The 120,849-nt window shown below is 37.5% G+C and overlaps 1 protein-coding gene and 4 long non-coding RNA genes across 6 annotated transcripts; 2 read left to right on the top strand and 3 right to left on the bottom strand.

Moving 5' to 3' along the window:
- The first annotated feature begins 5,211 nt into the window (after window positions 1–5,211).
- On the top strand, window positions 5,212–9,835 carry LOC140002608 (death-inducer obliterator 1-like). The gene is made up of 6 exons (XM_072038504.1): window positions 5,212–5,221; window positions 7,249–7,316; window positions 7,976–8,092; window positions 8,307–8,414; window positions 9,003–9,138; window positions 9,267–9,835. The coding sequence occupies exons 1-6, from the start codon at window positions 5,212–5,214 to the stop codon at window positions 9,833–9,835; spliced, it is 1,008 nt and encodes a 335-aa protein (XP_071894605.1).
- A 992-nt stretch (window positions 9,836–10,827) lies between these two features.
- On the top strand, window positions 10,828–14,090 carry LOC140002687 (uncharacterized). The gene is made up of 2 exons (XR_011809912.1): window positions 10,828–11,598; window positions 12,245–14,090. It is a non-coding gene; the product is annotated as an uncharacterized lncRNA (long non-coding RNA).
- A 34,127-nt stretch (window positions 14,091–48,217) lies between these two features.
- LOC140002682 (uncharacterized) lies at window positions 48,218–51,354 on the bottom strand. Its single transcript, XR_011809905.1, has 3 exons — window positions 50,146–51,354; window positions 49,404–49,533; window positions 48,218–48,881 (listed from the first exon to the last, which is right to left on the bottom strand). It is a non-coding gene; the product is annotated as an uncharacterized lncRNA (long non-coding RNA).
- A 7,652-nt stretch (window positions 51,355–59,006) lies between these two features.
- Window positions 59,007–65,217, bottom strand: LOC140002681 (uncharacterized). Of its 2 annotated transcripts, none has more exons than XR_011809904.1 (6): window positions 64,856–65,217; window positions 62,469–63,174; window positions 61,574–61,710; window positions 60,311–60,396; window positions 59,746–59,954; window positions 59,007–59,142 (listed from the first exon to the last, which is right to left on the bottom strand). It is a non-coding gene; the product is annotated as an uncharacterized lncRNA (long non-coding RNA). The 2 variants fall into 2 exon arrangements; XR_011809903.1 differs by having other exon boundaries at window positions 59,746–59,957; window positions 64,856–65,214.
- Window positions 65,218–68,869: 3,652 nt separating this feature from the next.
- LOC113840928 (uncharacterized) lies at window positions 68,870–111,782 on the bottom strand. The gene is made up of 6 exons (XR_011809902.1): window positions 111,621–111,782; window positions 110,739–110,869; window positions 105,241–105,321; window positions 97,779–97,912; window positions 70,105–70,261; window positions 68,870–69,384 (listed from the first exon to the last, which is right to left on the bottom strand). It is a non-coding gene; the product is annotated as an uncharacterized lncRNA (long non-coding RNA).
- Between the last annotated feature and the right edge of the window lie 9,067 nt (window positions 111,783–120,849).

The following is a 120,849-nucleotide window of genomic DNA, read 5'->3' as shown; positions in this document are numbered from 1 at the left end:
AATCTATTTTGGCGTTGAGCTGTGGAAATACTAGATTCCCGAACCTTTCATTGTTGTGAAATAGATAGGTGAAAGTTTTATTTTTCCTTATAGGAAATGCTCTTTTATCACAGATTAGTTTGGAGAATCTGTTCACCGTTAAGGAACCGTAAATGCACCTCGCTCATTTTCATGGCATGATGCGCTAATACCACTTGACAACTCCAGAAGACTGGAAAGGGGCTTTTGAGTCGGTTTACACACCGACCGTGTAAGTTTTTACACACAGGTGCATTCCCAAGGCGTTTACCTCCACCGTACCTGCGTGTAGCAGGCTCCTGCCTCCAGTGCAGCGGAGACGTGCTCCTTGGGGGGGGGGGAAGGCAGAAAGGGAGGAGAGAGCACCCTGCGACAAAGAAACAAAACACACGTGTTAATTTCCAAACATCGTGGCTTTTTTTCCTCCCACGATTTCCCCTCCTGATGGCTGGTGCGCGCGTGGGCAGCTGACGCAGCCCCGGGACCGTGTGCGTAGCCCCGGCCGGGGCCGCTGAGCTCCCATACGGCTTTTTTTATTTTTTTATTTTTATTATTTTTATTTTGGCTTTATTTTTAGGCACCGGGAGCGGCTGAGGCCACACAGCCGCCGAAATGAGCGAGCCTCGTTGTGCTCAGCAGCTGAGCTCTGCTGCCTGCTCTGCGGCTGCGGTTCCCTCAGCGAAGGCTTTGAGGTTCTCCGACTCGTGTTAGGCGATGCATTCCTGCACCATTCGCATCGAATGGGGAGGCTTGACGCGGAAAAAAAGCAAAAAAAAAAAAACACCAAACAATAAACTTCAAACCTTTGCAGCCCTTCCTCCCCTCAGCGCTCCCCTTCCTTCCCCTCGCCGGTCCCTCACGGACCGCGCTCTCCGCGCCCACCCCGCCGCTTTCTCCACAGCCTAAACTGAAACAAAACGCAAAGCCCTCGAAGCCGGGACCAGCAAGGAGGGCTCAGCACCCGTCCCTGCGGGGCTCGGAGCCCGATGGTGCCCGGCAGGACGGCGAGGGGCCGAGCCGCCGCCTCATGGCGGTTGGCGAAGCCGCCCTCAGGGCGCAGGCACCGGGAGGGGGGCGTTTGAGCGGCTGTTGGCGGCGGCTCCTCGGTAGGCCTTGCGGGGTTGGAGCTGCCCAAAAACACAAGCTAGCCCTAGGTTGTTAGGTTTACTTGATAGAAATTTCTGTAAATTGTATTTTATATGACAAAATATATCACTGTACATTAAAATATGGGACTTCACAGGTTTTTGTTACTATAAGTAGAATAAACATCTACAGTGAGACGTTGTCCATTTCTTAAATCTGTACATGTGTATTATTTTCTAACTAGCTTTGCTACTTCTCAACATGCCACCACAAGAGGCTGATGGCACACAAATTTCATTTCCATCTGTTTAACAAAAGGTATTTTAGAGGATGCCACCACACCCAACTGATACTTCCTTGTAGGAAAGGAAATGCTCTTTTATCACAGATTAGTTTGGAGAATCTGTTCACCGTTAAGGAACCGTAAATGCACCTCGCTCATTTTCATGGCATGATGCGCTAATACCACTTGACAACTCCTCGGTAGGCCTTGCGGGGTTGGAGCAGCCCGGGGGGAGCCTTCGGTCCCCTCAGCGCTAGGGTGGGCTGAAGGGGCGGCGGGGACCCTCCTGTGTTGGCATACTGCTCTCTGAAAAGAGTACTCACTTCTGGTAACTTTTCCAAACGCGCACCAGAAACAGCGCCCATCAGAAGATGGTGCTGGCTGGGGGGCATGCTCGCCTTGCAGCTGAGGCAATGGACTCATATGAGGCAGTGAGCTGCTGCCAGAAAAGGCAGTCCTGCTCCTTCCCCGCGCTCGGCTGTGTGCTCCTGCCCTCCTGTGCATTGGATACAAGAGCTGTGCAAGGACAGCGTGAGTTGGTGCAGCTGGATTGTCTGGCAGAACACTAATCCTGTCAGTAAACCAAAAAAATCTGTCAGGGCCTATCCATTTTGTCATAGTCAAAATGGGATATGAGGGTGTTTTATTTTTTTTTTTAAGATGAGGTTGTTAACATATGTAGGTGTCATGGTTCCGCTCGAGTGGGCAGCCGAGCTCCACCACAGCCGCTCTCTCACTCCCCCTCCTCAAAGAGGAATGGGGAGAAAATATGTGAAAAGGGCTCTAGGGTTGAGATAAGGTCAAGAAAATCACGCAATAATTATTGTAACGGGCAGAACAGATTCAGCATAAGAAGATAGATAGTAAGATTTATTGCTCATTACTAGTAAGTGAGAGAAGTGAGAAACAAAGGAAAGAAACCAAAAGCACCTTCCCCCCCCTCCACCCTCTTCCACCTCCTCGCCCCGAGCGGCGCAGGGGAAACGGGGGAATGGGGGTTATGGTCAGTCTACAGCACTTCTTCTCTGCCGCTCCTTCTCGGTCACTCTCGTCCCCTGTGCTGTGGGGTCCCACCCACGGGATACAGTCCTTGATGAACTGATCCGGCGTGGGCTTCCCACAGGCAGCAGCTCTTCCAGAACTGCTCCAGATATGGGTCCATACCATGGGGTCCATCCCTCAGGAGAAAACTGCTCCAACCTGGCTCCCCCACGGGCAGCAGCTCCTGCCAGGTCACCTGCTCCTGCGTGGGCTCCTCTCCACGGGCTACAGGTCCGGCCCGGAATCTGCTCCAGCAGGGGTCTTCCACAGGCGGCAGCCTCCGTCGGTGCAGGGCCACCTGCTCCACCGTGGTCTCCTCCACGGGCTGCAGCGTGGAACCCTGCTCCACCGTGGTACTCCATGGGCTGCAGGGGGACATCCTGCTTCACCATGGTCCTCACCACAGGCCGCAGGGGACTTCTGCTCCGGCGCCTGGAGCACCTCTCCCCCTCCTTCTACACTGACCTTGGCACCTGCAAGGCTGTTTCTCACTCCCTTGACTCTCCCGGCTGCTGTGTGGCGCAGCGTTTTTTCCCTGTCTTAAATATGCTCTCACAGAGGCGCAAAGCAACATCGCTTATTGGCTCAGATCTGGAAAACAATGGGGCCCTTCCCAAAAATGGGGCGGCTTCTAGATCTTTCTCACAGAAACCACCCCTATGGCCCCCTGCTACCAAAACCTTGCCATGTAATCCCACTACAGTAGGATGTAAGTACCTTCAATACTTTGTCAAAACACACACACCACTTCACTATCCTTCAAATGTAGTGAGGTGTCCTGCAGATTTGAGAAAGTACTTCACAGGTGTTCTGAAACACCGAATAGCCTATGTAGTGTAGGTATCTTTTACTACATGCAGAATCCCTGCCAGCAAGTAGTTAGGTAGACAGTTGTAATTATAAAGTAGTGTTTTAGTTTGTGAGACTGTTAGACTTCCATGAGGCTGAAATATCTGCTCATTTTCTGTTGGCTAAAGAAGCATTGAGTTCTGTGCTCTACTGTAGAAACATTTCAAAATAGCCATGACGTGAACTGGCAGAATAAAGGATGCTTGTGCATCTTTCTTCTTGAACCCATACTGATGCTGCTGCCTATCAACCCTGGGAACTTCAATCTACCTTTGTGCTAGTGCCATTTATTTATTTATTTTACATGTATATAGTTTTACCATGATATAGCCGTTGGAACACAGGAAGGTTTGGGGCACGGATATATTTTTTATACACACAATATCTTAACTGCTGTTCTTAGTTCTATCAGCGTGCTTGTTAACTAATTTGAACAGATGATAAAACTGTAAGTACGGAATGTAAGCTTAGTATTTCATGTTTTGTACTTCTGCTGCAACCCAAAAGAACTAAACTCATAGCACCGAGGACCGAATTGTACTGTGGTCATTTTGAACCCTGAGCTGTGCTGTCCTGCCGCTCCGTAGTGAGACAGAGGTGCGCTGTCCCACCAGCCTGAAGAGACAAGTCTGGGCAGAAGATAAACCAGGAACCAGAAGTAGAGAAATTCTCACAACCTTATTGTACACATATTTTGGATATTCATCTTCTAGCTTTTCAAGACTGTTCATTCAAAGTAGTTCAGCTTTTTACCTCAGTGTCTTAAGTTCCAGGTGCCTCATTAGACCAAACTGAAAATGTCACTGATAGTTTCTGATCCCTGTTCTCCTTCCTGGGATAGCTCAATGCCTCCTGACGGATAGTGTAAGGTTAGTGGGGTAGGCTTTGGGAGATAATAGAAACAGAAGAGAAGTCCGTGTGAGTCCAGCTCAACATCCCCCGGGTTTGTGTTCAGTTTGTCAGTACTTGAGACCAGTCCCTAGGGAAAAGTACGGGAACAGTGGGTGAACAAGAAGTTCAATCTCTAGTAAGATCTTCACACTCTTTGGAATGATTTAATGTAGTGTGTTTCATCTTACACTTCAGATAATTTTCACTCAGAAAGCTTTAGCAAGGCATCCACTCACAGTGGATCCACATAGCTAGTGCTTCTGCATCCTCCTCTTCACTTTGTATTCCAGGCAATGTTTAGCACCTGCTTCTCTGCCTAGCCTTATGAAAATTCAGGTACAGCATCGGTTTTATGGTTCATCTTAACCACCAGCTTGTGTATTGGTGGTGAAACATGCTGGCAGTAAGAGGCAGTGTAGTGCAGCTCGTTACAAGCTTGCGTTCTGCTGGAGGTGCCTACTACAAATGCTCAGCGTCTAACAGAATTTAACGACCGGCCAAGGTGGGAAGGCTGTTTCACTCAGAAATGAGTAGTGACATTGTTTCTTAGGTAATCCAAATCTTCCCCTTTCTGAGGTGTATTTCTATTCAAACAGTATGCTGTTAGAGGATTTCTTGAACTGGGCGAACTGGGCTTCAGAAGGGCGCTCCCTACCTTTGTCCCCCTCAAGTCTGAGAAAAATCGGTTGTTAGGCCCTTCCTGATAATGTCTGCTCTCACTGTAGCAGGTATGGAAGACCAAAAGGGTCCATTTGGTTTGTGGTGAAATTAACCAAAGTTGAATTTCTGCATCCTTCTCGGGAAGCACATAGCTCTCTGCAGATGGGGCTGTGGGACTAATTCTGATTACAAGACCTTGCTAGCTAAAAACATCAGATAATAATTAAAAAATTAAGAAATCACAAACTGGTCAGTAGTCAAATGCAGATTTATGAGGAGACAAAAGACTTTTGGGGAATTAACTTTAGCTTTTCTAATCAGAACAACTTCATCTCAGGAGTTGTTTCTTGGTTTCCCTCGGAACCTTCGTGCTGTCACAACGAATGTGTCACGGTAACTCTGCCCACGGTAACTCTGATGTCCTGTAAACGATACTTCTGGCAAACTGAAGTGGAGCACATCACGTTTGCTGGATGGAGAGTGTGTTTTGGCTTATTACGTTTTGCTGAACTGTTCCCGTCAGTGCCAAAATGTGGACAGGTGAAATGCAACCTACAGAAATGCTTGTTTTTAAAGTCCTGTGCAATTATAACTTCAGTATATGGAGTCTTCGCTTGTAATTTGTAAATTTTCTTGTGCATTATGTGTATTGTCAATATATTGATGTTAGAAAAAACATTAAATGGCAGTTTGGGATATTGTGAATGGAATAGTTGGTGGGAATTAAATAGCCGCAGTTTGAGCAATGGTTTTAATATTTAATTATTAAATATTATAGTATTAAATCTAGAGTTTAACTGGAAAGTAAATGAGAAGATCTGATAGTTTATAGCGACAGTGTGATACTCATACTAGCAACCAAATGGCTTGAACGTATATATACTTTGTGAAAATGTTTGTTTGTTTATTTTGAAGTTTAATCATGAAGTCCAACTCAGGAATCTTTGAAGGTGGTGTCTTTTTTTTTTTTTTTAATTTTCTTGCATAGCTTGTGACTGAGATTTTCAACCTTTACAACCAAAATGCAACTCTTTTAAACTCTTCAGACAGTCTCTGAGAAGTGCTCTCTGCAGGATCAAAGGCAAACTTCTTCTTAAAAAAGTCAACTTTTACACATTTTTTAAAAAGGCTTTAAAAATGGATGGCTTAAATTATATACTTGGTAGTTCTCCAGAGGTATTTCACAGACTTCCTTATAGGTTGACAGCTGGTCTTCATAAACAGGAAGTTATAATGTTAAGCATTTAATACTGCATTTTCTTCTTTGTTTTAACAGCTACTGCATCTGGAAGTAGTCAAGCAAAAACACAAGCTAGCCCTATCCAGTCGCAGCCCAACTCACAGATTCGACAATATATTCGTCAGTCCCTAAAAGAAATGTTATGGAAGAGGTGGGTGGGAATTCAAAGCACTTATTTTATATAGGAAACTACAACTAGAAGTAAAGGGTTAGCCTGCAGAGTTTTGTTTCTTTCTTGCTAAGTGATACTAAGGGATTTAATTTGTGCTAGAAATTACTACAAGTATTTTTAGCATTAGAGCTTTATTAAAAATAAAAAATCTGATGCCAAAGAATTGGGCATGTGAAAAAGCCTTTAAAAAAACGTCACTATCCCATTTGTAGTGAGAGACAATTACAGTTGAAGAATTAAATCACAGCATAGAGATGTTTATAATGCAGGTGACCTGAAGCTGATATCTGGCAATGGTGGTGTTTGGAGATGTAGGGGTTGTACGAAGCATAGTGTAGGGAATATCACAGTGAAAGGTTGCAAGGGCTTGCTGAGGCAGAGGTTCCTTCTTCTCCCAAAGTTAGCAACTGTATTACTTTTTTTTTTTTTTTTTTTTTTTTTTTAAAAAAAAAAAAAAAAAGCTGAAACATTGTCCCACAAATATTAAAGCTCTTGTCAGCTGTCAAGACTTAGGCCACTGTGCTCTGGTAGTGTCTCTGAAATAGAAATGCTGTTCACAGTGGAGGGTCTAAGATTAAAACTGAAGTGTTTTAGCTCCCTCAGTAGCTCATGACAAAAAACAACAACAGAAAACTAATTGCAGTGTCACGAGTAGGAGGATTTGTAAGGACTGACCTGGCTTCAGTTCGTTAAGGCTGTCTTCCGTGGTCTTCTGTAGACAGTAGCAAAAGGTTGCCATTGTTGACATTTTGAGGTCCTGAGATAGACTTTGGCTTTGAAATGTGTTTTAAGGAAGTCCTCACTGAGTGAATAAAAGCGTGGTTAACTCCTTCCTCTGAAAATTTAGTTTTTATGAATGCTGCCTGAAGAATTTGTGCCTAACATAAATGCGCATACCCTTTCTTGTTTTTAACAGAGTCAATGATAGTGATGATCTGGTCATGACAGAGAGTGAAGTAGGGGAAGTAGCACTCAATATTGAAAAGGAGGTGTTTAATTTGTTTCAAGTTACGGACAACCGATACAAGAGTAGATACCGTAGAATCCTGTTCGATCTCGACGACCCAAAAAATCAGGTTTGGAATTTACTTAAACAGTAAACGTACTGAAATATATTCTGTTTTTTAAATAATACATCAATATGTAGTTTCAAGAGAGAGACTTATGAATTATGCTCTAAAAAATTGTTTGAAAGCCATTCAAATATTAAATAATCCAGTTGGAATGGAAGTCCAGTTGGATCGCGTGTATTTATTAAGATTGGCCTTTGTAGCGAAATATTTGTTTATTGAATGGCATTCTTAGAAAAAAAATAAATGTTTTTCTTCTGTGACGTTCTGTGGTTTGTATGGGAGACCACTTGTGTACATGATAATTTATCTTTGAAAGGAAAAAGAAGCTGGTGCAGATGGGAATAGTGACTAGACAACATAATTTCTTTAAAAAAAATTCTACTATAGATATGAAACAGGAGTGGCAGTTCATCTCTCGAAATTCCTGTTCAGTAGAATTGATAGTATATTTTATGGTAATGTGGAAAATTCATACTTCATGATGATTTCATCATTAGTTTCTGGTTGCTGCACCGTGCTAAGTTTTCTTAAGATTAACTGGCATTTTTAATAGGGAATTAAGAAACCTGAAAGGGTTTTGACAGTCCAGCACTGCAAATCATGTTAGTTGCTTAAGTTATTCAGCATGGCAACAAAGTGTGTTTTTTTTTGGTTTTTTTTAGGGACTTCTTCATCGTGTTCTTCGTGGAGAAATCTCACTGTCAAAACTAGTGAGAATGAAACCCGAAGAACTTGTATCTAAAGAACTGTTTGTATGGAAGGAGAAACCAGCCAAAGCGGTAAGCAATACGATTCTCCAGTGTGTCCTTAGATATGAACTAACAGTAACTTCACCAGCCCTTACCACCCATAATTAATATATTGTTTTCTTCCTAATGAAATATGAATAACGTAAGCTTTTTCTCTTCCACTAGCCAACTGATAAGAAAATATAAAATAAAATTATAAAATCAGTATGCAGACTTGTTACTAAAGTGTTTTTGTTTCTCTCAGATGTTAGAGTCAAGAAACAAATCACACGAGATGAAGAAAGCAGCTGTAAAACGGGAACAAGTGCCAGATGTAAATATGGAAGACTCTCCCCCGGTGTCTGATTCTGATGTAAGTATTAGCTATTGCTTTAGCATGGAGGTGCCAAGGGAGATAAATGCTAACTAGGGCCTCAAATTTTGTGTCAGAAATGCAGGTTGTTTCAATGAACTGTAAGAATATCACCTAGTAGGTGCGCTATGAGCATTTTCCTTTTGGTTTGAAGGAATGCAACAACCTAATATCGGGCATATATCGCATGTGCTTCTAAAATATCAGATGATGCGTGTTTTTCAGACCTTTGCCTCAGTTTACAGCAAAATCTTAGCCAATTGTTTTCCCCCCCAAAAATGTGATCAGTATTACAATTCTGTATTCTCAGGAAGCAGTTAATGTGATAGTATCTACTTCAGAATTACATGAAATGAAATGAGGACAAATACTATTTGAGAACTCTGTTTGACATGATATTCTTAAACAAATGATAAAAGGGGAGGAATAGTTCAAAATTCCATCTTTTTGTCAGTGCTGCTCAGAGCAGTAGTTCTGCACAGCCCTTAATATCTTTTTAAAGAACTGGAATTAACGGTTTCAAAAGTATTTTTTTACGATTGAATTTAGCAATCAACCAGAATGTTTTCTGTGTTTGTTCATTTCCAGGAGCAGCAGAAGTCAACCCAAACTGTACAAAATGTAAATAGTGCTCCTTCTCTAGACGTTTTTAGCAGTATGTTGAAGGATACAACAAATGAACATCGAGCCCATCTTTTTGACCTGAACTGCAAAATCCGTACAGGTATCTACAGTGTTGACTTTGTCTGAAGTAAAAGGATTATTAAGAGCATTGCTTGCTTACTTGTTTTTCTCTTCAGACCTTTTCATTGTTAAACAGTAATCAAAAACACTTTAAAATTAATTTTGTAGGTCAGATTTCAGCATCTGAAGATGAATTACCACCGAAGAAGATAAAATTAATGGCTTCTGCTAAAAAAGCAGTGTCAAAATCTAAACCAGAAGTTCAGCGAAAATATGAAAGTTCTGCACCAGCAGCAGCAGCGGAGCCTGCTAAAGAGGCAGCCTCTGAAAACACAGAGGAAACCAAAGTTGCACCTGCAGCAGAAGCAGTTTCCCAGTCAAGCTTAGAAAGGACTTACATTCCTACAACCCAAGGCCATGACAACACAGATACTTCATCTGAAGAACCTTCGACTTTTCCTGCCTCTTGCACTGGTGCAGTTGTCACAACTGTAACAGTTTCTGGCCGAGAGCCTAGAACACCAATGAGCGGCTCCTCTGGTACTACGACCACAGCCCTGCGTTCTGGTACTGCATCTGGTGAAGTTTTAACAGGGGAGACAAAGCAGGAAATGTCAAAACCAGTTATGACTGTCCCCAAATCAGTATTAACAAAGCCATCGTCCTCAGCAGATCCAAGATACTTAGCTGTTCATCAGTCACCCAATATCAGGTGTGTATATTTAATAGTAAGCTAAGCCACTGAATCTCTGGTGTCGCTATGTTCAGTTTGTTTGTCCCCCTTTGCTTCTTACCCTCCCCTGCCAATAATCAAAAGGCATGTTCAACTTTAAATGCGATTACCTGAACTTTAAATTTTTAATTTGTCATCTCCTTGTTTAACTTCTCTAGTTGGTAACATTTTCTGAGCATCGTTATATATTGACAGTAAAAATTCTTCAATGTGTTTTAACAGAGAAATAAAACTTATAAGATATTTGACTTTAAATCTGCATGTGCATTCAAATATATTAAGTGTTTGTGAGGGTTGGTTTAAAGCTGCTCCAGACTTTCATCCTATATTGGATGAAAGTGGAAAACATTAACAAAGCATTTACTAAGGCTTCTGTTACTTGCTTTTTTAAAATAAAGTAATTGATCAATAAGAGGAGGGAAGAAAAGAAGAAGAAGGAAGCATTCTTACTGTGCTCTATAACGTTTCTCTTTTGGATTTGTTTTGCAGTGTTGCTGAGCCACGCTCACCTCAAGGCAGCGATACTTCTCTCTTCCTCTCTCGCCTCAACACCATTTGGAAAGGATTTATTAATCTGCAGAGTGTGGCCAAATTTATCACTAAAGCATATCCTGTCTCCGGGTGCTTTGATTATCTTAGTGAGGTTAGCACTGACATGTTTATGCGTTTAGAATGTATTGCAGTTCCTGTTGTTAGAAAGGCTGGGGTCACTGTGTATGGTGTTATATTGGACGTGTAACAAAAAAAAAAATTGCATCCCTTTAGTAATCTCCTTTAGTAATAGGAACAGTAGCCTGAGGCAGGGGGGAGGAGAGAAAGCCTTTTAAAAAAAATTCCTCACGTATTTGTGAAGAATTCTCATGTCTGTTAATATGTTTCTATATATGTTAGTATCTAACATAGAATAATAGCTTGATTTCAAGATCAGGTTTTGACGAGAAGCATCATCAGCATGTGTTTTGAAAGAGATGCCTTGTTCTGCTCACAAACAGATGGATGGATCACTGATGTGATCTATTAGAAAAGTTTGGCCATTTATTAAAAATATCATCCTTTGATTAACTTTGATGCAACTGCTTTTATATTTTGGGAGGGTGTACATTCAACTAATTAGGTAGTATGACAGCTTGTGATGAAACAACTGAGCAGTTACTTAACTTCTCTGAAGAAGTGTATTTGTTGTGATTGAGGGTTTCAGGCGTGTAGTTTAGGTCTTTTCTTAGGAGGGTTGGTGGCTCTCTTGTTGTTTTTGCTAAAACAGGTTTCACTGTCATCATGACAGGAAGCTAACTAGAATTCATATGGGTGCAAAAATTTCAGATCAATTGAAAGCGTAGATAAAAGCTATACTACATATAACAGGTTCCCTGTAAAAGCAAAGCTACCAAATAGAATCGGCTGATAGGCATCCAAAAGTATTTGACCTTCCACTGCTATCTTCGTCAGGCAGTGCTTTTTCCGTTTTGTGTGTACTGCCAGCCTTCCAGTAATATGCCATAATGAACTCCTTGCGTTTTGGAAACAGCCTGTCTGAAATTAGGAATGTATATGTGCAAGTTCAGTAAAACATAGTACTGTATTATCGCCTAAGCTACTGGGATGGGGCAATCTGTGCTGGTTCAAAACTGTAGCCTCTCTTTCCTTTTCTTATACGACCATGTAATGCTTCTTGTTTAGGATTTACCAGACACGATTCATATTGGTGGGAAGATCTCACCGAAGGCAGTCTGGGATTATGTTGGCAAACTCCAATCTTCACTTTGTAAGGTATTTACTTAAAATCCTTTGGAAAACCAGGAAGAAATATACAGCAGCTTTTGATAGAATTTCCTTGTTACTAATTTATATTGATGTCGATCATACCTAGAAAACTCCTGCTACCACTTATTCCATTGAAATTTTTGATTTATTGAAGAAACAGGTTTGCCTGTTGAGCTGCCAATCATCTTTCCCCTGTGTAGTAGTTAAACATTCATACAACCTATTGTTTTTTAATGATTGAATATAAACAATCTATTTATTCAGTTACTGAAGATAGAAATTCAATTTTAAAAGACTAGGAAATTATTAGTAAGCGTATGTAATAAATTTTACTACTAAAACCCTTATGGATTTAGTAAAAATGAAGCACAGTATGCAAATATAATCTAAGAATTTTCCATTTCTTTCATAATTATTTGAATATTCTGAACCTAAAGAGGTGTAGCTTGATGTGAGATACGTAAATAGTTGGTCTTTCTGAAAATGACAAAATTGATTCTGGTTTAATATTACCAATTGAATGACAGTATTTTCTTAAATCTTGGTTTAAAGCTGCTCCAGACTTTCATCCTATCTTGGATGAAAGTGGAAAACGATTTTATTTGCTGATGTGTTACAGGTTGAATTTTTCCACTTTGATTTTGTATTTCAGGAATTGTTTTTGATTCGTTTGATTCGTTTCCATCCTGCCACAGAAGAAGAAGAAGTTGCCTATATCTCTCTCTACTCCTATTTTAGCAGTCGTCGTTGTTTTGGTGTTGTAACTAATAACAACAGACATGTCAAGAATCTCTACCTGATCCCACTGAGTTCTAAGGACCCAATTCCTTCCAACCTCTTGCCCTTTAAGGGACCAGGTAAGCACAAAATTTAGGGGAGGTTAACTGCTAGGTAAAATTACAAAACGAGTAAATCAGAGACCAATTGGTTTTGAATGTTTAATGTAAGCATAATTAAAAAATACATAATTTTATAAAAACATTTTAAAAGTGTGCATATAGGAAAAAATTGCAAAGTCAATCATCTCAAGGTGACATGGTCTGAAACTCACATAGCCTTTCCAACAAGATAAATCTCTGCTGTTAGGAGGATTTGTTTACCCATAAAATGGAGTACATAGAACAGCCACTATATTGAGACAAACAAGCAAACATTATCAGAACATTCAACCGACCCTACTTTCAACAACCCATAAATCCACCAAGTTTTAGGTCCCTACAAGCCATGTGCTGTCCCCTAAATCACATAGGAGACTCTTATCCCACGGAGCAGTCAAGAAATCTCTGAAGACAAAGGTAACGTTTATGGTTTCACTACATTGTTGTTATCTCTTGGTATGTATTACGCTGTGCATGCAATCTGCATGTACACGGGGTCTGAAATATTCTGTGCTACCTGGATCAAGTTCCAGACAAATCACTGACTTCAGAACATTGGTTTGCCTGGGAGCAGGCAAATTCCTTTTGCGTAGGTGGCAGACAGTAGGTGGTATAGGTTGGTATATATTACGCTCTTCTATTTTTAGTTAGAGTTATCAGCAGTAATGTATGGCTCGAATTTGCTCCATCTTTGTGCATTGAACATGGAAACAGAAGAAATGAGAATGAATTCAGATGTGAAACACCTTTATATTACAAAATTTGAAGTCACCTTCATCTGAGGATGGAGGCGGTGCATATGCTTAGTTTCCAAATAAGTACCTTTTTTCATATAGAGTAACAGGTTGAGGAGCTTAAGAGCTACAGGTTACAATGAAGGCAATACTTCATTGTTGTAAGGATGGTTTGCAAAATACTAAACAGCGCAAAATAATTACACACTAAAACATGTAAGGAGCTGACCTTTCTGACAAGCTGACTGTCCTCTGCTACCCAAATACAAGTTTAGGACTAAACTCAATAAAGCATTCTCAGGGCTTATATTCATAAACAGAGGTGTGTTCTGCCTGGCCAGGTTTTCACATGTTAATGGCATACGACTCAAAAAACAATAACAAAAAAACACCACCAACAAGTAATGTAATGCTAGGAAAATACTCTTCTTTCCTGCATGAAATTGCAAAGGGCGCTTGCTTTGTGTTCTTGGACAAGATTTTTCTCATACACTCTGAGCCTGTCTTAACCTGCTCTAGGGAAGCATTTAAATGATCTTCCCCTCCTTGCATTCTTGAGCAAACATAGGCTGTCCTTGTACATTATCTTTTATATTTCTGTTGTAGATTTCATTTCAAATGAAGCTTTTAAAGTGGAGGCCTGGCAAAAGTAGACAGACTTGTTAGTATTAGTATAGAAATGAGGAATGTCAGGCTGGTTTTTACAAAATGTAAATAGGAAAAGTTCTTTCAAAACTGGAGGTAATTGCCCAGAAGAAACATAGGTATAAACACTTGCAGGCATGTATTAATACCGCAGCGTAAAAGACTTGTAATACATACTTGTTACTGACATCTGACGGAATTTACTGTTTTTTATACCCAATAAAGATATTTTTTGGAAAGTGGTCATTGTCTCCTTAAATTTGTGTACCTTCAAATAGAGTTTAGCAAGTACTCAAAAAACATGACAGTGTAAGATACTTTGATAAATATGACTGGGGGCGGGAGGAGGGGGAGGACAATAATCCCATCACTCCAGAAGTCCTAGCTGGAAGATATTCCAGCTGTATCAACCAGCTCCATCAGGTGCATACGGATTATGAATCTGTTATGAATCCTGCTTTCTGATGGACTGGATTTGGAACACAACTGAGGACCTCTGACCTGCTGTAGTGCCTAGAAGATCTACAAAACTTTGTCATGGGTGATATAAATATAGAGGAACGTGGAAGGATATTCACATTTATTCACTTCAACCACCTCAGATATTTATTACCAGATATTATCTGTTGGTGGGATGTTCAGCATTGTGTTTTTGTTTTTTTTTTTTTTCTGGTAGTTTACTGTATGTGAATTTGTTTGTCTCGTTTCACATACACACAACACTATTTAGCACTTTCATCTGTAGATCTGAAAACACTTTGAAAAAAAATTAAAAGGTATAATCAGTCATTATTAGCACTAGGAAGACGCACTTATGGAGGGATTTATTGGCAATGTTGGAAATGTATCGGGTACCATACATATTTAAAATAGAAGAATTTTAATTTAAAAAGTGTATCAGCAGAGGGCATGCCGCAGTATCTCTTCCGTTAGTTTAAGCTTGGAAGTGTTTTTAAGTATGAAGGCATGAAATCTCTTCAAGATATTTAGAGTACTCATACCAGTATGGAAAGCAGCAGTAGTAGAACATATTTTTGATGTCAGCCACTCCCATTCAGCAAATGTACCGTAATGTGCAGCAGTGTTACAGCGGTGGAAGTGATCTCTATCACTGAATCCAGATACACCAACTTGATAGTTTTCAATCATGCTTTCACAATTAACTGGGACAAGTATTTAAACGGTGTGTTGATAATGATTACAGCTTTGCTTGTATTGGTCTCTGCAGTTAAAAGTGTGGCATAGGTCTGTTCCCTAAGTTTTGCCATCAGTGTACAGAAATTAGGGATGTATCCTTAGTGGTACAGTTAACTTCCTAGCAGCTGCGGATGGTAGGGACAATATGTGGCCATTACGTAGATAAATACTGCAAAACTGATTTCATGAAAATAAAAAACGTATTTAACGAAAAAAAAAATATATTAATCCCATAGTAATATTTAATACATCTTGTTTAAATAGATTTAATTACAGGATGTAACTTGATAACACCATCGTGGTCTTCAAATGCAGAATGCATTTAACAATATTTTATAAATAATTTAGCATCAAAAGCTACTAACATAGCTTGCAGCACTTAAAATGCTTGCTTGTGAAAGATAGTTATTGAGCAATAGTTGGAGACTGCAGCCAACATTTTCATTTAGTTATTACCTAAAATTAGGCACTTAACCTATTTATGGATATTGAAACCTATTTACGGATATGGAAATGGAATGGGACTGAGCTTTGAAGTGCTGGTCTGGCTGTATATTTCCATCCAAAAGAAGCACTTACTGTGTGATCGCTTTGGATTGAATGAATTTAGAAACTGGGTTAGGCATCTGTTGAAAACTACAGTATCAAAATGTAAAATTGTAATGGATTTCTTCTCTGACCAAACTAAACAGATTCAGTTATAACCGTTGTTAATTTAGCTTTGGAATTTATCTTGAACGTGTGTTTAAGTTTGACTCTGATTTTATTAGCGATGATCTCTGTCTCTTACAGGGATTCAGAACTGTTTTTCTATCGTTTTGCTGTTAATTTTAGATACACAGTCCAATAGATTTTTGAAACCTGCTCGTTTCAATTAGTCAGTGTTTGAGATGCATGTTGTGACTAGTTGGATAAATCACAGGTCTCTGCAGAAGGGCAGATAACCAATACGTTAACGACAGAAGAACAGTGAATGCTTACGAGGAGTTTTAGGGTGAACACAGGTTTGAGAGATCCTCTGCACGGGTCGATGCTGACCAAATGTGGAGTCCTTACTCACCTGCTGATAAAGAAAAAATGTAAAGCAGTCACTCAGAGTGAATCATACCTAACTATTGAGTCTCTTCAGAGTGTACACAGTCTTCCCAAGTAAGCTGTCTTTTGAGCTATGCCCTGATGTTATGTATTAATGTAACTTCATCTGGGGTAGTAAACTATAGTGATCAGAATTGCTAGGATTGCTTTTAGGCAGTGGGTTGAAAGGAGTTTTTAACTGGGTGAATCAAGGATTTGTGATCCTTTCCAAATAATCTTAGATTCACCAAAGATAATTACTTGTTTAGTTCCTGTCCTGCCTCCTTTCGTTGTACATCTTGCCGTCCCTGCCCTCTCACAAGGGCAATCTGTATAGAATTATAAGCAAACTAAATTATAAGCAAGTCTTAGTTTTGGTTAGTATAGCTAGGTCATTTTCTTGATGCATTGATAATTCGTGTGTATATATATATATATTTCTAACCATGGAAGAAAGTGAAAATTGGCAACACAAAATACTGAAATACTCTATCTGGAGGAAAAAACTTGGCACTGAATTTTAAATGTACAAGTAGGAAATAATATGTGCTACTAAATGAAAAATAGAAGTTTATTTAAACCAGCATAGCCAACATCCTCTCAACCACAGAACTATGTAAAACTCAAACACTGAACTTTGAAGTAATCTGAAATCAGCTGTGGAACTAGAATGCATTCAATCAAATTTCAGTGTTATTTTTTTTCAAAATACTTAAAATGAGAGCTGCTTCTGATAGGAAACTTCAAGTAGATTTTGCATTGGCCCCAATTTTTTCTGTCTTTTTGCAAAGACCTTCTAGTGAGTAACCAGATTTTGCTGGTCTCTCCATTCTGTGGCTAAAACAGGCGTGCTGCACTATTACCAGTCACAGTCAGAAGAACACAGAATTTCAGAATTTAGGCAGGTTACTGCTTAATGAAATATTTATGCTTAATGAAGCTGTGTTGAAGAAGTCATCGTCTTGATTTACCTGGTTATAATCCTCTTGCTGAGGAAACCTCACATTGAACTTAAGAAATAGGCTTACCTCATTTCATTCTTTCTTAGCGTACGTGAATATAATTTCAGCTATACAAATAAAAACAGCTGATGTAATTTTCTCATAAGATAGTAAATTTAGGAGCCCCCTTAAAACTTTGAATTCCGTTGTTTCAGCAAAGGTTCATACTTATGACTGGTAATGGCAAATAGAATTTATCTGCAACTATGGGAAGTTTGGGTTTTTGCTGGTATCAAGAAGTTTTCAGTGGCAATAATTAGTTATTTATAAGTTGTTCCTTAGTGAGCAGTTGGTTTTGTTTAGTAAGAGACTAAAGATATACATAAATTCATATATTACACCTCTTTGAAACTCTTACTTAAGGGTCATGAATATAAGGGACAGTGTAGGTTTTAGAGTCCTCATCGTATAACCACAGTAAATCTCTTTGCTGTTAGTTTCATTTCTGTATTATTGGTTCCTTGCTGGATGCAAATATTAATATGGCTCCCAAATGAGGATCTCAAGTCACTAAATCCAGAAGTTAAAATCCTCTCTTTATATGTTTTTTCTACATTTGCCACTGACTGTATGTTAAAGGATTTATTCCCTGCTCTTTATTCTGGTTGTATTTGTCTTCCACGAGTGCCTGTGGGAAATGTGAATGTACAAGGAAGGAATACAATAATGTGAAACGGACCTTCAGCTGTTTGCATTTTTCCTCTTTATGGGAAACTTTCTGGTCATTTCTGGAAATGCTTCTCCAGGGATTCAAGCCTGAAGCTTTCACAATGGAGTAATTCTGCTCACATTTCTTACTTAGGGAAGGGTCTGTGGCATCAAACTCAATTCTACAACAGTGTTAAAAGTCACCTTGATGGAATGGTGTAAATGTCAGTCCGGTATTTTAGCACAGATTAGAACAGAAATGTAATTATTAAGTTTAACAATGCCTCGTGCTTTCTTTGTAACAGAAAGTGAAGTGGTTGTTGTTGTTGTTTGTCTGTTTGTTTGTTTTAATAGCATTAGTTTTTTTCTCTTTATTTCTAGTTCTTCAATTCCAACGTAGCCCTACAGAAAGTTAGATTGCTTGTCCAGGTTTTCTCACTTATCAGTATCTCTGTGTATATAAGGTATTTGCAAAGCATTTAGAAAGGAAATATTTGATTGGGGGAGGAAGTGGACAATAATAAGTAGAAAGTAATAATACAAAAATAGGAAAACTTTAATTTTTGAACAGCAGAGACATTTACAAGGACATCTTTCAGTAAGATTCACCTGTTACTGCAGGTGAATCTTTTTCATTTTCATATATTTAATTACTATTAAATATATTTAATAGTAATTAAATATAGACACATAGGCTTATGGGATAATGTCACTGCATGAAATTTAGAAGAACTGTTACTGTTATGACTCATAGCTGCCATTATATAAAATGATAAGTCCCTATTGAGAACACAGATAAAAAATAGTAGTTTTTTTACACATGCAATCTTTGTGTTTCCTTTCAGGTCTCGAGTCTTCACGTCCAAATTTAATTCTTGGATTGGTTATCTGTCAGAAAGGGAAGCGTCTTGCTACTACCATGGATACAGACAAAATAGAGAAAAAGCGCAGCCGAATTCAGGTGCAAGAGGAAACAGAAACATCGCTGTACTCTAAGGGGCCAGTAGCTTCTTCACAAGAAAAGAAAACTCCGAAATACACACTGTATTCGGGAGACTCAGCTGTAAGTACAACACTACCTGGATCTCCTCCACCTCCACCCCCACTTCCCGTTCCAGAAACCTCATCAGTTACACCTTCAGTATTAAAAATACCGTCCTCGACTAAGAGTGGAACCACAAGTACTGTACCACCACCAATTTCAGCTACCGCTTCTACAAGTGCTACTGCTACGCATTCTTCATCCTCAGAAACTACCACACCTCTTGAGTACATGCCCCAGACACTTTTTGGTAAAAAGAAGACTTTTGAACCTCTTGCTAAGGAGACTGAAACTGTCCAGTCTTCAAATCAGGAAGCTAAAGCAGCTGTGGATGGAGGTGTGTCAGCTGTTCCTTTGCTAGATCCCATTGTACAACAGTTTGGACAGATGTCAAAAGACAAAGCTATAGAAGATGAGGAGGATGACAGGCCATACGATACCGAAGAAGAAGATGATCCAGAGAAAGCTTTTGAAATGCAGACCGGTGAAAGCAAAAAACTGTATAGTGTGGAGAAGCCCAGTAACACAGCAGAACTAAAGGACGAGGCCTATGATCTGGAAGACAAAACTATCTTGGAGGAAGCAAAAGTTACGGTTGATGATTTACCTAACAAAATGTATACAGACACTAAAAACACTTCCGTGGAAACACCTGCCTCGTATGTGCCAGATTTATCTGCGTCTTCATCCTTGGTGGAACTGCAAAAAATGTTAGAAGAATTAAACAAACAATTAGAAGAGCAGAAACGACAAACTGAGGAGCAAGAAGAAGCCCTCAGACAACAACGAGCAGCTGTTGGTGTTTCAGTGGCTCACTTCTCGGTGTCTGATGCTTTAATGTCACCTCCACCAAAATCTTCCCTAATAGAGACTGAATTGTTCCATCAGGACCAACAGGCTGCGCAAAAAGTAGATTTACCTTCATCTTCCAATCAGCAAGCACAAGTTTTAAACCAGAGCTGTGACCCTCAAGCGAGTTTTCCAAACACTTTGCAGACTTCACTTGGTAAGGAAGATAAAACTTTAATTCCTGCTACTCAGCTTAGTTACGGTGGTGATAACTGGGTTTCCAGTGAAAAGCCTCCTGCAGTGCTCCAAAAAGAGGCACCTAATAGCAAATTTGAAAATACTGTTCAAGTTACTTTGGAAAATGTGAGTCAAGCAGTTTCTGCAGAACCTTCTACATCCAGGCCTTTACGTAAAGTGCTGCTTCCGACACCTCCAAGTACGTCTTTTCAGCCTAATTTCTCCACATCTAATGACAGTCAGTCTTTGCAAGATATGCACAAAGTATCCTGGTCAAACGAGGCAAATCCAATGTTTACTTCTCAGGAAAAGGGACCTGGTCACTTTGAACCAGACAGGGGTCTTTCTGCGGTGCAATACGAAGAACAAAGAAACCCTCAGCCTCATCAATTTGTAGAACAAACTGAATCTCCACCAGTTCAGGGTGAGGGTGGACCTCTCCCACAGCACTTTGAGGAGAACCGAGCTGGAGGTCCGTTTTCTTTGTCTGGGCAGAAAGGAGGACCTCCAGCACCACTGATGCTCAATGCACACGGAGGACCTCATGGAGCTAATTTTAGAGGCCCAGCGCCACAGTTCTCAGAAGAGCATGTTTCTCCAAATAACGATGGACAAAGAGGATCTGCCCCTGGAAGATTTGGAAGTCAAAAGGGTCCCATTCCTTCCTTATTTTCTACACAGCATGGACCACAGTCGCCACAAAATATGAAGCCAACCCCAAGACCACTCCTGGACCTTCCCAGTCATCCACCAGGCCACAGAAAGGAGACGTGGGAGGAAGCTGGGCCGTCTGCACCTCTTTCTGGTATTCCTGGGCAAGGGCCCGAGTCAGAAGGACAGTGGTCAGCATCTGACTTCCGAGAAGGCAAAAATCTTGAATTTAGAGGCCAGACATTTGAAGGGAGACAGAGAGAGAGATACGAAGGAGGAAGTAAAGACAAGGTTTTAGATCAGCCAGAGCCTCAGCAAGCAGATAATCGACAAAGCAGACCCTTTGAGGAAAGACAAAGGGATCGAGAACATGGCAGACCTTGGGAAACAGACCGTGGCAGAAACTGGAACAGAGACAGGGACTGGGAGAGACACAGAGACAAAGAATGGGATAAAAACAGAGACAGAAACCAACGTGACAGAGAACGATCAAGAAGCAGAGACAGAGATCGTGACAGAGACCGAGACCGGGATCGAAGCAGGGAAAAAGAGCGAGATCGAGACAGAGATCGAGATCGTGAAAGAGGAAAAGATCGGAAAGATCGGAGTAAAAGTAGGGAGATCGGTAAAGAGATGAAGCCAGAAACACCTAAGGAAGGTCAGAAACCAACAGAAGCAGAAGCTTCATCTTCCACTAATCAGTCATAGAACTACAACTGCTGTTATATTTCCCATAGATAATATACACCACTGCAAGGACTGAGTCAATGTCTTCTGTATATACTGTATATTCTCACCTTTGCAAAAATGCTGTTGTAAATCTAGCCTTACAAAATGTACTGACAAATTAGCAATTTTTGAACAACTGAGAACGACAATATTCAAATAGGTAAAAGGCAAGAACATACTGGACTTTCACTTGCTGCATTTTGTGCATAATGTTTTTCTTATAAAAATTCACAGCGTTACCTGTTCTGAGATTTTGTTTTTTCTACTTGCATCTTTATCTTAAAATTTCCATTTACAGTACAGAAATGGAAAAAGTCTAAGAAGAGCCCATATTGCTTTTTAAAATTATAAAGTTATGTTTTCCAGTAACTTGAATTGTAATTTTGTAAAAGAATTTAATCAAGACCTTAGGAGCCATACCTTTACATCTCATGTATGTGATATTTTGGTGTCAAAGTTGTTCCCACAGCACACGCTTTAAACAAGGAGTCAAATATTGCTGTCTTGTTTATTTTACAATGCAAGGGTCATGCGTATTTAGGAGAAGGCTGCAGAAGAACAGTGTTACTGATTATTGGACGGAGGATTTGAAAATGGAATGTTAGAAGCTTAAAGTGCACTATCTTCCTTTTTATATACAGGTATTTTGTGTTTTGAAATCCATCTGTTAAGTGTACAACAACGAAAAAAAACGTACCTAGTTTTTCATGTGGATGAGGGGTTTTTAATTTCACATTTTTACAAACCTGCAATTAAAGAGTATATAAAAGTAGCACCTTTATAACCAGCAAAAAAATTAAAAAAATCAGACATCTATTGGCAAAGAGCTAAGACTACAAATGAATTGGTATACCAAAGGAAAGAAAAAGAAGTTTGTTAAATAAAAGAAGTTTATTAAATGGGCCATGGAATTTATTTCTTCGATTTAAATTAATTATGTGGGACATTTCTTGGGTTTTCTTTTGGCAGAACCTTGCTGGAAATTTAAGAAATGTCTCCATTTTCCTGTACTTTCCACTCTAAAAGTGTTTTGCTCCTGAAAAAAAAAAAAGAAAAAAAAAAAAGTGTCACTGTTGTCAGACCCTGCTTATGCTGGTAGCGTATATAAGACTGTCCACTGAAAAAGGTATAAAACTGCATTAAGTTTGAACAGAAGATTGGTAATATTAATTATTAATTATTAGTAATATTAATTATTAATTATTTAGTAATTTTAATAATTATCAAATATTAATTATTTAGTAATATTAATTATTAGTAATATTGGTCTGTATTCTGAACCCGTAGACAAAATGTTAAAATGCAAAGAGGCGGTATTAAATGCAAACATCTACTATGGTGTAAGATTTTTCTTAATGAGATGTTTTTAATTTAAAGATATACGTAAAAGTATGCAAAAAGCAAGTGTGTTTGTTTAGGTTTACTTGATAGAAATTTCTGTAAATTGTATTTTATATGACGACTTCACAGGTTTTTGTTACTTTAAGTAGAATAAACATCTACAGTGAAACGTTGTCCATTTCTTAAATCTGTACATGTGTATTATTTTCTAACTAGCTTTGCTACTTCTCAACATGCCACCACAAGAGGCTGATGGCACACAAGTTTCATTTCCATCTGTTTAACAAAAGGTATTTTACAGGATGCCACCACACCCAACTGATACTTACTTGTAGGTGTTCTGAAAAACATGTGAAAGTCTGTTCTTGTGATTTTTTCTCTCAGTTCTAACACATGCCCATATTTATTCTGAAGATTTTGTTGTTTGAGTTACTTTCAGATTTTACACCAAAAAGATCTGGAGAAATGAATAATTAAGTAATCTATTTTGGCGTTGAGCTGTGGAAATACTAGATTCCCGAACCTTTCATTGTTGTGAAATAGATAGGTGAAAGTTTTATTTTTCCTTATAGGAAATGCTCTTTTATCACAGATTAGTTTGGAGAATCTGTTCACCGTTAAGGAACCGTAAATGCACCTCGCTCATTTTCATGGCATGATGCGCTAATACCACTTGACAACTCCAGAAGACTGGAAAGGGGCTTTTGAGTCGGTTTACACACCGACCGTGTAAGTTTTTACACACAGGTGCATTCCCAAGGCGTTTACCTCCACCGTACCTGCGTGTAGCAGGCTCCTGCCTCCAGTGCAGCGGAGACGTGCTCCTTGGGGGGGGGGGAAGGCAGAAAGGGAGGAGAGAGCACCCTGCGACAAAGAAACAAAACACACGTGTTAATTTCCAAACATCGTGGCTTTTTTTCCTCCCACGATTTCCCCTCCTGATGGCTGGTGCGCGCGTGGGCAGCTGACGCAGCCCCGGGACCGTGTGCGTAGCCCCGGCCGGGGCCGCTGAGCTCCCATACGGCTTTTTTTATTTTTTTATTTTTATTATTTTTATTTTGGCTTTATTTTTAGGCACCGGGAGCGGCTGAGGCCACACAGCCGCCGAAATGAGCGAGCCTCGTTGTGCTCAGCAGCTGAGCTCTGCTGCCTGCTCTGCGGCTGCGGTTCCCTCAGCGAAGGCTTTGAGGTTCTCCGACTCGTGTTAGGCGATGCATTCCTGCACCATTCGCATCGAATGGGGAGGCTTGACGCGGAAAAAAAGCAAAAAAAAAAAAACACCAAACAATAAACTTCAAACCTTTGCAGCCCTTCCTCCCCTCAGCGCTCCCCTTCCTTCCCCTCGCCGGTCCCTCACGGACCGCGCTCTCCGCGCCCACCCCGCCGCTTTCTCCACAGCCTAAACTGAAACAAAACGCAAAGCCCTCGAAGCCGGGACCAGCAAGGAGGGCTCAGCACCCGTCCCTGCGGGGCTCGGAGCCCGATGGTGCCCGGCAGGACGGCGAGGGGCCGAGCCGCCGCCTCATGGCGGTTGGCGAAGCCGCCCTCAGGGCGCAGGCACCGGGAGGGGGGCGTTTGAGCGGCTGTTGGCGGCGGCTCCTCGGTAGGCCTTGCGGGGTTGGAGCTGCCCAAAAACACAAGCTAGCCCTAGGTTGTTAGGTTTACTTGATAGAAATTTCTGTAAATTGTATTTTATATGACAAAATATATCACTGTACATTAAAATATGGGACTTCACAGGTTTTTGTTACTATAAGTAGAATAAACATCTACAGTGAAACGTTGTCCATTTCTTAAATCTGTACATGTGTATTATTTTCTAACTAGCTTTGCTACTTCTCAACATGCCACCACAAGAGGCTGATGGCACACAAGTTTCATTTCCATCTGTTTAACAAAAGGTATTTTAGAGGATGACACCACACCCAACTGATACTTCCTTGTAGGAAAGGAAATGCTCTTTTATCACAGATTAGTTTGGAGAATCTGTTCACCGTTAAGGAACCGTAAATGCACCTCGCTCATTTTCATGGCATGATGCGCTAATACCACTTGACAACTCCTCGGTAGGCCTTGCGGGGTTGGAGCTGCCCGGGGGGAGCCTTCGGTCCCCTCAGCGCTAGGGTGGGCTGAAGGGGCGGCGGGGACCCTCCTGTGTTGGCATACTGCTCTCTGAAAAGAGTACTCACTTCTGGTAACTTTTCCAAACGCGCACCAGAAACAGCGCCCATCAGAAGATGGTGCTGGCTGGGGGGCATGCTCGCCTTGCAGCTGAGGCAATGGACTCATATGAGGCAGTGAGCTGCTGCCAGAAAAGGCAGTCCTGCTCCTTCCCCGCGCTCGGCTGTGTGCTCCTGCCCTCCTGTGCATTGGATACAAGAGCTGTGCAAGGACAGCGTGAGTTGGTGCAGCTGGATTGTCTGGCAGAACACTAATCCTGTCAGTAAACCAAAAAAATCTGTCAGGGCCTATCCATTTTGTCATAGTCAAAATGGGATATGAGGGTGTTTTATTTTTTTTTTTAAGATGAGGTTGTTAACATATGTAGGTGTCATGGTTCCGCTCGAGTGGGCAGCCGAGCTCCACCACAGCCGCTCTCTCACTCCCCCTCCTCAAAGAGGAATGGGGAGAAAATATGTGAAAAGGGCTCTAGGGTTGAGATAAGGTCAAGAAAATCACGCAATAATTATTGTAACGGGCAGAACAGATTCAGCATAAGAAGATAGATAGTAAGATTTATTGCTCGTTACTAATAAGTGAGAGAAGTGAGAAACAAAGGAAAGAAACCAAAAGCACCTTCCCCCCCCTCCACCCTCTTCCACTTCCTCCCCCCGAGCGGCGCAGGGGAAACGGGGGAATGGGGGTTATGGTCAGTCTACAGCACTTCTTCTCTGCCGCTCCTTCTCGGTCACTCTCGTCCCCTGTGCTGTGGGGTCCCACCCACGGGATACAGTCCTTGATGAACTGATCCGGCGTGGGCTTCCCACAGGCAGCAGCTCTTCCAGAACTGCTCCAGATATGGGTCCGTACCATGGGGTCCATCCCTCAGGAGAAAACTGCTCCAACCTGGCTCCCCCACGGGCAGCAGCTCCTGCCAGGTCACCTGCTCCTGCGTGGGCTCCTCTCCACGGGCTACAGGTCCGGCCCGGAATCTGCTCCAGCAGGGGTCTTCCACAGGCGGCAGCCTCCGTCGGTGCAGGGCCACCTGCTCCACCGTGGTCTCCTCCACGGGCTGCAGCGTGGAACCCTGCTCCACCGTGGTACTCCATGGGCTGCAGGGGGACATCCTGCTTCACCATGGGCCTCACCACAGGCCGCAGGGGACTTCTGCTCCGGCGCCTGGAGCACCTCTCCCCCTCCTTCTACACTGACCTTGGCACCTGCAAGGCTGTTTCTCACTCCCTTGACTCTCCCGGCTGCTGTGTGGCGCAGCGTTTTTTCCCTGTCTTAAATATGCTCTCACAGAGGCGCAAAACAACATCGCTTATTGGCTCAGATCTGGAAAACAATGGGGCCCTTCCCAAAAATGGGGCAGCTTCTAGATCTTTCTCACAGAAACCACCCCTATGGCTCCCTGCTACCAAAACCTTGCCATGTAAACCCACTACACCTAGTCTCTCCCCTCCATGAGTAGGCCAGAGGCAGGCAAGAAGCAGGAAAGGAATGCAACCAGGACAGCTAACCCAAACTGATCGACAGGATACTCTGTGACACACAAGGTCATGCTCAGCAATACAAACTGAGGAAAGGGGGTTTGGGGGAGGCACACATTGCTTGGAGACTGGCCAGGCCTGCTAGTCTACTTTGTAGGAGATGGTGAGTGATAGCCTTTGCATCACTGGTTTTGAATTTATGTATTTCTTCCTATTTTCTTTCTTTATTAAACTGTTTTTATGTCAAACCACAAGTTTTCTGTTTTGGGGGGAGGGTGGAGGAGGGGGACAGTGAGTGAGCAGCTGTGGGGTTCTTAGCTGCTGCCTGGGATTAACCCACCTAATGAGATAAAAAAAGATTCACATCTCCCAGATGGAGCCTCCCATACCATATCAGTCTCATGTAGAGCTCCTGCTTTTGCAGGACCCCTTTCTGCCAATGCTTAAGCTCTCTCTTTCCCTCCTCTGACCAGTTTGGAATACTGAGATATTCTGATACCTAGGAAACAGGGGAGTCTCAGAGCTGTATTAGGAACATCATTGCCTTAGGTGAGATCATAAAACAAACAAGATCCAAAGTTCTCTTTAAAGCTTTTAGAGATATTTAAATATATATTTAAAATGACAGCTATGGGCAAGCAAGTTGGCATTGTTCCTTCTCAAGTGTGTTAATATGAGATTCACTGAAGGGCACCAGAAAGCTTAATGGAACATGAACAGACTACAAACAAGTTTCAGGTCTGCAATCCTTTTTCACACTGTCGTTCCTCGTATGAACACTCTACCCAAAGGAACTGTTCACACAAGACTTTAGGGAAGATGTCGCAGTGGTGCTAAGAAATAGCATGATTTTCAGTTTAACCTTTTCAGAATTTCTCTGTAGTTTTCCAAGGTGTTAGTCCAAGATTTTCTCTTTCTACTAAGAAAACTCTATCATTTTACTGTGTAGGTTTTACTAGCTCAAGCTAGACACACTGCATCATTTCCTGAACCTAAAGACAATTTCAAAAATAATTATTTACTTGTCCATGTTTTTAAATGACCAAAAGTAGTCAAGGACTTCATTATCTAGTTTGTCATTTGAACACTGTAACATTTAACTGCTGAGGAAAGTAATAAGTCAAATCTGCCACCAAGAGAATACCACAGAAATCAAGGTCTCAAAGCTAGTGACACTAAAGTAGTTAAAATGCTGCTGTTGCTCACCACTGGAAAAGGTATTGCTCAAAATTTTAGTAGATCAATTTTTTTTGCAGATATTTAAAATCCATTATTCATACATTGAAATACAAATTGCAGCATGTAACTGTTGCTGCCAGGTTACAATAATCTTCTCAAAAGCCCACACTGAAAATTACATATATTTGTTCCAAATTTGAGGAACCAGCTATTTATCAGCCATGGATTTTGTAAGCTGCAGTTCAGCTTTCCTGCTACTAGAATTCCTTAAAAGGTTTGCAAATATTTGTGACTTGTTGATTTTTTACTTATTCAGCGCCAAAAAACTCTGAATGCTTTGCAGACAAAATAAACACAGGCATTCCCATGTGAGCTTATAACTTAAATGTGGAGCAATAAATGAAAAGATCGAGTGATAAATCACAGAAAATATTAGTATTCCTATTGCATTAGCACTAAGGTCAAAATAATGGGCACATATTGACTAAAGTGTCTTTGAAGTAGACAACGTATTTTGCAGTACTAGCAAATATACTATGCAAGACAAGAAGTACCTTAGAGAGTTCAACGATGAGAAAGCGAGAAAGGGACAATAGTTAATCACACATTTTGATTAACCAAATTCAAAATTTGTTCCACCTATCTTTTATTTTAGTTCAGTTTACCATTCTTTGAAAAATTGATCAGAACCACCAAATGCAGAAAGCTCTCAAAAACGCTCGTAAGCCCAAAATTACATTTTTCATTAAATTCTTCTTTTAATTTTCTCTGATTTAAACCAAAAATTTTGAACATACCTCTACAGAGAAAAAAAAAGTCACATGCCCCAAAGTTTACTTATCCTTCTGAAACAACACAGACCGCACTCTTAGACTTCCTCTTCAGTTTTCTGTGAACATTTTATTGCAAAATTATAGAAAGTGGACAGCTCTTTCCTGAAGCAGATCAGTTATTACTTTTCTCAGAGCAAATCTATGACTTCATCTTCATGCCAGTGGTGCCCTCAACAACACCAAGTTGTCCGTTTGTGCATTGCTTTATAAATATCAGGTTTGTTTCACAGCTGGATGATTTCATACCTCAGAAAAGCACTCAAGTAGGCAACAGATTTCACTTATGCTCCAGACTGTCATAGGTATTCAGGGTGACTAAAAAATATACTGCACCTGACAGTAAACACCTAATACCCATTGAAAGCAACCCACACAGAACACTCCAGTAATATCACTAGGATTTACGAATCTAAGTAACATGATGATAATTTTTCTATTTGTGTTTTTTCTAAAACAGAAATGCTAATTCTTCCATTTTCTCAATTTCAATTCGATTCATGTATTTACACAATATTTCTGGGTAAAGACTTTGTGTGTATCAAATCTGTGTGCAGTCACTGACACAATTATTCTTGATCCAGCTGTGTTCAAGCATGACTGTAAAGCAACTACATAAAAAAGAGAACTATCAGTTTTGCCACCAAAAAAAATTAAATCCCATACATTTGTTCACAAATCTTGCAGAAAAGTAGCTTCATTTATAATAAATTAATGCCAGCTATTGAATTCCTTTGGTTCAAATATTTGCTGTAAATTTACTAGTAATTTTACTAGTAATGCTTAATATATACTGCTGTTAATTGGTTAAATGCAATGATATTCACATCAACAGGTATCATGCATTAACTACTGTGGCTTTTCAGATTCATACAGGGATGGTAATATTAGCCTTCAAGATTTTGTTGTGTATTCTTCAGGGTTTAAACTAATCCTCTTGCTCATCAAAGTATATGGCTGGTTTATCTGTTTACTCTCCTTGAAGTAAATCGGTCAATACTGCAACTGCTAACACCTCTAAAAGAACTAACAAGTGGTATTCTACGAAAATCAGAACAAAGATATGCCAGCTTCTGTATTGAACTACCACAACATTCAGGTCCATCTGTGGGAATATTAACAAATATTAACCTCAATAACTTAGGTTACTGCAAAACATGCTTAGTTTGTTTTCCAACTTAAACACAACTGGAGACTTATTATTCCAGATAACATATTGATCAAATCTGTCCAAAATGCCACGACCTCATATGCAATTTACAGATGCTACAACTATCTGCTAAGAACAGTTACAAATGGGACTTCAGTCATCCAGACCAATGTATACTGGTCATTCAGCAACTGAAATAGCTGAGTGTTTGTTGAAACTTACTGTTAAAATGGTAATCCTAGGAAGTATGGGCCTACACCCTCCTATTCTGACAAACAGCATCACAGCCTCTCAGTTCTACAATGTGTTTTCTTTCCGAAGATATTTTCAGCTGGCTATCACTTCTACTGAAAAATGTAATTAAAAAGTCACTTTGAGAGTAGTTCAAAAATAGCTTGAAGAGACTTGTAAGCTTTTGTTTCACCTTCTTTCAGGTGAAATAATCTGACAAAATCATACTTTTGGTTATCAAAAAATTAAACATCCAATGACTTCTGATAGGTCTATGACTGCAAATGCCATTAACTTCAGCAACTCACATGCATACTGCACTACATTGTAACTCTGCAAAGGAGATTATTATCATTTTCATCTCAAGAGCAATTTTGAAGGAGTATTTCTGTAATTTTAGTGTCAATCTTAAACCCACTTTTAATCTTTGAAACCTTCCCTATACCTCATTTACTCACAATTCCCTTCTAATCTGCTTCTGAACTCACAACTGATTATTAAAAAAAAGGACTAGTAGTGTTTTATTTATTTGTTTTTACGCTGCTTGTATCACTGTAGGTGTAGTTATCAGTTACACAGAAAGAATAAGACTTTTCTTTTTAAGTAGAGAAGCAGAAGTTAACACCAATTGTAAAATAAAATAAAATAAATAAATATAAATATATGTATATAGAACATTCAGATAATTCCCTACAGGTAGAGAGGAGGGTATGGGGAAGATCACAAGATGCAGCAGTAGAACTAGTATAAGTACTTACATAATTCCTATACCAGTAAAACAAATCCAAGTGCCAATCCTCAGAAATGCAGTGCACTGCTACAGGAGTCTTACAACTGCATGGACAGAACCTATGCAAGACTGTCTAAAGGATTCAGAGACTTTTTTTTTTTTTACTGTATACAACTTCAGAAATTAGTAACGTATACATTTGTATTCAAGTTCAAATAAATAAAAGTTATGGACTGAAATACTTCATCCTACCAAGACTTCTGTCCAGAATGCCTTCCGTCTGTGAAAACCAGTCTCCAAGGAATAGCTCTTAGAATTTATTCTAATGAGAGTTCCAAGAAAGAAAATGTCTTCTGGCCTCTTGTACAGTCCACTTCCAAAAAATACAATTCTGTAGTACAGAATCTTGGCATAGCAAAACTAACAGCAGCACGGATTGTCCCAGGGCTGTACTTTGCTCTTGACACTAAAGAAAGTAACTAAAACATTGTAGATAAATAGCATTTTTGTGTAATAAAATTAAATATAATAAAGTATATCAAGGTTTCCACCACTGTTAAATTTACTATAGTGGCAGATAATAAGAGATCAAAAGGAAACAGATGCTAAAACCTAACTTGGAACACAACAAAAGATCCGACTCTATGTATTGTATGCGTGGGAACAAAAATGTTGTTTTTGCACAGAGTTACAGTGTTTAAAGGTAAGGAATGTGGTATTGAAATATGCTTGCAGTGATAAGAAGGCTTAGCAGATGACTTGTAAAATGCAGACAACCAGACTCCTTAGAGCAATTAGGTGAATATCAAGGTGTCAAGTCAGGTAAGTGAAGAAACATTACCACTTTAACAGTAACAAAGTCAAAAGAAATTTGAAAGATAACAGGCCGGCGACTGAAGGCCATGCATTGTCTGTGAAGCATCGGATAGGTTGTGAACCTGGACTACTCAGTCAATGGGGAAACAGGGGAGGGTCATGGCCATTGAGAAAGAAAGTATATAAACTGTACTATGTGACTAGTAGGCACGTTCTTGCTTGTGGGACACCCGCCATTGCAATCGCGAATAAAACTGCTACTTCACTGAGATCCTCACGTGAGCCTATGTTATTGGCTACGGAGTGTTTCTCACATATGTAATACAAGAGCATGTATACCACACGAAAACATCTTCAGGCAACATTAAAGCCACATGACTGAACTCTCAGATAAAAAGATATAATTGTTGTATTGCTGCACTCAAAACCCTGTCTTGCCTGCACACTTATCACAGAACAATACTTCATTGCACTATCACATACAATTCACGACATATAATTCAACATCTTCAGTGGGTTACCTTGCAAAGCAGTGATATTATAATTTGCGTAACTACCCACTATTTTCCTGTTTCTATACTGTAATAACTATGATTCTATATCGTAATAATCAAATTGGTCTCAATATCTACTGTGCATTTAAAATGCACAATTATATAAAATGCACTTCTGTTGTATTTTGAAGGACTCTCGTCACCAAACCAGTACAAAAGCTACAAATGCAGACAGAAGAGCTTGATAGTGGCATATTGCAGTAATTGGATTCATCTTCTGTCACTGTCTGTTCAATATCTGAATGGTAAAAATCACATTCATCCCAGACGAATACCTCTTGCTGTGGCTTTCTAACAATGTGTAAGACTTTGTATAGGTCTTATAGCTGAGAGAGCTGACTTCTTCAAACTTAGAGCAAGCAAGGAAGATTTCCTTTGATGTATTAAATAATCAGGTCATATCAAACCAATTACCACAGAATCTAAAATGGAACATTGTATTCCTGCTTCACAATTATCTTTCAAAGCATATTGCTTTACTTTGTGAACCTTACTTTTCTACTGGATTTTTAATGGTCTGAATAACAGTATTGTAAAATGCTAAATATTAGAAATACTAAAACAATTGAAATAGCATTGGAAAGCTCCTTCAAGTTTGTAAAAACATAAATTTTGCTGTTTTCTGCATCTTACTGTAACCTCCAGCAGCAGTTACGTCTTTCCCACACTCTCATTTATTAGGTAAAAGGATGTCATTCTCAGAAAAGGAATAGTGTCCTTTTGCAGACAGTTTGTCAAAGACAAGGATATACATGCATAAGCATCAACATAATGGGGGCTGGGTGGGGTAGAAAAGAGAGAGGTGGAAGAAATCTCCTGAACAGAGACTAATGAAAATAAACAGTAAGTAGTTACATCTCCTAAGCAGTGTAAGCATAGTATTCATGCCATCCAGAAACAATATATTATTCAACTATTACTACTGTTAATAGTAGTAGCAGTGTTCTTCAGCCAACAAAGTCCAATCCCAAATCACTATTTCTGCCCTAATTATGTGTTTATTCCTTGATGAGAAAAAAAAAAAAAAAAAAAAGTCATAATAGTACCTAAGTACAGGCTTTATTTCAAGTGCTTAAGAATACAGTTCATTTTAAATTTTGCTTACCTTCTACTTAATAAATGTTTTAAAGCAAAAAATTATTTGCCTACTAGAAATCAGCATTTCTCTCTTTCTTGGGGGAATTGTAGGTATAATAAATGGTGAAGGAATACTGAAAATCAAAGAGGAGAAAAAAACGAGAGTTGGCTCCAAACGAAACCTCTGATGAGACATTTTTGATGTTCAATTCCAGGCTTAATTTTTGAGCTTTTTCAAGAGAGAAATACATCTGACATAAAAGCTCAAATGTGGATCTGAACTTGCCAGTAACTGGATTTGATGGTCTACAGCTATGGTTTTGTGACGTTTCTCACAATTTTACATATGGACACTTGAAGACCAACAAGCACATATACTTGCATTGTCCATATGGTTCTGCTCTGTCCCTGTCATAATTTTCTCTGTTCTTGTGTCTTTTTCTGTTTCTTTCCTCATGTTCATCTTTGATCCTTAGCTCCATATTTTGCTAGATACTTTCTTCACTCTGGTAGTTCCTAAAATACCCTACCTGTGGTCTTAAATCTGATCCCAGCATTTAAGGTTAATAGCAATAAAATTATTAATGGCATCAAAACATGAATTTTTCAGAGGACAATACCTATCTCATTCTTTTTACCTTAAGAATGTCCTATCCTTTTTGAACTTTCAATTCAGGATGTATAAATAATCATATATTTAGTTCATAGATGGAAGAAAAAAAATGGCAGAGCTGGAAGATCATTTATCTAAAAAACTACTAAAAGATTAGGTTTACTTGTGCACATGGAAGACAGCATAGATAAGTAACTACTACCTGTGTGGTTATCTCTGGACAGAAATAAGCTCAACCATAATTTCATCAGTGCGAACAACTTCCTTCCTTCATGTTAAAATCACATGAACAGTAATACTAAAGCAACAATGATTCTAAGAGACATGTGGCACAGAATTAGATCTTGGATAAAATTGTGAGCTCAGACCTCAAGTTCAGCTCCTGTTCTGATATACTGGCGGTACTTTACACAGTGCTCACCCTGTTTTTGCTACACTATTCAACTAGGCGAATAGATTCACTCAGTTTATTCCACTATTCTCTTTGGCATAATAAAAATATTTAAAGAAATCCAAACAGTTTATGCACCATAAAACCACTGAATAAACTCAAAAAATTACTTTGGGATAGAAGGGTTTTATATTGGGAGAAAAAGTGAAGGGCTTTTTGATATATGCAGGGTTTAGTGCGTGAGGGGAGTGGACATGGAACAGGATTTAGAAGCAAAACGTGACTCCCACTTCACTGTCTGCCAACTTCAATAGCTTTCCCTGTAGCTTTGGGATTTCGCTAGTAGTTGAAATCACTATTTATTTGCTTTTTTGTTGTTGTTTCTTGTGTGTGCGTATAAAATAAGTAATAATCAGAAGTGTCTGACAAAGTGTTATCTTTTCACCCTAAGCATTAATAAACTTTGAAATTCAACACACGCATAGAAAAGACGATTTTTTTTTTATTTTTTTTTACAGAGACATATTGGTACAGGAAATGTTTTAGATCTGTTTTTTCCCCATTTTCCTATATTATTTATTTATTTCTCTAGAAGCATCTATACCTCTTCTGGTATTCTCTGCAGACTATTCAGAAGTAAAAGGGTACTGTCCAAGATGATACAATTCAGTTGATAATTTGGCTAACGTCTGAGAAATCAATGAACACTTAATAATTAGCATTAGGAAATAAGGCAATTTTATTCCAAAAATTATCATGTATTCAAGCCAGAATTCACCACTACATCTGACATTTTTTTTGCCCCACAATTAAACTGGGAGATGTACTTCAGAAGGTCACGTAGCTTACTATAGAAGAAAATGGACATTCAGCTACTGGAACCAGAATAGAGTTGCTGGATGTAGAAGTACCCTGCAATTTGTATAGTATTGTGTCAGGTCCTCAGCGAAGCTTTGCTCTAAAAATCGGCTTCTTTTGGTTGAGACTGCTTGCTAGTGTATACAAATACAGAGAATAGAGAACAGGCATCCAGTTTCCATTAGGATTCTGCTCATTAAACAACTAGCAGTTATGACTCATCATTTCTTCCACCTATTTCTTTCTGGGCTCATCCTTTAAGAAGAAAGTCCACAAATCCAAGCCGAAAAATTACACAAATGGAGAACAGAAATACAAATAGCTCAAGAATTGTCATTCCCCACTGTACCGTCTTCCCTCCTCATGAGTACTATAATTAAGAGTTGTTTTATTTCTAAAAAGGTGAGCTTTATTTTCTCAAATGAAAGAGAACAGTAAGAGCATTCCAAGGCTGCAAGCAAAGACAGTGCAAAAGCACTCAGAAAAATGAAATACATGAATGCAATACCTTTACGATACCTGAGAATAAAACTTTGCAGAGTTGCAAAGAATAAAATTACATATTCTAGATATATGTAGGAATTCTATGACAGTGACTGGCTCATGACATTAAACCGCAAAATTTTTATTGTTTTAAAATGGGTTACATAGTCAAATACAAAATTGGAAAACTGCCTAGTAGATTCTAGTTTCAATATATATTAGCTAAAACTCAGACTCCTAAAGGAATAGGAAGCATCAGTGTAAGTGAAGGAGGACATTAACACGTTAATAAAAAATTACGTATATAAATTACCAACTTCATTGGAGAATTTGGATTAAGGTTACAGACAGAATGGTGGAAAAAATGAAATGGAAATGGTTGTAGACCACTAGGACATGATGAAAAAAGTAATCTGCCAATTCTTATATAGCTAACAGAGGCTTTTAGAGAGACTGTATCATTGGTCATATAATATTTCAATTACCCTGAACTGACATTACAGAGAACTGTGGAATAACTTAGGCAGGTTCATGTTTCCGAAGGCAAAAAAACTGTTTTCCTGCACGGTCTGTTGAGCAGTCAAAATGATCAGATGCTATTATGATTTCAGTTCTGGTGAAAGAATATGGCATACTAAGGAAGACATATGTTAGTGAAGATCAGGGGTCCAGTCAGTATTCAGATGATCACACTGTAATTTACTTGCTTACAAAGAATGGAATTCTTTCACCTTTCAAAAGGCAATCAGAGGAAAAATAATTGAAAAACAGACACTGAACTGTGGGAAACCTTCCAAAAGAAAAGAGGAACACGGGTGAGAGAAGTGTGATGTTATCTCCATGAGGAATACTCATTAGCAGCAAAGAAAAAGTTCTGCATTTTGATATTTTGCTCAAGGTCTATTCTTCTGGGAAGAAACAAGTTCCTGCTTCCTGACTTTAGACATGCTGACTTAATGAGATGCATCTCCCATAAAGGAAGAATTTTGCAGCAAAAAAGTAAGCAGACAACATTACAGATTATTAAAAGCATTTTTTTCCCTCATACTTCAAAGTGATCTCACTTTAAATATACATTCCTTTGGCAACTTTTGGTACTTGTCTATCTTATGACCAGGATATCCAATCCTGGGAGATGTTCAGCACGTCTCAGGTCCTGAACCATTATTCCAATTCCTATCTGTACTGATTTAGAATAGTACAGCTTCTCTAGAAGGTGTCCCTTGCAAACTAACAAAATGCCTGAAGTAAACCTGAAGGGTCAAGTGGATACAGAAGCTTTCCATGGGTCTCCTCACAGCTCTTAAACTGTTAATGGTTTTTTGTTTGTTTGTTTGTTTGTTTGTTTTTGCTTTTTTCCCCCCTTACTCTCTGTTACTTTTTGCCCTGTGCAATGAAGGAAACCACATCACCAGTTGTGAGTTCTATCAGTCCAGGAATGGGACCTGGAACTCCAGAGCTGGCACAAGGGAAGTACTAGTAGCATAGAGTGAGAAATGGTTAGGTATTGGGAAAAGAAACAGTACAGACAAATTAGGCCTTCCCTTTTCATGTCAATGAACTGTTATGTCAGTGGAACTGGTGTTACCACCTGGTGGAATTACACTTAGAGTTAATCCAGAAAGCTTGTGAAAATGAAAACCATAGGCAACACTTGAAGCAGTACATTGTGTTAGAAAATGCCTGTGAAATGAGAAGAACGGCACTTTTGGATCAGAGAGGGATCATTTGGTCCTAACAGGCCATAATACAAATGTGCAAGTGCTTCTACTGCTGCCCTGCTTTTTTGCCCCCCCACCCCCCCCCTTTTTTTTTTTCTTTTTTTGCAAGCGCTGGTTAGAGATTTTACTTCCAAGACTTTAAAGGCACTTTGTTTATCTTCCTTAAAGACTGACACTTTGAGACACTTTGATTTGAGAAATGTCTGAGACTTGCTATTTTTGCAAATTGTGATCCATCTGATAGAATTGTCTATCCTTTACTGATTACCTGTGTAAGTACATTCAGGACTTCACCTGTCTAGTTCCTTTTCCTGTTTGGATATGTTTCAAGAAAGAAAACCAACACTCTTAGGAGGAACAAAGCAAATAGCGATACAACAGAATTGCTATTTCCTCTCTTTAGTTTCAGCACAAACCACCATACTGAAGATATGCAAGTACTAGTCAATTCTGTCTCATCCTTCATTACTCTGCAAATAAGTTATGTGAGAAATACATGTACACTGGTATTCCTGCAGGCTGACTTGAAACAAACTCTTTATTTAATCCAAAAATAGGTTCAAGTAAAAATATTTTTTAAAGAGTATACTGCTATTAAGCCAGTAACATACGTTAAGAATACTGTGGTAATCAAACCTCATTAATATGTTACAGAGCCTTATATAATGTTGACAAAGAACTGTCTGAAGAAATCTTTCACGTGGTATACATTACCTTTTGCTGCACGTATGGATGTATTTAAGAGTTTATATACTTTAAATAAGGAATGAGATTCTGTTTCATATCATATTCCACAGAGATTCCTCTACATTATGAAAAGCCTGTTTCTGCAGTGATATAAGCCTATGAGCAATTTAAAGACAGTTCTCAGATATGCTGTGATAATTCTCAGATATTAAACATGGCATCTTCAAGAATCATACTGACATAAAGAATACCTAGAGATTGGAAAAATATTAAGAATCAATATTTTATTTTCAGGATCTGTAACATTTAACCTGGTAAAATACTGCTTGAAGTTAAATGTGACCTTTGTAATATGGTAACAAGTGACAGAGAGAACTCTTAATGAATGTTACCATTTGAAGTCAATTGTATTGCAAGCACATTGCAGTTTTTTATGATGATCCTGTACCTGGGATCTGTAAGTCAAAGTCTACAAATGCTGTTGCACATGAAGATAGCATCGTGGTACCAAAAGAACATGCCATGTCTAAAATCATTGACAGCATAGAAGCTCTTAAAACTCTGCGGCAAGTTATTGGATACCTGCTATGAAAATCTAGACTTCCTGAAACATCTTTTACTGCAATCTAGTAGACACATTGTTATCTTTATTCATGTGACTTTTTGGTGTTTCCAGTTCAAAAACAACTTCTGTCCTCTCTTCCAACTACATAAAAAGAGTTACATGGAGCAGCTCTTGGGCACATAGTGGCATATTTGAGATTTAAGAGCGTAAGTGCTGAATAACCAAATGACAACCAATAAGGCAGTGTGTCCTTCTCAGCAAGGACTCATGATTTTGGATTACTAACTTAAAATGCCCTTACAAGGTCTTGATTTTCAAAGGTAGATCCTTAACACAGTCAAATAAGAAACACAGCTTTGTCCTATTTTTCAGTATGAACGAACTAGAAGAAATCATTTCTGAAAACTGAAGTCTTGAACAAACTGTAAAAATACAGGCCTCAGAAACATACTCTGTTTAAAACTTGTTGCCTTTCTTCCTAGTAAATGACCCTCTGTAGAGAGGCTTTATTTATATAACACTTGACCAACCACATGAAGTTTAACAAGAGTAAGTGCCAGGTCCTACACCTGGGACAGGGCAACCCTGGCTATATGTACAGACTGGGCGACAAGATGCTGGAGAGCAGCCCCACAGAGAGGGATCTGGGGGTTGTGGTTGACAGGAGGTTGAATATGAGCCAGCAGTGTGCCCTGGCAGCCAGGAGGGCCAGCTGTATCCTGGGGTGCATCAGTGGATGGTTAGAAGCAGCCTGGATCCCTTCAAGAAAGCGTCATCTCATGAATAACCGACTGATTCACCTGAGTTTATCTACCCAGTATCAATTTAGGCTTGAAAAGACTTGTTTTATAAGACAATTTTCAAAATTATTTTCTTGAAGGTAGCATAGATGCATGGAAGTTATATATTAAAAATAAATAAATAAATAAATAAATAAAAATAAATAAATAAAAAGAGGGGTCCTGCTTCACTTCGTTAATGCAGAAAAAAATAAAATTAAATGGCTGTACAACATGTACAACAAGGAGAGAAAAATACTGCAGTTCTTCTGGCTGCTCCCTTATTGACAAGAAATAAAAGACCAGTTCTAGGTGCCCCATGGGTCTTGGTGGCTTTAGGCAGGAGTATGTGGAGGACACAGCTCTCTGGCCTGAATTCAGCCAGTAGCTCTTCACACCATTTTGCAGCCTCAGTTTTTGCAGTAAAAAGATCTCCTCTAGGAACCTGGCCTCAGGATGGTTCATTAGTGTAAAATTCATCCCCTTAAAGGTCATTTGGAAAGAGCAGATATATGTTGTATGTGTCTCAGAGTTACTGTAAAGATGACTGAAGAATATTGTCTCACTGAGACAGCAATTTAGTCACAAAATTAACTGCAATAGTTTGAGGGAAATCAATTCACACCAAGGACATTGGACTACTAACTGCAGCGGGGACCTACTCCACTCTTTTTTTTTTTTTTCTTCTTTTTTATCACTGTGATGGCATTAACACATTAACAGCGTCTTAGCCATCTTGGTAAGCAGGCTACCACTGATACTAATCGGTCTTTACAGTTGAGTGAGTTTGAATGCCACAACAATATAGAATACTAAAACCCTGATGCTGATTTCCTTCCGGTGAAACTACAGTTAAGAAGGCAGGGGTTGAAAATGATTGTGGTTCTTTCAAATATCCCATAATTACTGCTCATTTGATCTTGCTTCCTGATAATTCCTTCCTGGGATTTTGCAACTGCAGTAAGGCAATGCACCTGTATCATTAAAGACATACCAAGCACGAAAGTGAAATCTCTCTCGGCTCAGAACAGAGACCAAAGGTGAGGAACAACTTAACAAGCAACAAGGTGAGGAACAACTTAACAAGCAACAAGGTGAGGAACAACTTAACAAGCAACAAGGTGCATGTGTGTGGTCTGCATATGTTTTGAAATTCTATGGATAAGCTTGAGTCTGTCTTGAAAAATAAGTTCAACAAGACTCATGCTGGCAATCAGGCATTAGCTGATATTGTTACCCGATTGTCCTGCACTGTCAGAGACTTCTCTTTCTCCATGTATGAAGAATAAATACAGGCTAAAACAACTGGTTGAAGAAAGACAACTCAGAAGATTGTAACAGGCTACAATAACTTAACATAAATATTGTTCACTTTCACGTATCAGAAGAGTTCTTAAAAGCCTACATAAAAACAAAGTTAACTTAATTTCATCCCTGCCCACACATCAGTAGGTCAAATTCATAAACGAATAATGAAGTACACACAATTTCTCTCATTTAGTGACTTTAATGTCCCTTGTCAAAACCGCAATAGCTATTAGGTATGTACCATTGTCAGCTTTGTATATTTTAGCTTTTATTTTCCCAGATGTAGTATTTTAATGTCCAAATGGTGTCCCAGTGAGTGTATCCTAAACAGCATGTAAACAAAATAAATATTTTTACATCAAAATACAGCAGAATATAGGAGCTGCTGTGAATATTTACTTACAAGAACATCTCCCATATGTACAGTAGCATTAACTGCCAAGCCACTTGACAAATGAAGAGGAATATTTAGTTAGTGCAATGCATAGAAATAAGCAATAAACAAATCATAAGAATACGAGGCATATGTAGAGTATGATTGAAAGTGAATGGTTAGCTGATATCAGATGAATGAAAGGTTTTCAGCTGTAAGGCATAACCGAAGGCATAAGTTTACTGAAATGTGTGTGATTCTCAGAAAATAAACAATTCTTGCCTACCAGATTTCAGCACTGTATGTAGCTTGCTATCTTTGGGCATAGTCCTCAGTACCACTTTACTTCGTTTGGTACAAAATCAGAAGCCCAACAAGCCGAAAAATGGTGTAACTAATATTCCACAAAATACTATCCTATTAGCCTGTAATGCTGCCACCCCTTCAAACAGGCAATAAAAAGAAAGTAGTGCAAAATCTTATCTGTACTATGTGTCTCACTCTCCAGAGCAGCAGGTATACAGAAGATTCATAGGAGTCTCAGCCAGGATTTGTGAATTAAGTAGTGAGCCAGCTGAACAATGGCCCCAGCGTTTGTGAATCTGAATAGACCAGACAGTTGTCTGTAGCACTGATGCATACACCAGTGTAAGGGACACATGAATTTGCCACCAGGGTAACCTTCTTGAATCAGTGCTGTTTCTCTTACTCTTCCCTTGACTCACAGAGACAAAATTCTACATCCTAATTGCCTTGCTATGCATTTTTAAAGGCCTGCACATCTCTCCCTCCTTTCCTCCTGTCTGCTACTACGCATACTTCGGAAAATTTTAACACGGGAATATAGAATTCATAAAGAATGTTCTTATATGCCTTAAAAAGAAATGAAAGTTTCAACATCGCCCCTTTTGCCATACTGACACTGAGCAGCTGAATTAGCACACGAGAGGAGGGGGGAAAAATGAAAAAGAAAAGAAAAAAAAAAAAAAAAAAAGGAAAAAAAAGATTTAAACCCAGGAAAGACTACCACTGTTTCTGACCAATATCCTTGTCTTTATCATTACCTTGCCTCCTTCTTCACTTGACAAAAAACTGTCTGGCATCCAGTTTCAAAGATGGAAAAGGAGGTCTGATTCTGATAGCATGTAACCTGATACTCTTAAGAAAACATTATGTGAGGAAAAGAGAAAGATGATAAAAAAGACTGGCAGCTACAGCTTCCGTTGTTCATGCTTTGTGGTCACATTCTGGCAGATTACAGATGTACTCTAGCCAAAGCCCTCATTCTCTATGTATTTGTTCTACTCCACTGAAGTTCCTAAAATGCTCAAATGATGTATAAACTCACTTCAGACCTCAAGCTCTTAGGAAACAGGTCCAAGATATATATATATATATACATATATATATATAATTTATTTTTTTAATTACATTTTGGTTTTGGTTTTGTTTGTTTTTCTATATAACAACATCTTTACCTTTGCATGCAAGTTTCAATCCTCCATAACCCTTTGAGTGGATTAAAATGTTAGTCTTCTAAGCCCAACAGCAGGAAAATTTCAGAGGTAAGGAACTTCAAAAACTCAAATACATTCACAAACACAGTAAGCTGGACAGACTTTGACTGCAGCCTACTACTATGTAAGCTGACAGTTGTATATGATAGGAAGTGTGAAGTATATGAAGAATGTAGCCTTAAAATACAGTTTTTCTGCCTGTTTTTTATCTCTTATTGAGAAAATCTCACCAAATTCACTGTTGGCCACAACTTTGTTTTTCCTCCTCATGTTCATTTTGATTAAGAAGAAAGCACTGAAATTAAGTATCGTGCCACACATAACCATCTGCTGGATGTCACAGTCCAGTCAAACAAGAGTTTTTCAGATTGCATTCTGATGAAAAATAAAAATGCTCAATCCAACAGTGATCCCTTCATGGTACATTAGCATCCCACAGCAGAGGCCAAGCTCAGGATCATGCTGTACCTCTGCAAATCTGGTGACTATCATACATAACAGGCCATTAGGATTAGACTAGATTTCTCTTTAAATTAGGATGACCTGTTCCCTCCTGCTTTACCAGCACCCTTCCTCTGCTATTTCTCTTGGCTTTTACTACACAACATATTTTCCACTTCCTAACATTGGCATTTATCTCTTGCATCTTGTTCCCATCATCCTCCTAGTCTGCCCTTGATTGCATTTCAACCTCATTTGCTACTCATTACCACTCCTTAAAGTGCTCAACATAGTAAAGTACCAAATAGTAATGCCAGTTATTTTGTAATTTAAATATTTAATTATGGTTGCCCAGTGAATAGTTTTCCATTTCCTTTTTAAAGCTTTTAAGACATACTTTCTGTGAGAAAGAGAGAGGGGGGAAAAAGACTACCCAGCCTTCAGGTTTCCTGATAATTGCTCCCCATCACACTGAAAGACATTCTCTTCATTGTAACTGTTGTGTCTTCCTGCTCTCTTCTCAGCTATCTCAGAAATAAAATTCACATTCAAGAGAATTAAGAGTCTAAAGTAGCACTCATTTCTCACTTTTACACATCTATTTTGAAGAAGCTGTTTCTGCCACAAGCAAGTGTTCAGAAGGGGCAGGTTCCAGCTTGTAAAGCATTCCTTAGTCAGCTGAGAGCAAGGCCATTTGTAGGACTTGGAAATCCCATAGTCTTTCCCCAGATTAAAGAATATTTCAGTAAACTGCTGTTTTCCTCTCCCAAATTAGACATCGTGATTATCAGCAACAACTTTCACTGACCTCACAACTCTCAATTCCTATCCTGTTTGTACTGACTCTCTGCCATCTTCCAAGATTCTCTTTCCTAAATAATTTTCCTTGGCACCCTGCAACAAGTTACCAAATTTCTTCACATACTGGGGATGTGTAGAATCTTATTCCTGTCTCCAGCTACAGTACCAGCACCCTTGAACCACGATTATCCAGCTACTTCACTGTGTTTGGTAAACCTACTATGTTAACATTAATATGTTTGCCAGTTGTCTGGATGCTATAAGCCTAGTACCACCTCTTCACATTCAAATGCTTTACAACCAAGTCCATATAATCTTCATTCAACACTGCTGTAATGTAATCTTTCTGGATTTGCACTGGCATTGTAAAACTGCGCAAACAACTTGCTATTAATGTATAGCTACAACATTGTAGTGGTACAAACCCACATAAAACTGGTTTTGAATACATAAAATTTAAGCACTTACTAATAACCTCATTCATTCAGGTCCCTTCTAGTTTTAAAGAACACTAATATTCCTGAGGTGACAGAAATTACTGCTATTTTGTCTTATCTTGAGAGCTAGTTAATTGACTTTGTACTGGCAGATAAGTGTCATTAGCTTAGGATGAGGATGCACTAATTGTCCAAAGTAGTCAATTGCTGTAAGTAGCTTTGGCTTTCTGAAGTATTTAAAAGCCATTCAGAGATTTATTCTTGTTAATGGCAGTAATAGTTGTGAGCTAAGAGTAGAATTCGAGTATACCTCTGTCTGTTTGATATTGTAATTAGATCAGGTAGGCTGTGGTGAGTCACAGTTTATGAACCAACCTCAACCATACCATTATGGTATAGTAAACATTAACCTCCAAAGGCTAATTTCTGTGTACCTGTAATCAGCATTAAAGGTTGACCAAACAACTGTAATACCAGGCAAAGTTAATTTGTCCTAGTATTCATGCTTTATGAACTATCTGACTATGGAAAACTAACATTTATCAACATGCGAAAAAGCAGCAGATAAACCACAAAAATTCTGATCTTACTTCAGCAGTAGGTTTTTTTGGTTTGGTTTGGTTTGGTTTTGGACTTGACAAGCGTTTCATAGATAGCAATCCAGCATCCAGTGCATTATATGTGCTCATTACTCAATGGGCAATGTCACCAGTTTGAGTAAAGTCAAAGCATAGATCTTTAATTTAGGTCACTGGAATTCCTCTGATCCTGACTTTACTACCTATGAACTCTATAGAAAACTGTGAAATAAATTAGTAAAACCTAGTACAAGGACTGAAAAGCATTCAAAACCAGTAAGCCTCAAAATGAAAAGCTCCTGAGTAAAAGTTCTTAAGAGACGGTATAACTGTCTCTTAACTATAACTTAAGGACAGTATAACTGGCTGTCACTTGGGCCAGTTCAGCTGAAGGACTGGGTAAAAAACATGCTGGCAAAAATACTAAATAAAAGGGAGAATGGGCTATGTTTGAATTTAGTTTTTTAAAACAAACTCCTCTGTACTGAAAAAAAAAACGACAACAAAAAAAACTGATTGTAAAATATGGCCCCAGATACTTTCCTTTATACGAAATATATAACATGAAAGGAAAACATATAATTTTCCTTTATATGAAAATAAAAGCCAGTATAAATCATTTTTAGGAAAAAGAATTCAATGATTTATAATGAATATTTTGGTTGTTTTTTCTTTTTTACATCTGAAATTTGCTGAGAATTAAAATCTGCACCAATCCTCATTAGTTTGCAATTAAAATCTCTGCTGACATGACAGAGTAAAGTTTGAAGGAATTTACTCATTATATTCACAATTAAGAGGATTTTGAAATTTTCTCTATGGAAAGCTATGAATCATAAGCACATATGATTTACAATTCAGGCAAAATGCTCTGAATGTAGTTTCTAAAAAGCTCATTTAAAAAAAATAACGAAAAAAGAAAAAAATAGATTTCTGCCCTAAGGATTAGAAAAACATCAGGAAAATTCTCCTGTGTTAATTTTCTAGTATTGTTTTTTGTTTATAAGTTACATAACTGGACCTAGTTATTCTTTTTCCACTTAATGTTCACAATAAAACATTGGAGAACAATCAAGTCAGAAAACACTTACAGCATCAATTTTATAAACACCAAAAATAGAATCTTCAATTAATAATTTGATTTCATAAAAAAGTTATTTAGGCCTTTCCTGTCCTTAGACTTTTTTCCTTTTCAGTTTCAATGCAAAAACAAATTTTGCACTTTTCTCTCTAGACAATCTGTATCTTTCCTCCCATACTAACTCAGTATGTGCCAAAGTAAACAAGGTGACATCCCCTTAATTCTCTGCTCTTAACAGTTTAATCTAAGTATTACAGATGACCTTCCACAAAGAAAGAAATTCTGATTTGAGTCTTCATGAAGAGCTACCTAGTTTCATCCAGAAATTATGTTTATTACCAAGGAAATTCCTTTGCAGCATCAGTGGCTCAAGTCAAGAAATTTAACTGATCACAAATCAGGCCAGGCCATTCCTTGAAACTTCCTTCACCTCACATTTAAGAACAACAGAGACTGAAGTATTAACAGAAGACAAGTTAGGTAAAACTACTTCAAGACTTGGTGTAAGGGGCTTTAGGCTACACATGACCCCTCCTGGCCTGACACACATATACCAGTCCAGCAATGGTGCAGTATCTTCCTGGAAGAAAATGGCCAGCACTATCAAATAATGGCAAACACATACTGATGCAGGGCTCAGTTGTGCTTTAAGCAGCAAAAGGAGCAGAGAGTTTGCCAGTAGTCAGCATGCCCAGAAGTGGTAACATTTTTGTACCACTTTGAAACAGAGGACAGCATGCACATTGTCCTTCAAGTGGTGTAAAGTGGGTCACCATCGTAGTGACATTTCATCTTGTGTCCAGTTAACCAAGCTCTGCCACAGCAGTCAGCTGGAGAAATCAAGAAGGGGAAGTAGAAATGGAAGGGAGAGCATCTCTTAAATTCGTATGGAAGTATGGGAAGCTAGCTGTAGCCCTTTCATATCAAAAGTTTCCTGCATCGGTTCCTGCAAATAGAAGAGCCCAATCTGGTGTCCTGCTGGCAAGAAGCAGCAGTTTACCATGTAGTATTTGTACAAGTACCTGCTTACAAATGTAGTAGGTAACACTTCATTATTTGATGAATCCACTTTGAAAAAGCCTGGTCAAGGAGCTCAATCAAACAGCCACAGTGTCAATAGGCTGTGAATCCATTTTGGGCTTTACTGCATACCCACTAGGCATCCATACACAAGTTATTTTAATTCTTTAACTTGCTTTCCAAAATAAATAAAAATCTATTTTTAGATTGTAGTCTCCTTCAGCCAGGGACTACCTCCAATGTCATCACCCAACACTCACACCGTCTCAAGATATTGAAAAAAGTAACCTGAATCTGGAACTACACGTATGTTCAAGTCCAACAGGGGTTCCGATTTGAGGGCATCTAGGTGCAACGGCAAACTAACACATAGGTAATAGATACTGTTCAGTTCTGCAGTAATACTATAGTCCTGTTTTGTTCCATGTTAGACAATCACTTTGTCAGTGTGTGTGAAAGAAAAGTTGACCAGTTTGAATGAAGGCATTCGTCTTTATGATTCACATAAGCCAATTGTTTCTGCAAAGAGCTCACTACATCCTGACCATACCTTGAATCATATCAAACCCACCTACCAGAACATCACATGCACACTCCACGTTTCTTTTGAACCTCCCTGCTATCAAAGACCACGTTTAAATTAAAAAACAAACAAACAAACAAACAAACAAACACCTTTAAGATTCCAGAGTAATTACGCTAAAAGCATTTATGCTAAAGAAAGTATTATTGATTGTTGCTCATCAGCTTTCAGCTGTACTGTACAACAAAAGGAGAATTAAATTGACCTGTCTAATTACTAGGGATGCACTGAATTACCAGAAAACAGTTCAGCAGCCCATTCTACGAGGAGATATTGCAGACATGGCATTTGGCAGCTGAAGTTCAAATTAGATGCATATCAATAAGGGGTCTGTACTCATCTTCAGATAGTTTGCTTTTCACATGTCATAAGAAGTACAGCAAGCTACCGCTAAAAGCAAAAAAATAGGACTTTTATATGTAACTGCCTAATATTAGTGTAACTAAATATATTACACTGCTTAAAACTTGATCATATCCTGGAATTCTAAGATTAAAGACTTTTATTAAGAAGGTAAATTCTTTCTGAAAAAAAAAAAAAAAGAACAACAACAACAAAAAAAAACAAACTCAAAACTGAAAAGTGAACAGAATACCACCAAAATTCTAATCAATTGATACTTGGAAGGGGATTAAAAATATATATATATTCATATATTTCAAGCGTGATGTATTTGAAACCATGTCCAAGTCTCTTAATTCAGTTGCATTAAAACTTGCTACACCTAGTAAGCTTATAGACAAATTTCAAAAAGCTAAATAAAACATGACCATAGAAATAATTATATGTAGTTTGGCAACAACAACCAAAATAATAGTAGCAAATGTCAAGATTAATTACAGAAGTACAGACCTTCATCCACCAAATCATCCTGAAAAGAAAAGATTTTGAACACATTGAGAAAGAAGCCATCTGTCACGCAAAGCTTATCTTTGGGTAGGCAGAGGAATGTGCATAGGAGTCTGATTAAAATAATTCCCCCAGTAAACAATATATAGAGACTGAAAATTTACAGGACCTAAGAAAAGAGAAGACAGAAGGAATAGCTAGCAACAGACTGGTATAGTATCCTTGTTTATGCCATGAACAGCACATCTTGTGCCTCAGAAACATCTTATTTTAGTAACTTTTATATATATATATATATATATATATATGTATATGTATATATATATATTTTTTTTGTTAATAACCATGCCTGTATTGCCAGAATAACTATAAAACACTTACAGATGCAGACTGAACAAACTCAGCACAAACTGAAAACAAAAGTGATGACACAGATACATACCCTGGGGATATCAAAAATGCTGAGAGATTTAAAGAGACATACTGAGAAGGCCCTTTCTCAGTGTGTTTATTTGCTTAGTTCAGAAAGACAAGAATACACAAATTTGAGTATGTATTGAGAATCAATTGACACAAAGACAAACTCATTTACTTTCCATCCTTCCACACAAGTTTGGGATGGAAAGTCAGGCAGATGACAAAATATTTTCTGCTTGAAATATTAATCATATTAGCCTCCATTTCTTCAGCATGGCAAAGTATTTGCAAGGAAATAAAGCAGGAACAACAAAAAATCCACAAGTATTTTGGGGAGATTTTCATCCCATTTCATTGTGGTTGGACATTGGACTACCACTTTGCAAGAGTGTTGTGCTAGCATAAATGAGAGAACTCCGGTTCGCATACTTTAGCAGCTATCAGTTTTCATGTTTACTGTCATCAAACCAACATTTTCTGTGGTAGCTAGCTCATTCTGATCCACAGCATTTTTGCAGTTGACTAGTCTGATATCTGCTAGTGACAACTTCGCAAGTGATCCATGAAGCCAGCAGGTGGGCACTTGGAAGATTTATACTCACTGTTGTTGCAACAGCCAGAAACAAAATCAAAGCAAGGAACAAGTAACAGAGTTATGAGACTTTTAAAAATGTGTATAAGCAGTTCCACAGAAATTAAAATGTTTTTCTCTATTAGCAATATTGGTCAAACAGAACAAAAATTAAGCTCAGCTTTTAGAATTAACATTATATATACATTGTTCAGTTTGCATTACAATACGGTTCCATCAGATTCAAGATTCCACTTCAATTGCTTGTTAAGAGTATTATGGCATAGCTTAATGATATTGTACACCACTATCTGGGATTGCTTGAGTTGGAAATATAAAATCAGGACTAGAAGAGAGTGTGTTAAGTCAGAAGGTCAGATGTATTAGCCTAAAAAAGAGTGTACATTAGATTATCTAACCATCTCCTACAGCATGCTGCATTTCAGGTTGCACTCCATGCACATGCATTTGAAGCAGCTGACTGCCAATAGCACGTGGGAACATTCTATAGTAGAAGATCAGTTTAAATGCACTGTTTAGATAGAAACTTACAACCCTTCTGTAAACACTCCAGCAGTAACTTGCATCTTGTAATTGAAGATCAGTAAGCTGTCACACTGGCCGAGCTTCCCCCTTTTGTCAGGATACACTGGATGACATTGTACTGCTTCCACAGTCGAACCTTGCATGGTGGTAAAAAAAAGCTTTGCTGCGTTTGAGTAGCATAGGACTGACAAAAAGGTAACGAAAAATATCAAGAGCTTATACTAAAAGTAATCACACTCTCAATCCATTTCTCCTACTGTTTCTTTACGAAAACAGAGAAATGTTTCTGCATACTCAATGGGCACATCTGTTACAAAATGAGTTACCTATTTCAAATCTGCTGTAATACTAACATCAAAGCAAAAGAGCAATCTCTGAGGCAGTAGCAAAATACATTTACCAGAATCTTGGAAATGCCTCTTAAGCAGAGGCGCTATAGATTTTCTTGATTTTTTCTTTCCCTTAATTCTACATTTAAATATATCTGAAAAATCTAGCATTTACCAAGATTAGAACTAACTTGATGTTAATGGTTAGGATTCCACTATCAGTACTTTAAAAAACAAAACAAAAATAACTTTGTTTCAAAACTGTTCTTATCCAATGAATATGCTCCATCTATGCCCCAATATTATAATATCCCATTACACATTATACAGCTAGATTTCAGAATTAATAGAGAAACTGGCCCTCAATTTTGCCACAGGCTTGCAATTTCAGAGTCTCAAATCAAAACTTCACATCATACCTTCTTAAGTGAAATGCCATTTTTCTTGTTTGTCCCCTCACAATGCAGGAAGTAATTATTCTAAGACACTGAAGTTGTGAAAACTCACAGCAAGTTGAACTTCTCTCACTTTGCAGGCATTTAGGCTCATAATTTACTCATTATTGATGCTTTTCACGTAGATTGATAAGGAATAAAACAGAACATAACATGAAGAATGGACACCCACACACCAGATTCTTTGAGAAAAACTGAAAGAACTAGCACAATTTAGCCTATGGAAAATAGGTTTAGAAGACTCTGGAGATATTCAAGGCCTGTCTGGACGCCTACCTGGGTAGCCTGCTCTGAGGAACCTGCTTTGGCAGGGGGGTTGGACCCAATGATCTTTCAAGGTCCCTTCCAACCCCTACAGTTCTGTGATTCTGTGACATAACTATCTTCAAGTATTTAAAAAAAATGCTGCAAAAAGAACTCCAGCCGTACAGCGGGTATGACAAAAAATAGTGAGATGAAATTTCTTCATGAATGATTGATTTTGGACTTTGGGAGAAGTTTTCTAATAGTGAAGCTGCAAAAGAGCTGCTCTGTTTCCTGCGGAAACTCTGGGATGTCTATAGGTCATCTCAGAAAAGATGATAAATTCCTGTATGGAATGACACTAATCTGGTTGAATTATGCAACTGGTTTTGAGCTTTTCCAAATCAGTCGATCTGTAAGGTAACTGACAAACTGCTTGTGACAAAACAGATACACGTATATCTTTCATCAAAATGAAGTTAAGATTCCAGATGTTTTTTACATGTTCTTTTATTATTCATCCTTGCTTCCCTTTTGACCTGATTTCATGTATAGAAATTAATGTGTAAGAGCTAAAAACAAAACAAAGCAAAACAACCAATAATAGTTATACTGCACAACCAGTTTTAAAGAACAGACTAAATTATCTTTTGAATTCTCCACAATCTTTCAGCTGTCTCTAATTACAACCTGTTTACAGATTCAGAAGCAAGAAAAAAAATCCCAAATTCATTAGCTAAATTATTCCCTTTGGGTAATTCATTTAGCATAAGCATAAAAACATGCTTTTTAAATTGAAAGAAAACTAAAGTTTTAGAATATGTAGATGACAAAAAGTTACCAAATACCTCTATTTCTTGACAAGCTGGATTCTAAACCAGATCGCTTGGATTTATTCCACTTTCTATTTGGCCTGTGTGGATAACAGCACGCCTTATGGACGAAGATTTAATCTCTTTTATAAAAAGAAAGAAAACAAAACAAAGTAATAGCTTTTGTCCCCATTACCATCACTCCTTATATGTCCATGAGCTTTCCAAATGACATTAGAGAAGGTACCATGGCATCAGACAGCAACTGCTAAGCCTTGATCTAAGGGCTGGCTCATGACCAAGCCCTCTGACCTTAAATAGAGTCTGGATAATCCTATGCACCTCTCTGACTGCCAGAACCAGTTGTTCCCTCATGGGCTATGTCTTCAAAACTAATTTGATAATAAGGCTTTATGTACCTTCTTGATTTGGGAAAAAACAAACAGACAAAAAAAACTATCACACTAGTAGCAGGTAAATTTAACAGCATAATTCAGTTTTATGCATGAGTCATACACCCTATTTCAATGAGGTTTCTCTAACCACCCTCATTGTAGGAATACGGAGGCACTGACAATGTGAGAAAATATCTGAGATGTCTAACCTTCCTGTACAAGTAGAAAGCTTTGACACATGGTATCTCTATTACCTTTCTCTTAGGCTGGAAACAATTCATCTTTCAGTTATTTTAGGTGTAAATGAATACAATGAGAGGACTTAGCAGTAAAATTAACTAACATGCAAGATAATGCTGGATTTTTTTAAACTTCCAGTAATAATTAAAGTATTTTGATGGCTACACTTGACTGCTAATTTATAATTAACTTCAGGTGCTTCTTTGATCTTGCTGATACATTTTTTTCCATTTTCTTATCAAGAGTCTCCATACAGTCTGTAATTACACTTCTTAGTGTGGCAATGACTTTGAATAAGTAGATGCATTACTACGTGCTTTGGGAAAATATCATTTGAGCTAAAGCAAGCTCTTACCACTGAGCTGGAGTATCATCTGAAGCACTGCTGATTAAAAACATAATATTATATAAACTCATAATAGATTTGCCATAAAAATAAAACAACAATTCTCAAGGTAATAAATGACAAGAACAATAAAGTTAGAACCTTCCCAACAAATATTAAGGCATTCAGAGAATTAACATCACAAAACTACAAAATACAAGTAACATGTTTGATATTTGTTTAGGCCTCTTTCTCTAAAGAGGAAGATAGTGCATTTTTTTCTAAATAATGAAATAGTGAACTAAAACATTTTTTTAAGTGTTAAAAGCTCGTATAACACAGCGATACAGTCTAACCTACCTGAAGCAACAAATACATACATAATGCAACAGTGCAGGGCAGTATAACTCATTTCCTCAGCTAAAGGAACAATCTGTAATTCTCAGAAGACAAACTCTTATCTCATATTTTTAACACATAAATAAGACATGCACCAGCAACAAGATAATTGAAATCCTCATGTTAACCACTTTTTGCCTGTGAAATGTTGGACAAAAACTGCCATGGAGGTGCTAGGGGCAGTTCTGTGAACACAGCAGTCTACACCTACAAATTGGGACCGGTATGACTTCTCCAGTCAGGACATGTGTTTTTCACCAATACACTGCTACAAAGCTCAATAATGACCACAATGATAATGACTGATATAAAATATACTTTACACAACATTTCTTTCTACAAGCAAAGTCTGACTGCTACAGAACAGTTCCTGCAACCTCAACAGCTCACAACACAGATGACTACGCACGCACAAACATGACTGGCTAGTCAGAAAGGATAAGGGGGAGGTTAGTATTACTGTAACTATACAGTTACCTTGGTACAACCTTCTCGTGAATAAAGGTTAAGATGATTAAATTGTCACATGTGTTTTGTGGTATCATTTCACAAACTCATCTTTTTTAATTCATTGCTAAACAACTTAGCAGCATGGCTACATGCAAATCCTGACATACTGCCCAATTATTTTTTCAACTTAAACAACCTCCCTGCTTTAGGGCTTCCTTCCTTCAAATCAATGAGTGTGACAGCACTTGAAAAACCCATGAACCTCTGGGCTCTGAAAAAAGGGTAACATCAAGATGCATGTCATTTGTGTGTTCATACTGAACAATATCAGTATCCATCCTGCCCAACCTCTCCTACCAGGTTCTGAGAGACGCTGCAGAGACAAGACTTCACAGCATTAGCTGTCAAGTTCCTTTCTGAAAGGAAGAAACACGTCTGATACACTAGCACTAGCTCCCTTCCACTTCTGCCTCCTTCACAGTAAAAATAGAAGTAAACTAAAAAACAAGGAAGGAGTCAGAGAGAAACAGCTCAATTTTGCTTAATCATTGTCTGGATTGCTCCCATTTATTGTGGCTCCCCAAAATAGTCACAGAATCGTGGTCAAGAAGTACTACTTGATGAAAAATAAAAATACTTCAATGAACCTGGGCTCAGTTCAGCAAAACACTCCAGGATACGCTTTTGGCTCACTGAGGACAATGGGTATCAAACACATACCTGAAGTACTATATGTATGGATATACATAGCTCCTCATAGCAAGTAGCTAAGTGCATTTTCCTGCGAGCTGCACTGGCTCATTTACTCTTCTTATCCAACACAGTCATTCTCTGAAATTGGAAAGAAAAGTTGGTCCTTGAATCTACCTAATTTATAGTTTGAGTAAGTGCACTTCCTGTTCTTTTGGGTGAACAGACCTAATAAAAATGGTATCTTTATATATCTATTAATGAGGTATCTGTAAAGAAATACCACTTACAAAAAGAACTGATAAAAACTTTCCTCTATCCCAATGACTCCAGATCAAAACTATACAGAGAAAACCTGTTAAAAGAGAAAAAGATCAAGTCTAAACCTGTTAGGCAAATGAAACTAGCCAATAGGAAAATGATAAAATACTGGAAGAACTATTATAAAAATACATCTCAAACTCCCAGCTAGATGAATACATATTTTAATACTGCTTGATGAAGTGTGCTGTCTCTCAGTTCTCTTCTATTACTTAGTATGTATAATGAAATTATTTTCAGGAATAAATCTGTTCACCCAAGTGTTCATTTTTCATTGGCATGCACATCCTAACAGTTCATCTTTGTTGTATGAAGGAAATTTGTTTTATTCACCAAAGTTTGGAGCTGGAACCTAGTGCTTTATTTAATGCCATATTATACATGTAGAAGCAGTTTCCCCATCATTCTTATATACTGGCCCCTAGTCTCTTTACCAAAGAAGGTACTGGTGATGGTAGACAGCAGCCCTTTTTGCTGCATCCTACCATTTGCTTGTCCCATAACTTTTAATCTTTGGAAACTTTTATCTGTTCCCTAGCAGAAAGTATGCAGCCCAAGAAAACCTGCTATTAGAAATGCCCTTTTTCCAGAGTCTAATCAGGAATATCTTTTATCAAGTTGTGTGTGACCATTACCTCGATATAAAATAATTGTAGTAATACCTTAAGTTTATAATATTTCAATACTGATAGTTTAATAAATATACATTTTATTATAGTAATTTTAATAATTTAATCATTTTAAATTGTGTTAATTTTTCTTTTATTTCCATAAAATATGTTGATTCCTTATCAAATGCAAACAGGTATGATTTAGCAGTTAATGACCTAGGCCATAGTCATTCTTCACGATTAGGCCTTATATTTTAAAGAGCAAAGGAGTGTGATCCTCATGGGCACGTATTTTTAACACAACTCTTAGGAAAATTAGGCCCATTAAACCAATGTATAATGTCTAAGTTAATAATGTAATGCATACATGTAATGCATACAAGTCTTTTGTAAAAAAAAAAAAAAAAAAAAAGTACATGAAGAACAAGCACATGCACATCTGCTATTTGCAAATCACCTACTTATTTCACGTGTTTTGTTTTTGTCTGTCTGTTTGTTCTTATTATTACTACTGTTATTCTACTGTTATTCTCATGCTCCTTGTATCACCTAAATAAACTGCCTCTACCAGGAAAACTTTATCCAGTTATGTCTGCTGGCCCCAGCAGAAAAACATCTCACTTCCATGGAGTGGAAAGATCAAGCAATCAGTTCTACTTACTAAAACATCATCCCTCTCACCTTCATCCATCACTAGCCTTACAGTAACTTTCCTTGCAGTGGGCCAACCACCATTGGGAGCTTTCATTATCATAAACACATACCATGCTTTGCATAAATATTGCCAACCACAGACCTAGTTTCCTAGTAACTTATTAGGCATGTCATGTTAGCTAATCTGCCATAAAATATTATCCCCTACAGGGATTAAAAGAAAGACATGTTACTGCTGTGAAAGTATGAACAAGAAAAGTAGTGATTCCCTGACAGGCCTGAATGGCTTTTGTACGTTCAGCAACAATAATGTATGGAAAGCAGAGCCTCTATGCACTACTTGAGCTAGAATATGGCAGTCTATCACATTAAGAATGTCTGTGTCTCTAGACAGCAAATGTAAGTACTTTACCCTCCTGCTTCCAATCTCAAAGCCAAGCAAAAGGCTTGGTTGTAAAACACTGGACTTCATTTGGGGGAAAGAGTGGACACAAAGTTGAATAAGCACAAAATTATTCAGAAACACTTCTGGATTTCTGTGTCTTGTATTTCTTCTACTGACGTTAGTAAATCCCTTGTATGTGTCAGCTATCTAAATATATTTTAATCTATAAAATTCACTGAACACCATGGCATTTCCATTTCTTATCTATTAATAAGGATAGTAGAAGAATTGAAGTATACAGGGCAAGTTCTTCTTCTGGCAGACTCTGGCTATTAGGGAGAGTAACACTTATTTAATGATATGGCTATATGAACTACTAGCTATTTTCACAGTTTAGCTGCCAGAATGAGTAAACCAGATACTTTTGAAGAAGGAATTAAAGGTCCATTTGCTGAGCTGAAGGCACTTAGTATTCCTGCCATATAATATCTTATTAGAAAGACCGGTAAAGGATAACAATTGTTAGACACTGTTCTTATTTCAAAGTTTGATCTGTTATAAATACTTCAAGTTACTTTTCTGTCTCAAAAGACTTTGAAGTTACAAAGATTCTGTCAGAGACAATAATGATATATCTTCCAAATACCAAAGTCACTTATGAACCTGAAAGGTAGAAGGTTATGTGACATGGGAGACTGACATCACAAATGTTTCCTGTATGAAGTACGGTTCCATTTGGGATGGATCTTTTAGTCAAACAGGGCAATCAGAGTGATAGTGCTGTTACCACATCACCCCACTGTTTGAATAATTTCTAACAACGTAAAATTTCTGCCCCCCAGTGTTATCACCCAGCAAGGCTTGGAATAACTTGAACATCTACTGACACTAATCTCAATTATAATAACCTCAGTGAGGATCCCTCAGAATTGTTTCATTTGTTTGGTTGATTTTTAATCTATTAGTGAGGTTACCCATTCATTCCAAGTCATTTCAGCCATTTAACTGAGGCATGCAAGTTGAGGATGCAGCCCGAGCTAGAGTGTCCTTCTACAAGATAAGTTTGCAGTGCTACAGGCTACAAAAATGCTGATAAAAAATGTATCTGTATTCTGCTTGGTGATGTACATTTACACCTCTCATTGAAACCAAACATCTCAGATAAGGCATGCAATATACCAAGCAGTTTCTTCCTACCCTTTGAATATACTACTACTACTACTACTAATAAATTACTATTGTCATTTTGTAGGGCTTGCTTTTGAATCTTCTTCCTTGCAAGCAGGGCAGGTGTGCAGAATGCCTGAGGGAATGCAGAGGTCCTCTCTGCACATTACGTTATTTCTGGAGGTAAAATATATGATTTTGCCTTAGGATATCCATGCATAACTCAGCCTCCTCTGTGCTTCTACCATGCCTCCTCACATGTCTAACTCCTACACATTTCTGGAATCTGCTTGGTTTGAGTGAGCTCCTTTTTGGTCCTCTCTAACAGATCACAGAGAGCAGAGATAATGCATCACTCTTGTAAATTAATTACATTAACAGATAAAGAGTGGAATGATATCAAGAAGCATGCATGTACCTCACTCTGAAATCACCTAAGCCAAGAGACGCTTTCCTTGCACAAATGGAGTCTCTGTTCCTGAAAAAGCCTTAGGCAAAGCCTGCTCAAACTGCTGGGTCCCCTTGTATGTACTCAGTGGCTGCCTTATTTATGAAGTCAGTTGGCAAACAGTGGCAGCTCAGCAGCGCTGGGAACGCTCCATGCAGTCGCTTTTTTACACCCTGTAGCCTCTGGTTCCACTCTCAGTGTTAGCGTTGCTATTCTGTGTTCCTGCTTCCTTATGATTGCCTCTCTACCCACACCACCAAATCAGCACGTACCAGATCACAGGATTTATTTTTAAAATCCTTTCAAAACTACACTCACCTTGCAAGAAATAATCCTGCTCTGGTCATTGAATATCCAGGCTGATCTTTGTATACATGTGGCCAGGCAAGAGAACGTGATTACTTCAACCAAGAGATCCTCACATGCTCTAAAGCTGTGAGACCACATCTGGTCAGTCTGCTTCTGCCAAACCAACCATTTGTTACATCTAACTACTGTTTTAAGGGGCACTCTACAACTTTGCTTCTGAAATTTAGCATTTTACCTTTTCCAGATAAGAATTTATGTTATAAAATGTAACATCAAAAATGCACTTTCCTTTCAGGCCAGATTCCTGCATTTAGTGCATAATTTACCACTGTAATAGCACTACTTAGTTTTCCTGAGGGCCAGGGAAAGAAAGCACAAATGGTAAGAATGCTAGTGTAGCTAGTAAAACAATTAACAATAAACAATAGTGTGGCACAATTTATCTACTTTAGTAGGAGAAAGCATGGGCGGGGGGGAGAGGGGGAGGATTATGATTTAATACTTGCCAAATGGTGACTCTTTTGTTTTTTATCCTAAGGCTTTTCTTACATTGCAAGAGACTTTTACAAGGTGAGACAGGATCTTTAGTCAAACTTTAACTACAGGACATCAAACTACAAGCTGAGGAAAACGGAGAAATTACATGACAACACTACCAATTCTTTTTGCAAAAGACCTGAAGAATCTCATTTCAAATGAGATGTCAATCCTGTAATTAGCAATTCAGTCAGCATTAACTGTGTGTATCTTACTTCACATCTATCACTGTCATTTTCATGTACTCAGGATGTTTTATAGAACCTGATTTGTAAACAATACACAAATGTTTAATCCACTTTAAATTGAAATTGTCAAACATCTAGCAAAATCTGGTCAATAGAGATAACTGTGTGAGATTGTGTTTTGGTTCGTAAGTAGGAAAAGGAATGTTTTGCTAATTGTTTCTGTACGTAGACTTTTAAAATTCTAGTAGGTCCTATGGGAAAACAAGCGTGTATTAATTGCCAAAACATTGTAACCAACCTGTAACACTTACTTACTTGTCAAGAATAAAAAACAAATATTGAAAAAACAGGAGTATCAATTTGAATCAGTCAAAACTCATTCAAGCAATTCATACTTTATGAAGCAGTATCTATTCTTGATTTAAGGTGTTTCCAGGGAAGCATAATCCATGGCAATCCTTGGTAAATGTAGGTCCAATTAGTAAAAATATTTAATCTTCTGATTCTCAATTTGTCAGTTTCAAATGTCAGAACTTTATTTTTGTCTAACAGACTTTGGGAAGCCCTCCATAGGAAAATTTTATTTCTTATATATTATGAGACTATTATATTTTTCATACAATTATAATAGAACTACCCTTTTACCTTTCATTGGATAGGTTAAGTAAATGGAACTCTTCCTTTTCAATACTTTTTTTTCCAAAGCTTTAAATAACCTGCTGGCTCTTCTCACTGATGATCAACAATCTTGTTGAATTGTGAACATTAGTCTTCCACTGGGAGACCTCTGAAAGTGCCAAATAGAACTCCTACTTAATATTCTCAGGATGACATGAAAACCTTTGCTGCACATTATATTCTCTCTCTCCTATAGACTAACTACTACTGAATCAAAATTAATTGTTCAGATATTTCTTGTGTGCCAGTTAAATATTACACTTAATATGGGCAGAAGGTTCCTTCGGTATGTCTCTCACTGTGAGATTAAGGAACACTGAAGCACAACGAACATCAGAATTTTTTCCATGTGGCTAAAAGAATGTCATGAAACTAAATAAATCACAAAACGTGACCCTGCCTTCAGTCTGTCTCCTCTGGAGAACTCAGCCCAGACCACGTTCTGTAACTCTTATGTGAAGCTGCCAAAATGCAAATTCCAAACTGGCTGCTGGCTTTCCTTTCACTTGAAATCATATTTAATCTAAAAAGCATATACATTGTACAGCTTAGACACTGGTTTGCATAGATTTCAGGACTACAAGTCAATTAAGAGTTTTTAATAATCTTTCTTTTGTGATAAAAAATGATATTTAGGTATAAAAGTTGCCAGAAACAGAGGGGCATCTTTTCCTTTTAATATGTGTTATCATTTTTCAATATCTTTCCTTACCCTGAGTCTGAGACTTGCAGTCCACCAGATCGGAAACTGTTGAGTACTCAAAGATCACTGGCCTCAAAGACAGTATGAAGCTGACACCCTTCATTGGTCCATTAAGCCCCGAGACTCGTATTTTAGTAGGTATATGTTTTCTTTTGAAACTCTAGCAGATATGCAAAGACTAAAAGCTTTACTGTGGTTCTGTGATTCTGTGATTATACCTGCTGAAAGCATGAGGAATGTACAGTATTATTGAACACCATTGTTATTGCAGTGGTTCATAAAAGGAAGAGGACACTCCCCACAGAGTCCATGTCTAGAATTTTTCAGTCCAAAACTCTGTACTCTTTACATGCATATAAAATTTTCTCTCGATGAAATGGTCAGTACAGTACAAATGAAATTAACCTAAGTGGGAGACTAGGAAACAGATCAAAGCATGTGACACAAAATTAGAACAAAAATGCACATTCACACACACACACACAAAAACACACTAAGATTTGAAAAGAAATGGCTACAGCCAAAAGTATCCAGCTTCCGCTAAGCCTGACAACTTAAAGACTTTCTGTCTTACCTGCATCTGCAAAGCATGTTTCACATCAATATGAGTGGTTCTGTGGTATTTCTCCAAAGAGTCTGTTCTTTGCAGAGCAATCTCCTCTACCATGCACAGAGACAGAAGATTAAAAATAGGAGAGATCAGAAGATTCCTCTACAAAGGGATACAAACTATCCACACTGACATCTTAAGTTAAATTCACGTATATTCTGTGGCAAAAGTTATGGAAAATATACCTTTGAATGAGTAAAAAGTTTATTTATCTTCCCAACTAACGGATAGAAACACATTCATTTTACTTGTATGTGCATATCAGAATGCACAGGATATACCTTACACTGGTTTCTACTGTAACCTATAAATAATGCTTTATCTACAAAATTCACTATAAGCTTGGAAATTAATTTTAAAATATAGAAAAAATAATGGAGGAGATTGCTGTGTTGAGGAACAAAATCCAAAAGGCAAATGAAATTTTGGTATTTTGAGAACTTATGGTTGACATTCATGGGAAACAAGATTTACCAGAATTAGTAATTTACTGTGCGTATTTTTTTCCATTGGAGGTAATATGGCCAAACAAAATGGCTTAGGCTTCATTGGGGCCCCTGTTGTACTAAAATTTGCAGTCACTGCTTATGAACATATTTAAGAATGTGCTTGGCTTCCAGCATGGTTAATCTTATTACTTTCAATGGAACTATTCACATAGTTCAATTAGGCTTGCTGAATGAAAGTATGTTTACACAAAGTAATAGGAAAGAAAATCAGTGCCTTCCAGAGCATCAATTGTTCACAAAACAGACTCATTAAATTAGTATTTTGCTGATACTGCTTTTGCAATTGGCTGATCTTAAAGAGCCATACAGCAATCTACCCACCAGTGCTTAAAGCTACCTATCATCATTTTTTTATTTTTTATTTTTTTATTTGCAAAAGAACACTTTTTGCTCAGTTACACTATGACTGGATTCCCAGCATATAACCTATTTCTCACGTTGGCTTCTTTCATGTAGAGGAATTAGCTCTCTCATGTTTTGTGTGCATTAGAAAACATTCTGCAGTGACACAGGACACCTTTTTCAGGAAAAACAGTATTTACTAACTACTTAGAATACAAAGTCTCAAGGTCCCTAGTTTGGGATAGGTAAGCAAACAGTGTACCATAGCATATGGTATCTGGAAACATTGTTCTCTTCCAATCAAATCAACTCCAGAAGAACAGGCTGAAATGCAGAGTTTTTCGGTGTTCTGCAACCCTTAAGAGAAAATGCTCACCCAGTCATGGTATGCCTGTTGTATGGCCATGGTAACACTGCTCTGCTTGGAATCTGCTCATCAGCTTCAGTTTCTTGGAAGTTCGTTTGGAATCACTTTTCTGACAAACAGCTTGAAAGAAATAACTACCTTTGGTCCTATTAAGACACAAAGCAAAAATAAATGAGGAACAGTATAAGTTACATTTTACATAAAAAATAATGCAGGGATTGACTGCTTCCTCTACAGCTGTCATCCCCTCTTCAGTAATTTCTATTTCTTTGATTGTATTATAGTGAAATTCTGTCCTTCTGAAATTAATGGCACTTTAAAGAAGTGAAGACTTAACACAGTCATTCCCTCCACCCCCACAGACTGTCTGGCCATGCATGTTACAGAATGAAAAGTCTGGAACACGCGTTTTTCGCACTGACATGCCAGGATCCACCAGCACAACTGTGTTGTCACCTCCAGCTAGGCTTCAACCCATCCCCTCCAAAATTAGAAAAGCAGATTTTGTTCTGATTTGGGTTAGAAAACATGCTATTCCAAAAATGGCAAAAACAGTGTCTTTACATTGCTCATCTCAGATGTCTGACTTCTGTATGTCTTGAGTCACAGTTTAGAGTTTATCTGGGCCGAGATACCCCACTTCCTTTTAAGATATTTTTCCTCATCTTCAGACAGTCTGGGATCTTATACTGCAGTCAGAAATGCCAGAACATAGCTAGAAATTTCTTCAACATCACAATGAGATTCCTGTATGTTACTGTCCATCTTTAAGACAAGAAAGATTGCATTCTCATACAGGAATTAGTAGAAGGCGTGTAAATTAATTTACCTACAATATAATGTGAAAGTGTATTTTGGGGTATGCACAGAACATGCAGATATCCAAGATTTAACCACAGCGTACCGAAATATCTAATTTTTCATCATGAAAGGAATAATAGAAATCCACTTAGCCAAATTCTTCCTTAAGTTCAGATTGAACTCCAAGAGAAAAATATTGATGTTGTGCTTTAAGTTTAAAGACTGCTTCCCAAGGAACTAGAAGATTCACCTAAAAAATTAAAGTGGACAACAAGCAATGAAAATATCCATATATTTTTTTTAAATATCTAATTTCTAGCAACTAGTTTACATGGATGCTGCAATATTAATAACCCAGTCTTGCAAATACCATTGAACCATGTTCCACACTGCTTTGCAACACTTCTGCTTCAACAACCTTGTCTATATAAACTAATGTTGAAATGGGAGCTCACAAAAAAAACTCTTTTAAAGTAGTTTGTGATTAGCTTTTGTTTTCGGCTTTACAAACAACTACAATAGCAGATGGAAGATTGCTAAAGAGTAGAAAAGAATGAATTTTCCATGTCATTATCTTTCAGAGATGAGAAGTAAAAAACAACACCTATTCCATTACATGTCTGGCACAAGGGGCTCCTGTCTTTGGGCCAGATGTGATCTGCTTTTTAAAGAAAAGTGGAAATTTAATTAGTACATACTGTGGAGAGACTGACCTTACATTCATGTGAGTTTTCATTAAAGTTGCTATATAAAGCAATTGATACGTTGCAGGCTGCAGCTGTCAGCTTCAAGAGCTACTTTTGAAAGCCCTAAAAAAGAATTAATTGCACAGTAATGTTTGCAGCACTATGATTAGCGCAGCTTGCAGTTCCACTGCAAAAATAACCATTTAATTACCAGCAGGCAAAAGAGGCAGTTCACACAGACTCTGGGTCAAATTCTACAAAGTGTTAAGTACCCACCATTCCTATTCATTTTGGAGAATCTTGCCAGAATTTATCACCTCCTAGGATCTTACCCAGTAAAAGTAATTAACAAACTGCAAATACTTTCTCCTGAAGTTTCAGATACTCAGCCATACCTGTGGTGGGGCACTTTGACTAGGTCATTTCATTAAAAAAAAAATTAAAAATTGTGTACTTTAAAAAAAAAAAAAAGTTTACTTTTTAAAAGTAAAATGATTAAAAAAAAATGTTTACCTGCAGACTAGAGTCTGCAGGTCTCTAGTTACAAATGCACTATTATTTTTCAGCAATGACACTGACATATATGTTGTTTATGTCCTTCATTATGCAAAATGACTCAGGAGGATTTAAAAAAAAAAAGAACTGTGTACAGAGCATTTGCCAGTTCATCTCCTGTTACAATTAAATTCATAGCTTTAAGAATAGAGAACTATTTCTTGATCTGACAGGTAGCAGAACAAGCCCCTGTATTTTAGGTGTTGTCTGTCATGTTTTATCTGAGGTAGACATTTACATACTTCAACAATGCCAAGAACAAAAGCTTCCAAATTCACATAGAAAATGGAAGCTTTCATTAATCACTGATTAACTAGGAAACAATCCAGAATAGCAGCTTGCTCTAAGAGCTTGATACCAACTGAACATCCCTCAATAGACCTCTAATATATCTGAGAACATTGTGTACTTCCATTAAAAAATTCAGAAGCAGAAACTAAAAAAAAAAAAAGAGATTGCAATAATGAATAATTATTTGCTATTTTGCTAATTTAAACTGCCTATGAGTTAATATACTAATGGATCTCTGCTCATTCCACACTTGTAAGCTAACTGATTGTTAATGCATGTTTTTATGTGGTAACATTACTCAAACTCCAGAACACAACATTATTCTGAGCAAGCAGGCTCTGATACTTTGCTCAGTAAAAATACTGAAGTGTAGAATAAATGCTACCTCATTGTTTTGTTAGGTCAGAGGTTGGACTCGATGATCTTGAGGTCCCTTCCAACCTAGACAATTCTGTGATTCTGTGAACACTGCAGTTCTAGTGAAAGCTGTAGTAAAAGCTGCTCTCTTGAACACTGAATTTCTAAATTAGTATACTGTAATTGAATGCAGAAACATGAAAAGAAAAAAAAAACAAAAAACAAAAAACAAAAACCATGCAACTAGATTAATTTATTTTATTCCCCACACAAAAAGTCTCACAAGAGATGGAATAATCACTATTGTCACTGTAAGTCCTTTAGCCTCATGTATAGTGGTCCAGAGTAGTGGCAGATGAGCACAACTCCAGTATATAAGACTGTCTGTACAGGCACAACTGGTATGTACCTTTTACTAGATGCAAAGTGATATTCACCTCTTGAGCAGGTCTGTGGCTTCATTCTAATCCAAAGCCTCTTGGACAAACTAAACCACTACCATTGAAAAAGGTTTACAACACCAGCACCAATACTCTCAACACCAGCACTTCACTACTGCCTATTGGTAGCTATGAGCACAAAATGTTAATTTAAAGTTTACCTTCAACCAGAATAGCCTTCAGTATTATCCTTGAAGAACTCTTTTTGTTAACTCGGCTGTCTCCTTTCCATATCCATAAACCAACAGCTGCTTGCACCTCTATGTGCTAGCATATTTTTCTGTACTACATTCTTCTGCACTGCTACTTCACACTCTTCACTTGCATCTACCCAAGTAATAATCGTCAACTACCTGAAGTACAAAACAAACAAAACTGTAGCAGCATTCATGTCTCGCAGACCAATTATAAAAAATATCTCCAAGTAGACACCAATCCAACCAGTATGGCTAGTTTGGCTGATGGATCCAGGTCTGGATTAATGACGATGAGAAACACCTTACAAAGTTTGCACAGAAGTTCTATAAAACAAAGAAAGAATGAGTAAATACAAGCTTATCTGGTACAGCCTATAGCAGGAATTCTAGGGACATTACTTCACTCAGGTGGTAATTTTCACCATTAAAAATGGGTAAAATATATTTGCAAATCACTTTGATTCTGATTATAATGTGGATTATCTCTTGATGTAAAAAAAAGATATGTACACACACACACATATCTATATTAATAAAGTTTTCCATATGTGGAGTTTGTGTATCACTCTGCAGGAATAGTTAGATATGAATTGTTGCTTAACTCTTTCCCTAGAACAGACTAGTAGTCTGGAAAAGGAAAGACTAGAGTCCTGTCTTCATCTTCCCATTGCATGGCCTAGTACAGACATGTCCTAATTTCCTGATGTTACAGTCCAAGAATGAATGGGTCATATAGGGAGCCAGGAATGGCTCTGCAGAGAACATGCAGTTTGTCCAGCAGAACTGCTGTTAGTACAGCTTGTGCATCACACACACCTTGTGCTTTAGTTCAAGCCTCACAGGGCAATCCAGCCTATAAAATAGGGAGGAAAACCAACTTCTTCTCCAGTGAGCAGCAAAAATTATTCCAACTGCCAGCAAAATAAACCAGTAAGTTTTTCAGCCTTGCTGCACTTTCCTAATGAAATTACAGCCAGCTCTGCAGGGGCAACTTTGTTCTTCAAAGCTTTTTAGAAATATTGAAAAATCTTTATATTCCTCCTGTGGGCAGGAAAGTATTAGTATCTGCCAATTAAAACCATTACAGAAATAAAGATGCAGAGAAGCTTAAGAGCACAGTTCAGATACTGTGAGTGAAAAAGACAGCCCATGCATTCCTGAGCTACAGAACATTTTGTTTCATTCTAACTTCTGCTTTTTTCTTTGCTTTGCTAAGAGCCAGTGCATCTGGTATAAAGACAGGGTTCTCTTCATCTCTTCCCAGTGAAGTCAATGGTAATAAATAGGTAGGGAGATAAAACAAAAGGCTCTAAGCAGCAGCTGGAGCATCAGCGCCGTTTTGCCCATTTTTAAAATTCACAGTCACTTATTTTTATAGTTATTACAATAATGATGATAGGCAACATAAAGATACAATATTAAACTATTTCCTCAGCATTTCTACTCAGTCATTTGTGGGCTTTATGCCTCAAGCCAGAGACTCTAAAATAACATTCTCCTCTCTGGTCTCTCCATTTTCCTTCTCTGCATGTTTATTTTAAGAATGAAGGTACATTTGAGTACCTATATTACACACGTCATCAGCCATCAGAATGATAAACTTTAAAAAAACAGAAGCCAGGATGCTTCAACAATCTGCAAGTCAAAATTATAACTTAGACTTCAGTACTTATCACTCTTATTGTACCTTAAGCGTTGCATCTACACTAATCAGAATATGGATGGTCTCCCGAGTTTTGCAGCATGATAATGACCAGAAGTAACAGCATTAATTGGTGACCCTCTACTTTAACTACCTGGTAAATTGACTGATTGATTATTGTCTATTTTATTGCATTACGGTCACAACCATGATGAGCATTGCTCTGTAGATGTTATGTAATACATTAACATCTAGCAGAAAATACTCCTCACTCTCCTTAATTAGCAAAAACAGGCATAATGTAAACAACAGAAGAGAATAGATTTACTGATGCCAAAGAGTGGCTAATAATTAAGAAGATTCCAAGGCTGATAAACACCAATTCATCAGTGCAGTCTCAGACTATAGGGTTCTCAAGGTATTTTTCTGTTACAATAAGCTACCATCTCCAATCTCACTATCAACAATAATCAGTTAAAAAAAATATAATCATAGAAATAAATTCTGAAAATGCATTGGGGAAATCTAGCAACATTTATTTACGTGCAACCAAAGTAAATGGTTTATTTCAATCTGCAGTGAGATTGTGTTGTCTTTTTCTGCATAATAGGTTGCACAGCTACAATAACACTTACATTTCAAACATGAATTGCCTATCTATATTTAGGCTGATTTATGCTGAGAAATGTGCGCTCTGCTTACTCTGAGTGCCATGTTATTGTTTGTATTGCCAAATGTATTTCCTCTCAGGGAAACGGTTTTGTTTGGCTAACAGATATATCCTCATCCTGTTTCTTTGTGTGTGATAGATGACAATGTAATTAATGGATAAACACATAGTGAAGTTTGTGGACCTGTCCCAGGATGCCATAATGTGGAGATACCAAAAGTTTTACTGTATAAATACTTTGAATGCTACTGGAATTCTAGAAATACACTTCACAAATCCTCTCTTTGACCATCCCTGAAAGGATAAACTGTTACAATTATCTAAACAGTAAAAAAAATTAAAAAATAAAAAATAAAAAAACACTTTGAAATGGGTTTGTTTTCCTTCCTTAACATGGGGAGGATCCCTCTGAAATGATCCCAATATATTTAATGGGGCTTGACTCCTCTAGTGATTCTCATTTGAATACCTGCAGCTTTGACAACCACATGAAGAAACAGAGGCATCTGTCAAAATTTTCTCAAACTCCAGTTTCGTAGCTTGTCATAAGGCACAATGATCTCAGAAATCTCAACATCTACCCTCAATATCACACAGCAGTATCTAAGATAACATAGAATGAGAGATACTACTGTGTACCTACCAGCTGCAATTACAGCAGGTTTTTTATGGTGATAAAGATAGAGAAAAATCCCTATAAGAAAATCTGTATGAGGAAGAAAAACAGAAGATGCAAGAGAGAAAGATCCAAAGATTAAAAAAAAAAAAAAAGTAGAGAAAATGGGAACTACAATATAAAAAACATTATATATAAAGAGCTATAGAGCTATAGAATGGTAGCTGGGGTAGCTTCTTCTCTTTCCTGGATGACAGTAACCCAATTCAGGAAAAGAATATTTATACTGTCTGCAAGGAGAGTGATAGGACTGTAAAGCTTTTGAGGCAGTACAACACTTTGTGTGCCATTTATATCATACTGATAGAACTAAGGAATCGCAGTCCTTTCAGAGGAAAATCTAAATGTTGATCTTCCAGAGGTGAAAAGGCATCAGTAGAAGTGTTTTCACTAGATGTGAACTTCTGTGGGTCCCCAACGGTACATTTGTATTTACCACTGTAAATTTCTTCTTTTAAGCAAGCAAGTGCTACAAAAAATAAATAAAAAAATCACTGTTACACAATATTCCTGTACCTCGAAAACTAATTACAAACATATTTTTAGCTCTGGAGTAGCAACTCATACAGTCTCCATAAACATTTTTTGCAGTTACCATATTTGAATGTTTCTTCATGCTGTCAACACCTGGTTGTCCTGTTCCTTCTCTCTTTCTCTCTCTCTTGTTCTGTACTGACAAATTCATTACACAAAGCGTCACTCAAAACAACAGAGGGCAGACCTCTTCTACTATCTCCCACTAAATATCTAGACAATCGACTCTGACCAGTCAAGTTTTGGACTTGAAACTGAGATGTTAGTAGCAATTTTAGGCATGTTGAATGTAGTCACTTCTCTCAAAAATACATAAACTCCATAGTAGCTTATTGTGTTTATTGTAGGCTTTTAATCATCTTTTTTTTTTTTTTTTTAATCTTTATTTTTTACCATTACCTTCTAAAACTGCAGAACACATAGAATCATTACATTATTTGGTAGCTCCACATTCAGAACAGAGATACTGAGTGGGATTAGACACAAAGTGTCTATTTCAAAAATGTTAGAAATCTTGGAGGAGTGTCAGTTTTCTTCAAAATAGAACAAACATGTTCTATTTTTGTGAAGAAAATGTAAATACTTCCCTGCAGGTCAAGCCCCTTTCTGTTCTAGTGCATGGGGTTATTCCTCCACAGGTTCAGGACCACGCGCTTGCCTTTGTTGAATTTCAAGAGGTTCCTCTCTGCTCCTCTCTTCAGCATGCTGAGATCCTCCTGAATGGCAGCACTCTGGGGTATCAGCCACTCACCCAGTTTTGTATCATCAGAAAAATTGCTGAGGAGGTACTCTTCATGGTGGACAACAATTTAACCATGAGCCAGGGCTGTGCCCTTGTGGCCAGGAAGGCCAATGCGGTCCTGGCCTGCATCAGAAGGAGTGTGGACAGCAGGTGGAGAGAAGTGATCCTTGCCCTCTACTCAGCTCTGGTGAGGACACACCTGGCATCTTGTTTGTAGTTCTGGGCTCCCCTGTACAAGAGGGACATAGAACTTGTAGAGAGGGTCCAGCACAGAGCCACAAAGATGATTATGGGATTGGAGCGTCTGTCTTATGAGAAAAGACTAAGCAATCTGGGCCTGTTTAGCCCAGAGAAGAGGAGTTCTTCCTTCTGACTAGCTTTTGGACACACGTATTAATTATTAATGTGGGGTTCAGTAAGGACTTCTGGAAGAGTCCAGTACATTTCAGAACATAACATTTTCTATAGGGTACATATTAGTAATATATATTCATTACTTTCTTTCAGCCTATATCTGATGTTCTGATCTTTTTCAGAAAATAGGGTATATTTTGCACACACACACACACACACTCATATATGAAATACAAGAACATATCAAATTTTCTTTACCTTCTACCACAAAAAAAAAAAAAAAAAAAAAGTTTGAATACCAGATGTTACAAAACAGTTAATTTAGTACTGGCAATTATTTCTAAGTGCCTTATGCCATTTGGAAATAAATTAATTCATTGTTGCACTCCATTATTTCCTCTGCCAGACCATATTTTTTTAACCTGGGAATGGAAAGACCTTTGTAGGTCAAAGGACCTAAACTAGGATCTAGTATACACTAGGGAAATGCTTCAAAGTTCAACAAAAAGCACAAACCTAGTTTTTCTCAGTTTAGCTCTGAGAGAGCTTTCAAAAATAGCATGCATTTCAAAACGCACATTACCCAACTACATACCCGATTATGTAACATTATTCAGTTTTCTGGGTGCCCAGTCTGTTACACCTGAGAAAGTTTTCAGATCACTGGGTTGATGGTGAAATTTATCACAGGACTCAAAATACCAGTTTCGGAATCCAATAACAGGTAGTCTACATAAGTTGCTACCCCATACCTATAGGAAAAGGTGCAAGAATAAGAACCGTTTTAGTTCTCGATCATTCTGGCAAGGTCTGCAAGGGTTTTGTTGCTTATTATCACCTGACATTGAGCCTTGCACAAATATCATACAAGGCATTCTTGCTGTAGCCACTGTCTAATCCCAAAAGATGATGAAGAATTCCATTTGTACAAATACTTATTCTTTAGACAACATGACCCTTGAAGAAAGTGTGGAATTTTGGAAGCACGTCAACGATATGAACAACATAAAATTCTTTGAAGAATGCTAGTGTTATGGGCAATCATCTAACACAAGTTTCAGACTCCCTGAAATATCTAATACTGATCAGTACACACAGGTATATATACTTTATATATATAATATAGGAGTCATAACCTGAGGAAGATCTAGCATTGTTTCTTTCACTGCAGACAGGCAGTCTGAAGGATGATTTATTTCATGCTACACGATGACTTCTGTGGGGCCTCTATTCTTCTCCATACATTAACATTCTGAAATTGTGAAGTAAAATTTCCACAAAGGAAACAGAAAAAGTTTAAAAGCATCAAAAGCTTTATCCACCTGATGGATAAAGCATTAAAAGCAAACTCAAAATTTGGAATAAAGATCGATCAACTATTTTCTAATCCCGTAGCAGAACAAGATTTTTATTAATTATTATGGCAACGTACTCTATTTAGGTGATTATGGCCTGAATGCCTTATGTAGAAAAAAATAAATCACTCAACTTTATATAGACAGTCAAGTCATTCCTTTGAGACTAACAGGGACATTCCTTGCAGCTAACAAAACTGCTGTGTGTGTCTTATTTTGAGGAATTTGCTCTTTATCTCATATTTTATTCATAAAAAGAAAGAAAAAAATGTTTTTGAGCACTAATTGATGCAACACTTCCTGTTTAAATTTCCCAACATCTTGTTCCACCTACTAGCTTGTCACCCAAAAAGTATGGAAAATGCATTTTCCATACAATCTCTGATATACTCTGTAAGCCATAACAGCTGCATCACGAAAGAGGTGAGAAGTATAAAAGTACTATGGCATATTACCATTCTGAAAGCTATATGATACTGTTTATGCTGTTTGTAACTCGAGTTTGATTCTGTCTGTGACTTTTTTTTTGCAGGTCAGGAAACAACAACATTCATTTGGTCTCCTACTTGGAGCACATTGATTTGTACAGCTCTGTTTTCAAACACTTCTGCTTTACGATTTTATTATTGTCACCATACTAGAAGAATATTAATTTTGTGACCTCGTTTCATATTAATACTATCTCTTTTTTTCATAGATCTTTTAGTGATAACAAGTAATGAGTGACAGTTTTGAATAACTGAGGCTTCAGTTTAAGCATAGTGCAAAGAAGTGACCGTTCATTTTTTATCTTCAATATGCCTGAACAGTAAGTTATTGAACAAAAGGCCAGATGGTATCAGACTCGGTAGCAGACTCTTTGTTCTAGGCAGCTGTCTTTTGTTACTACACTGACAACATCAATTTACATGAGCATCCAAATGATTACTAAACCACTTCTGTGGAACCGTTTTCTGTGGCAGACATGTACCTGTTTCATTAACTTACACGCTAGTGGCCTGTCACTGCTTTTTCAGACAATGCCATGTAGACATACATGCATGATACAGCAAGACAAATGTTAGCATAAACAACTCCACTGCCCAAATTTACTCTGAGTCTTGTGCTGTTCTACCCTATTTTTATTACTTCCATATAAGCACATTTATTTTTAGTAAGAACGTTTTTATTGTAAGCTTGCCTCACTGTCGTCTTTCATTCCTGTGAACAATGCAATTTACATATACTAATCACTAAAACAAAAATGATAGAATATGGTGTTTGTCTTTCTTGAACAATTAGTCACAGATTATCTGAAGAGGCTGTGTTCACATTTAGGAATGAACAATGAAGCTCAGCAAGGCACAATCTTTCAGAAGGCATTCTCCATGTTGTGATAATAGAGATAAGTAGAAATGCAGATTGCATATACAGAGAGTAGAATAACACAAGCAAAATTAAGAAATGGAAGTTATCAAACATAGTAAGTTTTTGCTGTATGTATCAAGGAAACTGTCAGTTCTCTGTGAGGATTGTTTCTTCTCCCTGGCAATGACAATTCAGAAGTCTTTGAGGGTGTGCAGCACCTAAGAATTGGCACTAAAAGCATGCAAGATCAGACAGTACCAGCGTAGTCAGCTGTGTTTTAAATCATGCACCATATTTTTGTGCTACCCTTCTCAATTTTATACTTCTGTGTATACAGCTGGTGCATTTTAAAAGTTAGTATTATTTTAGATTAACTATCCTGGGTAAACAAAATATGAAATCAAAAATCTGTTTTCGGACTTGTAACACTCTGAAATACAATCACCTGAATGGAACCCACATCACTAGAAGAAGGTGTGGTCTATGCCACAAAAAGGCTCCTATATCATTTAAGTGATACCTCAGATTTGGTGTAAGAAGTGTACCTGAGAATCCCTTTCTTTACTTTTTGAGGGTTACTGAAGATCTACTCTATGAGATTTTGACATACAGTGGAACAACACCGCAAAAAAAGCTTTTTCTTCTACTGCAGTAGAGAAAAAGTCATAGATGTTTGTAATCCTGATCCATCTTTTTACCCCTAATATGCTCCAACAATGGCCGAGTCCATAGTAGCAATACTGCCAACAAGTCAGCATAAAATCATCTCTGTGGAAAGAGATAATTTGCTGACCTATTATTCTTTTGTTAACGTGATTCATGTTACTGGTGTTGCACACATTATCTTTGGGTAAGCAATATTTCAGTGTTTATAATACCTTTGTCCAAAAGTGTTATTCATTTATTAGAATACCTGTAATGTTAGGCTAAATTTATTAGAAGAGGCAGTATATTTTCTTTTATCAGGTGATAACTACCGGAAAAAAAAAGATGTCAGATCTTCAGATACACACACCCTTTCTCAGATTTGCTTCCTCATTATCTGTTTTATCATGACAGTTAGAAAAGGATGTTACAAGCCTCAATTTCTCAAAGACATTCAAGCTTCAAGTTATTCATTGCTTAATACCAATGACTTTAGTAAAACAGAAACTGTATGGTTTATGACACTTTCAAAAAAGCAAAGAGAATGGAAATAATAGTTGTTAGCTTGCACGCATCTCTTTTACATAAAATATATATTGAGGAAATTATTTCCATGAAATTTAACAGAAAGATTATTTGACATTGAAGCGTTTAATTAGCAGTACCATTTGCCATCTTGCACAAAACAGAACTAATAAAGCATGATTTCTGTAAAATTAGGTTATCCCTATTCATTTTGAAACCACATGATAATTTCTGTGTATTAACTGGGTACATTCTCGTGTTAAGTAAAAAACAAAAACAAACAAACAAAAAAAAGTTACACTGTTCTCTTATAGATAAAGCTAATTATATGGAAAATTCATTCAACTTCAAGTTTGCGCTGCTTGACTTGATTCAGAAGTAGAAAGAATTGGTTTTATGTTTAGTTTTCTAACTTAAGGAACGAAGATATGCACATACAATTTTTCTCTAAACACCTAAACAGAAGAGCTTTCTTGAGCTTGAGACTGTTGCTATTTAATACGCAAAGGATCTCCATGAACTCAGCGAATCTTAGCATAGACATAAAGATGTCTGTGTGAAGAAATGACAGCAGAAATGGGGCATTACTTCTCCATCCTAGCTTTTACTTATGTGGCTATATTTCTAATTGAATTCTAACATTTTTATGTGGTCCTAATTAACAGCATATCAGTTTTTGGAAGCCATGTCAACAGACAGAAACCCCTGAAAATGAAATATTTTCACTGTCCTTCAGTGTACTCCTGATACTGTATGCATGAAAAACAGTATACATTGGTGTTTTACAAAGGATTTGTGACCTTGTAATTGCACAAATGCACGTTTGTGACTCCAAAGTCTAAGCTGTATTTTCAAAAAGTCGTATTTATTTATGAACATGGTTCAAGAGGTATTTAAGGCACACAAATATGCTGGATACTTGGCAAGACTTTCAAGACTAAACAGTCTATTTCATTCTATATCATTCAAAAGAACTTGAGAATTTGGTTTGTAACCTTTTATACAGCCTGCTACCTAAAATTAGGCATGTAATAAGATAGCTGAGGTAGGAGTTTTAATGGCACGCTGATCAAAATAAATCAGTATCAGAGGAAAGAATGAGGAGGATAAGTGAAGTGGTTAGAAAAAAGCACTCTATGTACCTAACTGCATACCTTTCTTTTAATATATTATGATTACAGTCTTGCTGTTAAGCTACTGATCTAGCAGACATTAAAGGGGATATTAGATGTTTCATTACTTTTTTTTAATTTATTTATTAATATCATTGTAATGCCATACACCTCCTTAGACAAAAGATCAAGACAATTAGAGGATTCTATGTGCATTTCAACAGAAATAGAAAACTTCAAGAAACATAATGGAAACATATTCTTAATGTCATAGAATCATAGAATGGTTTCAGTTGGAAGGGACCTTAAAGATCATCTAATTCCACACCCCCCCCACCACCACCATGGGTAGGGACACCTCCCACCAGAGCACGTTGCTCTGTCAAAGCCCCATCCAACCTGGCCTTGAGCACTTCCAGGGATGGGGCATCTACAGCTTCTCTGGGCAACCTGTTCCAGTATCTCACCACCCTCTGAGTACAGAATTTCTTCCTTACATCCAATGTCATTACTCCTATTCTGAAAGGATGAGATGTTGCTTTGTTCATTTGGAAATTTCAGTCTCAACAGTTCAAAGATATCAGAGAGCCAGAAGAAGAACAGCATGTATCACATTGCTACAAAGATGTGCTTAGAAGTTGTGATGTTGCTTTAATCACTGTATTGTACACTACCCATTCTTCCTCTCCCTTCCTCTTCTGACAACTGTTTTAAATAGACCCTTCTCTTTGTTTGCTCTTTAAGCTAATTTAGTCAGTGTGTATCTAGCTCATATCTCCTTGATAAAACTTTCACATATCATAATCCTTCTGAAAACCTTGAATTCTTAATAAACAAAAATCTCAACAAACATCGGAGCATCCAATATATTTAATAATATACTTAAAAGTTCACCTATTTTTTACTGTTTTTTTTTTAAACCTATTATTCCAAAATCTAGACATAAGAGAATGTACAACACAGTGCTGCCAGCCAGAGTCTGACCCATGAAGATGGAGTTTCTAAAAAGGAAAAAATGAACTGAAAGAGACACCTTTCTTTCATGTCCACTTGCACCCATAGCTTCCAACAAAGGCTTAGGAAGAATAACTAGCCTCTGATGCAAGCTATTTTTAATGCAGCATCTACTCTGAAAAGAAAAATACTATTTGTGAGCATAATTAAAAAATACTAGCTCAAAAGATGAGGATGAAAAACTTAGAAAGGTCAGACCAAATGAAAATGGGCTGAATATTAACAGAGGCGAATTTAACAGATTAAAGAAAACAGAAACACATCACTTTCTTATTCCTCATTTTTATGCCACTAGATTTTTATTAACACAATACTTCCATTTTCTTTCTGTTGAAACATTCCTATCTTTTCCATGCATGTGAGATTCATGTCTGCCCAGGACTCTCTTGTAATTAACTTTGGCACAACTAACCAACTACTTCTATGATTAGAGTACTACTTAAAATTTTTATTTTGTTATCACCCATGAAGAATTATTATCTATTGGATTTTGAATTTAAGATCTGTAAAAAGAATTTGTAAAGAACAGATCCATCTTCTCATTTTTCCTGCTTGCAGGCCTCCAAACTATTTATTAGAACAACAAAATCAAGTAATACAAAGCCACTTTTCATGCAAAATTATTTCAGCCTATAAATTTTAAGAGCTGTACTTCCTACATATATTGTGTCCTTTATACTGTGGTTAAATTACATGATTCATCTGATGCTACTGTTAACTGACAACACATTAACTATAACTTAAAAGGCATCCTCTGATCAACTCATTATTCCTCAGATTCAATGAGAGAAATGTCCAGATTAGTTGATAGACTTAGAAGAAGACAAAATCTTAGAGATAACATTTTTAAAACAGTCTGGGCAACTGAGTAAAGACCAGTTCTACTCACTTATGCTGTGGCTACTTCTGAAACAGCCATGTGCCTCTTGCAAAAACTGCAAAACCAAACAACGAAACACACATGCTGCTCTCGAAATTAAGAGCTTGTAAACAAGAGTATCAGCTTCCTGCATGAGTTTATATTCTTAATGGTTTATGAGAAAAGCATAAAAGACTAAACTCTGAAATACCTGCTTGGACTTTTTTTCTTCAGATAGAGCATTTAAAGCAATCACAGAATATCTAAGGATTTTACACTTTTTGCTTCATTAATCTTTAATAGTTGAAATGAAAGAACATCTAGAACTGGCTTCAGCTGAACTCATAAACTGAATTGAAGTGAGGGATTCATTTGACCAGTCTTCTGACACCTACAATTTGGACGTTTAGCTGGATGCTCCTGCTTAGGGAGGCAGAGCTCCCTCTCTAAGCAAAAAGATGAAAACTTCCAGAGCAAGTCTAATGCCAGTTTTCTCTGACACTACCATATTCTCAGAAAGAATAATAAGGCTACAGGCAAGTGAAAACTAGCTGCTATATATAAGCATGGTATGTTTATCAAACACTGTGCCTATCCACTTTCTCTTCCATCAGAACAGTATTCCCTATCTCTAGAACTTCTTGGATGCAATCTCTTCATATGTTGTTTTGTTTCATGTTGTTACAATACACTGACACAACGCTGAAGTATCTGTCATTCTAAAGAGTTCCTATTTATCAGACAATATGATTTACAGCTCTTTCATCATTTAGATACTAAGAACATATTCAATAACTATTGTCGTTAGTTCAGATTTTTTTTTCTTTTTGAAGATACCCTTAACTTTGTCAAGAATCCAGCCTCTTGTGACAGTATCTTATTACACTGAAAGCAGAACTGCAAATTCAGCTGGAAATAGACACAGTCAATATGCCTTTCTGAATGCAAGTTGACATTTTCAAGTAAATCAAAAGCTAATCTTAAAAATGTTCACAATCATTACCTTTTATATTGGAAAGTTTTATATTGGAAAAGTTTTATATTGGAAAGTTTTATATTGGAAAGTCGGCAACTTGTGTTGGCACTGGGGACAGAGCAGTGTTTCAAAATATAAAATTGAAAGATGCTATTCAGTGAGAAATGTCACATGAACTTTGGTTTGGTAGCTGAAGAGATGCTAACTACTTACATTGAACATGCAGTACTACAGTAGTCATTGACAAAGAAGATATGTGATACATGAAGAAAAGTGAAAAAAAGCAGAAAAAAAAGTGAAGAAAAATAGTGAATCCTATTTGTTTATGTTAAAATATGCAGCTATTTCTGTTACTTGTTCTCTTCTCACACTTCCTTCCATCTGTTGGTTTCTTTTACATGCTCTGCCTAGTCACATTTAGATTGTATATACTCAAGTGTGGAAACTCTTTCTTACGTATGTCTAGCACTCAACTATACAGGCCCCTCACATGGACAGAGGTCTGAGACATCTAGCTAAAAAAAAAAAAAATCATTAATCATACCGCTTAAAGGGTTAAAGAAATTCATTCTTGCAGCCTCTCTTTAGTCTTCGGAGCCAACTGGCATGTGCAGCTCTTGACATGGGCTGCTTTAAAGAGAACCATTTTTCTCTCTTCAGAACCATTGTTCTTAACTATACTCCTATAATATTTAGTCTTTTAAATATATAAATAACTTGAATATGAAATATTTTGAACCAAGAAGCTCTTAAGTTTTGAATCAAACCAGCCAATATGTTCAGCTGATATACCATGTAAAAAACTGTTCAACGAAGGAGCCAATAGCATGCCAGAAACATTTAATACGGTACTTACACAACAGCCATGGAAATGTAAATGAAGTCAAAATAGATGTGTGTCCTGGTTTTGACTAGAACGGAGTTTACTTTCTTCCCAGTAGCTGGTATGGTGCTGTGTTTTGGATTCAGGATGAGAATAACGCTGATAACACACCGGCGTTTCAGCTGCTACAGAGCAGAGCTTGCACAGAGCCAAGGCCGTTTCAGCTTTTGGTGCTGCCCTGCCCACGAGGAGGCTGGGGGTGCACAAGGAGCCAGGAGGGGACAGAGCCAGGACAGCTGACTCCAGCTGGCCAGAGGGATGTCCCAAACCACATGGCACCGTGCTGGAGGATACAACAGGGTGAAGGGGTTTGGCTGGGAGGTACTGCTGCTCAAGGTCAACCTGGGCATCAGTCAGCGGGTGGTGAGTAATTGCATTGTTCATCACATATTTTGTATATTCTTTTAACATCATTATTATTATTTTCCCTTCAGCTTCTATCCTTTTAAACTGTCATTATCTCAACTCACTAGTTTGTGGGGTTTTTTTACATTTTTGTCTTTCAATTCTCTCCCATCATCCCACTGGGGGGGTGGGATCAAGGGAACGGCTGCGTGATGCCTGCCAGGTTAAACCACAATGATGTGAAAATGCATGGTTATCTGGCTTATTTAAGCACTCACGAGGATTTTAAATGGAGCAATGGAATGCTTCTGCCCATGCTAGTAAATACAATAAACATATTTCTTTCCATTAGAACCTTTAGATTCTATTTCTACGGTGTCTTTAATTTAATATTAAATTAAATATTACAAATATCTCTTCCTCATCTAAAAGACCTTAGCAGAAGGTGACTCATATCATCCACTTCTGAAGTAGGCCTAAATACGTACTACCTTTAAAAACTGCAGTGTTGCTTTATTCTCTGAAAGACACATACATGCTTCTATGAATGAAAGACAACTTTCAATTATCTAGAGGTGTGGGTTAACAAAGAAAATATATTTTATTAAGCTTCTGGTGGACATAATCTACTATTAAGTCTATTCTTTCTGTTGATCAATAGAGACCTGACTCTTGGAAATAAATAAAAGGGATAAACAACTGTGTAAGTGCATATGTCCAGAAGTACCTCTATTTTATTGGATTAACAACTGTAAAAAGAAATCCAAGAGCAGGCAAAACATGATTAAGTGTCTGATAATTTAAAGTGAATAATTACTGCTTTATATGATTTTTTTGCTTTAAAACACATTAAGTCACCTTGATGATATAATACATAAAGTAAGAATAAACATTTCTTCGTAACATAGCCTGTCTTTGGTGTTAGAACTCAATGTGCTACTAATCAAGATAAACAAGACTATTTCACAGCGAAGCAGAGAAAGAATTCCTCAAGTATCTACTCTGTACCTCTTTTGTTAGTTCTGTCATTCACATAAATTCAGAAGTATTTGACACCTCCATAAGTATCTACTGAAGAATCAAAGGAAAATGAGGAGTAAAATAATACAAACAAGGAGACACATTTCACATCCACCTTGTTCCAGTCTGTCAACATTTCCAATTTTCCTTTAATTCCAGAGTGACTGAAACAAAGCTTAAAAATCAAGAAGTGAAGAAAACGTAATTCCCACCTTCTGAAAATGTGCAATTTCTGAAACGCTATTTAACAGAAACATCTCTCCCTTCCACTTGAAGTTTGTTTTTCATGAACTCCAGTTCATAAAAGTTTCCCTTGGAAGTAGCAAAGTATTCAGAGGTGAAAGCATTAGTACAGAATGCTTGGCTTCTTTTTTGAAACAGTCAAAGACAAAGTCAAAAGAAAATATACCCATCTGCTGGTCTCTGAATGGGAGGGTCATTTTGTTTCTTTCTCACTGTTCTGTTGTAAGAAAAGAGGAAAGAGCTGGAGTGTAGCTGGCTGTTGGAAAACACATCCTTTGAACATCATCCAGCATGCAACGCAGACAGACCCATGGAAGCAACAGGCTGAAATAATTCTTGACACAACTGTTTGCTCTTGTACCAGATAACATGGCTTGTAGATTCTACTGTGATTTTTGCCCATGTAAATATTAATAAAGAGCTCTTCATTTTCTTATAGCACTGCCACCAAGATAGAGAGTGCATGTATGCCCTGAATAATGAGATGGCAGAAAATGCTTTTGCATTTTACAAAAAAATAATGAAGACTCCAGACATTCATTTCATTGTTTCTGCATATTGTCAGAACTGTATGGAACAGGAACTTTATAGAAGTGCTTTTTTTTTTTTTTTTTTTTTTTTTTTTTTTTTTTTTCCCAGTGATATCAATCTTCAAGCCTTATTTAGGATTTGGAGGGGGGGAGGGTACCTGCTTTGATGTATGATATTTGTCAAACACTTCAACATATTTGCATTTTTTCCCCCAGGTAACCTCAGAAATTTACTTGTTAAGCTCAAACTGGGGAAAAAGCAAATATATTCCAGCAAGATTTTATGAAACAAGTATGAAAGCTTAATAGAGGTATAGTAGCTGTGAAGCACTGGGAAGATCTACACAATCAATTTTTAATATCAAATACTCTGGTTGCAGAGATGCATACAGTAACACAAAAAAAAAGGATGCTTCCGTCTATTTGGGAACAAGAGTATGAGAGATTCACAGGGACTAGAATGAAAATTTATTTTAACACAAAGAACAAGGAGTTCTAAATATTTGTTCTAAAGGAGTTCTAAATATAAACAATCTAAGCGTTTGTTAAAAATTTAAGACGTATTTAAATATCCCCCCAAACTTCACTTTTTAAAAGTAAGAATTTCAAAACAAGAAGCAACAAAATAGTTGAATGCATGGAAAAGAATCCAATAAGGAATATTGCCATTTCAGACACATTTTATTCATTAATCATTGCCCCAGCTATCGAATGTACTCCACTAAATGTAATTTTAAGCTGACCTTTTTTTGGAACACTAAACAGCTAAATCCAGGGAGCTAGGGGCAGCTAAATCCAGGCAGATGTTCACAGTAAGGTGTCACATTTGGAGAACCAGACATTAAGAAAAAAAAAGTAAAGAAATGGATGGGAGCACCGGAATTCTAAGAGGCCTGCAATGATGACACACATGGAAAGACTGAATGTACTGGGCTTTTTACAGTCTAGACAGGAAAGAACAAGGGAACACAAGACTTGACTCTTCAAATTCAGCAAAAAGAAATTTAAAAATCTCCATGTTCTCCTTAGGCAGTAAAGAATGGGAAAGAATGTGTATCAAAAGGGGAATTGCAGGGTGGGGGGCAGGGGATGGTATTTCAAATCAGATTAAACAAAAAACTTAGTAAGAATAGAAGATAAGTGAAAGAATAGATGGGTATAAGATGAGACTACCCAGCAAAGTTGTGATTCTCCATAGCCACAGACTTTTACAGAGCAGACCACACAGATTTCTGTCACAAATTCTGTAAGAATAGCTGATCCTGCACTAGAGTATAGAAGTATGATATATGATTTCTAGATGTCATTTCTAGACACATAGAAGCTAAGACGATACAACACTGGCAATTTTACTATCTTTTACTACCATTTTGTTTATCTTTCAGAAAACAGGGTCTGACAGATTCTGCCAACACAGAGCCTGAGCCCAGCATTAAGGCTGCATTAAAATATCTAAAATATTGAATGAATTACCTAATTCTCCTCTTTCAGCCCCTCTGTAAAGGATATGATCAAGTTCTCCCTTTAGCCCAAGGGTCATAGGCTAGATTACAGAATCCTTTGTAACACAAAGGATTCTGTACACAATTATGTACACAAACATACTGCCCCTATTCAGTATTTACAATTTCCTTTTGATTCAGACAAGTGTAAAAACAAGACCAGCCCAACCAAAATGTAGTCTCTCTTTAGGTTCTTAAGAAACACAAACGCTTCTTGCTACTTCTCACTATATTAAAATTTATAAGTGGCATTTTTACAGACAATGCTTAGGAGTTTGGTGTAGCCACACGTTTTAAGTACATGAGATGGCACCAAATGTGCCAGCTCTGTATAATGCTGCATCTCAATGCATACTCTTGATTATGGCAAATGAGTGTCCAAACTATGTCTAATGCTTTCCTCCTCGTAGTGAGTGTTCCACTGATAAATTTTGGTTGCTCGAGTCTGTCAATAGTATATTAGTTTTCCCACTAGAACATCATTTTACTTCATCAAATCAGTTGGAAGATTTTTTTTTTCAAATCCTACTTATTCTAACCTTTATCTTTTCTATCCTATACAAATGTTTCCTCAGTACCACAGTATACGGCAGTGGGATTCAAGTTTGTTGTTAGCTTAATCTTTGTAATGACTTTGGCATTCATCTAATCCACCTAGAAATGCATGAACATTTGTGCATAACAAAAATCACACGTGGAGAGTTCTGTTGTTTCACTGAGAGTATAAAAAATTGAGCTAGTTTAATTTTACCCAGATTTGATTATGGCATGTGTATTGTCATTTTTGATGCAGTTAATTTCAGCATCATTTAATTCAGGTCAAGTTGAATGAAATATGGGAAATATGACTCACTGTAGTGCAGCACTAAGCAGCATAAACTATTAATTTTGCAACCAGAGAGATGAGAAAAATTAAGAGACCTAAGGTTGTTTCTGTGAATGTTCACATTTGGAACCAGTCCTACTGAATCCAGTACTTCACATGCTCCTCCGGCCCTCAATGTTCTAGATGCAAATGAGGCTTTTGCAGCCTCCTCACTGTACGCACGTATACTCCTTGTCAGAGTAGAAAGAATACCATTTCTTCTACAGTGCAGATTCAGGGCAAATTTTTAAAATGCAGACCATTATATCTCTTGGTGTCCCAAGAAATGTAGTCTCCTCCCCATTTTTTAAAAATCAATGTTGAGAGAATATGTCCACTAATTTCAATGAGAACCACATGCAAAGACTTCATTGAGGACTGAACTAAGTCCTGCAAAGACTTTTACATAAATCGAATGCTCCCATCCTAGCAAACAGATCTACTTAAACAAATGAAGTTGTATATGAGCACAGTGACTTGCAGGATTGCATATGCTTCTACTAGTACACACTGAATGTACCAACTATTATGGTAAGACCAAAAAATTAGGTACATATCAGTATTTTTCATCTTGAGCCTTTGTCACACATTGCTTAAAAAACTGTTCAGCATATTTCCTAGAAGTAAGGAATAAACTAAGGAATGTTTCCAACAACTAATAGATTTAGAAAATCTAGGTATTTATAACTACAAAGAACATTTAAAAAAAAAAAAAAACAACAAATCAATAATGGCTGTGATTTCAGATGACTCTGAAGCTAAAATGACAGAACTGAAAAGCAGAACTCAGTTCTGAAAGCAACTTTTTCCAAAAAGAAGTTCCTTCAAACATTTAGGATAAACTCTTTTTGACTTCATGAGACTGAAAGTTGTTTTACTGCTGTAGTCTTCTAATACTCAGTTAAGAACGCCAAATTTACACTAGCAACTTGAGTGAAACTGCAAGCTACAAAAAAGTATAATTAAGCAAGCATGCACAAAACACCATTGAAGCCTTATTGTTAGCCAGGGAACATTATCATTACTTCTGTGCTACTTCATCTGCGTAAGTGTCATAATTCTCCTTCGGACCAAGACAGAATATTTCAAGATTTTAATTAAAACCATTGACATTGAGAAATCCCATTGGATGTTTACTTTTACTCCTCCTTACAAGAACATTTCCTCTCCAAAAAAAGTCTTTAAGTTCAAAGACTTTTCACCCTTCTAAAATAGATTGCACAAAGTATTTTGAAGCAAAAAGGGAAAAGTAAAAATATCTTTGCTTTTATATCTATGCATGCTGTTCTGAAATCAATTTGGCATATGCCTTGTGAACATCCTGGAACAGCAGAGTTTTCTTCTCACTTGCAGTCTGAGAGCTATGTTTAATAAGAAATTTAATATGAAATTGATCTGCTTCAAGAATGGCAGCCAAGAACCATGGAATGCTGCTGCAAAGTACAAGAAAAGAAAATCAATGTGCAGCTGTGCATGCTTGGCCATGGCCTTCCTGCACGTGGAAGGCAGTAATGATGAGATGGCAATTTTCCAGAGCTTTGTCCTCCTCAGCAACAGAATGCAACTCCAAATTATAATCATAAGCTCTTTCTATTCAACTGTAAAGGTTGTCTTAAGTATAGATGCCTACACAAATGCCACAGAGGACATATATCCAGGATGAGTGATATTTTACACCTTGAGCAACAAAACAGCATTTTGATTTACAGGAAAGCCAGGTTCTAACCACAGTTCACATCAAGGAATTAAACAAATATAATATTATGTGGTGTAATTGCCTAAAGTAACTAGGAAAATAGAACTAATATTCACATTTTAAAGAAAATGTACAGCATTGAAGAGGCTTTCAGGGTAGGGTGTAGCTGCATTACCTGGGTGTTCCCCAGGCTTCCAACCTTAGATGTTATCATGCTAAGGGAACCTGGTGTGCTAGCTCTAAGGAACAGTATAGAGCATAGAGTGGAGTGGAGACACCATGGCTAGGCTCTGTACCAGGTGGGAACTCGCTTGTTCTTGTGCACACCGAGACCGATAAACCACACTTTTTGCTACCCCAAGCCAAGGACCTGTCATGTTTTGACAAATGCTGTACCCCAATGTACTTTTCCTCATTGTAATATCATTATAATACCAAAACACACCTCCATGCCAAAAGCTACCCACCTCCAAGGTGCGACCACCCCTCACTGAGCATGCACTCTGAATTTCTTGGAGCCCATTCCTTTAAACAGAGACGGGAAAACTTTTCACTAATCATAACTAAGATATGCTTGACTAGAGTCACTCAAGCTCCACCTAAAAGATAGAAAACAATATAAATTGACCTAAGAGAGAGGGGATGTTAGGAAAGATACCACTGTCAAGGGAGATATCATCACAAGGGAATACATCATCTCGAGGACCTCCTGACTCCTGGGATCAGTCGACGGGCTGAGCCTCCCTTCAAACCCCATTGGGATGCCTTTGGGTGAGATTTGAACACTTGATTATACTGTGTGTGTCCACGGAAACTTAGAAATCACTACAGAGTCTTTGTGCCTTTTAACGTGTTAATTTCCAGGCTGCACACCTGTGTCACCTGTGTATTTCATGCATGCTAGTTTGCTTTTGCAGACAGTAAACTATCGCCGGCAATCCAAAGAACCTGGGTACCTGTTGCTGTAATAAATTGCACTTAACTGCATTGTTCCTAGCCGTGATAGTTCTCACTGAACGCAACTAGAATAAGGATGGTTATATGTTATTGGTGAATCCGTGACTGTGGTAGTTCAGTGCTCTGAATTCGACCAGACTCACATTGGTTAATGCATTATTGGTGAATCTGTGATTGTGATAGTTCGGTACCCTGAATCTGACCAGACACGTAACGGTTAATCGGCTACACCCCTTAATGCGACACATGAACATAATGCACAGGACTCTAGTTGCATTAAAAACACTATTTCACCATAAATCTTTGAAGCTGATACCAGACAGTACGTGAAAATTTTCTCCCCCTGTCAAATTGACCGTTCAGACAGACAAACTGAAAATAAAATCCTGCCTTATATCATTTCCTTTCTCTCATCTGAAAAAATTCCAGCATAAAATGCAATACTAGAGTGGCTAATAATGCAGGACATTTCTACCAGCTTTTATACAGGCAACAGAAGACAGAGACACCTTGTTCCCCTACAGTTTATAAATGCATTGTAAAAGATTCAGCCAAAGTGTAACTGAGGGGCTATTTCTGTCTTAATTCTCTGAAGGTGCACGCAACATGATGCTGCAGTTTCATAAAAGTACTAAAGATGTGTGGATCTAGAGATAGGTAAGGATTTGTTTTATATTGCATCTTGCCCTGCACTGACTTCACCTGTTAGTTACAGTATCTTTCATGCTGTAAGCACTTGGAAAAGGAAAAGAAAACACTCTGTTAATGGTGTTTTCAATCTCAACATACATAATCTGCCAAATAACCACGGTGGTAAAAGTTTTTCATGCACAAAGCACCAGATTGAAACTAAGAATATGTATGCATATAAACATACCTACTGCCTTAGCTGCTTGCACGAACTTTAGAAACTATGACGTTACGTCACATACTAAAACTATTTGCTTGAAATACAGTACGTTGTTTATTGTTACTTTGTCCAATCCAAACCTTCCAGCCCTATGACAAAGAGATCAATTCAAATGATTTAATATATCAATCTCTTTGTAAGAAAAAGAAAGAAACCACTTTGATGAAATCAACTGAAACACTACCAAGAACTGTACAAGAGCAGTCACTTAGGTAAAGATTCAACTTCAGAAGATGACAATGAAGGCTGCGTTGGGTACATGTGTCTGTATGGTGGTGACTTGAAAAATTCGGTCTCTTTAGAGAACAGGAAGAGTAAAGACAAGTAGGAAGAGTAAAGACAAGTACCCACAGTAATTTTTCCTCTGATATTTATATAGCTACTACATTTTTGTTATGCCAAAGACCTTACTCACTCTTCCTCTGCTAAGCCCCACCACAAACAAAGCTCCAGAGTTACTGGATGATTTGCACAGCCCAAATCTTGATCCTTTTAAGTGAATAGCAAAACCTTCTCTCATTTTAACAGGGACACAATTTGTTTGGTCCATTACTAAGCTAAAACTGTAAGCAAACCTTTGACAGCACGTTGCTGATGGTGACAGCCCTATCCCAGCTCAAGTCAGATCAGCTCTCAACTACTTTTAACCTAGTATCAGTATGGGTGTGGGTTCCAAACATATAGTGGACTTGAGGCCCTAGGGAAAGCCAGGATGTCAAAAGGCAGCATACCAGCCACTTGACAGTAACAGTCTGTGTACAGTATTCTAGTACCACAGAAAATGTGAAGTGACTCAACCACAGAGACAGTGACACCAGTGGTCAGAGTATGTATGTGCATAGTTATCATTGATTAATTGATGCAGTATAAATGTATCTGTTGTATTGAAAGCTAATATCCATTTCTGTGCATGTAAATGATCTGGTCTTAAATACTGAGGGAAACACTTAGAGAAAGTCCTTATCAGCCCATCTCCTTCCAGTCTCAAAGTCAGAATACCTGCTATTTATCAAATTCGACCCAAATATACAGATGGTAGACTTACAGAAAATAGATTACTTCCTCCAACAAAGGAAAGATAAAACAAAATGTACAGAAGAATATAGTCCCAGAACAGCAAGACTGAATGAAATGAACTTCAGCCCATCCTGTTTTAACTTACCTGACCTGACATTTGAAACTTCTTGAAGTTCTTGGCACAAGAATGAGGAGTTACAACAGCCCCTGAACCCTTATTTCAGCAAGATCTTGCTTTTGTAAATACTTCCTCAATGCTGACAAACATCTGTTGGCTGCCTAGGGTGGCCTTAGAGGGTCCATTTCTGGATGGCATAAAGGTGATTCAGTGCTTCTCTACAGCAAGTAATGAGTTCATAAAGACAGTAAAATGGCATAAAGGAAATCTGAATGCTGAAACAATTCATCATTAAAAATGGCACTGGATCCTCTGTTGATAATCAGATATCTAAATGTCATAACAGTCTACAGTAAATTTCTAAAAGTTAGAACAGGCTTTTGATTAAAAGATATAAAGACCAGCAGACTAAATTATCTGATACATGTATCTCAAAATAATATCAGTTTTGCACAGATTTCACTGCAAAAACTATTTCAGAAATTTTATATAATCTGCAACAGCATGTTGTGCCAGTATGCAGAGCAGTTTAAGGAAAATAAGCACAGATTTGTTTAAAGTGATGTCCTTAGTTTGGTTATGCTTACATCATTTTCAAGATATATTCTTCATATTTGAGTATGCTGTGTTGTCAGCTCATCCATGGAGAAGGCAAGCAAATATGGAGCAATTTTTAAAGCTCCCAGAGAGCTTTCTTCAACCTCTTACAGTACACACACAAAAAAAAAAAAAAAAAAAAAGCAATTTTTGGAATAAATTGCAAGGGTGTTATAATGCCTCTTCCACTATTCTTTGGGAAACAACAATTTCTGTTAGTCATTTCACACTGTACTGATTTGTCATGTGTGAGCATTCAGAATGTAAACTAATAAAATGTTTATTTTGGCCCATCAAGTATCATAGGGTGCTTGCTCTACTGAAAAAAAGAATGAAATGCAGTTGTGCTGAATGCCTGATGGTTGATTAGGCTTACAATTTGCAATTTATGGAAACAAATATAATCAGAAGGAAAATATAAAAAGATTAATTTTACCTCTAAGACCGACAAGTCTTTACTGATAAAGCAATAAAACTATGGTAATATTAATAGCATAATTAAACTACAATTGCAAAGTCTGATATTATTTTACATTATTTGAAGGTATACTGTGCCTGGAATAGAGGCTTTGGTTTTGATAAGCTTTGATACCAGTTATTTTCATTAATTATTCAATAACAAGCTTCATCAGGCTTTCTGGGAAGTTCACCACTGTATGTCTCTCATTTTAAGAATGACCTGAAAGGAAAGAAAAAAGGAGAGGAGGAAGGGCGTTTACACTCATCAAAATCTGCTTTTTGGAGTGTGATCGCTACTTTGTCTTACTCCCTCTTTCTGTCTTTTGTGGTGACTCAATCCTGCATTTAAAGTCATTAAACTTTGTCAGTATTTTTCACTGGGCTTGGGACAGAACTTTAATTCCCAAAGCAGCAAACCCTGAAGCTCTTCACAGTCAAGAATGAAATTTGCAAGGATGGGACTGATCTTCCATAACAGCAGACCTTGAAATTCTTTACCAGAGGACAGCCACAAGCCTTAATGCATTCACAACAAGATGAAAGATACATGTGAATTAAAATAATAATAATAATAATAATAAAAAGCAAAACAAAGAAAGCAGGAAGCAGAAAGGAAAAGGAAATAATGGGCATATAGAAAGATGAAGAGAAAAAGAGATGGACAAATGAAAAAGAAGGAGAAAAACGAAATCTTAAGTGTCCCGTGAAAAAGCTAAGAGTGGAACTATACCACAAATTCAGCGTATACTTGGGCACTGTTGCTTAGGGTACTCTGAAACCATGCTGACAGATTGACTTTTCACAGAATGGTTGAGGTTGACTCTTGAGGTCTCCTTGTCACACCTCTGCTCAAAGTCACCTAGAGCCAGTTGCCCAGGACCCTATCTAGATGCATCTCCAAGGATGCAGACTGCACAACCTCTGTGGGCAATCTGTTTCAGTGCTCAGTAAGTCACCTATTGTCTCTTCAAAAGAAAGGTTTCTTTTCAAATCTCAATGTAGGGGCCTTCCTTAATGCAGTGGAATGGAGGGGAATATTCCATAAAGTATTGTAATATTGTTTAAATTGCTTCATATGAACCAACAAGAAATGTTTGTTTTCAAAAGAGATTAAAAAATGGACATTTTGAAACATTTCCTCTGTAATTACATTGCATTTTCAAATGAAAATTCATTTCATAGTTATGAACTGAATTATTACTAAGTCAAAAATGACATTGAAAAAGAAATGCTCAGACTGTCACTAAATCACAGTCCCAGACTGTTGAGGCAATGACTATGAATACATTTTCAATTAATATTACATAAAAAAAAAGAAAACAGTTAAAATTTTAAATACTAACGTTTTTCACAAAAAGGCCACTGTCAAAGAAAACATTCACATGAAAACATTCTGATCACTTCTACAGACAGTCAAGGGCACACTGTCTTTACAACACAGGTCCACACTGATTATTTTCAGCCTAAAATATACCTCTTCTTGATGACTTGCACTGCTATATTCATGTTCTACAAAAGCAATTTTTCAAGGTGTGAGAATTGGAGAATTGCCATGTACACAGTCGGGTTTGGTTTGTTTCCTTGTTTATCACGGTCACAGAATCACTTCCACCATTCCAGCGTTTACTGCCAGGGAGGGAAAAGCTAGGCTGGGTGAAACAGGAGCTCAGGGAAGCAGTTGGATAGAAAGACAGACTTCTTCCACCAGCAAAAGCTACATCCTATCATCCCATGCCTCAGCACTAACATGAATATGTCAGGTGCTATCTTTCCCCTTGTCCCTTTGATTCCCTTGGGACAGCCAGAAAAAAACAAACAGAACACTTTAAAAGAAGCCTTGGGCTACCTTAGAGCAATCCCTCTCGAAGTGGAGTTCAAATCCCCACCACGACACTTTCTGGCTATCCTCTCTCAATCTCACCTGGAAAGTCTCAGCCTGATGCAGAACAAGATATATTTTAACATCTTGAAAATATTCACGGAATATTAAAAACATTTGTCCGCTTTAATTTACCAGTGGTCCTAAATTATTTCATCTCTCTCATTTCATTGCTCATTTAACATAACGCAGGAAAACATGTTACAGGCTGGAATATAGTAGTTATTGCAAACATTCAGTTACTTAAGCTAAGGATTGCTGATTTTCTATTTAAGATTAAGCATTTGCATGTTTCTTAATTCAAAATATGTTCAATCTCAAATACATGTAATTTTGGAGGGAAAAAATAAAAATGACCCCCTGCCTTCTCCAGCTTTGGTACGGAATAACTTCAAAAAAGCAAATTTTAAAAGCTTTAGTGTCTTTCTCACTATCTCTCTGGCCTGCTTCTCAAATTCATAGTAACTGTCAAAATTTATTTCACTACATGCAAAATCCCACTGAAGTTGCAGGTATCATCTCACTTCAACTGTACTGCTTATCACTTTACCTGCTGTTAAAGAAAGGTTTGTTTAACCTCATCTTTGAATCATGACAGAATATCAAGCCTCAAATCAGTCAGCTGAAAAACTGGAATAATTTGTAATTGGAAAAGCTTCTCTGCATATATTATTTTCTCCTCAGAGCTCAAAGAAAGATGAGCAGAATACTAGCCTTGTTTCTAAACACATACGCAAACTAATAGAAATCAAATGCTTTCTCTGCAGAGCACATAGGTAGCTCTGCTGGGTTCCTTATACACATTATGGAGTAGAGTCAACAAAAGATTGGGTAACAAGGTACCTACTATTTCATAAAACATTGGTGCATGTTTCTGCAAACTAAGAAAATGATGTAAGGATATCAACAGAAACTTCCTTTGTTAAAACAAGCTTATATTCACTCGTCATGCTACTTTCTAAGAACAGATAAGTTCAAAATAATGGAAGTTAAACATTGTAGCAGAAATCGAATGGGAAATGCGAATGGGAAGGTGTTTATGAGATATTTTTCCATAAAATTAGAATTTTTATAACCTGGATTATTAAAATTACATTTAACATTTCCCAAATATCTTTCATCCTAGATAAAGGTTTTCCTTGATCTGTTACATTTCACAGAGGCTCCAGAGAAGATTAGGTTCTCAATTTGTTCTAAGCACACAGTGAAACAAAGTCCTTCTCTAAGGAGATTATGGTTTGTAGGAGAAAGGACAGGATATGGGTCATCACCTGCCCCTCTTGCATGTATCAAGGATAGAGATGTAGTGCCAAACCAGGTGACATACAAACCATCACAGCTGTAGTATCTTCACATGTTGATTCCAGTGTTTGGACTTTGGATTACCAAGCCCTGGATTGTGGGAAAGGAATTCGCAGGTGGCTTTGCACTGTTTCATGTGTCCCTGAATTAGAGATTATGAAGAAATAGGCAGTAGAAACAAAAATTTGAGCAAGGTCGAGATAAATTAACTTGGCTACAGTGTTAAAGATGAGCTTTGGGGAGTGGCCAAATGCTGGCTGGCTCAAGGTGTGTGTCTGAGGGTCTCTAACCAATTGTATGCCACATTCGGGCACGTGGACAGAGCATGGGGCTATGGGGAAAGATATGTAGTGGTGAAAAATGGCAATAAAGGTCTCCTGTTCAAGGGCCATCAGGATTCCGTGTCTTTCATCCCTTCACTGGATTTTCCTGTGCCTGAGCACTCACTTCTCCCTTTGCATTTCAGTTCCCTCCTCTTCAGTAGCGCTGACACTCTTATTTGAGGCCATATCGTAAATCAGATGATCAAAGTAATCCAGACTAAATATACTCTAGTTTGTGTTTGGGAAAGGTCAGAAAGGTATAGCTTTAATGGTAGTAGAAGAGGAAGAAAAAGTAGGAGAGGGAATTTTCCTATTTTAATAGGAAAATCCTATTTTACGTACCTCTCTTCCTAACCTGGGGATTATTTCATAGCCTCCTGCTTCACTGGGTTTAAGATTCCCTTGGCTGTGAAGATTTCTCTAAACTGCTTCACTTTATCTACAGCAGGTTAGAATAATTTCACTGCAGTATTTTCATACCAAGAGGGCCTGCAAACTGATTTATGTGGTTTATGTAATTTATCCCTTTAGTGGTTCAAATTCAAAACCAGCAATCCGGACTGCCACTGAGCATACGTAGCTCTTATTCCTCAAGATGCTTTATAACAAGGTAACATAAATAAAGTGTTAGACTTGTATTGGTAATAAAATCTACATGAAGAGCACACAGAAGCGTTGGATGGTTTCATGATGTTTCAAATAAAAACACTCAGTGAAAGCAAACAAACAAACAAACAAAAAGAAGACACAATTTGACTAAACTGGGAAACGCAAGAAGATGGAAAGTATTTCCTCCCTGTTAAACTACAGGAAGGAATTAGATGTCTTTCTCTGTGGGAATCCCAAACAACAAAACTTTACACTGTAATATTTGAAATATTTTTACAGATCCACTTGTGCTAGATATTCTCCATACTCATAATAATACAACCTGACATTATACAATAGGAAAGAAAGCAATCTCAGAGTAAACTAGGACTCAAACTATTCAAACATTTCATACATTTAAAGCAATTTCTTAAATGGCACCTTGAAAGAAAGTGCATAGGTGGAGTATGTTCCCTCAAGAAAAAGTACCTGTAACTGTCAGTTGCATTATGCTGAACTTCCTGACTGCAGCCTGGAGAGTTGATAAAATCTGTTAATAAAATGCACGTTTTCAAGCTAAGCAGCTATGACAACAAAATGCTTGGAGATATTTTCAATATACATGACAACTTTCTTCACAAATAGACCAATTCATACTCAAAAGCAAAGACCCATCTTTTACTGGATGACTTTGCATCAGATACTTTCTTATTTTTTAGAAAATTTAAAATGTAAAATAAATTTCTACATTGTTATGCATAGGATTTTTATGGACTAAAATACATCCCAATTTTATAAAGCTGAGCATCAATCTAGAGAGATCAAACTGAAAATTCACACTCTGCTACTGTCCGCTGACACAAGATCTTACTGTGATTTTGGCCAATTTATTCTACCTTATTCTCTCTTGAAAAGGGACTAACCCTTCCTACTTGTAAAAATGAGATTATAATAAATAAATGTGTCACATCACAGAGAATTGATGTGATTTAATGTAACATTCAGAAAGCAGTTTGTAGCTTGAAAGCACTAGCAAATGCTAAATTCTATTATTTTTTTACAAAGAATATGAGGTAGTGACATGCAGTACTTAAGTAAGAGAAACATAAGGCCACAGCTGCAGGCATCCACTGTTTCAAGAATATTGTATACCATGAATACCTGACACTTTGCATCTTTATGACCTCCTTTATTTCACCTGTTATACAGAACATTTCTTTACCTCAAAACGAGTGTGTTTATAACTTGTAGTTAGTGCCCTATATAAGAACTGAGAGCTCTCTGAGCAGCAAGCTCTCAGTCCTTTGATACACAACGATGTGGTCTCTTCACCATCTGAACTGCAGCAACAAAATTGAGGACTTTTCTGAGATTATTCCTTCACCTTCTAATTTTGAAATTAGAAACTTATTTCAGAATTTGCTTAGACTTAATTTCATCATTCCTCAGTGAAGCCTACAAACATTTCATTATGCAAATGCTGATTTTGTTTGATATTTCACTTGAAATATCTCTCCCAGTAAAGCCCAAAGTCTCAGAGCCATTCTATATTAATAATATTTTAAGTTTTTTTTGTTTGTTTGTTTATTTGTTTGTTTGTTTGTTTGTTTTTTCACTATTAATTAGGGAAAGTATTGTAACTGTAGCAGCTGTTAAAAGAAAATTCTATATCTGGATGTAGATATATAGCTATATCCTTCCCAGTGTATCCCATCGTATTCTGGACTCAGTACTGCAAAGGCATTCCATCCAAGCTCTCTTAAGGACACAGGTCTGTGCATCCATTTTTGCCGCACAGGAAGGCAGATACTTCAGCACTGGAAGCTATGTTTGTCAAGAAACTTTGGGTATTTTTCTTAATACATTCAGCTGTAGAGTCTTAAGCCTGCTCCCAGACCAGAATGAACAGGAGTCAAATCTGAATTTAACAATATTACTAAACTGCAGACCATATGACAAAGCTGACTCTTGCCTGCATTTACACTGGGAAATTCAAGTATGCTTGTACACATGATCTTGTTGGCACAGAATTAACACTAGTTTGTTATACTAAGAGTTTTATTCAATAAGGAGAGCCAGAATCCATGAAAAGATGACTATGCTGTGTTTTGGGTTAGTTTACAAAGATGGTCCATTCCTCTACCTAGATTACTTCTGAAATAAATAAATAAATAATATCAAGGTGAAAATGTTGTACAGTTCTTGTTTCATGCAATATCAACGTAAGACTGAGAAATTAACACCCTGTTATTGAATGGTCTAACACCAAATTCTATTTTGATATATTTCCTGGTTATGAAAATCTTGCAAATAATCCAGATAGGGACAAAACTACACTTTGGTGATAAATACAAATAATCCAAATTCCTGCTACTGCTTTCAGATGTTTGAAGACTGTACCACACTGCTAGGTGTTTCTGAAAAGGCTGTCCAATTTTTACATTTCAAGTCTCCTAGAAACAGGAATAAAATCCTTTTCAATATTTAGTATTTTTTCAGTTTTGTCCCAAGGTTCTGAAATGTTTAGTGAACACGGATGTGGAAGGGCCTTTCACGTGACATTTTTCCAATGAACTGTCTCATTTAAATTTGTCTTTTATTGACAAGTCCCAGTAGTCAACCCTATCAATAATTGCCCAATTTATAGCAGCAGATCCCCTAAAATACTGTGAACCTTACAGGCATCTAATTGTTTATCTCAAGCCAAATTCTACCACGGTACTCATCAAAACATTTCTTCAAGTACTACTTCTTACTGTAAATGTTTGCTATGGTCAATAACCAAGCTGCTGATCTTTAATCCCATTATTAATTATTTTGACCCCCCTGGGACATCAAGGCCTGTGATTTAGAGGCAGGGGAAGCATATTAAATATATGCAGGAAACAAGTCTTTAAAGAGTGTATTCGCATCAGTACCCTGCACCCAAGGATTATTTGAATCAGTTGAGAAAAATGAGAGGAGGTTTGTGGTGCCATTTAGAACTAACCAACACTAGTCAAATATTGAATGAGTAATATTTACTATGCACTGAAAAGCTTGCAAACCCAAACTTATTCCTAGATGTCGGTAATCATTATTGAAAGACAGCTAATTTCAAAAGAATGCTGTGTTCCTACACAGACCGCAAAAAAAAAAAAAGAACAACAATATTGAATTAGTTACCTGTAGGACAAGGTATGAATTATTTACTAAGGTTGACTCATTTGCATAATTCCCCACAGTCAAGCATGCAAACCAAATCAGGTAATTCCACACAATCATGCAATTACTAATTTCATATGCAATTACTTCAGCAGTACCTGTAGTTGCAGCATTTAGAAGTACAAATTTGAAATATGCTTGTTAATTTATTTTATGCTTATAGCTAATACATTTGCAGAGTCCATGTAGATACCTAATATAGTGGTTTAATACTTAATCTTTACACTTTGGTGATAAATAGAAGACATCAAGATAAGACCATATGCTCATTACAGAAGTGTCCTGGTTTCAGTTAGAACAGAATTAATTTTCTTCCTAGTAGCTGGTGGAATGCTGTGTTTTGGCTTAGGATGAGAAGAGTGCTGATAACACCCCAATGCTTTAATTGTTGCAGAGCAGTGCTTATACTAAGCCAAGGACATCTCAGCCTTTTGCTCTGTCCTGCCAACGGGCAGGCTGGGGGTGCAGTAAGAGCTGGGAGGGGACAGACCCAGGACAGGTGACCCAAACTAGCCAAAGGGGTATTCCATACCATCTGACGTCATGCTAAACAATATATAGGGGTGGCTAGCCGGGGGGAGGGGGCCGGACTGCTCGGGGTTAGGCTGGGCATCGGTCAGCGAGTGGTGAGCAATTGCATTGTGCATCACTTGTTTGTACATATTATTATTACTTTCATATTATCACTATTGTATCATTATTATTATTATTGTTATTATTATTTTTGTTATTATTATTTTCCCTGTCTTATTAAACTGTCTTTATCTCAACTCACGGGCTTCACTTTCCATTTCTCTCCCCCGTCCCAGAGAGGGAGGGGGGAGGGTGAGCGAACGGCTGCGTGGTGTTTAGCTGCCGGCCGGGTTAAACCACGACAAGAAGTTTTTATCTAATTGCAGAAGAGCAAAGGCAAATTGGATTTTTGTCTCATTTGTAAGTTATAAATGGTTGAGTGTTACAAATCTGAGTTATTTTTACTAATTTCACATATTGTATTTCAATATTTATTTGAAAGAGAATGGACAACAACACAGAATACCCTTTTCATTAATTCCAATCATTTGCTACCCTGTTGCCCAGATATTTTTGGTAGTTTGCTAACCAAGTTTTCTTCTGAAATTTTCTTTTTTACCTTCCTACATAAGTTGAAATTTAAGAAAACTGTATTCAATATTCAGAATTTCTGCAGGTGGTTATACTCAGTCTGTTCTTTGCTGTTTCTATGACTGCTGGAACAGCACTAATTTCTTCAAATTGAATGGAAATATAATCCAATTTGTATATTGAAACAAGAACATGCACAATTTTAGTTGAAAATTATTCCAGCAAGAAAGAGCACATGTCTATAATCTATGTTCTGTCTCTCTCTATATATGTACACGCACTCTTTCATGTAAACCACAAACATGTATGTTCAATTTCAAAGATTTAGCAAAGCAGAGCAAAGCACGATCAGTTTGTACTATGTATTTTGTTTGCAGCATTAGGAGATTTTAGGCTGAGAATTTTATTTTTTTTCCTTTCCCAAATTTTACTACAAGCCATGTGCACTTTTAGTGGTACAAAACAAAACAAAAATATCAAATACCATCAGTCTTTCTCAAAGGCTTTCATTTCTATCTTGTAGGCTTTCAGCTTACAAATCTTGGGATCATGGTTTCCCCCATGACAGTTAAACATGTCTTTTCATTTGAGTTCTGTGAATGTAACTCTGATGAAGCACTGATACACGTATGCAGATTATCAAAACTCCTGCACTGATTTCAATGATACTAATCATACATATGAGCAATGTATTTTCTAGTAATCCCAGTTCATTTAGATATAATATTATGGTTTTAGTCACAAGAAGTCTAGTGACACCAGAAAGGTACACTGAATCTAACTAACTAGACTTCCTGGCTAACAATGACCATTGAAAGATACTTTCTTTACCAACCCCTAAATTATCAATTTCACATGTAAGTCAGGTAGCTATGTGGAGATAGCTTTGCTTACCATTCAGATGTCCTGAGGAAGAGAAACGTGAGAGTCAGCCATCTCAAGAAAATATAGTCGCACTAGTCAATGAGTGGAACACTTCAGGTTCGATCGGTTGTTCTGAAATCACTCTAAACACAGTCCAGGCTAAGCTAGAAGCAAATAAAGTATTTTTTTTAAATTTAAGGAACAGATAAGTATTACCATATTAGTTGGGAAACACAATGAAAGGAAAACAAAAAGCAAAAAGCAAAAAAACAAAAAACACACATTTTACAAGAACTTATATGCGTACTTAAGTTATATCAATATGCTTCTCTTTGCCTAAAAAATTTTGTTACTATGGTAACAGAAACTTCATAACATTCCTAGCTGAAGGCTGTGACATTCATCCAGACTATGTCTTTAGGCTACATTCAAGGAAAACAGGTCAGGCCAAGGTGCCTAAAGTTTACCTATTTTTGGTAGAACTAAAATCAAAGCTCTCTGCCTTCCACTCTTCTCCCTCTCCCATCTTCCCACTATATAGCATCCAAAAATCAGAGCAGGCTTTATGTGGTCCATCTTTCCCTTTCATGTGCCACCTTCCATTTTGGGAACACTCACATAATGATGGTCTGAACTATTTTTTTCCTCTGTCTGGTCTGATGGACAGAAAACTCAGTGAGTACGTGGGAGAAAACTGTGTTCTCTTCTCTATTATGTCCATCCATCACTTTTATTATAACTAAGATGGAAAAGTTGTATTTGGAAAGAACTGTCCACGCAGAAAGTCTGATCACTTCTGTAAGTACTCAGAGAAGAAACTCTATAGCTGACATTTGTAATCTCAGTATAGTTCACTATAACCCAATTTCTTTCCTGATGAAAACAGAAACAAAAGCTTAAGCAAGGAGATGTCTTATTTTTATAAACTAATTAGCAATATACTGTTATAATGTTGACAAGAATAATCAAAATATGTGAGTTTAATATATGCACAAGAGGGCCAAGTTAATAAGGTCACTTCCATCTTTTCCCCTGATAGAAGCATTTCATCCTTATGTAAATGGGAAGTAAAATCCATGTCTTTCCAAAATACTTAGCTTATGCTTTTAGACCTCAATCCAGTTTACAATATAGGAATCATCTCATTTATTTTAGTTATAAATGTTAAACATCTTTCGTTGGTTTGGTGGCTTGAACTTGTAATTTACTTTTGTCATCAAGATCTTCTTCTCTGGTTATCAAATCTGACAATTCTTTGGAGCATCAATCAGATAACCATTTGCTTTGGGGAGGAATAAGGCTACTAGATTTACTTCTATCACATGTAGTTAGCACAGTTAACACATCACAGTTAATACCATTCTGATATTATGTTTTCAGGATACAAAGAAACATTTTGCTGGCACAGACTTCTCTCTGGCTCAAGGCCTAAATGTAATTACACGTATGTCTCTGAGGTGTAGAAGAGATTTCTTTAAGCACTGCAATGGTAACAGAGGCTGCCACTGAAAAGGAAGGTAGGAATCTTGATATATGAAATACAAGAAGTTATCAGTCTTTAATGACATATTTAATGCCACATGGCTTGATTGTATAACAGCTAATAGATTTGTTTTGATTTTTTGGGGGGTGTGTGTGGCTGTTTTCTTCACTTTTTTTTGACTCCATCAAGAGTATATAACTGACTGACCAGGAATTACTATTTTACTTAGAAATCTAATGTCAAACACATAAATTATGCCATTAATTTCAGTTTTTAAAAACAACTAAGCATGTGTTTTGCTTTTGAGATAGATCTAATTAATGTACCATTATGGTTTTCTCTTGAAAACTTTACAATTCTCCCTATTTTATTAAAAAAAAAAAAAAAACTTTGTATTAAAATTTCATGGGTTGGGAAATCTTTGTACACATGAAGCAAAGGAATTAAATGCAAAGAAAGAAGCAGTAGAAGAACCTGCACAAGTGTTGCCTTCAGTGGCGACCTGGTTCAGGAACGGCACGGCGGCCAACCCCAGGCCGCTCGGTCCATCGGCTCACAGACACCAATGTGGTGGATGGCAAATGGCGTTTATTGTCGAGTCCCATGGGGTTATCTAGCCGAGGCCCAGAGCGTCACCTCCGCTTGCTTACAGCACAGGCCACACGCTGCTGTCCATCAAGGGAGGGGCTCCACCTTTCCGTACAGCGCCACATCTTCCGGCCGCCAGGCCCTAACTACCCACAACAAGTGATCAGGAAGCACACTGACAAATAGTTTATGTTATGATAAACATTTTTGCTGGATGTGGACTCAAAATGGCAAATGACTTTGGTTGACGCAAACATCATTCTAAATGTATTTCTGCAGACTTAGGCGTTTCCTGTGAATCTTTTTTTCCACTTGGCAGAACTTACTCCGTTCTAGAGCACAGCACTGTGGGCAACTACCCTGTGCTCCTTACTCCCCTGCTGAACCACATTTCCCGTATAATTTTTCCTGCAGTATACTGCGAAGTGAATGCAATAAACAATTGCACTCCCTGGTCTTCACATCCTTCAAATATGTAATACTCTTTTTTCTGTCCCTGCCTGACCCACTTCTCTGACAAAGATACCAGCAAGGGGATTTCACAGAGCTTTGCACCACAATGCTGACTGCTCTAGACCTACAGATTAATCGATGAGAATTCAACACTTGACCATACACAGCTTTATAAGTTAGCCACCACAGAGCTTTCTACACAGCTGCACATGAGTTCTGAGTCTCTGAAAGACAATGGGTACAATGTCACCTGCAAAAAAATGAAATTTAAACCAGGTAATTTCAACACAACACCTGACAGTCACAGGGTTCGTAATGCATACAAAGATTAAAGCACTATTAGTGCAAGAGAGAAGAGTAATTCTAGAGACAGACCTTGTCTGTGGCTCCATTACAGATGGGAGACTGGCAAACTGCCTCACCCAAAAAGAATACAAGGACCACTGTTAGCTACTTCCAGGTGGTTACCTAGGACTCCTTAGTATTCTTGGTAAGCATGGTACTTAAAACTAAATTAAAACAGAGATCCAAACAGATATCTGCAACAATTTCTTGATAATTTGTTTTACTCTATCTCAGAAGAATTTCTGAGCTTTACTTGATTTTCTGTACAATTAATCACAAAACAAAGAGTTCCAGATTTGTCAACATACCAGGTCCAGAGCATGTAATTTACAGAAAGATTACATCAGGTGCCAGATGTGGCCTTCTCAAGTGAAAGTAACTATTTTGATTGATCTCTTTTGATTGATCATCCTTTTACAAACACTGAAGAAAGCTTATTATTTAGGTAAGGGGGTGCAGTACTTAAATGAAAACGTAATCTTTTTCATTTATACCATCAGCCTCAGATAATGGCCAACAATTAGCAAACATACTGCACATTACAGGTTCAGAACAAGGTTTCCATAAGATTAGACAAATTCCTGAAATGGAACACAACTGAAGATTACTGAAATTATCTAAGTCTGGTCAAATTGCCGGAGACAGGGAGAGTAGTCAGAGATGGTATTATTACAGCTTTTCTTTATTCTTACATCCCTCCTCCGGTCATGGATGGACCCATGCAACAGAGCCATTCTTATTTTCTTAAACAATGTAGAAAAAGAATGAACATATTGCTCTCTTATTATTGTAAGAGTCATCACAGAACCTCGGATTGAGTAATCTTCATGTGCCTTACTCCCTGAATTCCCAAAATTCTAGTTTCAGCTCAATTTTTAAACAGTTGACATTTTCAATGAGATGATAGAGTCAATGATTTTACCACTTAAGCTTAAAGAATTTCAAGTGTGTCACTTTCCATGCTTTACTTTTATGTGATGACCACTTGTAACAAAAATATTCAGATCTATTGTGATCAAGTTAAATAGCATTATTTTCAAAGTACTGGTGGTTGCAGAGTACACAGCAAATTTTTTTTAATTTTTAATATCAAATTAGATTTCTTAGTATGATTCATGTTTGTAGAATCAGAAAAGGAAGCACTTAAAAAGACTGCATTCTTCAGACTCCTTCTCCCCAAAGAAGCTACGTGTCTAGGGATGAAACTACAAATCTGCCTACTTCCTAAATATTTCCTGTAGTTCTCACTGGCAAGTTCAGTTGGAAAGTGTCTGCAGGGAACAAAAAAAAATGTGTTTAATACAAAGAAATGTTCAAATTATTTATTTTAAGAATCTACAGCTCAGTAGGTTGTGCTTTTAAAATCCCTGGCTGACAGTCCATAGCTGTTTCTAAGAGTATTAACATTTTTTTCCATGTCTTGCTAATTGGTATATTTTCTCTTTGTACAGAAATGCTTGAAATAGTGATGTTATTGTTAAGAGTAAGGAGATAGTTTCCAGAAAAAGTGGTATTTACTGAGGAAAATGCATATTACCAAAACCCAGGAAAGAAGAAATGAATTTCATTGTTGAGATCTATTTATCAGCACTCCAAAATATTATTGTCTGCAATTCTCAGATTATTTCAGGAAGTGTGCCAACGTCATAAAATACAGGAAACAATAATGAGAAGCTCCCTTGCCTCTGTCATGGCACCTTAAATTATTTTTGATGAACTAGGCAGGCTTCCAAGATTTACTTTTCAGAAATCTACGACAACACTCAGACTGAATAAAATCAAGCTTGGCTCAGTAGCAGGCAGCTGCAGTCTTGGGAAAAGAGCCTTCAGTTTCCCTTTCCTTTCCCAGAACTCTTTTGCTTAATAGCACAAATCCACAGGACCCAGACTGTTAGCTCATAAAGCCATATGCTTTTTAATAATCTGCAGGAGCCATAAGAATATTTAACTAAGCGTTAGTTTCCTTTAGTCAACTTCCTAGTCCCAGGTTTCTTTAGCTTTTCCTTCATGAATAAATTTAAATCTAAGCAGCTTTCCCTTGTCTTTCTTGTCTTAGCAGTTTCACAGCTTGAAGGACAGAAAAATGATTTTTTTTAACTAAAGTTTTCTTTTTAAAAAGCCACTGATAAGTACATGATTAGAAGGCGAGAATGAACTAAGTTTGTGTTGTTCACATTAAATGTGAACAAGAAAAGGCACATCCTGCACTTGTTTCTATCTTTGCCACAAGGAAGAGGAGCCGGTGTTTTAATACCTCATTTACCTCTGAAGAATGGCAGTAAACTTTATTACCGTGACCTTTTGCACGATCCTTCACTTGAATTGCTGGGTCATTCCCTGTTCTCCCCATTTACAATATCACTAATCAGCACAAGGGCATGCAAACCAAAGAGATTTGAAATATCTACTCACTTTAAAACACAGAAATCTAATTTTTTAAAACTTGTATTTACAGTTCCTGAAAGCTTCATCTCTTTTCACTGGCTTTGGTAGACAGTAGCTTTCTTCTACATCATTTTTGAAGCAAGTAACCAGAAACTATACAGTATTTGAGCTATTTTGCTATACCACTGCCTGCAGGAGCTGCCATTCTGTTCAGAGACACAGGTTGCTGATCCACATCAACAGGAAAACAGAGGAGGTATATTTTGCAACATGTGCTAGGAACAAACATTATTTCCTTCAAATAAAAAATGATTTCATTCAATCCTTATAATTCCTGTACTGTTGTGGCCTTGTTGTGATCATTAGATATTGAATTACATTGCATGCTCTTTGTCTTGCACCTTGCTATCTGGTGACATTCAAATAAATTATATTTTTCCATCATTCCAATTAATCTCAAAGATTATACTGCTCTTACCCTTTCTTTCACACACTGGCAAACTTTTAACATATTTAGAAACAGAGCTAATGTGCTTAGCCCTTCATTCCTCTAAAATTATGACTAAAAACTCTGAGAACACAGACACTTAAAAAAAAAAAAACCACACATGGCTTTACCTCAAAATAAGCATATATTGACTATCTATAGTCATTTACATAAAAAATAAGAAGCTGATAGTACTCTTCTCGGAAGTGCATCAGGATCAATGATTCTGAAGTCAATGGAAGATATTTGCAGCTCTTTAAAACGTATAAACTGGCTCCGTTCTGAACACCCAGATACAGTTTTAGTTATAATCCATTCTATTGATCTGATCACTAAGTAGAGATGGATCAATTTTCAAGAGCTTAGGAAAAAGCAGGAAAAAATATCTTAGAAGTATTAGAAGGATCACTTCATGAAGAAGAAAAGTGTCAAGCTGAACTGCTTTCTTGGGTAAAGGAAAGCAGCTACCAAGCTGTAGAGCATGAGCAAGGTTTAAACACAAAAAGTAAGTTATTGTGAATATATACTGAGTTACAGCAAGCAGTGGCAAATGGCAGTACTGACTCTTCCAGGACTCTCCAGATGTGCCCTCCACACACCTGCATTTCTACCCCACCTCCCTTGTTATTCTCAGTATTCAGGCAGACCTTTGGGCTGTATCCTAAGATGTCAGCAACACGAAGGTAACTAAGCTCACACATCAAATATGAGTATTTGCATTTCTCAGCACTGTCGGGGGCAAAATGAAAGGTTCATGATTAGAGTAATAAAGTGAAACCACAACAAGGGAAGATAGACATTGACATATGCCATACAAGCAAGATGGCATAATCATCAAAATGGCACATACCCAGATAATTCCTCTACATTTCCAAAACAATACTGAATGCCCTAGTAGAAATGTTACAATGAGTTCCTGCTGTTATGTCTGTGAAGGGAACACATGCTTTCTGGATCATATTCAGACTTTGGGACAGAAGTATGTGAATTTCTTAAGTGAACAGAAGGCTGAAGATGCACATTATTTTTAAACATATCACAGAAACTAGGAATGGCATAGAATAAAACGGCCTTCACAAAAGCTTGTCCACAACTCTGTAGTTCCCTTGTACAAATTTACTTCACATAGAATGATATTCAAGACCTATCATATCATTATATTTTTCATCCCTTAGCAAACAAGTAGATTACAATTCTTGAAAATGGTGAGAAACAGTGTTTCTCTTGGCCAGCTAGCTGTCCTCAAATACAATTAGCACGAAAAAAAAAATAATCAAGTTTGTTATCAGTAAAGCATGTATTATAAAACCTTATATACTCCCACAGACTAAGTTCATCAACAATTGCATTTGATCCTCATCCAAATCACTATGATTTCTCTAGAGGAATTTAAAAGAAGTATAATTATGACTTCAGGATTAACTACAAATCATAAGCAGAGAAGGGAAAGACAATTCATGTTACCATGAAATAAAATGGAAATGGTATATCAACACAACAAATGAGTTAGAAACAATGAAGATGGAAAAGTGGCATGTGTTTTTCCATTCTTCTCCAGTAACTGGTTATAAATATTCATTTCATTCATGATAATTATTCTCAAATTCCTGCTGCTATTACTGGCCATGAGAAGGATCTTGTGGGTCAGACTGCCAACAGCTCATAAAAGCAAGTTTCTAGAAAGTAGTTTCCAATTCCTAATTTGACTCTGGCTACTGGCTACAGTTGGACAAAGAAATCCTTCCGCTTACCTTGTTCTTATTTCATCATCTCCAAGGAGTTAGTCCTGTGAGTCTTTCTGAGCTTCGCATCTTCTTTAATAAGGAATAAGTCTCCATGGGGGAAGAAAGAACACAAATTAGACAGGGACAGGGATGGGAAGAAATAAAGGCTACTAGAAATTTGAAATTCAGAATAAAAATCCCTCAGTCTGCACAGCTGTATATCAGAAGTGTGCATTGTATAATTTGAAAGCTCATCATTAGATCAGTATCATGCAATGAAGCATGGACTCATTTTTGTAAATCACAGGGTTTTGGATGTTTTGCTCACAGATCACCAGAACTGGAAGATGTCTGGTTCAATTTTTTTTTTTTTGACATTTTTTGCAGATATTTCATAACCCATAAATGTCACTTATCAACATGCACTCAACATATCACCTCTTTGCCAAGAGCAGCATTTGTCCTTACCAGCATTCCAGTCTCTATCTTGTCCCAATCTTTTCCCCCACTCCAATTCTTCTCTCTTTTATTCTTTATTAACCCACAAGACAGCAATAGTGAAAACACAAGGAACACTATGATATAGTCACTTCAAAAATATTTTGTAAAGTTTTTCCAACTAAATAACTGATGTGGGTAAGTATCACTTTCAAAGGACATTAGGTTCCTAGCTGTCCATCTCACTCCTTTGCAGGAAATTACTGCACCCACTCCAGAGCATAGCAACATACATGCATGCAACCCTACTATTCAAGTTCACAGCTTATGTATCAGTAGCAATTTAAATACTAAGCTGTGAATGAGATTGGCAGAAGTGCTGACACACAACTCACTGTTCTGGGGCAGAACCTTCTAGCAAAGGACTGGGATGCAAAAGAGTGACAGCAAAATTCAGAACTGTTCCCACTAACTTATTCAATCCATCTGTCAAAGTACCCCAACTTCCGGGTATGCTTCCAAAATACTTTGCCAGGTTTTAGAAGCAGAAGAGCCAACAACCATGGCACCCGAAGGAAGTTTCTCTTTAGGACAGTTTGCTCAAATGCTGACATACAAACGCCACAACTACTACCAGTAGAAAAGACAGCTTTGAGTTAACTCTGGTACCTTTACAGGACACTGCACTAACAGCATAAATGCCATTGCTCATTGAGACTTCAGTTCCTCACTGCCTATCTGAAAAACAAAGCAAGTTCCTAAAATCACTGCATATCTTTGGAAAAAGAAAACAGCTCTTGTGCATTAGGAAAGACAAACTCAGCAGACAACATTTCTCAATGGTTAAACAACCTAATGGGCATCATGAGGGTGAAGGGGGGTCAAACTGATGGGAACAGAGCTATAGAGATTGTTAATCCCTTTTTCCTGTCTCTCCACCAGTTTTAGATTGCCCTCACTGCCTTCCCCTCACACACCCTTTGGGACAGGCAACACTGACTACACTACTTCAGAAACAAGTCGTGTAGAGACCACATGCCTGCAGGCTGGTGGAGGTAAGGTGCAAGGTGAAAAAATATCTAGTTCAGTAGGACAGGAAAAAAGATACCAAGAATTTCAGGAGACAGGCTCATACCAAAATCCGTGCTCTTTCTATACAAACACCTTTGAATTTCTACAGAGCAGAAAAAAATATTTCAAGCAACAACGATCAGTTTAGCTTTCAGTATAGACAGTTCCTTCGTATTCCAGAAGAATATGCTGATCTAAACAATCTTTTAAGTATTTTTAGATTTCATTACAGATATAGTAGGTATATATAGTAGGTATATATAGGTAGATATAGTAGGTATAGACAAACTATGCCATTAAGATATTTTTATTATGCAATAAAATCTAAGTAATTAATTAGAATTAGTACATATTCTGTAGCTGACTGACTGAATAAAGTCTTTCTCAATTTTACTCTAATGCAGCTCCAATGAAGAGATGTTTCTAAAATATTCAAAACCAACATTAATAACAGAAGCTTTTATAACAGACTTAGTTCCCAAGAGTGCACAAAACAGATGTTTGTAGAAAAGTTCAGGTCTCGGGTCTGCATCCTAGCAGTCTCATATAATAAATAATAAATAAATAAATAATAATAATAATACTTATGTGTACTCAACTGCCCATAAAAATGAAGCAGAAAAGATGGAGAGCACTAGCTGGATATTGGAAATGCTGGTGTTCTGTCAGTATGGGAAAAGTAGTTCTCAATATAGATCAAGTACAAGAAGATACTCAGAACAGCTGCTCTACATTTACAATATATAATTAATCTCACTTGTATAAACCTAAATATTTATAGACATTTATTTTTCCTCCACAATACTAACCCAGTTTTATTGAATGAAGACAGATAATCTTCCAAGTACTTTAAAAAATGCAGCTAAAAAAATCTGATCTTATGCTGCAGCTATGTTAGATCTGACTTTACACCTTAATAAAGCCATAGAAAATACTAACATTTTACTTTCTTGAAAACCTATAATAAAATGTGTAACTTTCATTAGTACAGAGCTAGCATTTTCTACCATTTTATGAAAGATGAACTACTTGAAAAGACGTACTTAAATCTGAAATCGCAATTAATTGGCACCACAGAAAACTGTACATACAAATACACATTTCCATCCATCAGTCCCCAAAATATAACTAAAAACAGAAGATAAATCTACCTGCCTAAAAGCCCCTTTGAAATACTCAAAAAATATAATATGAACCATTTTGAGGCATTTTAAATGTAATCAAATGAAAATATTTTGACACTTTATTCTTTTAATGCCATTTAATTTTATAATACCTTGCTTTTGAATTGCAGCAGATGCTGTGATTTTTATAGGTGTACAGCTGTACACCTGATAACCAAACCAACATCATCAGGTACTTCCTCTTAGAACAGCTCTGACTGAAAGCATGACCAATATACAAGATTTGTTCCATATTAACAGGTTGTCTAGAAAGCCCCATTTGTTTCTCTTTCTTGAATGTTATCAGTCAAGCATTTTGTAATCGAGGCCTCTAAAGGGCACCTCAGAAATTATTCCTAAGCTGTTTGGTACCCAAAAACCTCCAATCTCTCAGTAATCCTGGTGCACCAGAGCAGAGCCCACAGGTCCAGGGTGAAAGAAATAGTTTCTACCCTCCCAGGATTCAGCAGCATTGCTAGCCATCCAAGCAGATATATTGGAAACACTACCCTTTTCCACCCTCTTGTTTCATTGATAGAATTTGTTTATGGGCAAACACCGGAAACAAGCTGGAATTCTTATTTATTCATTTTTAATATCATTAATTTCATTCTTTTGGATCTTTTATCTTTTTTGCACAGTTTACTTGACTGCTTTAATTCTAGTCTCAGCTGTCCTGATAAGTAATCAACATTAATGATCCATTAGGTGGGTTATTCTTAATAATCCTTCTTAATTCAAATGCTTCATTGCAGAATTTCTTCTAAGGCTTGTGTAGCACTCAAAATCCCTACTACAAGAGAAAAAGCTAGCAGATCTAGATAGGGAATGGTGTTCAAAAGGATCCTATCCACTTACAATTAGTACTGAGCCTCATGCATGATGTACAAGTTATCTCCTCTTAGAGCATACAAAAAAAACAGAAGTAGAAAATTAAAAGAGGACCACAGATGAAATCTGAGGCAGAGTACCAGAACATAGTGCAGCAGAATTGTAGAAGATATTAAAAAAAAAATAAAAAAATCTGAATTTGGAATGTGGAAACATTAGACAATAATAAAGAATATTTCCTCACATTGCTGGTTGGTTGCAAGTGGAATGATTTTTTGTTTGATGAACATTCTGTAAGCAGGACAGAGCTAGGGGCATTCCTTGCTTGTCCTTCAGAAATCATGCGTACTATACAATAGGAAAGATTCTATTAGATTCCATTACCTTTCTCACATCCTAGCAGGCCTTTGAATCCACTGACCCTTCTCTTTTTTCTCAGAGCTCCTAAAACTACACTGGATGGTCTACAACAAGAAAATGCTCTGGCAAATCACAGCATGACAGTTCAGGCAAACGCGTCTGATGCCAAGCGGTACTATCTCACTTCTCTGATGGTCACATATCTTTACCTACTGTGAAGTTCACACCACTTGCCAATCGTATGCACATACTGTGCCTGCACAAAGAGTTTGCTGCCTTCATTCAACCCTACAAGCAGGGTAGCCTGAACAGCACACCAGCAACCGGACTTCAGACTTGCTTCCAGCAGAAGGGAAAACAATGATGTGTTCCAGTGTATACAGCAGGTCTGGTGGAGGCAACAACACGAATCTGCAACCCAACAACCCCTCCAGCTCACATCACTCCCCCTAACAACCTGCAGTTCCCCCCCCCCCCCAGCTCTCATCATCATAGACATCACCATCAAAGACAGAGGCCATGACATTTTGGCATGCTGAGCACAATTTCCAGTGTGATTTCTGTGAGGAGAGGTGGCACCTATCAATCCAAATGACAAAACATCCAAAATTTTAAGCACTGTTCTGACACCAATCCATTCTACAAGGTATAATGAATAAATGTTTCAGCTTTCTCCTGGTAAAACAGAAGTAATTACCCCATAAGAAGGGATATCGGCCAGTAGGAAGTACATGCATATTTATTGTTACTTGATAGGTCTTGAGAAAACAATGACTCTCTTCTAAGTAGATACATAATTTTTCACACACTCAGAGGTCTTCTCAATATGCAGAAGGACCTAGAAGCATCACTGCTTGTAGTACTTTCTTGTGGTGGCAAAAAATACATGCACAGCAACCATGAAGGAGTTAAAGTGAGATAAATGTAGGTTACATTGGAACTTTAACAAATTGGGACCCAAAGATACGCCAGCCAGTGAGGGTTAGAGGCATCTGAGGGTCATGAGCCTCAAAGCTAAATGAAGGTCTAAGCCCTGCTGTTACACGTTCTGAAGATTTCCTAGAAAAAGTGTTTGGTTTTCTGCCTCTGTTTTTCAGTGCATACTGCAAGATGATAAATGCATATGCTACTCAGATGAGCTACCTTCTTTGTTTTCCCTCTGGTACTATTAAGGATGTGCCAGTGGCTACGAAATAAGAAAGTTACTTGACAAATTTCAAGTAAATTCATGGTGAAATATTAAGCTTCATTCATCTTTTCTGTGGCCCTTAAGTAAAACAGGGTTCTGTAAAAAATTTTTGGGAGGCATAATAAAGATGATGCAAGCAATAATGCAGCTGATAAATCATTTATGAAGAAAGTAAAGGGAGAACATTCCCAAATACCAGTGCACAAAGTATTTCCACTAACATCTTAGGCCTAATATACTCCATTTTAAAACAGACAATTAGATAACTGCTATAACATGCACGACTGGGGGAAGATGCGAACTACGACTGGCAGAAAGCAAACAATCCAGTGTTCATTCATCCTGTTACCTTGAGAGGCAAGCTTCTCCATGAGAAAAGATTCAGTGGATGAATTCAAGCTCCTTGAGAATCAGCCTCAAGACTTCTTGAAAGAGACTATTGTGCTTTGTTAAGTAATAAAGTATGCACTTACTTTCTGGTCTTCTTTCACCAAAAGAGTAGACTGATGTTCATCTATTAATACTGTCAACCCACAGCAATCAAGAGACGTGGTTCCTTATTCTTGTTTTCAAAAATTTCCTTCATCAATAAAGCATTTTTTTTCTATAGGGAGTAAACAGAGTAATGACAGTGTCATATGCGTCTTATTCTTATGAAGCACAGGTCCTATAGTGTCAGATGGCAAGCCCTAGCATCCTAGCACCAATTTCAGCAGTCTTGCCAGGTCACTCCTATAAAAGATCCAGCCCATGATGTTATGAGCTCATATTAATTCCAGACATAAACAAGTGACCTTTAAAAACTTTCGGTTACTTTCAAATACAAAATTAAGCTTTCAGGGTTAAGAAGTCACCACTGAAATTGATGTGTGGTTGCCATATTTGAAACTGCTTATGCTAAATGGCTGTTCAGGAACTAATTATATGCAGCCTCAGCATAAATTCCTGTCATCCAATAAAAGACTTAATATTAATAATGTTGGCAATGAGTTATAACAGTCACTTGATTTCTATGAACAATGTTATATGAATGAAACTCTTCTTGTCTTTATGTATATGATTAATGGCAATTTGAGCAGAACCTTTGTTAGGTACTTTTAGGTCTTTGTGTTTAGAAATTAATAAAATTCACACAATTAGTCATGACGTAGCACAATTATTTGCCCTTTGTCTTATTCATGGTCACCCACTCTGTTTTTGCACATACTTGCACATACTTTTGCATATTTGAAGGGTTCTTCAAATAGGTCAAAAGCATATACATAAACCTAAAGAACTTGAAGGGATTTTGTTCAGCGTTCAATATTTCATGAGTAAAACAATTTTTACTCATGAGTAAAAAATGAGTAAAACACCTATCCACATCAGTCAGATAACAATCTGAAATTGGGATTAATACATCGCTCATGTGTTCAAATTCTCAGGTTTGATAGTAACAAGCTCGATCTCAGATCTGCTTAAACGAGTGAAGAATATGCCTTCTTCCTTTCAAACCATTTTGAATCTGTCTCTATTTTCTCTGTGAAGAAAAAACAAGTCCTTCTCTTACTGTAGGAAAAAACAAACAAACAAACAAACAAACAAACAAAAATAACTCTAAGTAGAACAAAATAGGGCAGTCCTCAGTGTAGCACTGAGAATTAGTTTGACAGAAAGACATTAATGAAGCGCTAAAATCATCAATGAAGCAATAAAACAAAACAATAACTGTGATAGCATGCTGCAACCAACCATAGGGCTAGAATTCTTCATACAATTTCTCCCTGTTATGTGAATATCTGTACAAGCACTGTTCAAACATATGGTCTGTAGACTTTGAATTCTTTAAAATTGACGGAGCCTTTCTCCAGAAGGTTTCCCAAAAATACTAAAAGAGAATCAAGGACAAAATCATGCAAACAGACTTGACCTCTTTCCTGCTTACAGCTCATAACCTAACTACACCAACAAACAGCAAACTAGACTTAAATATTCTTCTGATGAGGACTAAATAAATGAATACATGTAATTACTAAAACTATAATTACCAGTGCAATGTTCCCGTTATTGCAACAAAAAGAGTGCGCCTGTGGAATAAACTAGCTGCCTTCCTTCCAGGATAACCAAACACTGGGGTTAAAAAAAAAAAAAAAAGAGAGAGAGAGAGAGAGAGAGAGAGAGAAAACCATGAATAATTCAGGATTTGACTTGCTTTATTCAAAAAAGGGCCTTGCATGTAAATTTCAGATGAATCCCATATTCACTGAAAAACAACTAATTTACTTTCAGAATAGTAAATGGAGAAAATATTTTCCATTTAGGCTACTGCACTGCATACCTGTTTGGCATCCTGTTGAACACCCAATGAAGGATTAACTGACATAAGCATCTCAGCCCCTTATCCCAAACGTGTGAATCACACTGCTAAAAGCCTTCTTCATCACTGACTTTGCTTTTTTTGTTATTAAGTAAGCATACTTGCATAGGCAAGATTGTCAAAAATCAGACAGCAGAACATATTAAACAATAAACAAGGATAATTAGATCACATTTGAATACCACTTTTTATAACTCCGGTGAGGGAAAAGGAATGGTGACAAGTTCTCTGATGCTTTTGTTCCTAAATTTAATGTTATCAAGTCATTTACTCACTTTCAAAGAGCTACAAAGAAGTAAAATGGAAGAGCATTCCATGTAATGCAAGATTAGCATTGTTTTAAACCTGTCCCAAAACAGAGTTTTACAGCATACACCAGGGAAAGCCACAGAGAACTTAGCACCACATCAGACATCCTGGTGTGCTTTCACAGCAATCACCAAACTGGATGAAGTGTTAGAGTGAGCTACTCCACATCTCTTCCAGTGATCTGGCCAGAAACATCAGAGGCAAGAGCAGGAGCCCAGCCAGTCACGATACAATTAACTGCCAATTTCTTCAGTTTACATTTCTCAGTAGGATTTTACATTAAAAGCAGGCATCCTGTGATGTGCCATACCTACTAGATTAAAGCAAAAGGTGGATGAGGTTGTCATTTTAAGAGGCTGCGCAACATTTAGTGTCATCAGTGCAGTCCCCCAAGGAGTTAGCCTTTACCTAACCACAGAAAGCCTTTCAGGATTTCTTAGGATTGAGGAAAGCCTCTTACTTCTCTTGGTCACAGTGGAGATTTGGCTCCTCATCTCTACAACTCAAGGTAACTCAAGGTAAGTCTATCTATGCACAACAGCCTTTACTTCTGTCTATAAACATGCTTCCAAATGAATGAGTCTTCTCAGTTCTATTAATTCAACGTGTATTGAGGACTATGAACTTATTCACAAGCAGCATGAATCACTCTCAGAAACTCTGACACCTAAGTGTTTCCCAATATTGTAATAACTTAATGTCTGCCACTATAGCATTGGGATACGCACAGGAGCCAAGATATCGTGCATTTTAGCAGCATGGGAAATGAGGAGTGTTAGCAGAGTCATATTTGATTTTACTTTGGTTATAAACATTGCAGTTTAATATTTTCTTTACAGCATGTTAAAATTTAAGGATTTTGCATAGAACTTCTGTATTCACAATTATGATTTTAACCTGCTTTGCAAGTAGTTGTGCTCTTGTGAACATAAGAAGAGTCATTAAATATCTGAAAGTTTCCCTATCAAAGGACTGCTTCATATAATGGCTATTGTCTGCATCTTGAGACAAAATCACATATAAACTTAATTCATGGGAGAGCATTGGAGAAAGCAATCCCATCAACATGTTTTAACACAGGTCTGTAGTTGAGAATGAATAAAACTTGACATATATTTACATGTTCCTTTATTCTGCACAAGGACATACCACTCTGGAATGTAAATCTGCAGGTAGCATCTCAAAGTGAGTACTTTGCTGATTGCAAATTAACCACAATGACTGTTATGACAAAGAGCTAAGTCAGGTGAATGGCAAGTTGTAACAGTAATCAAGTGCTTTTAAAGTTTCTATTTATTGTTTAAAAGCAAACAGAACAAAACCTGTCTTCTGGCTGAGGATAAGGTCACCTGAGAGAAGGTCAAAGTATACTTTCAGGAATGAAAATTAAGGGGCTGTCATCCGTAACAGTGTGCTTATTGACCTTTTAGGTGTGACAATTGAATTATAGGAATCTACATGTGTGGTAGTTTCTTATTTATCATAATGCATTCCATAAGGAGAAGTTTCACACATAGGAAGGAATGACACAGGATTCCAGTACCTATCAAGTGGCAGTTCTTTACGGCAGGCAGTACACAACCCATTTCACAGTCATTATTTTATCTGCATCACACAATGCTTAGAAATTCTACCGTACAAATAACAAAGAAATGGAGGCTGCCTCAGAGCTTCCTGTTGTAAACTGTCTGCAGGTGCCCCCTTGTGTACCATCTGCTACTCACTGCCAAATGCTAATAGCCTCCATCACTTGAGCTGTCAATAAAACATAACAACAGAGAGAAAAGGTTCTAGATGCCCCAAAATACAGAAAAAGAACACTTCAGGAAAAAAAGAAAAGGTAAAAAAATAAATACAAATTCCATGACCTGGTTTCAGTCATTTTTCCTTGTATGTGCTTAGAAGAAGAAAAAGTAATTGAGAGACACGCTGGATATTTTTTTCCTATAAACACATAAGGCAGTCTCCAGAGCTTAAATGGACTGTTACTCCATTTCACCCGTAGAGCAAACCAAAAAGGCCAGCTGCTTATGAATTTGACTCACTGAACTCAAAAAGCTGCAGTGAGTCATATGTTTCCTATGCTCACTGTGGGGTTGTCATAGTAATGATTTCTCCCTGTCATTTTTCACTTTACCACACGACTCCATGGGATCAATTGCACTTAGCTCAGCATGGACAAGTATATATATAGTAGGCAAGGGAATGGAACTGCAACTTTGTTTTTCCCCTAACTCCATTGGAAGGCATCCCTCCTGTCAGGCAAAAACTGATCGTTCTGATTGACAATGGCAATACAACCAATACCGGTATTTTAATGAGCATACGGCCACCAGTCCCAGAGGAATGCAAAAAAAAAGCATTGCAAATGTTTATCAGTTTTGAAGCTAGTAAAACACCACAGTTTCTCTTTGAGAAAGGATGCAAATCCCCAAAGTCTACCAGATCAAAAGCAGAACAATCACACCAAAGTACAGAATATAATGATATAGTCATGCCAAGAGATTCAGAAGCCTTTCCATAGTAAAAGCATATGACAGGCTAAGACCATTCAAATAAACACACGCAATGATTTCAGAAATTTGTCATCGTCTCAAGCCATGCCATCAGCACATAGTATTTTGTCCTGGACAAACATCTCAAGATTTGACTCTTAAAAGCAAATAGACAATTAGTTTTAAAACTGAGTAACTGAAACACAGTTTGTGGAAGCTATCAGGAAGCATTTCATAGACATATCAATCCCCACAGCAAATGTTTATTTTAATTAGCAATCTTAATAGGTCCCACTAGGTCCTATTTTAATTTAATTAGCAACCAACTCTGCTGAGTTTGTAAACTAGCAAAACCCTTCCCAATCATTGTGCTGGAACTTCCCAGTAAATTACAAACAGGTCCTCAAACAAAAGTTCGTGGAAACTACAATAACATTTACAGGCACGTTAGTCAAATCAAGACCACAAACAAATCATTGGATGCCCTAGATGGATCAAAAGTGGTGAAGCAGCAAGTCTCATAGACGTTCAGTACTGCCTATGTAAGGTAAGCATCAGGAGCCTGAGATCCAGCCTGCAACACACCAGAAATAGCGTAACACGGATTAACTTCTTACTGTGAGATACCCAAAATATGCATCCCAACTGCACAAGCCATGGCTGAGCTCCACTCTCCACAGACATGTCACTGCCAGGTTTGAGACTTCCAGAACATACAGAAAATATTATAAACTTTAAGGTGAACATTGCCTGAAACAGTTCAGACATAAGTGACAACAGAGGGTGTACCAGAAAACTTTCACTCCTCTTACACAATACAAATGAGATTCAAGGCAAATTATGTCACTACTGTTCTAGCTCAAATCATTTTACATTTTGCACCCTGTGCAATATTTTTTCCTCATTTTCTCTGCCTTTAAGTGGAATTTTTTTTTCCTTACACAGTTCATTCCTTAGAAGATCATGAATATAACATTTTTAAGCCTGGTTTATACCACTTTGGACAGTTTCAATGGGTTTCTAAAGCATTTTAAAATCCTTTCTATAAAAAGTGAGAATCTTTCAAAGAAAATAAACACAGCCCCTCTCTGCGTACAAGTTTTTTTAAAAGAAAATATATGTGACAGTATAATTTCAATGTATATATACAGAAACATTTCAGTCTAGAATCTGCCCTGAAATTACCACAGGATGCTTGCATGTTGACAATATTTACAATAATTGATGCATAAAACACCATAAATATTTGGACAGGATTTGGCCTTTTTGCTCACAACAGATTAAATGGTACATCAGTGAAAACAGATATATACAAGTAAACCTCTTCCAAGTCCTTCGCATGCCTATGAAAATATTAAAAAAAAAAAAAAAAAAAAAAAAAAAGAATGAAGATGGAAGTCAAAGCTACTAACAGAGTCAATAACTGGGGATGAAAAAAAAAATAAAAAAATCAGTGCTTATTCATCTACTTTCTTTCCAGCTGCAGAAAGTGTAAAACTGTTCATATCAAGAATGCACTGATTACGAAGTAGCAAACAAATGACTGTCTAAACAATTGCAGAGAACTCCACTGGATCTGTAGGTTATAACGATTCCTACTCCACTAATGTGAAAACATCGCAGTGAAGTTCCATGTCTCTCAAAACAGAAACCTTCCTCCAAAGTTTTTTTTCACAGTGAGATCTCAGGATGACCTATTAACTTCTGACTGCTGTCAGAATCTCTGCTTTGTTACTGTTTGCTCTTTCAACATCTATTTTACTATTCAACATCTATTCAACTATTCAACATCTATTTTACTAGCTGAGACAGCCCATTGAGCAGGCTTACTCATCAAGATTTTCAAGCACTGAAGATCAAATTTCTAGACCTTGAGCTTAAGCCCTCTCAACAGCAGAAATTAATTGTATCAGTTGTGCCTCACTGACAAGAAATACTTATGTAAAACAGAACTCAAAAGGCTTGTAAGATACATATATTTACGTGTTGGCTGTTTGGCCTACCAGCTTCTTTCATACTCACTAAATTTGTTTTCAGAACATGAAATAACACAGTCACATAAATTAAAATTCACATCATATGCTGTTTCGTTCGCTCCACTTATATCTGTTCTTATTGGACAAAAAACAATCAACCCACAGAATAAAAGGCCCAGCTAACAACCGAACTAGTCTTCCAAGACTAGTGCTGCTGTTTCATTAGTACAACGTAGATTACGTTTTACATATTTTTCTCTAGAAAATCAATCAGGACCGTTTTATTTACTTGTCGGCAAAATGAATTAAACACTGTAATTCTGATCACCCAGTCTTCTGAATATTCAATAACTATTTGTGAAATATGATGAGTAGAGCATTAAAACTTCATTAGTAAATGTAGCAATCAGATTTTAGAAGATTTGGAATAGGCTGAATCTAGGTTTCAATTTACACTTATTAAATATAGATTACAATTTTTTTGTTACAGGTCAAGCAGCCTCCGCCACTGAGTAACTGAGTACTGTTGCAAATCAAAGCATGTCCTTACATGCAGTCTTTTACTGGACCATTGGCTGCCTAGACTCAAAATTCCATATTTTTATAATCTTATCAGGGATACTAATAAATTTCAATATTAATGATCATTACAGACATGGTTGCTCAAGACTTTGTAGCCTCACCATGTCTTAAAGTTACACATGTCTGCAAAACTGTTATGAGAAAGCAAACCATGAAATATTTTAGGAATCTGGAGAAAATGGTTGTTTTGTTTTGGGGTTGTTGGTTTTTGCTTTTTTGTGATTTGTTTGATTTTCATGGTGGCCATTCCTATGTCTGTAGTATCTCACAGAATATTGCATATATTTCCTTCTATTGTATTGCCAGTTTTTCTCACTTTTCTCTATCACATATCTTCAGTTTTCATTTTGCAGAAAAGCTGGGAAAAAGGAGCTTAAAAGATTTTGATTTTTTTTCTGTCTGATATTAGGCTTTAGGTGACATCTATTGCTCAGCATGTCACTTGAAAATCCGTTTAAAACTTCCGTTAGTTTTCAAACCACTTTTAAAAAATCTCACTTCAGATTTCTAATAACAGATATTTCTAATTTCTAATAACATAAATTTCTAATTTCAGATAACTAATGGTTATCTTGGCATGGTGATATCAATTGCACTCTCCTGTGCTACCCATATATTCCTTTTCCAATTTGGCAAATGTCATTAAACAAAGAGGGAACACCTATACCACCTTTATTTAATGAACAAAGGAAGGCTTAAAAAAATAATTTCCTTTCTAAGATATTTCTTTGAATGAGTTGCTTTGCTTCTCCTACTCCACTGATTCTTGCACCTTCACATAGCTAGCTCTGTACTAATGAACTTGCTCTGTAAGATCAGCTGCTGTCCTTATGTTATTATTATTATTTCCCCAAGCCCCTACTGTGATCTTACAAAAGGCTTAGTACAGAGGATTTCTTTCCTCCACCTTTGCTTAAGGACTTGAAAATATTTTATCATGAGAGTTGTTTCAGTGTATAAGCTATTTATGGAATACATAAAGCATTAAAGCAAGCCAAAGCCTGAATCTCATTAGGACAATAAATCAAAGAAGAACAGAATGATTTTTCAGGAATGATGAACAGCTTTTCTCATTTAAGAACACAGATCATGCATCATTAAGGCATCTGGTCAGGTACAGAGTACGGCATATGCAAGAGGATTTAATATAGAGAGTGCTTTAATGACACTGTCAATATGGAGGTGGGAGGAAATTTTGTAAAGTATGGGGGTTGAGAAAGAAACATGACTCAGATTAACAATTAAGAAAGATTAACGATTAAGAAATGATCTGGATAGGCTGCACCGATGGGCTGAGGTTAACTACATGAAGTTCAACAGGGCCAAATGCCAGGTCCTGCACCTGGGGCGCAATAACCCCAAGCAGAGCTACAGGCTGGGGGATGAGTGGTTGGAGAGCTGCCAGGCAGAGAAGGACCTAGGAGTGATGGTGGACAGTCGGCTGAATATGAACCAGCAGTGTGCTCAGGTGGCCAAGAAGGACAACAGCATCCTGGCTTGTATCAGAAACAGTGTGGCCAGCAGGGCTAGGGAGGTGATCGTCCCCCTGTACTCGGCTCTGGTGAGGCCGCACCTCGAGTACTGTGTTCAGTTTTGGGCCCCTCGCTACAAGAAGGACATTGAGGTGCTTGAGCGGGTCCAGAGAAGGGCAACCAAGCTGGTGAGGGGTCTGGAGAACAAGTCCTACGAGGAGCGGCGGAAGGAGCTGGGCTTGTTCAGCCTGGAGAAGAGGAGGCTCAGGGGCGACCTTATCGCTCTTTACAGATACCTTAAAGGAGGCTGTAGCGAGGTGAGGGTTGGTCTGTTCTCCCACGTGCCTGGTGACAGGATGAGGGGGAATGGGCTAAAGTTGCACCAGGGGAGTTTTAGGTTGGATGTTAGGAAAAACTTCTTTACCGAAAGGGTTGTTAGACATTGGAATGGGCTGCCCAAGGAAGGGGTGGAGTCACCATCCCTGGAGGTCTTTAAAAGATGTTAAGATGTAGAGCTTAGGGATATGGTTTAGTGGAGGGCTGGTTAGTGTTAGGTCAGAGGTTGGACTTGATGATCTTGAGGTCTCTTCCAACCTAGAAATTCTGTGATTCTGTGATTCTGTAAAGGCCATTCATAGAGCCTAGCTTTTAAAACGTAACAGCCTGGTATTTTCTCTGAATACTTTACTTGTCATGCTATAGCACAGTGCAATAAATTCACCACTCTAGCTCTCCTTAAGAAGACATGTTTCAAATGCTAGTTTAGTTTTCTGGAGTGAAAGACAGGCTTTTCAGGAAAGAGTTAGCACTTCAAGAAATCTAAGATTTTATAGTTTGAAAGCTCTGAAAGTTTCTAATAAAACAATAGGATATTGTTACAGAACATTAGATTTCATTTCACAGAATCACAGAATTTCTAGGTTGGAAGAGACCTCAAGATCATCGAGTCCAACCTCTGACCTAACGCTAACAGTCCCCACTAAACCATATCCCTAAGCTCTACATCTAAACGTCTTTTAAAGACTTCCAGGGATGGTGACTCCACCACTTCCCTGGGCAGCCTGTTCCAATGTCTAACAACCCTTTCGGTAAAGAAGTTCTTCCTAACATCTAACCTAAAACTCCCCTGGTGCAACTTTAGCCCATTCCCCCTCGTCCTGTCACCAGGCATGTGATTTCCATCAAAGGACAAGTTCAGCCATTACAAACTAATGCTATTTGCTAGAGTAAATAGCCTTCTCAACAAATTTTATGTCCTAATATATGGGGGGTTTATTTCTCTCTTTTTTTTTTAAGAAGATAAAAGCTTTTAGGATAAATCCCTAATGAGGAAAGTATGGCTTTTGAAGAGTATTAAGGATTTGAAACAAATAAATGTGTTCAAAATCGCGTAC

This window comes from Anas platyrhynchos, chromosome 5 (genome assembly GCF_047663525.1).
Source record: "Anas platyrhynchos isolate ZD024472 breed Pekin duck chromosome 5, IASCAAS_PekinDuck_T2T, whole genome shotgun sequence".
NCBI lineage: Eukaryota > Metazoa > Chordata > Aves > Anseriformes > Anatidae > Anas > Anas platyrhynchos.
This window is presented reverse-complemented; position numbering and strand designations above follow the sequence as displayed.

Excerpts from the sequence above, each read along its gene's own strand:
- LOC140002608 (XM_072038504.1), top strand. Across the intron at positions 8,093-8,306 it reads AGGAGAAACCAGCCAAAGCG|ATGTTAGAGTCAAGAAACAA; the intron begins GTAAGCAATACG and ends TGTTTCTCTCAG. Across the intron at positions 8,415-9,002 it reads CCCCGGTGTCTGATTCTGAT|GAGCAGCAGAAGTCAACCCA; the intron begins GTAAGTATTAGC and ends GTTCATTTCCAG.